We start from the raw sequence: 144,179 nt of genomic DNA, 5'->3' as shown, positions 1-144,179 counted from the left end.
AATAAATTTGTTTTGAAATATAAGTTAAGTATTATTGGCTTTGATATTGTAATAGTATTTTACTGCGTTCAGTTTAAAAGAATCAGTGTTTTGTGGTACACTTAATATATACTTTTGCTTTGATATAACATCAATTCTTGTGTTCGCACTTTTTTCAACACTAATTATTGGGAAAAAAATTATAAAAATGATTATCCAAGTTAATTAATATTTACTAAACTTTAATTTTTCGAACATTGAAATATTATCTTTTATCAATTCATCTCGTTTAACATAAATGTTGATTTGTATTTTAAATCATTAATAATTATGTGTTTTATAGAAATATATTATATGTTCCGGACTGATATCGAGTCCATCGTAATTTAAATAATTAACTTAAACTATAAAAAATATAGTTGTCATGTTAACTTGATTTTCCTTAAACAATTTCTTTTGTACTTTAGTTTTTAAAATAAAAAAATTATAATTGAAAAAGATATGTTTCACTAATCACGCATCACATTTTCTGTAAATTATGAAAACTTGCACAATTTTTCTCATTATACACCATCTAATGTCAAATGAGTGTAACTTATATAATAAAAGGATGATATTAAAAAAAGTAATGAATGTTTCCATAAGTTAAAATTAAATTATACGTATGATTTAACTTTGATAGATTTTCATTTATAACTTATTTACCTTTTCATTTTGAATTAAAATATAAATTAATCTTAACTTTTAAATATTTTTATCTTCTTCTAAAATGTTTAAAAGTATGTTAATTAAAACGGAAAACTTAAAGTTAATAATTTACTATTTACAGCATTTAAATACGAAAAATATTAAAAATTAATATAAAATAAAATACCAAATCCTATTTAAAAATAAACAAGATTGGTAAAACGATATATTTATCACACAAACCTTTGTATGTAATAATAAAAGTATTACAGTAATGCGGGACAAAATATACAACCATCTCATACTCAACTTTCATTACCCCTAATGTTCTACTCTCCAAAATAAACTCTGTTTCTAACTTTCATTCCTCTCCAACAATTTCTGATATAGTGTAGGTGTGTGACTGTTTTTGGATAACTCAATCATTGTTTTGCATGAATGTTCTCTTTGTTTATCTTGAACGTGGATTTTATGAATTTTGGTTTATATTACATGTTTGATTAATTTTAGATTTATTAGATGTTTTATTTTTATGTAATTATAAGTTTATTAGATGAAGAAGAAAAGGAGAAAAGGAAGAAGAAGAAAAAAATTGGTGCAAATCTCACAAAAAAATATTATTTTTTTCTGGTTATGGTTGTAATAGACGTAAATGCAACATACATAAATTTATGTCTTCCATAATTACTTCTAAGCTACAATATACATAAAAAGTCTATTTTGTGATAATGTTTCTTGTTCATAACAAAGTTCTATTTTGATTTGGTTAGTTGAACAAAATGAATCTCTTAACTTGTTTAATCTTATATTGAGATTTAATTGTGTTTGAATATGTATTATTTAGGAGTTATGAATTTGTTAGTTATTGGAAGGTATTTCTTCTAGCTCTAATGATTTTTTAAGTAAGGAAAACTATTATTTTTGCATCTTGTAAGTAAGTCAGATATAAATGTTAAGTTAGTCCTAGAAAGTGAAAACCTTTTGGAATTAGTTTAAAAATGTGGAATGATTAATGGTTATTGTTTGATTATGAAATTTCAAGCAAATGATTAATTAAAAATTATACATGAAATTTGAGATAATTGATTTTGTATGAGTTACAAATGTTTTATTTGGAAACTTTGAATATAGAATATCTGATTACTGTTGAGAGAATTTTGATAAGGTTTTAAATTGAAAGGAAAAATAGGTATTTGGAGTGAAGTGGTCTCGTTGGATAAGAAATTCCTATAATATATATATATATATGGTTTGCTAACTTACGTACCCCTATTTTTCAGTTGGTACATTTTAGGTAACGGGTTTTAGTAGACAAAAATACCTTCATATTATGGATTCTAAGTTTTAAGGTGAAGGGTATTTGAATAATTTTTATTCTCAAAACTAAAAAAAACCTCTCAACTCTTTCTCTTTCATCTCTCACTCTAACATTTTCTATATCATCCTATGTTAGTCCTGAAAAAATCAGAAACACAAGTGGTTAAACAATTTCTTACAAAAAAAATGATTTTATAATGAGTTTTCATTTTATAATTTTTATCTTATCTAATTTTATCTAATTTTCACAAGCATAACTACATATGAAGGAATTGATAATTGACTTGGAAAAAAATCAGAAATAGTCGCTGTTAAACAATTTCTTACAAAATATGATTTTATAATGAGTTTTCATTTTATAATTTTTTTCTTATCTAATTTTATCTAATTTTCACAAGCATAATGACATCAAAGTAATTGGTAAATGGCCTGGAAAAAATCAGAAACACTCGTTAAACAATTTCTTACAAAAAATGATTTTATAATGAGTTTTCATTTTATAATTTTTGTCTTATCTAATTTTATCTAATTTTCACAAGCATAATATCATCAGAAACAATTGGTAATTGGCCTGGAAAGTTTTTTTAGAGATGATGATTCAACATCTGCAGATGATGAAATTAGAGAGGTTAGTGAAGATGATGAAATTGAAGAGATCTTGAATGAACCTTTGCCTGAAGATGAATATGTCAATGACTCAACTCTTTACAAAGCCAAATTGTTTAACGGCGAGTGTTTCTGATTTTTTCACTTGGGACTACAGTAGGGATAACAGAGAAAATGTTCGAGTGAAAGAGATGGAAGAGAAAGGGTTGAAAGAAATGAGAAAGGTGAATAAGGGTTTGGGGATTTCTTGTTTTTTTGTAGTTTTGAGAATAAAATTATTCAACTACTCTTAACCTTAAAACTTAGAATCATAATATATGAGAGTATTTTTGTGTACTAAAATTCAGTACACATTGCTAAGATGTATCCAATAAAAAAACAAGGTACGCAGGTTAGCAAAAGATATATATATATATATATATATATATATATATATATATATATATATATATATATATATATATATATATATATATTAGATTATTGGTTATTAGGTATCATCGGTGGCTTCCTGATTTGAAACTATAATTTGTTGTGACTTATAAATTTAGATCTATTAACTTATTTCAGGAATATTTTAAAAAAATAATAATGAATCTAAACTTTTATACAGTCAGTTATTTTTAAAGTTAACTCACTATTCTTTTTTGGAGAATGGGAATATTCGACCTTAAAGTAACTTGCCCTGCTTAAATATGCAAAATTCTGAACTAAATGTTATTTCAAAAATTAAAGGTTGGATTTGTGTATTTTTCTTTGAACTTGGATTTAAATCTTTTAAAGTTTAACCTGTAACTGAATTAAGTTCTATAATAAACACTGGTTAATCAATTAGTCCAAAACGAAATCACATCACAATAAGAACAACGATATTCCCACGAGAATAATTTATCAGAAACCGGAGTCATTAATGAAGACCCACATTATGCTATGCTTATCTATATAAATAGTTGAAAGCGATGCAGAAGCAGAAATTTGCAGGCATTTTAGGGTTGCTTTGCTATATCCTTTTGTCCTAAACGAAAGTGGGCTTTTGTAGAAATTCTCTTGTCAGAATTTAAGACAAAGGAAGAATGAAAAAAAGTAGCAGTGGTCCCCTCCAAACTCAATTAAATTGGGAATTAATGCCATAACGAACCTGTAGGGTTAGGGTTACCAAGCTACACCACATCCTATCTGGTTTAAAAATATTTTTGAGAACTTAATTACATTTTTAGTTGTATTAAAATTAAAATGAGAAACAATATTTTTATAATATTTTGAAAAAATTAAAACTAATCTCCCTTGGTTAAATTTGGGAACTGAATTTTCCATGTAAACAATGATTCGTGTGTATGATTTTGTATCGTTTGAAGGTATGGAGCATTGAGAGTTTGTGGGTAAAAATGATGATGAGGATGAAAGAGATTTGGACACGCAAATCCAACCGTCCAATGTGTTTACTTTGGGTGAATGAGGGACCCAGACGCATAAGATTGCAACATGTGTTGAAGATGTAACAGAAATTTGTGAAAATGTGGTTACATTAATTTGGTTTGGGTATTCCTTGAAGCATGGGACACTTAAAGGAATGGCAATAAGTAGTAGTAGCCTTTGTTGTTTTAAGTTATTTTGATTGATAGAGGAAACGGAAGGTTTTCCATAGAGGAACAAACAAGCCCTTGCCCACCATGGGATCCTATATCCACAACTACTCCTTTTGACTAAGCACTGTTTGGATTCTCCTCTCTTCTTTTGTTTCTCACGCAAGAATGGCAACCTTCTTTCATTTTTCCTGTAACTTCTATGGAAAATATATATTCTATTATGTGTTTGCAATATTATTTGTAATATATATATATATATATATATGAAATAAAAGTCTTTTATGCAGATTATATTATATTTACTCGTACACCACCAGGCAAATTATATAATAATTGTTATACACAAACAAATTATATCGTATGATATAATATGTTTGTTCAGAAAAATTAACAAGAAATAATATATTCATATACTCACAACTCATGAATATTTGATTACAAGTTTGGGTTCAAATAATTTCATCAATAAATTTAAATTCTTTAGTAATAATTTAATATTTTTTTAATCTTTTGTATCAAACTTTTATTAAGTATTAGAGAGTTATGTAAATTTTTCTTCGATCTTGAGTAAACAACTCATAATAGAGAAGGATTCCACAAAAAAACAATTCTTTATGATTAAATGTCTACTCCTTTTATTCCGACATCATTATTTTACGATAAATGATCACATTCATAATATATAGGATTCTAGCATACTGTTTTGGAATGTTTTAGATATTCTTAGGAATTTTGTTGATTTGAATATGCAAATATGAGAATTTGCAAGTGACAAGTTCATTCGTCTTCATACATCAAAAACATCAATTAGCTTTCAGGCTTCTAGTACTAAGTGATTTATGATGTAACATACAAGTCGTATAAAATCATTGAAAACAAAATTACTACTTATTGTAAAGGTTATTTATATAATATGATAGCAAATTTAAAAAGAGAACGTTAACTACTCATCTTGATGAACTACTGATGGATTTTTATAAATTAACTGTAGAAATATAACATCAATTAAATATAAGGAATGATAACACTTTTAACTCGATTTTATTGCTGTGTTTGAATAAAGTAATTTAAAAAGATAATTTATTTATTTGAATAATTTAAAATTCTTTACACTAAAATAATTTGTTTGATAAAGTAATTAGGGAGAAATTTAAATTTAAGAAAATTTAGAAGATATTTCAAATGAATAAAATAAAATAATTTCAAATACCCTTAAAAGCACAATAAATTTGAATTTTGCACTATTTTTCACTTTATTGTTATTCTATTGATGAAGGTTGAGCTGAGTCGGCTCGAGGCGAAGATATAGCCAAATAGACTTAAATTGAAGGTCGAGACGAGTCAATCTTGTTCGAAGGCCGAGCCAAGTCAGTCCAGATCGAAAGTCGAGCCAAGTCAGTCCAAATCAAAGTTCGAACCAAGTCAGTCCAAATCGAAGATCAAGCCGAGACAATCTAGGCCAAAGGTCGAGCCGAGTCGAATCGGACCGAAGGTCGAGCTAAGATGTAGGTCAAGTTGAGTTAACTTGGGCCAAAAGTTTAAATAAGTCTACTAAGGTCGAAGGTCAAGCTATGTCGACCTAGGTTGAAGATCGAGCTAAGTCAGCCTGGACCGAAGATCCATCCGATTCAGCCCGGGTTGAAGGTCAACTTGATTCAGCCTGGCTGAAAGTCGAGCCGAGTTGGGTTGAAGGTTGAGTCAATTCGGTCCTGGTTAAAGGTTGAGTCGATTCGGCCTGAGCCGATGGTCAAACCAATTCGATCCATGCCGATGGTCAAGTCAAGTTAGTCCATCCGAGCCGAGTTGACTAGAGTTGAAGGTTGAGCCGAGTATGCCCGAATCGAAGGTTAAGTCAAGTCAATCGATGTCGAATGTCAACCTGAGTTAGTCCAACCAAAGGATGAGTCGAGTTGATTAGATCGAAGGTTAATTCGAGTAGGTTCGAGCTGAAATGGTTCGAGTCGATGGTTGAGTCAAGTCAACCCTGACCAAAGATCGAATCAAGTTGGCTTTAATTAAAGGTCAAGCCAAAATAAAGGTCGAATTGAGACTAACTCAACTCGAATTCAAAGATAAAATTGAGTTTACCTTAAAATAAAAAAATATATTTTATTCAAACAAGTAAAATAAAATCTTATATTTCATTTACTCCTGTCAACACCCAATCTCCTTCGGGTAAGTAAATAAATAAAAATAAAGAATAAAAGAATAATAATTAATGGTGTGTAAAAAAGAAAATAATAAAATAAATTTTTCTTAATGTAGGACACATCACTAGAAAATATTTTTGAAATATTAGTTTGATATGGTAATAATTTGAATCAATATCATGCCAATAATTATAAGCACTAATTAAAATAGTATATTAATATAATTTTTTACTTTAGTTGCTTTTAAAGAGTAAAATATGATTTTAAAATTGACAAATTTTCTGAAAATAATTATAATCAATGTCTTGAATATTATTTGATTTCTTTTTGTTGGAACCAAGACATTTTCTTTCCCTATTTTGTTCATTGTCAATTAATTTACAATTAAGGCAAGATTACCATAATATCACAATGTGTGTATAAATATGCACAAAAAAATATAGACATGCAGAAATAACGGAATAGAAAGAGAGAAATAGAGTATAGAGAAAAATAGGTCCTCACACATAAGGGTTCTGTCAACGACAACCATCAAGGAAGAACAATAGTAGTACCGAAAGCTAAAAAGTTATGTCACATCTACATCATTCTTTTTCTCTTTTTATTGTACCTTGAAGTTTTTTTTCTCTAAAACGTATTATTTTTTTTACTACACATAAATAACGTTTTTTTAAATCATAAAATAAAGGGTACGCGTCAGCCTACGACTGATTTCTTTCTTTTTCCTACCATACTTAAAAAAATACAAAATATTTGAAACCAAAAAATGTCAATTTTGTTAAACTAAACTTTTTTTACCAGAACTACGTGATCCCTGATTTTCCATGATAAATGGATATACGTAGGTTAATCCTTGTCGGGTTCACTTTTTAAAAATCTAAAATATTCCATAATAATTTTCAAACAAACTCACAAACTTTTTTCTAAATAAAGAACAATGTGATCCCTGATTGTCCATTATAAATGGGTATATGTAGGAGCAAGATCAATCTTTATTGGGTTCATAAAACAATTTTTTTTGTTTCTTAACAATTTCTTTACAAACCTTTTTCTATACAAAGAACTACGTAATCCCTGATTGTCCGTTATAAATGGGTATATGTAGGAGCAAAGTCAATCCTTGTGGAGTTCATAAAACAATTTTTTTTCTTAATAATTTCTTTATATTTTTATTTTTGGGAAAAATTAAATATTTTGAAAAATCACGTCAGCTGTGTACATTTAATTAAAGGTAAAATCTAGTTTTCGTAGACCATGTCTTATTTTATGATTTTTCCATAATTTTTTCAAAATAAATTATGGTGGCGACTCCCAAAATATTTTCCTAAACCCGTTTGTTTTCGGTTCGCCGTCCCGTCGCAAACCCGGTTATGACATCGTTCAAACAAACTATTTAAAAGTAGAAAAAAATTTAATTATAAGTAATTTAAATTTAAATACTAAGTATTTTAAGTTTTTGAACTGTTGAAATTTCTCATTTAAACACAAGATAAAACAATAAAATTATAAATCTTTATTATAATGTTCAACTCTTTTATTTTCTTATTTTGTGGGATTTACTCTGACATTTCTACTTGCTACAAATTTTAAGATGAATGAAAGATAATTTGAAACAGTGTCAAGTTAATTTATAAGAGCGTAGAGATTTTGACTTAGAAGATGAGATTACTATGTTGAGTGATGAAATAAAATCTGCGACATGAATGTATAAGAAAATAAAAAAGGGGCACCCTTTGTGACCTCATGTTTGGGTAAGCTAGGTTTGGTGTGAGGGGTGTCCATATTAGTGTTATTTCTTGTGCAATCTCTTCTTTACCTATCTCCAATGAAATCTTTGAAGACCAACATGCTTCTAAGATGTCCCATTCTCCGAAAACCCACGAGCACTCCTCTCAACCAAATTTAATAAGATGTTACCTTACCCAATGCATAATTTAGATTGCTGGGTAATGGTCCCCATTTCCCACATAAAATTAAAATATGTAAAATAAGAATTAGGGTATTTTATATACGGATAAAAGAGAGGATCGCATACATTACATACCCTTTTGGCAATAGAATAAAGGAAAGGAAGCATTTGGTGTTGTTCAATTAGTGACTAAATACGATCAATCAATTCAAACCCATTCGGTATGATGCACATATAATGGGACCCAGTTGCAATACTCAACAATGATGAAGCTATGCAGCTCAAAATCTTTTCCCTTTTTTATACCCATACATCTGTCTCTTGATGGGTAGTAAGGCCTACTCAATCAATGGCAGGGATATGTATTATTATTTCCTAGTAGTACCTTCAACAATATGTACTAATTTATTCAAATTATATACCCAGTTCAGATTTGGATTAAGCACCTTTGGAATTAGTGTTCGGAATTAAATATAATGCTTAAGAGGAAAGTGTGAGGAAGCATCATTATTATTATTTTTTTGTCATAAAACTAAGGTAGTGAAATACTTGTAGTAGTAACTATAATGAAAAGTGGTAAAGAGCACATATGGCCTCAAAAGACTGATTTTATGCATGGTAGAAGATTACGAAACACATAAGTACAAGCAGCCTCATCATTCCACTACACCACTTCTTCTTTTTGGAAAAACCAACAGAACAATGTAGTCTAGGAAAAACAAAACTCCAAATTTCAAAAGAAATGAGTTGAACATGAGCCACCACATTTCATAGCTCGAGGAAGAAATTGAGGAAAGAAGAAGCCAAACACCACTTAAAACAAAAACATAACCTGTATAGAAGGCAAAACTCGTGTTTAGACAAACAACTCAGTCAATCCAGTCAAACCGTGCATCACCCCACCCACCAAAATCTCAATCTTCCTCACACTATTCACCAATAAAATATCAAAATCTCACTCACTTCCAACCTCTTTGCAGTAGCTTGAAAACCACCTATCTAATCTAATCTAATCTTTCTCATTGATAAATGTTTTGTTTGTTAATATTTATTCTTTTTATTTAGAAATTGGAAAGGGTTTTATTTTGATTTGATTTGATTTAATTTATTTTTACCTGGTGTGTTGCTTTGTGTCCATTAAACAATGAAAATGGCATATTACCAATCATCCTTTCCCCTCTGTAGGAAACACCCATCATTGCTCCCAACAATCCTTTTCAACCTTAGAAACCTGAGCTTCCAAGATATTCCATTCTTCCATTCTTTTCACTTTTTGGGTCCTCTTTCTTTTCCATTCCCCTCTTATGCCTCCTCTTCTTCTTCCACTCTCTCTCAATTTAAATATCTACCCCATTCCCACATCCACCTCTCCCCTCCACTTCTCCTTCTTCTTATCTTTCCCCATTCATTCATAATTCCAAACTTAAAATGGATCCCTCCTCCACCAACTCCGTTAACGGCTTCTACTCCTTCCTCACGCGAGGAATCGACGATCTAGAGCGAGTCTTCCTTACCACCAACTTCATGTCAATCCAATTCATCCAAAGAACACTCTCTCTCCTTCGATCCTTCCACACCCAATTGACCCTTCTCGTCCAAAAGCTCCACCTTCCCGTCGGCGACAAGTGGCTAGACGAGTACATGGACGAAAGCTCCAAACTCTGGGAAGCCTGTCACGTCATCAAGTCAGGCATTTCCGGCATAGAAAACTACTACTCCGCCGCGCTCACCATCACCGCCTCCCTCGATTCACACCGCCACATCACCCCCCAACTCTCTCGCCAGGTCAGCGCCCGTTTTCAATTTTCATTTCCTGTTAACTTGTTCCAGTGTTTTTTCTTTGCGACATTTTGAAGGCAATTAGAATGTTTTGTTAAAGGTGGAATTTTTTTGGAACAGGTTATGAGGGCGATATCGGGGTGTCGGAGAGAGGCGGTGGGGTTGGAGGAGGAGAATAGGGCGTTGATGGAGACGCGGATTCAGCCCCTGTCGCTGCGGTTCGAGGAGAGGGTGTCGATCGAGTCGAAGCTGAACGGGTTCAACGGGTTCAGAGGGGTGCTGTACGCAATGAGGAATGTGAGTTCGTTGCTGCTGATGATTCTGCTGTACGGGCTGGTTTACTGTTGGGGGGAGTCCTCGGATTTCGTGCTTGGCGGTTACGAGGGGTGTTTGTTTCTGGGATCGGCGTTCATGATGTCGACGGCGAGGTTGCAGCAGCGGGTGGCGGCGGAGATCGGGCACATGGGTGGCGCGCAGGGAATGCTGCTGCACGAGTTTCGGAGGTCGAAGGTGGCGATGGAGGAGCTGAGGGGGGAGTTGGAGAGGAGAGGGTCGCAGGGAGTGGAGTGGGAGAGTGAGGTTGCTATCAGGGAGAGAGTGGAGAATGTGAGAGCGTGTTTTGGGGTTCTCAGATCTGGAGCAGACAACATTGTTGCTCAGCTGGATGATTTCTTTGACGAGATTGTTGAAGGGAGGAAGAGGTTGTTAGACTTTTGCAGTCATAGGTAACTGAGTGACTGAAACAAATTTGGAGGAGAATTCAGGAATTGAAATAGCCAGTAGGTATCTGCTTGCCTGCAAGGAAAAAACAAAAAACAGAACAAAAAAAAGAAAATAGAAACAAAGACAAGGTAGAGGAATAGTTGATGGGGTTGTTGTACTTTTTATTAACCCTTTTTTTAAAATTTTATTATTAATATTATTATTATTATTACTATTATCACTTGGGGTCTTTCTTTTGTTTTTCACAGTTACCTCACTTGAAAATGGGGTGCCACTGCCAAGTCTTTTTCTTGCCCGCAGAAGCATGTAAAGAAGGTTCTCTGGAATTGAATGTGGTTCTGGGTTTGAAAACAACATTCGCATACGGGTTAATGAATGAATGAATGAAATTGCTATTCTTCTTGCATTAGAGATAATAAGATAGCAAAATTGTTTGGGAAAAAAGAAACTTCGATTCCTCCTTTAATTGCAGCCAGGAGGAAAAAGACAAAAGAATAGAAGGGTAAGAAGAAAGGGTTAAAAAAAGAGAAAGTTAGACACTGATAACTGCACACAGTGACAGTAGGGTGTATGTTATAATTTAAAAATAGTTTTCTATGGCAGCCTTGATTATTATTATTATTATTATTAGGATTGTTTTTCTCTTTTATGTAAGATTGAATTTGAAAGAAGAGTTTTGGTTGGGACGGAAAATGACTAATCATTCGGTTATAGTCCTGAAAGAATAATGGAAAGAGAGGTTTAGGACTGTAGAGAAAAGAAGCACTCTGAGATTCCTGGACTGCTTTAACGTCAAAAGGCAGCTTCTTTTGCTCTTGGGAAGCTTTTGTCTGATTCGGTTCACTTTGAAAGCAATGGAGGTGATGATGATGAAAACTTCGTCTCACCACATTCTCCCATTGCCTGACAACTCTTTCTCTCTCTCTCACAATTTTGTTCTGTTTCAAAAATTTTCAACCTCCCCTTTTTGGGGGCTTGGGGTGTTTAATATGTCACAAAAATTTCAGCGGTCACTTTCTTACTTCTAACCGTATCTCATGCTTTTTGTCCCTTGCCGCAAATTCATGCCTTGCCTCCTCACAAGGGTTCCACATGAATGATGCTTTAAAACAAAACAATAAATAAAATAACATTTAAAGTGCACACACAAGACACAGACAAAACAACAAAACAAGAGTAATATATATTGGATATCATCCAGCATGCCTCATGCCAGACGGGCAGATTTTCTGTTTAAAGCAATGGTTAAACGTACAGTGCTTACTGTACACTCAAATCACACCTTCTCATTAATCTTTGCTGCTGGGATATTACGTACTGTTCCCATATTTTAATCTCTCTCTCGCTCTATATATATATATATATATGCATCAGCCTCCGTAGCATTCAAAAGCATATTCAATGACAGGCTGTAAAATAATTCATTAACATTTCTTTATGTAATTTCCTTTTAACACAAGTTTCTTCATGAACAGGAGTTGTCAAAGAAAGAGGTATCAACCTCGAACAATTTCTGAGGTTGGTAAATGTGAAGTGGTATGAATGTGATGTATGGTATGAGGATATGACTTCCAGTTGCATACTTAATTTACAAAGCTGACTACTAATTTTATAGATACAATAACAGGAAAAAAACCTATGGTCACTATGAGAAAATTCAAAAGATGGTATAAGCCAAGACGCTTCCTAACGATGCAATAGAGGTCTACAATTTCAAATCACGTATCGAATCCTGGCATTGCAAACTGGGAACTGAATGTCTCAACCCGATTTCTGAGCTCAGAAATATCTTTATTATTCTCAAGACCCTTGAGAAAATCTTTACATGATTTCCCATGTTCCCTTTGCACCATGCTGGTAATGTGAGCCGCCCTCAGAAGAAAATCAGCTATGGTCTCAAAATCTTCTTCCAAACAGCCTCTTGATGTCATTGCAGGAGTACCTGAATTCCAATGAAATGAACTTAGAAAACAAAAACATAGAAAACTCAAAAGTAGTACGTTTTAGCAACAATAGCAATGTCATTGCCGAAATACACAAAAAGATGTGACTTTATCCTCTCGCATGAGTAAGTAGTACACAATAGACATGATAAATGCGCATTTCTTTCTTTTTACCAATTAATTCCCTGGAAAATATAATACTTCAAGGACTATTAACTGAATATGTGGAAGCTGGAGCTAACTGGAATTGATTATGAGTGTTCTCATGGAAGTCTAGCTTCTTAAAACAGTCTAAACTTAAATGCTAAACAAATTATATGAAAAAAAATGATATTGAACACTACTGGACATACTGAGTAGATTGAAACTCTAGCGTGTTATATTAATACCATAACTTTAGAAGTTCGTACTTTAAGAGAGGGACTCACCAATTCTCACTCCTCCAGTAGAAATGGAACCATAAATGGCACATTTATTGAGAGTGATGTGACACGCCTCGCAGACCTTTTCATAGTTTCTGTCTGTAATACAGAGTAAAATTATATAAGATCGTATTCATGTCAAATTTAAAAGATATAAGTTGTAAGAAAACGGGAAAGGAGTATTCGAATCATGAGCAGCGCACACAAAACAAGCACAATGGAATTTAAAAATTGAAATTGTCTTTAAAACAGATACATACATTAGCATCTTTAAAACTCAAATTCAAACAGTAAATGTTAACACTTAATACCTATTCCTTCTTTTCTATTCTTTTCTTTTGGCCTGTCCCCCTAATGGGATGGATCCTCTCCAACATAGCAGTCATGTTTAAATCATCTCTCTTCAAATATTTTATATATTTATATATTTATATATTTATATAGATATTATTTGTCATGCAAAAAATGATAGACAAGAGATTTCGACATTACTTTGTGATTTTAAAACCTGAAATGATCAACCTTTTCCTGTCCTTTAATCATCTCTTTTTTTTTATTGCTCAAATATCAGAACCAAACTTCATAGGAGTTTCAACAATACATACATCCAGTTACAGGTAAAAAAATTAAAATGGAGACATATTCCCAAAGCAAATATAACTTTGCAAAGAAAACATAATATTAAATTCAAGCTGCAATTTCATGCAACATATGCTAAATCTGGCCATCATGATTTATTTAAAACACAATTCCAAGTTAATATTTTTAGAATCCAAGACATAGCTCACAACTACAAGGACAAACTTACACGGCAAACTTAGCTTTCTAGAGTGAGTAAATCTGTAGGCGAGTAAGTATGGGTATATCTACCATTAATTTAAAGTAATTTAAGTTCATGGGATACTTTAAAACTATCAATTATAGTGGAAACACCTTTACTTTCTCTCCTTACACATCTCTTCACTTTAAAGGGTTCAATCTATGCATGGCCTTGCGCTGACAAGATATCTTGATCAGAAAGCAAGGGGTTAAAAAATACAAAGGATGGCCTGATTATCAAAGCAGCTGATATAGCAAAAACCATGCACACCCTATAAGTTCAAAATGGACAAGTTTTTAATACAACCATTTTAACCCTTGGCCAATTCAGAAATCTTACGCATGAATATCAGACTTTTCTCCAATTTTTCTTCTCTTCAACGTAACCGGTTCCTGAATCATTCATTTACAACTCGCAAGCCAAACCCTCTTCAAACATATTCTTCATCTTAAGGTTTTAACCCATCAAGTCTCTTGGCCTTAACTTATCAGTGTGTCTTAAATATTATCCTAATCTATCTTAGTTACTGTGACAGAAACTAAGGAGATTAAATTAGGAAATACCTCCTAACTGAAGAAACTAAGTATCCAATCCATTCATCCAAAGTACCTATGAAGTTAGATGTCCAGCTCAACAGAGATTACAAATAACAACAAAAGGTGGCTTGTGTTTGACTTTTCCTTCACGCTCAAAATTTTGAAAGAACTTAATGGTTATGCACTAGAAAATCAATCATCAAGGGGAGAAGAGTGATACTGACATGTTTAAACCACATGGTAGCTAAATGAAAATAGGCCAAGTCTAAGAAGCTTACATCGTAACTATTTCCCGTCTATCTTTATAATGCTAGTGGGATAACAACTGGTATTTGTTGATGCTGAACATATGGCTTTGGTTTCAATACATAAGTGGTGAGGTCCATAATTTTACATAAACTGTGTCACAGTCACTATATTATACTATACTTCAAAAAATTTGAAAATTATGCAGAAGTCTAACTAAACACCAAAAAACATTGTTGTGATTTAATCAATTGAAAAAGAACAAAAGATAACTAAAATCAGAAACATTTTATTTTATGACTCCAGTGATTTTTTATAAAATAATAATTTGAATTAAGATTAACTTGCATCGAAACACATAACATGTCCAAGTAAAATAAGCATACAAATTGTTAGGGACAAAATCATGACAGTTAAGCAACTTCTGTACTAGCATGATTTCCCATCTCCAGACACCAGTACGCCAAAATAATAACTCATTATTATTAACAGGAAAATAATAATTCCAAATTCAGTTTTAAGTTTAACATAATTTATGAAAAAAGACAGGTAGAAAAGAATTACCAATTAAACCAAGTGCTGTCAGATCCCATAGCAAAAGATGATTGTCGGTCCCACCTGTCACCAATCTGAAATTTCTTCTCAACAGGGCAGATGCTAATGCCTGCGCATTTCTCTTCACCTGCTGCATGTACGCTTTGTACTCTGGAGTTGCAACTTGTTTTAAAGCTATGGCAAGAGCAGCAATATGATTATTATGAGGGCCTCCTTGTAATGATGGGTACAAAGCAAAGTTTATTTTCTCCTCAAAATCATAATTACTATCGTCTCCATGATTAAGCACAAAACCTTGCCTCCTTGGTTTTGGCCCCCTTCTATAAAAGATTATACCTCCCCTTGGACCTCGGAGACTTTTGTGAGTAGTCGAAGTAACAATATCACAGTAATCAAATGGACTAACCACTTCCTGTAAAAGCCACTGTTAATATACTTAAAAACTTTTGACACAACACAACCATTTAAGAAATGAAGGAAGGTCAAACTGAAGTAGAGTTGACACACATGACAATTTTTCAATTAAATGCATTATATATGGAAAAATTGAACCAAAATTAGAAACACAATTTCAATCGATGCATATTTTGGGATCCACACTGGCAATTTGACTTCCACCCAGAACATATACAGAGGTGATTGATGAAAAAAAACTTGTTAACTGTTAGAGGTAGGTTACATGAATCACACCACATCAAACATGCTAGGGGTTAAGTTCAGTGTGATCAATGAAAACAATTATATAATTTCCAGTAGAACTTCCATTCGCAAAAGTAATTTGATCAAATTCCAACTATAAAAATATTCAGGGGAGGATAGGGGAAAAAGCAAATACTGAGGAGGTAATTTTTCTTTTGGAATGTTCTAGTTGCTACAAGCCTACTATTAAACAGCAATCTGCATACGAGACTGCATTAGATCATACTGCTAGTGGATTCAGCTCCTTCTAAAACAAAGAGTACAATACTTTAATTTAAAAATCATAACTTGATATTCTAACAATACATAGTCTTTATGTATTTGCATGTATATAATCACAATCTCATTGTATATTTTCTTTTAATACTTGTAACTGCACTATATACTCTCTGACACGCCATCCTTCACAATAGACGAGTCAAATTCATTTCCAGTACGTGCGCAAAATCGTACAGGAGTATAGAAACTCTATCTGAAGAGTTTGATTCATAGCACATGACTAAGGGAGACTAAACTGTTTCACACAACTCTATCCCACTAGTTCTAAAGCATACAAAACAACTACCTCTACCCTCCAAAAAACCAAACCAGAACTCCACTCACCTTTCAAATTCGTAAACAATTATGAAATCAATAATAATAACAGAAACAAGAGAACAGACAGAAAAAACACCTTAGCTGCCACAAGGCCACTGATATGCGCCATGTCACACATCAACACTGCCCCACATTTGTCAGCAACCTTCCTGAACCTCGCATAATCCCATTCCCTGGGGTACGAACTCCCACCGCAGATAAGTATCTTAGGCCTAAAATCTATTGCTTTCTCCTCGAGCTTATCGTAGTCTATGTAACCACTCTGAGGATTAACCTTATAAGGCAAAGTCTCGAAGAAAATAGAAGCAGCAGAAACCTTCTTACCCCATTGCGTATAATAACCATGACTCAAATGCCCCCCAGAGGCTGAATCCATACCCATAATCCTATCCCCGGGATGCAAAATCCCAGTGTACACAGCAAAGTTAGCAGAAGTACAAGAATAAGGTTGAACATTAACACCCCAATTGTTAGCGTGAAGGTCAAAGGCCAACAAAGCACGCTGGCAACAGAGAAGCTCAATCTCATCAATGTACTGATTTCCTGTGTAGTACTTGGCCCCAGGCATTCCCTCAGAATATTTATTGCTTAAATGGCTTCCTAAAGCTTCCATCACTGCCCTGCAAACGAAGTTCTCCGAAGCAATCAACTCTATTCCCTTGAACTGTCTTCGCTTTTCTTTCTCCATGATTTCGAAAATCTCGGGGTCCGCCACTCCCAGTGGCTGGTTCCACCATCCCACCGAGGAATCCATCGCCACACGCTTCGAAGGGAAACAGGGTTGTTGATGTCCTTCAATCTTCCTCTTCACGCGCTGGTCCATGAAGTTAATAGTCTCACCGTTGTTTTCTTCCTCTTCTTCTTCTTTGAGGTGTCGAAACCGCCACGGCACAGAGGTGTCGCCGAGAGGAGCCAGGGTTGACGACGCGCTCAACCCGAGAGAGAGACCCGGTTCCATGGGTTAAACCCGAAATGACAAAATGGGAAAGGGGAAAGTTTGTGTTTTGACGGGAATTGAGGCTATGGGTTGGTACAACAAGAACAAGAACAAAGAGAACAGGGGAACAGAGGAACAGGGGACGAGAGAAAACAGAGGAATGATAAAAAGAGTGTTGGTGTAGAAAGCGAACGCATTTGGGAGAGAGTGAAAAATGAAAATTGTGCGTGTGAAATGAGAGAATGAATAGAAGAAAGAAAGAAAAGGTAGATAAAGAAGGGAAGGTGGATGAACCTGGATGTGATTAAGGAGAGAGCAGAGTGTTAGGTCCATGCGGATGGAGCAATGGAGGAATTCAACGTGGAAAATGAAATTTGGAACTATTAAATCAAAATAAGCACCACATTAACCTTAATTACAATACTTAATATAGTAATAGATACAGTCTATGTTTTGTGGGACCATGTGATTCCACACCTGGACGCAATGATGACTAGGTTCACTTGAGATGTTCTTGTGGAAGATTGTCCCCCAACTATTTGTTAATATTCTTTCTTATTTTTCAGCTGGCAGAGGACATTACCTTTTAAATTTTTCGTGACTTTCGGTAACCATATTTTTGTCTTATAAAATGTGAACCATTGGCTTTAAAGAATCATAATGTCCATGCAAATGACATCTGTTTAGGCAGCAATTCTAATAACTTGGCCATGTTCAAGTTGACCGTGGTTCAACCATTAATGGCTGCCAAGGCTTCTGTTCTATCAACCAGTGCTTACTCATTCAAAATATATTTTTCTCAACAAGTTTAATCATATTTTAAATGTCTTCAAACCTTTTAACATATGCTTCTGGTGTTTATTTTAAAAATCATTTTCTTTTTGAAATATTTAATCATGTTTAGATGTGTCGGTACCATATGTTATATGTTTTTATGTATATTTTACAATCTAATATATTTTAAATAGGGACAGCAAAATAACTTGTTTTTATGAAAATTGTTTTAATCTATCTAGATTTTAATAAAATATTATTGCATCGATTAGATTAGATATTGATATGGTAATATGGATATGACTAATATATTATATTTTAAATTAGGGTTAAAATTGCGGTCGATGAAGATGAATGTGTATATTTTATAAACATTTCAATATCATATCATCATTTTAAATTATTGAAATATCCATAAATTTTACTTAACTTAAAAAAAGTTATTTACTATATTTTTTTTCTATTTTTATTGTCATAAATCTACTTTTACATAATTCGTTTTATTCTTTTTCATTTATAATTTTTTAAAATTTACAAGTATCTACATGCTATTTTTTTTCTCTTCTCATAACTTTTATTACGCTTTTCTCTTTTTATTTTTTGTTTAAATAACGTATTACATTATAGGGAATATAAATTCAAATAGTTTCAATGATATATATTTTATTATTTGTATTTTTTAAAATATTTTTATTTATTATTTTATGATTTTTAATTTTAAGTGTCTAATAATATAAATCTTTTAGGTTAGTGGATAGCATAAACAATTATATTCTTTATTCTCTTTGAACTCAATTTTTTCATCATATATTTTTTCTTTTATCATGATTACATTTTTTTTATAATTTCATTTAAATGATGTATTATATTTTAAGAAATATAATAATCAATTTTATTGAATTAACATATTTGATTTATTTTTTCTTTTTCATGATTATTTAAGAGTGGGAATGTGGGTCAGTCCAACCTGTTTAGACTGGTTCTGTACTTGGTTTACAAATATGTGGATTGGATTGGTCCACTTTGGATTTGAAATATGAATTCAATGTTTCAAGCTTACAACCCTTCATTGATGGATGCATTTCTTTTTTCTTGTGTAGTCATTGGTTTTAAATTATAAGTATTTTTCTTAAATTAAAAAATATACATATATTTTGTTAACAAATCTTTTTTAAAGTTAAATTTTAAATCACATTTAACCCATATATACGTTATTCAAATAACTTAGTAATTTTTATCACTTCTTCATTGCTTATCAAATAAAAAGAGTTTAATGTATTTTTATTTATAAATGTTATCCTAATTTAAAGAAAGATTAAATAAAACTAAATTTAAAACATATAAGATATCGTCCTCTCTCGTGTCTGCACGAGCTGTGATTATGTGGGTTAGGCTTATTATACTCACACTTGTGCTTAATATCTTAACACTTATTGTACTTATATTAGAAGATACTCGTATAACTACAAAGTTATTATACTCTAAAATATCAAATTCATTTTTGACACAATAAAATCACATACATTTAAAAACACATTAAATTATTATAAACAAGTGAAGTGAAGATTCCATAATGCATATTGCTAATTGATCAACCACTAGTGCAAGGTTAATAAAAAAAGATAATTAGAATTTGTAGAAATAATTTCATGGAAGTTTTATAAAGATAATCTCAACCTAAAGTAGTAGTTGCAGTTGGATTAGATAAATGGTATGTTTATACAAGTAATCGACCATTAACTGGTATGAAGACTTTCTTGTCATTTTGGATTTTTATTTTTTTTCAGTCTTTATGATTAATTGTTAGAGTGTTTCTTCCGGTCACATTTTTTCTTATACATGTACATTCTAAAAATAATCTTCTTCAACATATTGATTCCTTTAAGGAATTTCAAAATTCATTGGAAAAAAAATCTTTTCAAAAGTTGTTAAAGAAATTTTTTTAATAAATTTCGAATTTGTTTTGGATTTTTCAAAAGCTTCAATAAATTTTGAAATTTATTAAATGTTTAAATTCTTCAACGGGTTTCAAAATTTGCTGAAAGATTTTTCTTTCAACAGATTTTAAAATTCGTTAAAGAAAATTCGTTAAAGAAAATTCGTTAAAGAAAAGAAATAGGACGTAGAACTTTTTAAATTGTAGAATATAATTTTGAAATTTAAAAAATGTAGGGATGTTGAGAAAAATGTAGGGTGGTGTAAGAAAAAACACTCTCGTTATTGTTCTCTTCCTCTTATTATCTCTAATATGGGTCACATTTTGAATTCGTCCAAATAATTTCCATCACGACGTCATCATCCATTTGTTTTGTGTGTTTGGTTACATTACAAAAAGATGTTCTTCTTTTACTATGTTACGTTGCGTCTCTGCTGCGACACCAAACAAACAAACAAACAAACATCCATTTCATGTTGCCAACTCTCCGTCTACTGTAAAACTCCGTTTATCCTGTTGTTAAATATACCCTTATCACTCACAATGCGTCTGGTAGAACTTTTATGTTTGAAGTTATGAATCTTTAAAGTTACATTTCTCGTGAATAACTAAAATTTATGCGATCGCTATGAATATTCTTAAGAATATAATAGCAGTAATATGATACGTTTAACGTGTTAAATTTCTTAAACACTAAAACTAACCTTATACTAATTGTCCCAGAGTTTGAAACATTATATGTCAACCCGTTGACGATTGCAAGTCATTCTCCGCAAGTTACCTAACAAATATTCTAAAATATTTTAAATTTATTTAGATAAACTTCTTCATAAAAGCTTTTATAATAAATTAAATAAAATAAATTTTCCACAGATCATATAAATTAATTTTAACTTACGAATAAATAAAATTCATTATGAAATAAATTGTGAAAAAAGTTACTTTTGTTGAGGTAATAGAGACAGGAAACTACAATTTTACATTGTATTTTACTTACGGTCAATCCTAATACCGTAAAAGAAAACTTACAGTAAGCTTGGCATTTATTAAGCTCTCCAGTGAGATGTGAATATTTAAGACACTATAATTTAACGCAGATTTTCTAGTGTCAAAAATACAAGTCTATAAGAACTTATCAATATTTTGTCCATGATAATAATATAAAATACACATTAGAGGTGCAAAGACCAAAGTAGCAACGAATAAGAACTTAACCAAAATTGTTACGTGTTATAAATATAACACATAATACCAAAATACCAGGAACCATAATTTGATACTGTGAAACCATGATTCCCAATACCATCTTTTCATACAGCCAGACATAGTGTGAATCTCTTAAATAAAAATCAACTATTATCACTTACAAGTTCTACTCTGTAACTTTATTCAGCATTGCCTCGTGGTATCATGAAAAAGTTTTGTTAGAGAACTATAGAACGTTCCAAGCTAGACACTCAACAGTCATCAAGCTCCATGTGAGCTTCACTTTAGAACTCAAAATGCAGTTGATTTTTGGTTGGGTACAAGGCGTTCCTGCAGTCGAGCTATCTTAGTATTGAGACAAGGAACCAAAATGCCAAAAGAGCTCAAGAATGAACCGTTTTTTGCTTTTTGTTAAAAATGGATTGCACAAGAAACTCATTGTTCCTATGAACAAAATTATTCACTTTCTCAAAAATTCAAGTGTGGTGTGGGGCACAAGTTAAAATTTGCCAGGTCCAACAGACTACACTCAGCTACGGCCCGAATACCAAAATATTGAATACTAGAAGCATTTTAAGTTGACCAATGTAAAGACGTGACGTATGCAGGTGGAGCTAGACTTTTAATGAGTAAGAAAGTTCAAGAGACTATCTTTCATCTATTCCAGCAGCTGTTGAAGGTCGCTCCATGGAGTTGTCATGAGCCACAGGAGATTTCTTAGTTCCAGGACCTAATGAAACCTTCACCTGGGCTGGCCTTAGAACTCGATCTCTGAGCAAGAAACCACGTCGTGATTCTTTAATTATAATCCCTTTCTTGAATTCTGCTGACTCCTCACGTGCAATGGCTTCATGATGCTATGACAAAAGTAAACCACAAACAGATTAAACAATAGCCAAGTCACTACGTGGTAACTTTCTCTAAGGTTTCATCAAAATGCCTTCAACAAGCAGGAACAAACTACAGATTTTAGTTTCAAGCTTATATTGCAACAAAACTCTCTTAAGATGGGAAAAATGAGGAGATTCAGACAAGGCAAACCTACGACTACAGCAATATTTTACACTTAACCTTTTATGATTGGAAAATTCCACCCGCCTCCCTACCTCATGCATTATTTTTACACGTGACGCCTGTTATTATAAAATTTACACACATCTACCAATTTCTATGTATGAACTATACCCATGATACCTCAAAATAATAGAGTCGAGTAAAAAAGGTCAGTGCAATTTTTCCATAAAAAATAATGCAAGTGTAAAATAATTAATAAGCACAAGCCTCAAAGGTGTTTACCCTAGTTACCCATAGTAGTTTATATGTTTCAAGTTCAGCCAGTGTTCCTTTACCACAAGAGTTTGCATCCTCAAATCACTGTACTTCCTTTTCCTTTTAGTGGTGGGTGGAGAATGAGAGAATGATCGTCTAGCATAGAACACAGAAAAAAAAAATTGTGGCCTCTAAATTGCTTGCAATACCAATATTGTTGGCTAGAAATCTGTCTCCAATTTTAAGGTTACTGGTATAGTAAATCCTAAATTTTTTTTCTAGGGCTGCCTATTAATAAAGGAAATGACCAGTGAGTTTGGTTATTGAAGAAGTAGCAAGGACAAATTGATTGTTAAAGCTTGTTCACAGCTAGAACTAAATATTTAAAGGGATAAAGTTCCATCTTAAATCTGAAAAAAATGCAATAGAGGGATAACCATTATTCATAAATTTATTTATATAGCTTATATCGCATACAATGCACATATAACTTCTTAAAAATAATAAAAATTATTAAAAATTCATGGCATTCATAATAAATCATAAAAAGTCAGAGATGTCTTAAAAAAACACACAAGTAAATGCCAATCAAAGTAAATAAAAAGTTCATAACCTTCAAAATCCAAGTCATCTTTATCATTTTCACTACATTACAATTTAAGCTTTCACTTTTGGGAATTCAAATCCCAAAAGTAGTAACCCCCATTCCAAACAAGCACTAACGTCTCTATTCAGAGGCTGGGAATAAACACACATCATGGCTGTCCCTGCAGCTGAGGCGTGTCACCATAGATTGCCATTGAAAACTGTTTATGATCAATGTTAAGATTATATTATTGAATTTCATCATTTACATTATTTTTCTCAATGGTTTAATTATTATTCTATCTAATTTCATTTCCTACCCAAAAAGTCCCATTTCTTTATTAATTGCACAAATTTGATGATAGAAATAAATTTCTTCAGTCGATGTAAATCCAACCCTAGGTCACCATTGTTGTAGTCAAATTATTTTCTATAGAGTAGCAATAGAATTTGTTGGATTTCACAGCCATCAAGTAGCAACACAGAACAAAAGGAAAAAAATTCCGCACACAAGACTAAAGGTGTTTGTGAATTTAACTTACCAAGGGATTAAACGGCTTGCCCACTGTTGCTATCACTGAAACATGATGACTCCTCAGAATCTCTACAAATTGTTTGTAAATGCCTTGATAGCTAACATCAATTTTCTTCTCTTTCTCTGTTGCTGCTTTAGTTTGCTGTTTTGTTTTCTCAAAACTGTCCACCATCAACAAAAGCTGTTCAATGAGTTCTTGTTGGGCATCAGATTGGATGCTAAGTCTTTCTTTGTCAGATCTTTTCCTAAAATTGTCAAAATCAGCTTGTAATCGAACATATCTATCTTTGGAAGTAGCTTTGTCTGCTGATAAACTTGATACTTTCTGAATCAATTTATTTTTTCTATTTACTGCTGAATATATTCCCTCTTCAATCAGAGCAACACCATTTTCATCACCATTAAAAAAGGCTTCCTTGTATGCTTCAAGGAGGACCATTAAACTGGGTAATGGCTTTTTATCTTCATCATCGTCTATCCCTCTGAAATCTTTCCGGGTCTCACCTGTCTCATCATTTCTCTATGAAGGACAAAAGAGAGAAGATTTGGCTAGGTTAGGTATATATATATACAAAACATAGGATCTTCAACAAATGAAACAAAAATGCACCTTAAACTTAACAAGCATCACGACAGCTAGTATTTTGACCACATGCATTTCTGAAGTATTACAACAATATGTATAAAAATAAAAAATAAAATGGGAAATTTTAAGTAAAACTTTTTTTGTACAACGATACCCTCCTGCAATCGATAGTGGAAGAGATTAAGTATCAGAGGTACAAGAAGGCAAAAAAGAAACATTGAGGATTCAATGTCTATTAAGACTATCAGAAATGCTAGCAACACAATTCACAGTTTTTGAATTCACCTCCTCTTAATATATGAAATTTATTAGAATTTACAAAGAGGAAAATGTGGACTCTCATGTTTTAAATCAATTGACTCCCTGGTGATTAATAATTTTGAAGCAATATAATGGTGTGTGATAGCAATCCTCTAATCCTATTATGAGAAAGTAGCAAGGAGAACAGTACTCGTGACAAATCCAACAAGCAGCAAATTAGAATAATTAATTATAAAAAAATGAAAAAAAGTGTAAGATTTGAAGGAGTGAGAGCGTACAGTTGGAGGGGGATCTTGAGAATACTTTAGTGGGGTTCTTCGATTGGGAGAGGAATTTAGGGGACGTGGAAACCCACGTGATGAAAAATATATTATTTTGGGTTTTAGGGTTTGAAAGGGCTTTGAAGAGAAGGGAGTAGAACAAGGACAAGGAGCAAACAGAGATTGATTGGAGAGGAAAGTGGCCATTGATTGATTCTCTTCTCTTTTGCTCGTCAGAGGGTAACAAAACAGAGATAGTCTGTGTTCGTGCGTTCTGGAATGCTCTTGGATGTGTATTTGTGTGGTTTCTCCGAACTCCAAACCAAGTTTCTTTGTTTTATTTTTACTCTCGTCACGTTTAGATTTTCTTTAAATGTTTAAGTTAATATTTATTTATTTTAGTATTCATGTCTTCACTAAAATCAATTTCAGTTTTTATTTTATTTTATTTCTTAAAATTGCTTATTTATTTTGTGAAGTTATTCAGAACAACGTTCTATCTATTAATTAACATTAATATTTGGAGCACAAGCAAGGATAGATAAAAACATTTTAAAATTAGTAATTGAACTTTAAAATGTGATTTAATTATACAACACTAATTTTTAATACCATATTTACATATTATAGTTTTATATATCTAATTTATGTGAAATTTTTATTAATATAAATTATAAATATTCAAATATAATATAATTAAGAAAAACTTATAATTATGAGTGAATTCTACTTTTTGACAACTTTATTTTTTATGTTTGAGAAAGATTTTTTTGTTTGAGGAATCTCATCTCACTTTACGCTAATTATCTAATATATAATTTTAGTGTTATGAAAACACAATGATAAATGATGAAGGTAATAATTATATAATGTGACATGAATAGTGAGTTATCATTTAATCAATAATATCACACGAGATATTAAGAGATGTAATAGAATGATCCAAACCTTCATTGTCTTGTATAAAAACACATTATATATAATTTTGATATCATTATTTAAACATAAATAAAAAATGATTTTATTACCTAAATAAAGTGAAATATATATCCTATTATTCTTTAAAAAATTAAAATTGACATATGAATAAAGTCTTTACAACGGAAAGAAAATTCTTTTCTAGAAAATAATAAAAATAAGTTAAGAAAATTGCTTGTAATACTTAACACTTGTATTATCATTTATTTGGTGATAAATGACAATCATCTTAGTCAAACACAAAAACAATGCACATACTAACTTCAAACATTGCCTCAACACAATATTTATATAGAGTTATAGGTTCACATAGAACCTTCATCAACTAACACAAAGTTGTCACTTCACACAACAGGAATGTTTCATGTGAAACTATCGATGGTCACTCTCACACAGAGTTTCAGTCTTTCGCTTACTCATATTATCCACTATTTGCTCATGCAAAGCTTCCAACCACTCATTTCCATAGAGCTTATCAGATATCACAACTCATACAAAGTTACTAATTGTGCCAGTCACACATAGATTACTTGTTATTTACTCACACATAATTAAAACTCATTCCCACATAGAGATTTACAAATTCCACTCATGCTCACACAGAGATTTATAGAGTCTATCTATGCTCACACAAAAACTTACAAGGTCCAATCCTACTCATATAAAGACTTATAGGGTCCATTCCTACTCATGCAGAGACTTATGAAGTCTATTTTTGCTTACACAGAGACTAACATAGTCTACCCATGCCCACATAGATACGTATAAGGTCCTCTCATGCTCCCACATAGACTTACATGGTCCACCCATACTGACAAAGAGACTTACAGAGTCTCATTCATGCTCATACAAAGACTAAAAAATCTCACTCTTTATCCCATAAAGACTAACAAAATTCACTCATGCTCACACAAAGACTAATAGATTCATCCATGCTCACACATAGACTTACAATATTCACAATGTACCCATGTCCATATAGGGTTCCTCACACGAGCACATAACACATCAATCATATAGTCAAAACATCACATACACATAAACCAATTTTCAAAAAATCACCCGGTCCCCCTTAAGAAAACCCCATCATGTTTCTTTATCTAAACCATAAAAAATCTTTGGATTTGAGTGTTTTATCTAAACCATAAACTATCAGTCCAAAACGTTAGTTATATTTAAAGAGAATATTAACTAAATAATTTAGATATGATAAGAAGTGAACTTTAAGTCTATCTTAACCTTACAAAACTTACGTGTAAGGTAATGTTTGTATGTGTTTATATACGATAAATTTGGTTTATCTCTAGTCAATGTGAAACTATCAACAAACCTCCCTGATGCCGAAACATATGCATCTTGAGTGTGAGACTATACATTAATGGATGGTTTGAAAGCGGATAATGGGTGGAATAATAGACCCAATAAACAACAAACTTCGTTGGATAGGTTCTAGCCCATGGTTTGATACCATGTTAAGAAATAGACTTTAAACCTAGTTCAACCTTACAAAACACTAATGTGAAATGGGATTTTAACGTCTAGCATTCAACGTTAGCCCAAAACAAAACCAACATAAAAAATTATCAATAACATTTTTGTAAATAAAATGAACAATTAGACGTAAGACCACCCAGATAGTTGATGCCATATTAGCTTTAGATGTTTGTTAAAGGGGGAAGCATCTAATTCTTTTTAAACATTTTAAAGAAACAACTAGAAAAGGAATGTTCTCGAAGAGTTTGATGTCAGAATATCAAGGTGTCAACGTCATAACGCATTAGACGTAGGATAGTCAAGTGACCGACGTCTAATGTTTTTTAAATCATTAAAAAAACTCTTCCTGAAAAGACCTTTTATGTACCCTTATGATGTCAAACAATCAACTAGTCGATATCATATCCCATTAAATGTTTGAAGGTTAGGATGTCGATGTCTAAATCTTTTTAAACATTTAAAAAAGTCAGCTGGAAAAGGAATATTATCGAAGAGTTTGATGTCGAAAGGTGCCAACATTATAACACGTTAGACGTCAAATGATTAGGAAGACCGACGTCATATGCTTTTTAAATCATTAAAAAAAACTTTCTAAAAAGACCTTTCTCGTACACATATGACATCAGAAAGTTCAGGGACCGATGTCATATCACTGTTAGATGATCGGGGGAGCAACGTCTAATTTTTCAATTCCCATTAGACGGCGGCCCCCTTACTTGTTCAACATCATATGTTGTTTTATGAATTAAAAAAAACAATGAGAGAGCATTTTCCTTCCACTATTTCTTCATTCTCTCTCTTCTCAAGCCTTCGAACTGTTTCGACAACAAATGCACTACTAACAAAGGTAATTTTTGTTTCATTTAACACCAATGGACGTTGCTTGGATGCTTTAGGTATAATTTTCTTTCATTTTGACTTATTGTTTTCGTGCACATACATTATTTTAAACAGCAGTGAGTTCTCTTTTCTCCCTTATCTACAAAGACTCCTCCATTGTGGCAATAACACCACCCTTCAATATACACAGTTAGTTTTTAGTTTTTGGTTTCCAATATAGATAGCACTTTGTCTTTTGATTAGTTGTTCGATATGATTTTGGAGTTTCCCTTTTGCCAAATTTTGGATACCATGGTCTGCATATAGTTAGCCAAAAAGTTTTTAGGAATTTGATTTGATTAAATTTTACTTTTAGTCCTCATTGCACTTTGTCTCTTATTCCTTGTACGTGACATTAGTTATATTTTATTTTCTTTATTATTGTTTTTATCTTAAGCAATTTTTTTAGTGTGCTTTTGCATTTTATTTTTATTAAATTTTAAAAATATTTATAGTATGAAATTTAGATTTATTATTAGATGTTGTACGCTTTAATAATTTTAATTGTATTAAGATTTATTCTAATGATAGTTAAACACTAAGTAAATCTCAGTTCTCGTTTGAGAATTAATAGAAATGATTAAACTTTTAATTATTTGTGTTAAATATCAAATTGTCCAATTGAATATTTTGGAAAAGTTATTTTTCATAATTTGTTATAACATGTACATTGAAGTTTATGCATAAATTTAATAAAATTTCAGTTTAGATCATTTTATGTTGTTCTCTAAAGGCATATTTGATTGTGGTCATGAGTGATCACTTTCATTTTATGTATTTCGAAGACCAATGTGAAATGTCAAAATTTTTCAAATTTATGATGTTAAACTTCTTCCTATATGTGTTAGTAGATTACGAAAAATATTTTTTCTGAATGAGTGGAGTCTAACCTTGGGAGAGTCAAAAATTTGAGATTGATGAAGTTTTCTATGAACACAATATAGATCAAGTTGGATAAATGAACTTTGCATAAGTGAAAAGTATGAAAAAAAGGTTTGAGTTCTTGCAATATGTTCAAGAACATGCAATCTCTATGAACAAGACACATTTTTATCTTTGTGTTCGTTATCTTGATTAAATAAATCAAGACTTGTGCAACGTGTGTTATCATTTATTAATCTTTGGTATACTGAGGCGTTATAGAGTTTGGACTTGGCATAGAGAACTATTGTTCAAGCCTACAATGTCACGAGGAACATTATGTTAGACGAATGAACGAGTGATCATTTAAAGGACATGATATGTGATGTTAATTAATTTTTTTGTGTGGAAGAGCTCATTTATATGATTCTCTTAACTCCTAAACTTTGTATAACTTAAAAAATCTTTAAAATAAAATAAAGCTTTTAAGTAAATCATTTTATCTCATGTCATAATCTTTTTAAATTAAATAAATCATTTAAATTAAATAATTAATAAATCATTTTATCTCATGATTTTTTAAAATAAAATAAATATTTTAAATTATATAATTAATAAATAATTTTATCTTTTACTTAACATATTTATTTAATTTTATTTATTTATTTTTCTAATAATTATAATTTTCAGAGTTTCACAATGAATAATTCACCAATAAATTTAAATTGAATAACGATAACTTATTTCAACTCATTCATCGAACTATATTATATCGGTACTCATCTTTAAGAGAATCATATGATATATCATGTCCATTTCATATTACTCAATAAACTGTATAAAAATGTACAAAGATTAACTTTCATATAAATACAATTTAGTTATCACATTCTTCAAGTATCTAAACAAGTAATATATTGATTAGATTCTAATATTAACTCGTAACCTATATATAGTGTACCTACCTTCATTGGCAACCTGCAGAAATCCACTAAAACTTTAAATAATTTACCAAATAGCAAACCCTACACCAATAGCAACTTTCCCTCACATAACACCCAAATAGGAGAAGAAAGACATTCAAATCATTAACAGGGATTTAACTAGTTATAAATATCACAATTTCAATTTAGTTTGACCCATATTTTGCTACCACTTCAAGTAGGCCATGAATGACTTCAATATTATCTTAGTGAATGAGTTTATGTCAAATACAACCTTAAAAACATTTTTTTTAAATGAGGTTTGGATTCTAAACATGAGATATCCGACGTCTTAAAATAAAACTCAAGTTTTACAAGCTAATTTTTATTATATAACTAAAAAGTAAAATTAATGAAAAACAATATATTATATTTCAAATATCTTTTAGTATAAAAAGATAAAATAATAAATAATATATTAGAAATGAAATATATTAAACTAAAGATAGATATAAATATTTAGTTTTAAGATCAACAATATTAAACATATTCGTCCGACGAGTTAACTATTAGTCGAACAGTCAACCTGTAACAAGCTGTCAATAACAAGCTCTCTAACATACTTTTAGTTGAAATTTATTGAAAACTTCAGCATTTAATGAAATTTAAAAAATATGATTTGTAGTAACTTTTAACTAATAATCAAATGTGCTAGTATTGTTTTACTATATATTTTAACAAAACATGTTTTAGTAGAGATATTCAAATAAATTTTAACACGTGAGTCTATTCAATTTATTATAAAATTTTAAAGAAAATTAATTTTTTAAATGTTGATCAAATTTAATCCATAGGTTCAAACCAAATTAAAAATGAGTTTATCTAAAACTCATCAACAACAATTCTTTATTAAGTTTTTATTATTTTTTTAAGTTTTTTATCATAATTATTTGTTATTTCTAAATATGTATGTTAATAGGTTTTTTCTAATACTAGAATATCATTCTATAATATTTAAAAAGTTTAAAGATTTAATTAATTTGTTTGTCATATCATGTAAATTAACATTTTATTTTTAATTTTTATCGTTGTAATAATTATGATAAAATAAATAAATAAATTTGATTTGATTATACTATAATTAATATATATAATAAATTAAAAAATATTTTTAGGTGAATTAACCATCTAACCTGCAAACCCATGGATCGGGTCTCATTGCAAAAATTTTAACTATAAAAATAAAAACTAATAAGGTTGACTCTGACTCACTTTAACACTCCATTTTTCTATTCATATTATTGTTCTTTCGTATATTCATATTGTCAATTTTAAAATTCCCTCGAAGACTAAGACTGAAAAATTGGGCATGAGTTAGAAGTACTTAAAACAAAATTTTGTGCTCGGTTCTAATAACATTTAATTTATTAAATATATTATTTAACGTGTTGTTAAGTCAATCAACATTTATTACTACTGATCAAGTTCATTTCACATTTGTGTTTTGTTATACAATAAAAATAAATTTAAAAATAATTATAAATGCAAGAACAATGTTAAAAACAACAAATAATTCACATACATACATATATATATATATATATATATATATATATATATATATATATATATATATATATATATATATATATATATATAATATATATATATATATATATATATATATATATATATATATATATATATATATATATATATGGGTTTGCTAACGCGCGTACGCTTGTTTTTCAGTTGGTACATTTTAGCAATGTGTACCGGATTTTAGTAGACAAAAATACCCTTATATATCATGGATTTTAAGTTTTAAGGTTAAGGATATTTTAATAATTTTCATTCTCAAAACTAAAAAAAAAAAAAGAAACTTCCAAACCCTTACTCACCTGTCTCATTCCTCTCAACCCTTTCTCACCTGTCTCATTCCTCTCAACCCTTTCTCTTTCATCTTTCTCACTCCAATCTTTTCTATGTCATCCTACTACTGTACTGTAGTCCAAATTAAAAAAATCAGAAACACTTCCCGGAAACAATCTTACAAAAAATGATTTTATAATGAGTTTTCATCTTATAATTTTTGTCTTATATAATTTTATCCACTTTTGACAAGCATAAAGGAATTGGTAATTGACATGGAAAAAATAAAAAATACTCGTTAAACAATTTCTTACAAAAATGATTTTATAATGAGTTTTTATTTTATAATTTTTGTCTTATCTAATTTTATCTAATTTTCACAGGCATAATGACATCAAAGGAATTTGTAATTGGCCTGTAAAAAAATCAGAAACACTCGTTGTTAAACAATTTCTTACAAATGACTTTATAATGAGTTTTCATTTTAAAATTTTTGTCGTATATAATTTTATCTAATTTTCACAAGCATAATGACATAAAAAATGACTTTATAATGATTCAACATATGCAGATGATGAAATTAGAGAGGTTAGTGAAGATGGTGAAATTGAAGAGATCTTGAATGAACCTTTGCCTGACAGAGAAAAGGTGCGAGGGAGAGAGATGAAAGAGAAAAGATTGAGAGGAATGAGAGAGGTGAGTAAGGGTTTGGGGGTTTCTTTTTTTTTTTTTATTAAGTTTTGAGAATGAAAATTATTAAAATACCCTTAACCTTAAAACTTAAAATCCATAATATATAAAGATATTTTTGTCTACTAAAATCCAGTACACATTGCTAAAATATACCAACTAAAAAACAGGCGTACCCGCGTTAACAAAACCCCATATATATATATATATATATATATATATATATATATATATATATATATATAATTACAATTAGAATTTGGTGAGTCATAGACTTTTCTTCTGACTCACCAGGGAAACTGTTATAACACTTCACGGTGGGAATGAGGATTTTTGCTTATCCTATTGAGTTAAGTTTAGGGAAATCTTCCAGTGTATTATATTTTTAAGAAATTATAGAAAACATATTACAATATTTTATATTTAAAAAATTTAAAAATTTAATATTTCATAAAATATATTTAATTAATGGAAAATAAAACAAAATGAATAATGATTATATTATTATTTGTAATGGTCTGAAGATTTTATAAAGTCATTGGGCCCTAATTTGACAAGCCAGGCTCATTGACCCAAGGACACTTGAACCTTGGGAGGGGCTCTTTCCTTGCAAGTCAGATTTCATTTCACAGATTCCTCTCTCTCTAGAACAGAAACCTTGCCCTAACTCAAGTGCTCTGACTTCTCTCTAGGTTTCCAGCCATTTCCACCGATTGAATCCTAATTTGGTGGTGTTTTCTTGTTCCTGGAGTCAAGAGCTACGAAACCATCCGATTGGTTTTGCGTTCCAGCGGGTAAGTAGATTTTCCCTCTTTCCCTTCACTGTTCTTGTCCTAGGTTGTACCATTTTCTGATTTCTTGTGCCCTGTGTGAGTTTGTCTTTCATTCTTGGTTTATTCCGACTCAAAGAGCTAAAGTCTAGCACCTATTTGGTGATTTATAGGTTCTGTACAGTTTCGCACGGTGTAGGGGGTACTGTTAGAGCATCTCTGAACTGTGTTGAGCAACCCACCAGGTAAGGGGAGCTAGTTCTCTTTTTGATTTTATTGTATGACGTGATTACATGGTGATTTTCAAATTGGTATGTTGTTGGAAGCATAATTTTTAATTTTGCTAACTTGAAATGCATGTATGAAAGTGTGAGTGCTACGTGAATGTGGTGATTGATGGATATGAACTGTTTGGGATGATTTTGAGTGATGAATTATGTATGTTGGAACTGTTTTGGTGTGTAAAATTTGTTGTGGTGTTGATAGGAAGGAAAATCAAGTGTCTTAGGGTCACTTTTTGGTCATTTTAGAGGAAGTGAGGTAGGGATTTTGAGTAAATGAAGGCTGCAGTGTTCCTGGACTGTTTGGGCAGCCTAGACAAGTCCATTGTGACTTGTTAGAAGCATAACAGTAGTTGAAAACAGGTTCCAAGTAGTGGAATCGAATTTGGGTCCCTAAGTTGTTGAAATTAGTGTTTTGGAGCTGAAAGTGAACTTTAATCACTTAAAAATGGTGGTAGAAATGTTTAGAATCATTTGGATAAGTTTAATTAAGTCTAAAACGAGAATTAAGAGTCTAAGAAGTTGAGAAAAGTGGTTAGAAATGGTCAAGGGAGGTTTTGTTACCATTCTGCAGAGTTCTGAGAATTCTGCAGAATTAAATTCTGCAGAATGTGCAAATTGAGCGTTCGTCCATGTCGGAGTTGAACGCTCGGTCATGCCATGCGCTGAGTGACGTTCGGTCAAATGTGGGCTTGACTTAACGTTCGCCCTTGTCTAGGGAGCGTTCGGTCTTAGGGGATGATATTAATGGCGTTCGGTCATTGGTTTAAGTAACGATCGCTCAAGTTATGGTTTAGTAACGATCGCTCAGGTGTTGGTTAGTAGCGTTCGTTCATTCGCTGGTTTAGTAGCGTTCGGTCAGTTGAAGGTTTAGTAGCGTTCGGTCAGTTGAAGGTTTTATTAGCGTTCGGTCTGGATCATGTGTTAGTGATAATAGCGTTCGGTCTTATACCCTCATGTAGCAAGTGTTAGCGTTCGGTCATGAGGCTTGATATTGAAGTGTTCGTCCAAATGGGGTTCGCCCAAGGGGTTAGGACGTTCGTCCAAACAGTGTCCGTTCAAGGTTTTGGACGCTCGTCCAAACAGTGTTCGTCCAGTGGTGATATTTTCCTTTATGCTTTCTCTCATTCCAGTAAGCTTTGTTAATTAAATATTTCGGTTACGATTTATGAATGCATCTTCATGTGATCCAGATTGGTTGAAAGTGTATGATTATAAGTGGTTTATGATGTACATTGTTGATCCAAAAGGAATATTATGAGATTTAAAATGGTCGGATTGAATCGGAAATTAGATCTCTCGGTGAGATCAGTTAGTGTATTGAATGAATGTAAGAGGCTTCCATATGGGGGGTTATCCCTAACACTCCAACGGTCTTTCATTCTCACTTAGAGAGGATTGACGCGTGTGGTGGGAGTAGTGGGAGGTCCTAGGGTAGACGCTATCACTGGAGGTCTATTCCGCGGTAACGGATTAGCCTTGTGTATGGTCGGGTGGAACCCCTCGGCAATGGCTTTGCAAAGCAGTAGAGGCCATCACAAGTGCACAACCCGCCCCAGCTCTACATACATTCTATGTCCGGACGTGTCTAGAGTCTTAACATGATAGGATACTTGTCTTGATGAGTGTTATTAAATAAATGCTTATGTTTATGATGACTTATGTGTATGGATATTCTGGTAAATGCTAGATTGGTTGAAAATGAATTGTATGATTGTTTGAGATCTAGCTCACCCTTGCATTTGTGTGTGTTGCATGTGTTTGATTTCCCTCTTGCGATGATCATCCAATCCTTTGGATGTGAGCAGTAGGTGATGATGTACCCTTGGAGCAAGCGTTGGAGAATGAGGAAGACCCAGCTCCTAGTGCTTAGGATTTCTACTAGCTATGTTGTTCAATAGCTTTTTATTTTGAAAAACTTCTAGCCTTCATTTTAGCATGATCTGTATTTTGGAGAATTATGAACTTGTACTTATATTTTAAAGTTTTCCAGACAGACTTGGATAACTGTACTCCTAATTCTATCTATTGTGTACTCTTAACTGCTTCTATTATTATAATTGATGCATTCTACGTATATACTTTGTTATATATTTTGGGATGTCACATTATTTCTTTCGACATTAATCTTATTTAATAATTTTCTTTACAACACCCTAGATAGAAGATTGAGTTGATACCACAAAATTTAATTCAATCTAATTCAATGACCGATGTACAAAACCGAAACAAATTGCTTATAAAAGTAAAAATATGTATACATCGACACCGAAAAAATATGCAGTAAACCAACAAAAGAATCAGTAGTCAAATAAAAAGAAAAATTGTATTTAGAAATATCATAAAATGTTCTGTTAAAAAAAATAGCATAAATTGTGAGATATGAGATTTAAGTCCAGGGTCAAAAGGGTAGTCAGCTTCCGGCCGGAAAGAAGTTCCTACCTGGATGAATAAATTGCAACCAAAGTTAGTAAAAGAATTTACATGCTTTTTAATCCAACAAGACATCAAACTAACCTGGTAAACTATTGTTTTAGTATAATTATTATGCTCACACAACCATTACTAATAAATCATTCATTATGATTTTGACTTCATATATGGTATGAACGAGGCAAGTGTCTGGGGTTCGATATCATGAATATACTAAAGGCGAATTTATAAGAATAAAAACATAATTAAAAACACAATCTAAATGCACTCAAAATAGCAAAATCATAAATGTTTCACACTGATTTGGGGGACTAATATGTAGAATTCAAATCTACTACGCACTTGGTCGGAACAATCCTTCAAAATATACCAAGTCGTACATTCAAACATTATAGACAGAATACATGTAGTTGAGCTACGGAATCCATCAATAAAGCACCAGTAGCTGATTTTGTAATTGATTTGTTTGGTGGTAAGAAATTCAATTCACTAGGAAATAAATGCATACCTGTATAGCTACTTATATGTATCATATAATCACAGCCACTTTCAATAGTAAGAATCGTCATCTGCCAGGGGCTTTATCTCCTGTTAAATCATTTTGAACAGGTTGTTCTTTCCTAATGACTGCACCAAATAGCTGAAATGAATCGGGCGCAGGTTTTATTGAGTTGTTGGTATTCCCAAGAGTGTCTGTGACACAGGAATGGAAACTACTATCAGGTGATAATTCATCAGATTGAGAGTTGCCGCCAACATGTAGTTCTGTCGGCAAATTTTTCTGCCTTGAAAATGTGTTGTTTCCAAAGGAATTATCGATACACACATGAGACAAGTCCCTTGGATAACTGGGAAAACTTGATGCAGAAAATACATCATGCCTGGCTCCCTGCATGCCAGCAGGAAAAGTACTATAACCCAAATATGCCGGATTCAGTTGTACCATTGCTGAATTAGTGACTCCGGCCACAGAAAAGGTTCCTCCCTCTCCATTAGTCAGCACCCCATAACCATTAGCAGTTCTGAGCCTTTTTGCTGGGGGGAATGCTGGATGAAGGACAGGTGGGGGGGAAACAAGTTCCACCTGCCAAGGGCTAACCCATTTTCCATTCCGCGGCCCTTCAGGTTCATCCCATGTAACCTATGATGTTAAAATCAGAAAATATTAATAGCAGTATCAGTAATTTGAGAGACAAGATAACTTCTTCAAGTACAACGTATGTGAAAAATAGTTTCTTTCAACAAAAGAACCTTTTTGCCATGAAAATAATACCGAGACTCAAACATTAGAAATTAACGCAGTCATACAATTGTTCCCAGCAAAGTGAAAAAAGGTAGTTAGACACATGCATGAACAGAGATTATCCCAGTGACATTTGTTGAGAATTTGATATGGCAAGTATAATCAAGACTGACGTATAGTAATTGTAACAAAGACTTTATCCAAATTGAAAACAGTTTGCAAACAAAAAAAAACAAACTATTCACTAATTTGATAATTTTTTGCAAATCATACCTCAACAACGTAGAACATCTAGACAAAGGTGTATAAATTCAACAGGCAGAACAGACAAAGGCAAGACAAAACAAAAAACAGGTACCCCAGCATAACAGACAACCATAGTTATCAAACTGCCACATTTCCCTGTTCAGTCTCTTCATTCACTTAACATACACTAGCTAAAATGATAAATATAAACTACATTGAACCTTCTCCAATGCTTTTATGCCCAAAAGAACGTGTCAGTATTCTGTTCTCATATTTCACCAGCAAATAAAATGAATATATTTTTCAATGCCCCATTCCATCATTTGAGAGCAGCCTTGTATACAATAATAGAACCATAAAACACAAAAAAAATTTCGGGAAAAATCCTCTATAAAATAAGATAAGTAATTCCGTGCTAAGTTTCACTTCACAACAACAAAAAACCGACCCCTCTCCAACTAGGAGAATGAAATGACACAATTAGGGGTTCTCACCTTTCAATATCAGTTTCTTGTTGAGTAAAGTTCAGTTCTAGAATCAATACAATGCTAATGAGAAACGTGATTAAATGAAACCTTATATAGAATCAATCCATGCATAAATGAAACCTCATAGAGAATCAATCTACGACAGAACAAGAAGTGTATCATACTCATATAGCCACACATTTTGCAAGCAAATGAAGAGTTCTAAGCAAATAATTTTGGGCGGTTGGCTAATTAAAAACTATGTAGATCCACCCGCATGCATCCTAGTCTCCCTTCCTTATAAAATTCAACAAGAAGGAAAGACTCAGTGTCTCGGGAAAGTCATACACAAGTTTTATTTCACCATCTCCACCCCAATCTTCTTTGACATTAATCCCTAAACCAAAACTTATCCAAGAAAGTAAAATTCATAAAACATAATACCCACGCTCACACACATTAAAGACAAACAAAATAAACCACTGTCATTCCGAAAGAATTGGCTATTATATATTATACCTGAAGCATGCGCCAAGGCGAACTGCACCATTGGCCATTATTGTGAGATGAGACAGCAGAGACGGTACCCTGAAACCAAGTCATCCTGGATGAATCGTCAGTCTCCACAGACATCTTCACTCTCATTCCTTCGCTCCATGCAATCCTCATAGCTGCATCCACCACCTCAATCTTCACCACGAACTCAGACCAACCAGCCTTGGGATAATACACAACCTCAAACTGCATTTGTCGCGCAGCCAATTCTGCAGCTTCCACAACAACCTTAGCCGTCAGTTTCCCCTTCCCGTCCCTCTTGAAAACTCTCTTCACCTTCTCTTCGTCTTCTTCGTCTTCTTCCTCGTCCTCCTCCTCCTCAATTAACATGAGTTTCGGGCAGTTGGCCCTTTCAGAAGAGAAACGTGTGGCGCGACGAATTCCGACAAACAAACGTTGGGCATGCTTCATAAACAAGACAGAGTCTCCAGCTACCAGTTTCTTGTTGTTGACGAACGTGCTCCAGCCAGTGGTGAGCAAGTGGCGGCGCGGAGTCCCACGATAAATGTGGCGGAACTCCCAGGTGAAGCCGTGCACGTCCGTGACAGAGAGGTTCTGCACGGGCGGGTCGGCGCCAAAGTTCAGCTTCGGAAAGACAGAGTCGGCGCAGAACCTAGGCACGGAGAAGCCGCCGCCGTTATTGGCATCAGACGGCGTGAGAATCTTTGCGAACGAAACGACCTCGTTGTCGTCATTTGGAGGAGGAGCAACAGCAGGAGGAACACCAGCAGGAGGAGCAAAGGCAGGAGTATGGAAGGATTCCACAGGAAGGTTGTTACCAACAGGTTGGAGAACCATCTTGGTGAAAACCTCGTCGGTAAGAGGATCGGCAAGAAAATTAACCGAGACAACACTGCAGATAATGAAGGGTTTGGCAAGAAGGTGACTGGAGAGATTCTTGGGTGCTGAAGACGCTTGATCAAAGTGTCCCTGAGGAAAGTAGTAAACCATAGAATTTGGCTTCGGGATTTCCACAGACGGTCCAGCACAGGCTTGCCATATGGCCGGCTCCAGTTCGCTGGGCTGCTGCGGCTGTGACGGTGGCGATTGTCGTGGCATTGTTCAATCAGATAATCAAAATTCAAAATTCGTTACCTAATACAGAAGATTAAGGTGGGATTGCTTAGGGTTTTGGAACATACAGAATCCAATGGGAGTATTGTTTTTATAGTGTTGGTGATCCGGTCTCTGTTATGGAAAGATAACACTCTAACTGAAAGATAGAGTCATCTTCTCACTCTATCAACTATTTTGTCTCCTGGAATTCACAATTCTCACTCATTTACTATTCTGTCCCTCTTTACACATAACAGAATATATTGCCTTTAGCCATTCCCATCCTTTCATCTAATTCTATCATATTTTTAATTATTTTATCTTTTTTTATTTTATCTGCGTAAACAGAATAGATGTAATTATTAGCCTTGTTGTTCGGGTAACTTTAAGGAAAACTATATTTTGACATTCACCAAAAAAATATTACTTGCGCCCACTTCAAGACCATTTTAATAATATATTAATATTTTAAGTTAAAAGATATGAAAATAGTCAAAATATCAATACTTTAGATTATATTGTATATGTATTTTGATTTATCAGTTTTAAGATATCATCTCTAAGATTAAATCTGTCTTCTCCCTCTCTTTCTTCATTTAATATTGTACAGCTTAAGAAAAGAGAAAGTGCTGATTAGTTGATGATTTTATTTAGTATTAATGTAAACATATATTTCTAATATACCAAAAACATTATTTTAAAGTAAAAAATAGAGCTTTCTTTGTCTTTTGCCCTTATAATAATAAATTTGTTACATTCAGGCAAACAGGAGTCAAATAATGAAAAAAATGGATAGAGAGTCTGGTATATTATATTGGAGAAAGTTTCTTTAAAAGTAACAGACCAATAACAAACTACGAGCTGATCGTCACACACAACTCGTGGTGTAAGTACATGTGGTGTAGTCTCTCATATTCAAATTTTAAATATTTGTTTATATTTTATTCAACTAATGATTAATTTAATTAAAATAAATTTATTTCTGTTTAGTATATTGGATTATAATATTTTTGGTAATTTTTTATAAAAGGATTTCTTTTTGTGCATTAATGTTCACCTTACAAAATTTATAGATTTTTTTTTCCATTTTTTTTTATCATTGTAACTTTATTCATTACTTGTCACCAGTAAGCTGCCAATTTTAACTCAATTATATAACTTCTCAAATTCAATTTTCAGCATTTAATTATTATTTTTATAGAACTTATATTACACATCATTATCTATTATATTATATTATGATATCTAAGTTAATAAACATTTAACTCTATTTTATCTGTGGTGTATTTTATATATTTTTTATCTCTCTCAACTACTTTCTTTAATATAAGATGGTCAAGAAAGTATATTTGGTGTGATTAAGTTGATATTTTTTATGGTAATTAATAAAAATAATAATATAACTATTATTACAATAAAAAATAATTAATAAAATTTGTAAAAAGATTATAAAAATATTATACTTTTATTAATTGTTATTGTTATAATTATACTTTAAAAATGTTTTTTTTTCATTATAAGTGTAATAAGGTAAAAATATATATATATAATAAACAATTACAAAATTTAACTCATAAAGAAATTTATAATTTAATTATATTGAATTTTTTACAGGCATGTAGTACATAATTGTATATTTAATTAAAGATTAAAAAAACAGTTTTGATTGATTGATTGAAATGTTTAATGATAACAAAGCCAAATATTGGAAAAACAATAATAAAATACAAATAAAACAAACTGAAGAAAAATAAGAGTTATGTATTTTTTAATGTCCTGAATATTAGTAAAGGTGGTATTTTAGAGATTTCAAAAATTGTATCAAAAGGATTTGTTTGACATTTGTGTACTTTTATTTATGGATGTTTCTAAAACAAATTATATTGGAATTTGGTTGTGGTACTGACAGCAATGTGTTTTTCATAAATGTCATTATTGATTATTTCTTTTAATTTGTTTATAATTATAATTATTTAAAGATTGTATAATTATTATAACAAAAAGTTTATATGTCATTGCATTCCTATATATATTAAAAATATTATTTGTTGTTATTATCTGGTTGAAATGGTTATTTTTTAGTCATTCAGTTTTGAAAAATATTATTTAGAGTTAAATAGTATTACTAAGGTGGATGATATGATAAATGGTGTTTTGAACAATATCTTTTTACAGATATGATCATTTGAAAATTTATGGAAATTTAAATATGATTTAGTCAACTAAATTTTATATATGATTTATTTGTCTCTTCCAAATAAAAATTTCTATCTTCTCTTGATGAAGTTGATGAGTGAAATAATAATATAGTATTTATTATGTAACAAAACAATTATTTAATCTTTATTTATCATAAGACAAACAATAATCTAATGTCTTCATTTGCTATAATAATCATCACATTATTTTAAAAGGACAATATTTTGGTTATAATGCATATACTAGTTTGCTCTAATAATCAGAACAATAATAAGTAACTATCCATTGTTGTTGAGGTTTGTCTTCAGTAAAGTTTGGATGTTATGTCGTGGTTTATTTTTCTATTAAAATATTTATTTAATGGTGATAAATCATTTAAAGCATGTCAAAATAATTTCACTCTCTCCTATAACACCACTTTATCCTCCAAAATATCTAAAGTGGGGGAGTTGTTGATTCTTAAAAGAAATATATATATATTCAGGTTATTGTAATTTTATTTTACTAAATCGTTGATATGTGACAATAAAATGAAAGAAATTATTGTTACAATATGTTTACATAAATTGATTGAAAATTTAAATAATAAAGATATGAAACCTTATCAAACTCCATAAATTAAAAATAACATTTAAAAAAATCAGAGAACTAAACAAATTAATTAGAGTTTAAGCATAAATAATATACATAATTTGACAAAAATAAAAACATCATTAAGTCTTCAATAATTTTTTTTTAAAATATATATATATATATATATATATATATATATATATATATATATATATATATAACTTAACTAAATTCATTATATACTTATGATATTATCAACATCATTAATGTTTTCAAAAACTAAAAATAACATTCATAAAATGTTTAAAATATAAAAAATTTAAATTAGAAAAGCCAACAAGATTGTTTTTAATTGAGTAAAAACGTATTTAAATTTTTTATTTCATTTTTAAATATAATTTAAAAAATATATAGTATTACAAATAAAAATAATTACAATAAAAATGAGATATTTGGATTTGAATATATATATATATATATATATATATATATATATATATATATATATATATATATATATCACTATCCAAATGACTTCATTATGTTACTCAGGCGTGATATTGATCAGGAGAAATCCCAATTTAAAAACAACTCTATACATGTCCAATTAAAATTTCCATAAAATTATAAGTACATTTAGGATTTGTAAAAAAATAATAAATTAATTATAAATAATATTTTTGTATAAAAATGATACGTTATTATAATAAATGTGTTTATTTTAATATATGTATTATAAAATATAACTTATCTTAAATTTCATACTAATGGGAAAGTGAAAAAAAAATATTAATTAAACTAATAACACTAAATCAATCAGAATTTATTTTATTTGATTATATAAAATTCAACCTAATCAAACCTAATATACTTTTGTAGAGGATTGAGATATTAGTTTAATACAAATAACTTAAAGCCTAATTCGATATCCATTCTTACAGTTATTTCACATTCTTTCTACTTATATTTTTTTAAAAAAAAAAATTACGTATTTTATCTATAAATTTTATGAAAGTACTAGTAGAATATATTTCTTCGATAACATTTGACATTATTATTAGAAGATTTCATGCATCAAAAATATTTTGACTTACATCTAAATTTTAAAACAAGCTTCTTTTACTTTACAAATAATCCAATTATTTTATAAGAGTCAGAAGGATTCCATTAGTTTAAAGAACTATATATACACCTACAATTCATAAAAACACCAATCAATAGAGTCTTATAAAGAACTTATATGACATGTGCAGAAACATTATGACTTGGATACAAAGAAAATGAGACAGACAAAAGAAAAAAAAAGTTTAAATAACTTACTCTTTTAGATAAACTAATCAGGTAAACTTAAAGATTTCACCGTTCTGATCACTTAAGTAGTTTTTGATCTTCAAACAGATAAACATATGAGAAAAACTTATAGAGAGAAATCAAAGAATTCTAAAAAAATGATTTCTAGAGACAATGTATTTTAAAATAATGAAACTATTTATATTAAAATCATTTAATATTAATATTAAAATAATTGAGTTTTATTATTTTTAAACTATTACCATTTCTAAAATATCATTTTATAGGTCTTTACCTTCTAACTCACTATAAAATTTATATCAAAGCATTATGTCTATAAGCACATTTTTTTCTCCTTTTATACATTTATTGTAACTTTCCAATATATATAGTTAGAAGCTGGAAAAAAAACAGAAATTTGATTATATTGAACTATTGTGAAGCAACCTCTTAATTGGCTTAAGATAGATATTGATAATGCAACTAGGATTGTTTTAATTTGATTTTATCTACTTATATTTTTAGAAGAAATCAAAATGGATACGTAGGTAGTTTTATACTTGTTTTAAGGGTACAAACTTTATTCATGCTGAATTTATAAGATCATTTATACGTTAAAACATGTTTGGAGAGAACTCTCATATGTTTTTGTTGAAAAGTAATTTTTTTAGTGTCTCAAAGTCTTGGAGAGAAATAAAATTGGTGCTTACATTTCTATACCTATATGCAGTTCAAAGTTTTTTTTATTTTTTTTTAAGAAGAAACACGATATTTATAAGTTAGTTAATTTTTTATAATGGGTATAATTTATCTATGTATAGTGAAACTTAAATTTTATCATAGATTTAGTGTAATTTTTCGTGTTTTTTATTATTTTATTTTTTTAATAATGCTTTATGTAATAATAAATTATTGATGAATTTTAAAGAATGAGTATAGTTAGCTAATAACGTGAGTATGTCTTTATGAAGATGAAAAATCAATACATGAAACAAATCCATACATTGATTTCAAAAATAAAACTCTATTTATAAGATAATGGTATTTTGACATCAATTTATTTTTACTCTGATATTACCTTTTACTGTCTTTTCCTTTAAAAATACAAAAATCACCTTTGTTAGAACTATTTTACCATTATAAAGATAGCAAATTTTTTGGTTTGAAAATATCACTCTTCCTGTTCATAATATATTTCAATCATCAAACTCAAATTTTAACTTAATTTTTTCCAACCTCATCAAATTGAAATTTTCAAAATTTGTCAGTTACACTTCTTCTAACTCAGTTCGATTTCTGTGTTAGGGAAAATGTCACTCCGTATTAGAAAGGGTAGTGAGAAGGAAATTTTGATGTTGTACAAACGTTCTTAATTGCTATTTTGGTTTAATTAAATTTTCATATTTATAAAAATAATTTAATTAGATTTGTTTTGTTAGATTGATATTAATGTCGTGTCAGTTTATAGTATTTTTAATTTATAACTTTTTGTTATATGTTAATTTATTATACAATAATGTTATGTGATGAAAAGGATATAATTAAATCATTTTTTACAACTAGGATATCATAATTAAACCGAATAAAAGTTAATACTTTCAATTATCCTAAAAATTAATTAATACATAAAATTCAAGTTCTTACATCTTTTGATTATTGTTAATGTATAAAATGGTAGTCGTTAATAAACTTTAATAATTTACCATACTTTATTTAGTTATGACCAAATTTGTAATGTTGAGGGAAAGGTATTTGTGTTAGGTTGCCTGTTTAAAGTTGTTAAATTAAAAGCAAGTGAAAATTTTCCTTTTTCATTTATGATGAAAGTATTAAACAGTACATAATAAACTTCCTTCAGCATTTATTATTCCTTAATTCAGAGAACGAAGTGTTTTTTTTTTTTTTCATTTATGATTAAAGTTTTTAAATGGTAGAATAATGGTTTTATATTAGTACCATTTGATTTTTTTTAAAGATGGTCGTAATAAGTTGAGTAAGATTATTATAAGTGGGAATAATATTTTTTTCTCTCTACATATTTAACGTAGATATTTAAAATAGAAAAATGTTGCATTGATTCATGCTAGATATTTAAACTTACTATACTTTTGGATAGAGACAATAACGTTATCCTATATTAGGAAATTATTCTGGATTTTTTTTATACAATCCTTATTAATAAACGTGTATTACTTACAAATGTCACGGCTATAATTAGGAATTAAAATAGATCTCAATTCGTAAATCAATGCATTTTAACATAAGTTTAAACTGGTTAGACTGAAAAAGAAAAACGCAATTTGATTAAACATTAGTCAAATTTAAATGACGGATACAGAGTTAAGTTGGTAGTGATTCATTTGTAATCTATCAATAATAAATTTTTATTTTATTTGATTTTTTTATTATAATTACTTAATACTTTTAGTTAAGAAGGTTGATAATTTATTTTTTGTAAAGTTTATAATGTTTTTAAACAATGATTTAATAATTTAGATTTTTAATTTATTTGTTTGACTTATTAAATAACTTAACACTTTAATTTTCAAATACTACTTTTATAATAATATTTTGTACAATAACCTAATATTTTGATTATACTTTTATAAGTTAGGTTTAAATCCTTCTTGGTCCTAATTTTTGTATGGAAATCACAGTTAGGTCATCGATTTTTTCAACTGTCTCAATTGGGTCATATTTTTTGTAAAAATGAACACATTTTACCCTAATCGTTGAGTGTTCTCTGACGGCGTTAGCAGTTGCTGACCTATGCACGCTGATGTAGAAGTGTTTTATTACGTGTAATTTTTTTTTTAAATTGAGAGTTTTTTGACGTGGCTCATCCAAATCTGGTCAGATTCCCTTCACCACCCACTTCACTGGACTCACTCTCCCATGGACCTCGTTGGCGGAGCTTCGCCGACGCAAGTCATTAGCAGGCATACCATTGATTAGGTAATTAAAAAGATAAAAACCATTGAGCGAGTCCTCCTCGTCGTGCCTTCATCGTCGATCATTACCGTTATGCCGCACCGAACGATCGCTATCGCTATGCCGCACCGAACGGTCGCTGCCGCTATGCCGCCATTTGTGAGAGAATGAAATCTGTCATGGTTGAGCAGTGCATCGAAGGAGAAGAAGAGACTTCTAGAGTTTGTTTATGCTTTAGAATTGGTAAGCCTATGTTGAATGGTTACACAGATGCAGACATGGCAAGTGATGTGGATTCTAGGAAGTCTACTTTTGTTTATATGATGAATTTTGTAGGGGGAGCAATGTCATGTCAATCTAGACTACAAATATGTGTTGCTCTATCTTCTATAGAGGCAAAATTTATTGTTGTTACAAAAGTTGCTAAGGAGTTCTTATGGGTGCAGAAATTCGTTAAGAGTTGGGATTATCACAAAGTATGTTTTGTATTATGATAGTCAAAATGCATTCCATCTCAGCAAGAACTCAACTTTTCATTCAAGGTTAAAGCATGTTGAAGTCTGATGTCATCAGATACGATATGCATTAGAAATGAAGCAATTATCATTATAGAAAATGCATATTGATCAGAATGAGTTAGATATGACGACAATGATCTTACATGGAGGAAAATTTGCTATCTGGAAGGGGAAAATGAGTTTGGTTTACTATGGAAGCTCCAAGAGAACTTGTAGTGTACCAATTAATTGGTGAGGGAGAGAGGGAGAGATTTGTCAAATGGGTCACCAATTTATTTGGTGTTATTTATATGGGCTCCCAGCCAATTATGCAATTTAAAATCATAAGCAACCATTTACATATGTTTAGAGAGGGAAAATAGAGTGAGGAGGGAAGAGATAGAAGTTGTGAGTGCCCTATGTGAGAAAAAGAAAAGAAGTCATCAAAGAAGAAGAAGTAGAGAGTAACCAGTTTGTCTTTTGCAAGCCTGTGCAAAAAAGCTGCCTTAGAGAAAAAGTTTTATTTCTCTTCTCATTTATTGGGGTTCCTTCTTTTGTTTATTTAAATATCCATTGTGGTTTGTTATCCTTGCTGGTGAAGAGATTATTTTCTGTTGATCCTTGGAAGTTGCAAGATAACTTGTAGTGTACCAATTAATTATTAAGGTTTTCCTACATTAAAAGTTTTGTTGTTGGCTAGGTTCTCCTTTCTATATTTTTTAGCATATCATTATTTTGCATATTATTTACATAGGAAAGATTTGATCATGGTTTTGCTTCCACTTGTTATTTAATATTTTTTATTATTTTCCTAACAACATAATCTCATGGAAACTTACTTAATATTCATTTCACAAGTGTTGAGTCTTGATTGTTGTGTAAATATATATATATATATATATATATATATATATATATATATATATATATATATATATATATATATATATATATATATATATATATATATATATATATATTGCCTTAATGGAAAGGAAAGAAATTTTGATCAATTCTTCAATAACCTTTGGAGAGTCAAATAATGTGTTTCTTGTCATTGTAGTAGTTTCATATGATTTTTTTGGACAAAAAGTTTCATATGATGTTTAGTTATCAAATTGAACAAAAGTTGTACAAATTGTTTCTTTTCTACTCATTTATCTTTTAGGTTATTTTATGTTTGAACTACTTTATTATACTATTTTAAGACAAGTGAATAATCGATACATATTTAAAATGGTTAAATATATTTGTAGTTCTCAAATTTTGACGGGAAATTGAAATTCATCTATATCTCAAACTTTAATATAGTTTGGTCACCAAACTTAAAAAGATAAATAAATATAATTATCATAATTCAGTTACCTTAAATTTGTTTTACATATCAAACAACGTTTTAGACTGACATTTGAATTGTTTAAACTGTTGGACACATTCCAACTCAAATACTAGCTTTAATATTAACAAAAAAATTAACATTAAATTAAAAAACTATATTTATTATTTTTATAATTTTGAAATATAAACATATCAAAATTTCAAACAAAAACATATTATAATTTTTTGGCCAAGTTTAATCCCATTTAAAATGATCAATGGCCAACTTAGATGTTATGATTACAAGATGTCTTGTATTGAAAGTTTTACTTCCAACTCATTGAGAACTTTTTTTTTACAAACCCTTCTATGTAGTTATTTTATAATTATTTCAATGCATATGTTAATTACTTTATTTAAGATAAATCATAGAGTTAAAACATTAAAGGAGAAACATTCTATCAACTATAGGTATATTTTTATTATTTGATGTGGTATGAAAAAACAGTCTTAAAAACCAGTATTATATGAGATGAGTACAGTTTTAAATTCTAGGTTTGACTTGGGAGAAAGAAGACGCCGTACCTTACGAGACACGCACATTGTAACATTACCTGCCAAACATTTGCACCAACGCAGAGGATGTACATTGTACACGACACATTGGAGCATCACGGCTACTGTAGCTGCTTTAACAGTCGTCACACTTTATTTACAACACGGTTAAATTCCAAATCTCGTAACCTTTCTGTATACTAACCTCTCTTTCTCTTCACATAAGTAAACGTATCTGCGTTGCAACTTCCTACCACTATCTCTTCTCATTAGACCAATTCCTCCCTTCATATTCATCATTCCCTGCAAACTTTTTCTTCCTCACACCAAATTTTCTAATCCTCCCTCACACAGAACAATATGAAGGCTCGCACCCCTACCAAAATCTCTGCATCGTGGATTCCCATTTTCTCTGTCTTTTCCTTCATTCTTGGTATGCTCATCACAAGCAGGTATCTCTATTAAACTCTCCCCTTCTCGTAGATTCTGCCTTTTTAATTGTTTTGAGCTGTGAATATGTAAACTTTGGTTTGTGGGGCTTGTTTTATGAGAGGTTAAACATCATGGTCCGATCCTGAGTGTTTGTTTGACTGCAGGATGTGGGACCCACCTGAATCAAACGGGATGCTTATTGCGCAGCATCAGCAGGACCAACAGCTGCAAGTGATCTCAGGGGACTGCGCGACCAAGAAGGCATGTTTCTGTTTCCTATGAAGTTTTTCACAGCAAAGTGTTCCATTTTGTTTTGCTTTGGTTTTTGAAATCTCTGTTTTTTCCCCATCAGATGCAGCCCAAGGATGCAGTGAGCGAGTTACAGAAGACCCATGAAGCCATCCAGTGAGTGCCACCTGGATTCCGTTTCAATTTCTCCAGATTTGTTTGAAGTTCAAGGTTTTTTTTTTTTTTTTTCTAATTATTGATGTTTGTTTCAATTTCTTGGGGGGCATGCCAGGGCTTTAGACAAACAAGTTTCCATGCTTCAGATGGAGCTAGCAGCAGCTAGGAGTTCTCGTGAAAATGGGATCTCTGATTCGAATACTTCAACCACCACTTCCGAGGAAGGTTCTGCAAGGAAGAAGGCATTTATAGTGATTGGCATAAACACGGCTTTCAGTAGCAGGAAGAGGCGTGATTCAGTAAGAGAGACTTGGATGCCTCAAGGTAAAAAAAAAAAAAAATCTGTTTTTTGGAGTCAACTATAAGGGCACAAAAGTTTCTAAAATGGAACCATATTCTTAACGCCTATTTTTAAGGGGGTAATTGCCCTAATTCATTTCTAAAAGGTTGCTTTTGGTATTCACGTTTTGATCAGGTGAACAACTTCTTCAGTTGGAACGGGAGAAGGGAATTGTTATCAGGTTCATGATTGGCCACAGGTAATTCCAGTTTGTGTGAACCAGGAGAGAATTATAATGACACCTTTAGAAAATAACGGTACATTAGTGTTATTATTTGAGTTAATGTAACAACACAAAACGATCGTTCTTGTTTGTTTACCAGAACTAGGTTGTCCCTGTTCACATTACTTATCCAACTGGTAGATAAAAAAAAGGCACCATTAAAATGGTCATGTGTCAACATTTTGAGTGCTTACCTAGTTACCTTAAAGAACTATGATTGACTACAAAAGTGGCTTCTAATATCAGCTGTCCTCTTGCAGCCCCTTTGTTAGTCAAAGACTCTTACAGCATATCTATTTCTAGTTGTATCTTCCGTTGAAGTTTGAATCATATTACTGCTTAATCTATCTCTTAACATCAATACTCATTGAAGATATCGACTTGTTTTCTTCGATTATTTTTCCTATTCCGTTTCCTTAATGGCTTGTATTGTGCCTAAAGCATAAACATATTCAAATTTACCACTTAAAATGGTACTAGACTATTAGGTAGCATGTTTTTAAATGGGTTAGGACCATCATAAGTCAGAGTATGGGATTAACCATGGGTGCTTCTTGCTCTATGATTTTCATCAAGTAATTTAGTTGATCTCCCGGGAGTTTATCTTTTGTTTATATTCTGTGTGATATAGAAGGAGGATATGATGGTCACATGAATGGATACAAGAGGTGGCCAGCAGTGATTCTCTCCCCAATGCAATTTTGAATTTAGAGAATTAAGACTAAATACATTTGTATCAACTTTTATCTTATGATGTGGTCTGTGTTGATAACACGCCAATCCCTTTTTATACTGATCAAAATATTTGCTAAATTAGGAGACACATCATGAGATGATAAGGAAATATGAAAACCTAGGAAATAGGAAAATTATTCTTAAGACAAAATCTAAGTTGCTCTAAAATATTATAATGTAAAATATTAATATTGTGGGATATTTTTATATTGTAACAGTTGGTATTCTGCCCATGCATGTGAGATTGAAAAGGAAACTTATGAAACTGATATTAATTTCCGTGTTGAGTCAATATGAAAATATTCAAATTTTTTTATCAATCTCCCTATAATTTATTAGTATATAGAGTCATAGACTAAAATCTGCTTCATGATATTTTACCTATAAGAAGCACATTTTAGTCTAAAAACTGAGTTTTGGAAGCTTGATTATTATTACCTGTGCACAGGCAACAATAATTATTCCCCTTTTACTCTGCACTTGTGGAGGGATGGTTATCGTTACCTTGCTAAGAAACTTTTTAATTTATGTGTACATTATCCTAAGTGAAAGATGAAATTTTTATATATGGATTGCTACTTAAAGTCACTAACGTGGGAAATATTGCCATTGTTGTCTCAGTGCAACTTCCAACAGCATACTAGATCGAGCTATTGATTCAGAAGAAGCTTTGCACAAAGACTTTCTTCGCCTAGTAAGGCATATTATTGTTAATAAAAAAGAGTGTGAGAAAACATTGGATAATCTGGCAGGAGTTTGATATGTGATTTTTCATCATGTTGTAGGAACATGTTGAAGGGTATCACGAGCTGTCTGCAAAAACAAAGATTTTCTTTTCTACCGCAGTTGCAAAATGGGATGCTGATTTCTATGTCAAGGTTGATGATGATGTCCATGTTAATTTAGGTATATGCTATCTCAGGATTCTGGATTTCTTGTTTTTTCTGGCCATTTTATTTTCTTTACAACCTTCCTCTGCCCCATTTCTCTCACAAATAAGCCTTAATATGTTTAGGTGTCCTGGCAACAACCCTTGCTCGTCACCGCTCAAAACCCAGGGTCTACATTGGGTGTATGAAATCAGGGCCTGTCCTTTCCAGAAAGTAAGTCCATTTTTCTGCTGGCTACCCTTTTTCTATGTCCCTCATCGTGGTTTTGTATTTATGTTTGACTTTTGTTCGTATCTTAGGGATGTCAAATACCATGAACCTGAGTTTTGGAAGTTTGGAGAAGAGGGAAACAAATACTTTCGACATGCAACTGGGCAGATATATGCAATCTCTAAAGATCTGGCCACTTACATTTCCATCAACCAGTACGTATATGATTTTTCCCTGCTTTACTTAATTGGCTATTTTCTGATTTATGGGCCACTACTATGTACTTTTTGCTAGATAATTTGTGCAGGAATAAGTCTTCGTGCAAATGATTGTTCAGCATTTTTTTTCTGAAAGAAAATTACGTATTTTGCATGATGTTGGAAAGCTGTCTTAATTGTGATCTTAGGTTTTAGTTGTGTTCTCTTTGGAGCTGTAAAAATTGTCATGGAATATTGTCTGCACACGAAATTTTATGTGAATCATAAATATGACTGCAGGCCTATTTTGCATAAGTATGCCAATGAAGATGTCTCGCTTGGTGCATGGTTCATTGGTCTTGAAGTTGAGCATATTGATGACCGTAGTATGTGCTGTGGAACTCCTCCAGGTATTTAACATGAAAATATGTGAAAATATGTAATCAGAAAACCATCTCTGGTCTCTACTGCAATAATGTTGTGGCACTTAGTACTGGTTTTGTTGACTTGCAAACACTCTCTACCTATATGTTCTACCACTTAGAGCTAGAATTTATGGTTTTGTCTTGCTGTCACTAATGACTGACTTCCTATAGATTTCTATAAGCGAACTTTTTCTTCTAATATAGCTTCTTCGTATCCCTTTCTTCAAGTTGCTCTTGATGGAAGATGCTTCGGTTTAATGAGCTGGAAGCAATTATAAAGCTCCATCATTAATAAAATTTAAGGATAATCAGAACTCAGTTTCTTAATTCCCCCAATCTCACTTTTTTCTTTTGGAAATGATCCTGATTTATGTTTGATGTTTGTGTAGACTGTGAGTGGAAGGCACAAGCAGGTAACATTTGCGTTGCCTCATTTGATTGGAGCTGCAGTGGAATCTGCAAGTCAGTGGAGAAGATTAAATATGTCCACTCAAAGTGTGGAGAAGGGGATGGAGCTGTTTGGAGTGCTTTATTTTAGATACTTTCAAAGGAAAATGGCTTTTTTGTGGTTTGGAGAGAGACTAATTATTTAACTGCAGCTGGAACAAAGGCATTTTTCAGTTTTGAGAATGATTATTTTCTGCAAATAGGTAGATATAACATGGAGCATCTGGCAAACAAGGCTGGTTCATGATTTTTTGTGGAAGCTGAAGGTAGCAATTGCGTGGATATGGATATGATGGCTTTCCAGTGTTAATTTTTAGTGTGGACTTATGTGGGGGGAGGTATGACAACCATTCAAGGTTTATAGTTTTAGTTTGTTCCTTTTATACAATGTTTTTGTCCGTATGAGGACGAGATTGGTTGTTGTGCCCTTTGTAATGAAAAACAATGTATTGATTCTTCTAATGCGTTAAATTTGATCACTGTTTCGATGCAATCAAAGGTTGAACTTTAAAATATTTACGTTTGATCTAGAAATTATTTCAAACAGCTGAGGGCCACTCACCTGATTGTGAAAAGTCATAGGAAATGGACATTAACAAAATACAAATGAATTCAACTGCATCAGTTATCAGGTCAAATTTGCCATGCGATTACAACTGTGACCTCATCAACCAAAACCTATCATTACTATGTTACCATCCAATCACTATTTGTTTGTTAAAGTGGTTGTTGCATACACTTTTTACACCTATTTTACTCTTTTAATATGTTTTAATATTTTATATATATTTTACTTGTTTGAGTTTATCATCAACAATAATCATTGACTTTAATATTACTGTTGGTTTATTTGAGAGAGGAGATTTAATAGAAGATATAACACCAATTAAATTAAACTCAATTAAATAAGAAATTGACATTACTTTTAACCAAATAAAATTTTAAAATAATGAGTTTATGAGTTTTTATATGGTGCCTCACTCTCGTTTCTAATCAAGGTAAAACTTAGATTTATACTTAAATTTCCAACTATTAACTTATAATATAATATAAATATTTAAAAAATGAAGACATACTATAATAACAGTACCAGAATTTAATAAGTTAAAAGTGAAAGATGTTCAGGTGTATCTAAAGGGTTTATGTCGTAAATTTTTAATGTGTTTTTCATGATTTTAAATAAATAAATAAAATTATCATTTTAATTTCTAAATTAACGTTTCAAGACAATACGAATTTTATGTAATATCACTTAAATTAGTTGTAAATACTTCTAAGTTAATTCTAAGACAATCCTAAATTAAATATTATATGTTTTTTCAATACCAAAAGTTTTTAGGCATATTTCTTTTTGCCGTCTTTGGTTAAAGTCTTTTTTTCTCGCTCCTAATTGCATATCTATTACTCTGCCATAAGTTTCTTTTGGCATAGCAAAGATCTACAATGTCATTTTTATAATTTATTTTGCTTTATTTCTTATTTTCATTTAAAAAAATATCCATTAAAACTAAATATTGATATATTCAATATTTAGTTTTGATCAAACATTTTATTTATATAAAACTCACTAATTAAGTATATTTAAATTAAAATAATCATACTGTTAATATGAATTGAAGTAATAATAATACTAAAGCATGAGTAAACAAAAGTAAGACATATATTAATATGGAAAAAAAATTAAGACATATATATATATATATATATATATATATATATATATATATATATATATATATATATATATATATATATACTTTTGACAAATTTTTGGTTGCATTTTAGTTTTTAAGTGTAAAAGAATTTGTTGAATTCCCTTTCTTATATATATATATTTTACTATTATGGTTATATTTGGATAATTATAATAGTTTCATGTATGTATTTTGTTTAACTATTCTAGTTTATTAAATATGTGATAATTCCTATAATAGTGTTAATATTATTTAAAATATGAGATGTTACACAAAAAAGATGATATGAATATTTTGGTCAAGGAAATAATTGTTGGGATTTGAAATGACAAAAAAAAAACTAAATAAATGAATAGGTATCAAAATTATAATTTTCTTATATTATAGTTGGTAGTTGATGAGAGAGTGGCATGTATCAGGAACACATATTGTCAAATGTCAACACCATATTTAATTGTACGTGAAGTCGTGGAGTGTGTTTAACCTTTTTTTTCTTTCGATAAATTTTGGTATTTTTAATTATTATTTTGTTGAAAGTTTACTACAAAATTGTTTTTTTTAATGATAATTTGAAGTGTATAAAACGTTCTATGTTATGAACATATCATAAATGATTTAATAAATATCGTAAATGCTTTAATATGAATGATAATTATCTCACACAAATATTTCTATTATACTAATATGCATTCTTATTAATTTACAGTAAAATTTTACTGCCAATTCATGACAATTAAACTTTAAAATTTTAACCAAAATAGCTCAATTAATAATATTATCTATTGTTATTAATTAATGTTAATTTTAGTATGAAGTCTTATATATTGATGTTAATCAATTAAGTAACTTGGTATTTTGTGTGTATTTAAATTTCCCTTAAGAAAAGTTAGTCGAACTTAATTCAAAGTGGAAAAAGAAATAATTGTCAACTTTTAAGTTATTTGGAATTTGAAGTCAATTTTAGTTACAAATGAATCTGAAACCAAAAAAAAAGTGTTCAACATGTTATTATAGTGTTTAATAAAAACTCAAAATTTATTTTGATGTTCTAACTAAAATCTAAACATGTCCTGTGTAATAAAACGTAGTTAATGTTATTAATTGTATGAATAGTTTGGTATCTAAAGGATAAATTCCATCAATATATATGGATATGATCCTATATCTATCATGTAAAAGTAATTTAATTTAATTTTTTTATGATTTAGGATTATTATAGTAACAAATGAGTTATTTATTATATTTTAGGATATAAATTCTTAATTGTAGTTTGTATGCGGATCTTCATTTATAATTTTTTTCTCTTTATTCATGTAATACTAAGTAATTATTGTTTAACTAAAAGTGAATATGTAACATTTTATCTAATAGTATAAAATTATTAAATAAAACAATATAATTATATAATCAACCAGTAAAAGAGATAATCATATCACTATTATATTACTGTTATCTATAAAATATGTATTGAATATATATATGGAGAATTATATATACACACTAACATAAACTAAACTTTCAAAAGAAAAGGTTTTACAACAAAAATTAGTCATAAGGTAAACTATTCTAAACTAGGTTGTTGTCTTGTCCTCACCTTGCACAAGATCAACGAGAACATTTTCATCTGCTCACACCGTTAAGGTGATAATCTCAAACAAGGAGAAGAACACAAACAATTAAAATAGAGAAAAAGTTAAGCCAATATGCAAAAGATTTGATAAAAACAAACAATAGTCATAATATATCAAGGTCTACACATGCATAACATACCACCATTCACATATTTACACAAATCGTTGACAGTAAACTCAATTATCTGAATACCTATATTCGACATATGGCTTTAACGTATACGTGCATTTGTAATAGTATTTATGCTCTACAAAGTCATAAACAAAGAGGTTATCACCCTACCACCTACAAAGTTAGTCCCCTTCACACCTATGAACAACAGTCCAGTGGTTAGGACCTCTTATGGCTCTCATCATATAACTCATTCTACTATATTTGAGTATGAATAGTTATTAGAGTATATGACATCTCCTTTATGACCCCCCATATGTCAATGCATACACTAAACTTTACCACATCACAAAATTTCTCCTTGAAATTCTCTCAACAACACTTCAAATCATATTCTCCATCAATAAAAACATCATCATACATCTTGAACATACATATGAATCATAATAAACCAATCTCAAACAAGTTATAACATAAGAAAGCACAACATACACACTAACACTTAGTGCAAGACCTCTCATAAAAGAGAGTGCTCAGCGACAATCCTGACGTTCACTCCCAAGCCTTTCGCAAAAGGTGGCACTCAGCAGCAGTACTGGCGCTCAACGACACTACTTGCGCTCATCGTCATTCTTCTCGCAAAACTTCTCGTTCAACGACACCATTCTTTCGTTCAACAACCATGAATTAAATTGTTCTAAACTTGTAGTGAAAAGTGACGCTCAACGGTATCATGCTACCGCTTAGTGTGAGAGCATTTACAAAAATGATCGTTCAACGATTTGGATAAAAAATGCTTTCAGACTTGCACAACCAAGCTTACGCTCAATGCCATAGTAGATAACAACAAACTCAAAATTGTGATTTTGAGAACTAGGGACTTGTTCAGATGATCAAATTGGTATTCCTAACATAGTGCTTGATTCAAAAACAGTTTTCAATGTCAGAGTGCATACCAACTTGCTCAAATGGTCAAATCCTAAATTCCTTATTTCAACATTAATTCAGACAATTACAAACAACACATAACTATTTCAACACATTCAAATTACTTAACAATTCAAACACCAAGTCAACAATTCAACATACTCAAATCAACCACACATGCAATTTACCATTTTCATCACATTTATAACTTAAACAAGGTCATTAGCTTTTATTACGTAATATATGACCAAACAACTCTAAAACCCTCAAAACATCTTTAGACGCACAAGGAGCCCTATCTGTCCCTATGAATAATAGAAACATTAATGATGTTAAAACAGGTCATCCGGCTCGGCCTGAGCTAGCTTACCACGGGTTGGTAGGTTAAATAGATTGACTCACTTAATTACAAGTTTTTTTTCAAATCTAAATAAATTACATTTTTTTTTGTAATTCAAATCTAAATAAATTTTATTCTAAAATGATGTTAATATTCTAAAGATAATTCAAAATAAAAAAAATTACCATACAATCTAAATATAATCCAAAAGCAAACACAAAAAGCGAATAAATAAGTTTCTAATATTGATCATTTTTGTGTCACTCATCCATCTATAAAATTAGAATCTTGAATGGATAAATATAATATTTTGCTCTCTTCATACATCTTCTTCTTTATCCCCATCTACAATACAATAAAAGAATGTTAATTAATAATATTAAAAACAAAGTAATAAATAATTAAATTAAATTAGGTGGGTTGGTGAGTCAACTTGACTCACTATACATTCAATCTGGGGTGAGTCGGGTTCTAAATGGGCGGTCGGGTTGAAAATTGACCTGTATAAAAAAATTATATTTTTTCAAAAATTAATGATGAAAATAATTAAATCTTATTATTATTTTTATATTATTAATTTTAAAATATTATTTTTTAGGTTTTTTATAGAATAAATATAAGATATTATTAAATAATTGTAAAATTAACTTTCAACAAGGAGATATTCACCAAGTTTTTCATAAAATTAAGAATTTGAATAAGAGCTAAATTTTATTTAAATGATTCATTTATTAGAGATATATGTTAACTCAATTTGTTTTGACAGTAATATACGTAAAGCTAACTGAGAACTATATTAATTAAAGGAAATATCATAATTTTTTTTATTGATTATTGAAAATAAAATGTTATTTCAAACTAATCCAATTATAAAGTTATCATTGGAGAAGTATCACGATCAATAAATTAATCTGATTCATTTATTACTAGCTTAATGTTAAACAAGTAAAACACATAACAATTAGTATTGCTAGTTCAATATTAAATACGTGACTACTAATATCTTTTGCTAACAATGAATTTTTGAAAGAAGAAACAATGGTAAAAAGTTTGGATGCAGATTTCTAATCTTCGAATTTTAATTTCACTCCAATGTCTGTATCAATTCTCATTGTATAGCACTAAATCTAAATTTATTTCTAAACTTATATGTTGCAATTATCATTTAATTTAATGATTGTTATTATTAATCGAATTTATTTATATATTATTATAATTATGAGAGGGGAAAACATGTAATAAGATGTCTAGATTTTGTGTGAAATGAGATAGTAATTGTGTTTGATCGCGTCCTCCGTCTTGGGCGGTGTGAACGAGGCGGCGGAGAATGGAAAACGCCGATGTATTCTTGGGCTTACAGGACTTCCTCGAGCGCATGCGGCAGCCCTCCGCCGCTGAATTCGTCAAAGCAATCAAAAGGTTTCTATGAGCTCTCATGCTTTTTACATTGCGATCACGATTTAGGTTTGGAATGGGAACCCTAACTAACGAAGTGAGATTTTCGCAGTTTTATCGTTTCATTTTCGAACAATGCTCCTGATCCTGAGAGGGACAGTGCCTTGGTTCAAGCGTTTCTTGCGAAAATGGAAGCGGATTTCAGGGCTCATCCACTCTGGGCTGGTTGCTCTGAAGAGGAACTCGAAAGTGCCGGTGAAGTCAGTTTCTGCTTAACTCATAACATGCTTTTTCTACTTATTGTTCTCTATAAATGAAGATACATTTCAATTTTACAGTAACTAATCAACTAACTTGCTCTACTGTCACCTCACATTGAAGACATTTCAAGTTTTATTTTCTGCGCTGGATCTCTGGTTGATTGAATTGGGTTATTTTTACGATCACTGCTACAACTCACTCATCCTTTCATGTTCTATTTACGGTTTTTTCCCTCAATAATGATGAATTCTGTAAGGCACAAATGAAGATCCAAAGTTTTATGCATAAAAAATATAGAATTGAATTGAAGATACTGAACATAAGGCATAAATGTTAAGGAAGAGTAGCGGGTCTGCGAATAGCAGTATAGCGCATATTAATTAATGAATTGCTGTTCTGGGATCGTGCCTGATTATCTGAGATGATTATTTTAGCTCTTAAAAACGTGAAATTTGAGTGAGATGTTCACGAGCACCAGAAATCTAGTGGAAATGAATCAATCTGAATCCTCATCTTATGGCCTGCTTTTTTTTGCCTGTTTAAAGAAAAAAACTCCTTTGCTAGAAAACTTGTTTATTAAGTTTATAATAATTAGAAGGAAACACTAAACGACTGACGCACCCCAGTCCCGGATGTCCCTTGCTTCATGAAAGTATTGGAGAGGACAATTCTACAATGTTTCTCTTACATATCTGAAAAGGTCGTGACTGGATTTGCTCATGACCAACCGGTGACCAAGGTGAAACTTTACCGGTGTGCTAGCGTTTGCAACTAGCGAAAAACAACAAAAGCATAAAATAATTCTTCCAGTGCTTCTGTTAGGAGTCAAAAAAAGGTGGTTTTTGAAAAAAGGTGGTTTTTGAAAAAAGGTTCTGAAGAAAAGCTTTATTTTGAAATCACATTTTATTTTAATTTTTTGTTTCAAAGTTTGTTCAAATTCACCTTTAGAACCTAGGCAAGAGATTGTGTATTGATTCAAATAATATATAAACGTAAGAGAACTGTAAATATTTGGAAATATTCAGAAAGGCTATGGGAAACGTGGATGTCTGTTTGAAACGGTGTAGTTAAATAGCCGTTGTAGCCGAACTATAAAGCTTGTGCATAGAGGAGTTTCATGGATCTGTGATGGCGACTCTGTCTATTATTGTTATTGTTACAGCATTCATCTTGCATCCTCTTGTCATCTCTGGCAATTCTCCAGCCAATTGAACTTTTAACATTATGATTATTTTTATTCATTTATTTTTCTCTGCATAAAAAGTAATTTTTTATACTAAGATAATTTATATCATATATGTTAACTGTTATCTAACTTCCGCCATATGCCCAGGACACAATCTGTTATATGATATGGTGGATTATTCAATTTCCCCAATTGATAACACTTCTATAATCTTTGAATTGTCGTGTTGGCGTCTGTATGTTCTTTTTACAGTCTATTAATTTCAATATAGAATCTACTAACTTATAGAAATTTATTTGGGAATTTGGGTAATCATCTGATGCAGTCTTAGCATAAAAGACAACACTTAAAAATTAATGTTTACTACTAAAAATATTATGCTAGCATACGCAAGTCAATTTCTCATTCACTGTCGATTCACATTTTTCTCCTTAGCTTTCATAATATTTACTCTTTTGTGTTACATTGTCGTAAATACTCGTTTATTTATTCTATTATTTAATCCATTGTGAGTGCGTATTGTCTTGCAAGCCTGGTTTGCTCAGGACATCTAACTCACTGTCATACTTCATTTTAGGTTTGTGAGGTCCAATGTTGTAGAGAAAACCAGAAAGAAATAAAAATACTTTAATTTCCATTCGCATGAATTTCACTTAAACTTATAGTGTGCAGTGAGTGAGACAATTTTTTTCAAAAATTTGTTACGCAAAGTATAGAAGGTTGTTATCTTTCAGCTTCAATATTAGGTAAATAAAACTAGGACTGCTGCCACACCAAACGTTAACAGAGGATTTTGATGATGCACAATGTGTATATTCTATTCAACACAAGTATTTTTTATAAGAAGCAAGCAAGTTCAATTCCACTTCATCTGGCATTTCTTTTAGGAAAGTCGTTTTAGGAAAGCTCATTCCTTTTGGTTTAATATTCCATGGTAGTTATAAACACGTTAAATAAGTTTCAATTGATCGTGTTGTTTTCCTGGAATACAACACAAATTCATTCGAGTAAGGAGTTGAGTGTTAGCTCCTGCATCTGTGTACATTTTGTTTTTCATAGAAAACATTGTTCTATATTCTTGTTATATTCTTTTAGTATATAGTGCTTCTACAATGACTGATTGCTTTACCTTGAATTTTGATCATATACAGGGGCTTGAGAAGTATGTCATGACAAAGTTGTTTGCTCGTGTATTTGCTTCAGTTCCAGATGATGTAAAACTTGATGACCAACTTTCCGAGAAGATGGCTTTGATTCAACAATTTGTTCGACCTGAAAATCTGGATATCAAGCCACCATTTCAGAATGAATCATCGTGGTTGGTGAGTCCCATTCAAAAGTAATCTGACCTAGCTCACAGTATGTAATTTTGTCATCTAAGTTCATTTTCCTCTTGTTAACAACATTTATCACTTAAAAAAGGGACACTAAGTGTATAATCTACATAATTCTTCTATCATCTACTATTATTGCTAAAAGACCAGTCTCAAATGCTACATAATTCTTCTCATATCTCTCGTATTTGTAGTTTGGTTTTTAATGCTATTGTTTGTAACATTTTTGGTATAGCTCAATCATAATTTAATTGAACTTCTTGATTAATTTCTATGCTTGACCCCCTCACCCACCAACTACCTGTTTTTTGACTTGGGTCATCAGCACCACAAACAATGTGATCTAAGTTCATATCACAAGGATCCTTATTCTTATAATTTAGTTTTAGCATATTATATAACAGCTGGCGTATTCTTTCTCCACATTTTACTTATTTATTACTAATATTTTTATCCAATGCCTTTAGATTGATTAGTTTTTGGGCATGTCTCACTTGGATTTCAATGGAATTTAGATTCATTGGTTCTTGATTCTCCAAATTTTCTTCAAAATAAGTTTTCTGTCCGATGTATCCTTGGGCTTTTACTAGATGGTAGTCAGTCAATAAGTAAACATTGTATCAATCTCAGATAGTGATGTGTAGAGGACAATTCTGGAAATTCTATAGCAGGAAGTAGGGTTTTATATTGCGTGCGCTATAGACCCATTGGATACTTGTATGACTTTTGTTAATGTTTGTATGTTTTGTATTACTTATTTTATAAAATTTTATCATTTTTGTGTAGTTATATGTATGTATACATCATAAAAGTTATGAAAAAAATGTCAGAATAACGACTATCCCACAATGGTGTTATTTGGGCCAGCTGCTATCCAGGATTTAAAAACTCTGTCTAGAAGTTGGGTTATAACATAAACTAAATATCATATACTACACGCTAAAAAGGTACACAAAATTAAAGAATTTCATAATAAATAATAAGTCAGTTTACGCATGCAATCACCATCAATCTAGGAGCAATAAGAACTTATGAACGACTAACAATGTAAGAAACAGAAAGCTGATGAAGAAACTGACCAAAAAGAACATTACAAATTTGATAAGATTTAGCAAAATGTGAACTGAGAAGTCTAGAGGAACAACAAGGAACATAACATATGAAAGAAAGAAGTCTTGAAAGTGTGAAGGTGCAGAGTTCAAAACAGGAAATAATTTTGTGCAGTATTTTCCCCATAAACCCAAACAACAGTGTTCTAGGGGAAATATGGGTTTTTGAACGCTATATCATGGTAGTGCTACTATAGCACACAAAAAACTGCTTATTTGGCCAAATGGTCGCAATTGGATTACTATATCAGTCTAGTACCACTCCGCACTGCCATAACGCCACCACTGACTCCTATAGTTGTAAATACGGAATTTACTAGTTGCGGGCAGCAGCTGTCTAAGAATCTCCCTACGCTGTGTACTTGTGTTTTTACTTTGTTTTGGCTACTAAAATTTACAATTTTGACATGTTCATGGTTTTCGTTATATACTTCTGTTTTCTAGAAATGTTATATGTTGTATCATTCTTATGGTGGCAGCTCGCACAGAAAGAATTACAGAAGATCAACATGTACAAAGCACCAAGGGACAAACTTGTGTGTATTCTGAATTGTTGCAGGGTTATTAGCAACTTGCTGCTTAATGCTTCGCTTGCTTCCAAAGAGAATCCTCCGGGAGCTGATGAATTTCTTCCTGTGCTTATATATGTAACGATAAAGGTAATCTCAATGTTTCTTCACAAATTGGTACATGCATAATTCTCAACTAGAAATAGTTTTGCTTGATAGATGCTATTGTGTTAGGTTCCTTTATTCAGGGAACCGAAACAGATGATTCTCTTCTCACACAACACTCAAACAGTAGAAGATGAAAGCATATGTATGTATTTTATTAATTCTGTAATGTATGGAAAGAAGAAATACAAGTAAATGTACCCAAGGAAGCCTCCCTTCCTCCACTGGAAAAGATGTCGAGTCTCTACTCAAAAGGAAAAATATCTGATAACCCTTCTATCCCTATTCTGTTATTATTTATACTTTTTCTTTCTACTAACAAACTAACCTCCTTTCCCGTCTTTAGTTTCCTCCCCTTTTATTCCTTCTCACGTATAACTTTAACTTCCTAACATATTGTTACTTGTACTATCTATAAAATTATGAGTATGACATGTGGATGTGTGCCTCTATATTTTGGTATTTCGTTTGTTCTATAATGCACATTCTTGCTTGTTTTTTTCACTAATGAAGTTGACTCGCACAAATAAAGCTTGTAATTTATTGATGTTATGTAAAGTCACTTATGGCTTATTTCAAAAGAAATATTTGACGTGGTTGTTGAAATGCATCTTGCATGCACTGATCCAGTCATCATGGTCTGACCATATTGCTTGAAAGTTCCACTAATTCTAAAACTCATTGAGCTTCTCATGGTGCTGAGCTATATGACCTTTTCTTCTGAAATGTTTGCTGTCAAAATTATTTGATTCTAGTGTTTCCTTAAAACTGAATTGATGAAGCCAGATAATTCAGACTTTTGGAAGACTTCATATACAGTATTATATTGTGTGCTAAGAAGCTTAAAATTTATATTTTATACAGGCTAACCAGAAATTGGAAAAAAAGAACGTTAACCATTAGAGCAACTATATATTCTCATAAACTGTATTGTTAAGTGCCAATCTTGATTTTACAGTTTGACAATGTCTTCTAAATGATACTATGCAGGCAAACCCTCCACAACTGCACTCAAATCTACTGTACATACAAAGGTTTAGGCATCAATCTCGATTGGTTGCTGAAGCAGCATATTATTTTACCAACATGCTCTCTGCTGAGTCCTTCATCTCAAACATTGATGCAAAAGCCATTTCAATGGATGAAGCTGAGTTTGAGAGTAACATGGAATTTGCTCGTGCTATGCTTTCAGGCATTTCAGTTGATACACAAGATCCTGGTTCACCTTATCAAAATAATGGACAGCATCCGGTAGCAGAACCCACTAGGCACAAAATTAAAGCTTTGAATGATAACAAGGACTCTGCACTACGAACTCCGTCATCTGTTGCAAGATCAGAAGGCAAGAAAGTTGCTTTTGCAGATGAATTACTGATGACAAAAGTTCCATCCCTCTCTGATTTGGAGAATAAAGGGGCAAATATGATCCTGAAGGAGGACAAGTTGAATGAAGTTTTTGGGGAGTTTCCATATTTGTTTGCTAGTGTAGGGGATCTAACAGTAAGTGATGTTGAAGACCTACTAAATAATTACAAACAACTTGTTTTCAAGTATGTCTCTCTTTCTAAAGGATTAGGTGTCTCTCCTACATCTCAGCCGCCAGCCGCCCAAAATAGATCTGACGACCGTGCTGAAACAACAATAGATTCTTCAGACGGTGGACCTCTAGATGAGAATAATAAATCAGAAGAATCTATTGATAAAACAGAGGATAGTTTGGATAAAGTTTCACCTATCGAGGAGCAAACAATTGAGCCTGGTTTGTCACAGGATGAGCCAGCTGCTCCTGAGGGTGATGCCCCGATAAAGTAATGAGAAATAGCTTCAACCGTTTTCTACAGCACCACATACCCCATTTTTTCTCCTTTTTTTTTGTCTGTAAATCTATATGATGTTCTTTGAGTAGTGGCTGCTCTCTTTCCTTGTCTCAGGAATGGCCATACCATGACCAACATGCCGTAACATTGTTCTAAAGTAGATTTTAGGGCTGCAACAAATAGAAATTGTACGTTTCGTTGTGATGCAAAAAGAATGCGAAGATTTGAATGTGGTTGTTTTAAAACCCCTGTACACTGAAAATTGATTTTATTCAAAAGAAAACTAAGGCCTAACATTAGTGACATAATATGCCAGTTGCATCAGCGTACGGATAGTTGAAGCTGCGGTGGATATTCATCATGAATCAGGAGCTGATGATCAGAGGTTGGTTATGTATACTCCACCCCTCGATATTGCAAATTTGTTGTATTGTTGGATGTGAAAGAAAGCTAAACATGAATGGTGGTATGTATTGGTATATGTTTCACTTCATTGAGTGTTAACTTCAAAATACATGAAGATCGGGAATCATGGAAATTGGGCCTCATGGGCAGAAAATCCAGATCAACCTCCTTATAAGCACGTTCTTGCACCGACTAGATCTAACCCAATCATCTCCCATCCATGTAGATATCACTGGGAAGAAAATAAAATAATGTATATGAGGGAAAGGACATACGTAATGCATGTGCAATTCTGGTTTCTTTTGTATGTTTTAACTGAAGGGTGCTTGATTGGAAATCAGGAGGATACATGAAATCATGCCCCCCATATCAACAAAAATAGATTATGCTTCATTTGTAGACGCTGGATAGCACCTTTGCTTTGTCCCTTCCTCTTATATTCTTATAATAACTTTATTCCCTTAATAATGCAGCAATTACATAACCTAGCCCATCTTTGAAACTACATGTCCCCTTATTATCTAATACTTGGGGGCAAATTGGGTTAGAGATAGATTCTCCAATAAATAATCGTATACGGTCGTGTTTCACTGTTCTGTAATCTGATTCTGGCTCAAATAACCTTCTGATTTGTCTAGGATCAGGGTCAGGGACTCGGGGCATATAACCTTGTGCACCCATGCTTATTCTAACTTAATTTGAAAAATATGCAGAGTTTGAATTTGTCACGTGCGTGTGGTGTGCAGAGAGAGCATTCAAAGACATGTATGTCCTCTTCTTTAAAGACAATCTTTGGTAATACCTATGTTTATTTGTTAAGTAGGTTCACTTTCACTACCAGGTGTTACATGCCTGTTCCCCTTTACCATTGTACTATGAATAATTGTTAATTATTTTTTGGAGCTGTTTCTGTTGGACAGTGACAATGTTCCCTTTCTTTTCTTTTTCGTTTTGTTTGCATTTATTTTGGGACACAATCTACCAAGTTTTTGGTCTCTTAACACCTTCAATCTCTCCACATCCCAAAAGCATGGTAGTTATGATTTTTGATTGATAACAGAGAAAGTTGATTGAAAAAGCGATTTCTCTTGCTTCTCTTGGAAGTTATTCAGCCATGATAATACAAAACAAAATATTGTGAGCCAGGAAAGTGACAGGATCACATGACCAAACTAACATTGATATGAAAATGTGTGAAACAAAGCAATTGCCAACACTCTGCTCAGCATGGCGTGCCTCTATATTCAATTTCCCACAATTCTAAGCTCCCCGTTAGGTTTGTTCTCCCTAATTTATATATATATAATGACACATTTCAATCACTTCAAAACATATAAGTAATTATAATAGTGTTTTGTTATACCTATTGCACACAATAAATACTTTTTTATGTCATTAAAATCTATAAACACTTGTTTAAAATATAGTGTTTTATTACACCTATTGCACCAAATAAATACTTTTTATTTTAGATTTATGATAAATAATGTATTCTAGTTATCATGATTTTTTTTTAAAACATTAGAATTCAAGTTAGAATTAAAGGTATAAAAATGATAGATTAAAATATGTAAAAACTTATAAAATGGTATTTTAGAATATATAGTATTTTTAAAATAATGAAATTTGATTATTTTAATAATAAAATGTTTAAATATAAATAGAAATTTCTTAAATGAGTTTCATTACTTTAAAACACATTGTCTTTCTAGAAATCACTTTTTTATAACTCTTTCACTCTTCTCTAAGTTATTTTACTCTTAGTTTGTCTGTTTGAAGATTTGAGATTGTAGGATTTCTTCTGACAGTGAGTTCTTCAAAATCTACTAAGCACTTTCTCAATTTAAGTAAGTTGATTTTTGTTTTTTTCTAGGTTCAATATGTTCTTCTTTTACATGTAGACATATCTTGTTTATGTGTGTTTTAGATTCATATATAAGATTATTTGTTAATTAGTGGTTTTAATGACTTACATTGATTATGTTTGTGTTGTTCCTAGAAATATATAGAGATGCTTGTGTGTACAAGATTGTTTTAGGATTTCTAAATCCTTAGAGCAAGTTGAGCTATATCACATGTAAGGAAGCTAATTATACTACTTATAAGGTATAAATATATTTAAATTATTAATTAGAGTGATTGTATTATGATTGCACAATTTGTTGAGTTATATGATGAGTATCACTTGTGGAATTTAGGCTTAGGTTGGATATATGATGAATTTTGAAGTAGAATTTGGATTGATATTGCAAATGTAATGGTTTGTACTAAGCTGAAATGGTATGTTGGTATTATGTTTGAACCATTGGAATAAAAATTGAATGGTTTGGATATGCATAATAGCAAGAATTCATTTTCTGCAATTATGCAGACTCGCTAGGCGAAGAGTTGTGTCGCTAAGTGACGACTAAGGCAGAGATCTCCTAACTTGGTGGTTGTTGGGTGAGAGTATTTTTGCTTAATGACTTAAAGCTATAGAACTCATTGACTTGGTAGTTATTGAGTGTGTCTAGCTTTCGTTAAGCGAATTTTTGGCATATAAATCATTAAGAGCTTCAACGGTCTGCATACTAAGCTCATTGGGAGATTTATGGTGAAAATTGTCCCAGTGTTAGGATCACTAGGCAAGGCTTCTAATCATTGAGCGAATAGGACTTTTGGCATTACTCACTAGGCGAGTGGATGATCTCGTTGATGGAGACTAACAAAGTTGTTCAATCATTTCCATGTTCAATGATTTCTATAAATGTGAACTATGTGAGGATTATTTGTAGTATATAAATGTACGGCTGATAATATGCATGTTTATAATATGATGAGATGTAAACGGTAAGGATGATAGGATTTTCAAGGGAAAGTCCTTGTGAAATATGTTTCTTAGACGGTGAATTAAAGTAAGGACTTATATAAGAAGTTATCATGTTACTCTATTGGTCATTCACAATCATATAAAGGAGGATGAACAAGTGGTTGAGAGTGGAAGGAGGTCGTGAATAAAATGTCTTTTTAAATTTCTAGTGACATGTATATGATTAACCTTGTGGGTGGATGCTATCCATCACAAATGCTAAAACTTCCTTGTAGTCCAACATTAATGTGTTTAATCGAATGATTAAGTTTCTTTTTATGTGAATTGGGTTTAAAGACTATATGATTGTCTTAACTTGTCAATGTTGCTTATTTAGTGACTTTATAATAATCCTTTTGTATATTAGCTGACACCTTCTTTTACCTTTTTTTTTATTTTCTTATTTTGCATTTACCACCTTATGATTGGTGTAAGCATACGAGAAAACATAAGACTATTTACCTATTGAGGATAATATGGTGTAGCTGAGTACTTTTAGGCTTTTTATTCTTTTATTTAGAGTTGTTTTGAAAAATTCGTTTATAGTTTATTAATATTGTAAACAAATTTTATATTTGTTTGAGATACTTATAATAATATATTATAGTTTTTAAATTATGTCTTAGATTTATTAAGTGTATAGTATTTTACTTAATAATGTAAATTATTAATTGGAATGGTACAAAATACAAATAAATAAAATAAAAAATCTAAAAACATTCTTCTGAAAAGACGGTGTGAGACACATTCTCAATTTTTATATCACGCAAAGATGGAAGATATTATTTAAAAATTAATAATCATGAAAACTTTTATGACTTCCTCTTCTTAATTAAGATTTTGAGATGAAAATCAACCTCTTATAAAATCATTGAGTCTAGATGAATGTGATGATTTAAAACAATTTTTTTAGAATGATAACACAAGTGATTTGAGGATTGAATTATTTAATTAATATATATAGTTTGATTTATGTTGAATATAAAGTCATAATTAGAAAAACATTATTTTACTTTACAAATGGATCGGTGGATAGAAAGAAATTAGACCTTCTAATTATAAAAAAAAAAATACTTAAGATGTTTATGAAATATAAATAAACAATTGGGGTTAGTGTCAAAAGCTGAAAGTTTATTTACTTTATTTAGTATAAAAAGTTTGGTTATATTATATTTTGTAATTTATATTATAATAGAACCTAAAAAAAGCCAACCTTAACCGCACGAGATATGAAAAGAGTGTGATCACGTGCCTCACACATGCAGACACTGATGACATGTTCCTAATCAAATTTCCGCCCACGTGATTGGTTCCCCTTTTTTTTATTTTTTTATTTTAACTTCATTTGTTCCATTTCTATTTTGGACGTTTTTGACTAAATAAATGGATAAACTTGTGAAAACTATAAGATCTTTTTTCTATGTATTTACATTTTGGGTCTTTCTTTTTCAATCTTCACCAGTGTATTCTCTGTCCACTGCACTTGTTGTTTCTGTGTCAACCGACACTATTTTTTTACATGCATAAAAGTTCGATATTTTTATTTCATAAAAAATATGTAAATTAACATTTTCATAAATGCAAAATTATTTATATATAAGTTGCGAGATGATTGGGCGTCAAGGATTTTTACGCATTTTATATATAAAATTGTCATCCTTACCTATACAAGAAATTTTATATATGAAGAGAAAGTCGTTATCTATTAATATCTTTTATATTAATTTGAATTTATTGTCTCTTATAACTACAATTTGTTACTCTTAAAAGCTCAAACATTTTTTTTCAACATGCTGGTAATTACTATTATAGATGTTTGTAAGATAAGCAATACCATTTTTCTTGTTCTATAATTATACTCTTTATTATCTAACTAACGGAAGCATATATATATCAGCTATGCAATATAAATAGCTGTAATTAGTTTAATGCAAACTTTGACATTTTCTCAAGTTGAATACCAAAGAACTCCTTTTTGTTAAAATGTATTAATATTTAATAATAAAAAACCTTTGCCCAGTACTAACAATCTTACTTTGTCATGAAACTAGTCCAATACAATACTATAAACAAAAATATAAATACTTTAATTAATGCATTAATAGAGGTTCAAATTCATTTGTCCAGTTAAAAAAACAAATTCAAACTTCAAATTACATTTTTAATTCTTTAAACGAGTTTAACTTAACATTATAGAAAATTTAATTTCATTTTCTTTATTTTTCTTTTCCAAAAATTTCTACAACAAATAAAAAATAAAAATCGTCAAAACAGTTGCGTACGTTACTTATTATTTATTAGATAATAAAAACTTTTCAATTGTTTTATACACCAGCGCAAACGCATGAGTCCATGTATGTTTTTATTTTTTATGATATAAATAATAATAAAATTATTATTATTATTATTATCATAAAATTAAAATGATTTCTGTAACTTTATTATAAATAGTTTTTATTTATTTTATAATAAAATAATTAAATTTGAAAAAACAGTCTAATTAAGAAAATAACAGTTAAATTTACTAAAGCAGTCACTTAAACAGAAAAATTGCAAAAGTAATTGTCAGACCTCGTTAAATGCACCCAAACCTCTCCTGTCAGCTCATTAAAAATGCACCCAAAAACCCCTGCTCAGACTCATTAAAAACGCACTCAAACCCTCTGCGCGAACGCCAGGTGTCAAGAATCGAAGTTTCGAAAATCAGTTAGTGGATGGCAGGTGTCGACAAGAGAGCGTACGTCCGTTTGGACGTGGGGTAAACAAAAAATGATTTTCTGAAAACCCTGCCCACTCTCCTCTGCATGCACCCTCTTTCAAAAATCTGATCTTTCATTTTCCTCCTTCTTCTCTCTAGAAAACCCTTCCTTCTCTCTACTGTAACTCACCTTTTTCTGCCCCGATCACCGTTCAGGCACCGTAGGAATACTCCCGGCGTCCCAAGCTTCAAATCGAACCGATTAGCTTCAAGTTCTGAAACTGGTAAATCTCTTCGTCTTCACTCGTTCGTTTTCTGGTACATGCAAACCAAGTACCGGTTTCATGCTGTTATGTTGTCTGAACCATTTTTTGTTTTTGACTGTTTGGTTAGTTTAAGAGTTGTGGAACGTAAGAGTAGAAGGGAATCCAATCAGGCTAACGTGTTGTGTTGTTAGGACGTCCGTTCACAGAAGAGGTAAGGGAAGCTTATTCAATTTAATTCATATGTTTTTACTGAGTTGCATGGACGTTCTGTGAGTTGCATGAAGCATGACTTTGTGATGTTGATTATTTGATATATGATAATGATTATGAGTTGATGTATGAATAATATGAAATATGCTATGATAGGAAAGTATGAAATTATGAAGTTATATACGCTGAGAAATGAATTAGAATGAAAGTGAGTTCAAATAAGAAATTTTCCTATGATATTGAACGTTCGACATTGAACGGTCTTTGACCGTTCAGTGTTCCTTGTAAACTCTTTTGAAATTGAATTCTTTCATTTGGGAAGAGTTCTAGTGGAGGACGAGCGTTTTCTTGTAATAGTACTATGTTTGAGCGTTCGGCCGAACATAGATGTACTTGAGTGTTAAGTGAGGAACTGAAAATCTTGTAAACAGATAATTGTATATTTAGTTATTCTTCAACACCGTCTCCAAATGTGTCTTATCATAATTATTATCAATGTTCCTATTATAAGTTCAAATTAGTGATAGTCTCAACTCACTCTCTCATAATGATTGGTGTTCGGTCTTACACCGAGCGCTCGTAACCATTTTAACTTATTAATCGGGATGAAACAACGTTCGTCCAAATTCAGTAGAATCTCCTTTACCGTGTTCAGTCATTGACCAGCACTTAGTCTCTCTCTCTCTCTCTCTCTCTCTCTCTCTCTCTCTATATATATATATATATATATATATATATATATATATATACACACACACACACACACACATACATGTATTAATTATTCTACGTTTGGTTCTTTAAACGTCTTGGCACGTCTACCTTCGTTGCCTCCGACCTAGAGTTCCCCGTACCGGATGTATTCTTCGAGTGTTAATCTTAGTTCACGAGAGTCAGTTCATTTAACTGATTCATGTTGTAAGTAACGTTCGTCACATATTGTGTAACCGTACTCAATTTATTTTAAATCTGAAAGTAACCCCTTCAGTCTTATTCTATTCTGGAAAGAGAGATTTCACGGTCTCGTTCCTATCGTTCGTCCTCGTTCTGAAGAGGGTTGAACGTTTGGTATTTGACGTTCTTGAAAATTGTGATAAAAATGGCATTAAAGTGAAGATTTATAAAAGATGAAGAGTATATGAGATGAATGAAAGATTGTGGATTTGAACGAGCGTTCCGGGGAAGAACGACTCATGAGTGAATATTTGATAGTTGTAAAGTATGACTGTGGTAATGCTAAGCTGTCGATTCATCCTGATGTTCCGTGAGTACTCGTCCTCATGTAGAGGAGAGTAGGTCATGTGTGGGGACGACAGGAGGTCCTAGTCCTTAGGGGTACTTTGGACAGATAGGACTAACCTCGGGTGGCAGCTGATGGGAATATTCCAGTTACTACATCACCCGGGTACACGAACGTCGTAGCTACACAGATGTCATACAGTCCGGACGATCGGTCTAGTAGTAGGCCTTGCTTGAAGTGTTTTGTTAACTTTGTCTCTGTATTGATGTATGAATTGTATGATTTGTAACTGAATTAAATTACATAAGTTTACCCTGTGTTGTTCCTTGTGTTGTCTCGTCTTGTACGTTCGTCTTGTCGTTGCAATGATCATCCGTGTAGATGTGAGCAGAAGGAGATGCGCTACTGGAAGAGGCGCTGGAAGAAGGAAATTTGGAGGAAGAGAATCTCGTAGAAGTTGAAGTTAAGGCCGAACCGTAGAACGTTCGGTTAGTAGTATAGTTTAGTTAGTGTAAGTTGTCGTTCGGTCACCTTTTTATTTTAGTAGGAATGACCGTTCGGTAACCCCTTTTGTAAACCGTTCGGTCTAGTCTTGTTTATCTTGTGCAGTTAAGTTTATAGCTCTATGTAAGGCCGTTCGGCCAAGATCGTACGCTTGATTAGTATAAGACTGAACTGATATATTACTAATTGTAATTATTTCTAATGTATGGTTTATTACTGTATTTTTGGAATGTTACAGTAATTATTTTAATTTAACAAAAAACATTTATTAAAAGATAAAATTAAAAAATAAATGTGAATATAAAAATGGAGAATCTTCTTTATATATACTAATAAATGTTCATATTTTGTATGATAATAAAAATTATAAAATTATTATCATTATTGTTATTCTTTTAATTATTATAATTATAAAATTAAAATAATTTTCATAATTATATTGTAAATATTTTTATTTACTTTTTAGGTAATTTTATAATTAAAAAATTAATTAAATAAAAAACCAATTAAATTTAAATAAATAATCACTTAAAAGATAAAATTCATGAAATAATTATTTTGATTTTAAAAAACTTAATCTAAACAATAAAATTGGAAAACAAAGTGTAAACACGAAAAAAAAAATCTTATTTATATATAGATATATAGATAGATAGATTTATTCAACCCATAATAATTACTTATTTATTTTCAATCCATCCTACATCTGAAATTATATTTTAATATATTATTAGAAATTAAATAGTAAAGTGTCTATTATTTACTATTTAAAATAATAAAAAATGATTTTTTAACAATATAGTATTTAGCCACCCAACTTAAGTACACTGTAACATTAACTTTTTTTATGTGTATGCTTTATGATTACATTTAAGATTTTATTATATTACATCAATATATCTGATTTTCATTTTTTTGTAAAAGCTAAACGTGGCAAAAGGTAAAATTAAGTAGTGAATAAAATTAGTTAAACTCAACTCACCTCTCAAATAAAGTCTATCATTCTATATTAAAAATCATGAATTATTTACAGCAAAAGATAAACTGAATCATTTTATATAAATCAGTTTTAAAAAATTAAATTTTTAAAATTATCTTTCCGTTAATTGTTTATTAATGAATCGAAATATATTTGAATTCAATAAACTCAGTCACGATAAAATTTAGTTGAATTTTACGAAATATTTTTATTGAAATTCGATTAAAGTCTGACTAATTTTATCAAAAGCTTATCTAAATTTAATCTAATCGATTTGACTAAAATTTAATCAAATTTATCAAAAAGTCAATCTCGATAAAAATTTGATTAAATTTGATTGAATCTATCATGATCAAAATTTGGTTGAATTCGACCGAATCGATCCCAATCAAATTCGATTAAGTTAATCCCAAAAGAATTTAACTAAGTTAATCCTGATTGAAATTTGATCAAATTTAATTAATTAATCAATCTATATTTAAATTTGATTGAGATACTCTTAAACTAAATTTAATTAAATTTAGTCAGTCCTAACCGTGACTGAATCGGTTATATCCAAAATTTGATCAAATTCTATTAAATTAGCTACAATCAAAATGTAAAATGTGTTATCAAATGAATTCTATCAAAATTCATCCAAATTTAACTCAATCAATTGTGATAAAAATTAGCCCAAATTACAAACGAAATTAATCATTCAATGTTAAAATATAAATTAACCATTTTCAATGGAATATAATTTAATAAAACAAAAAATAATTAGATCAGTTAAACTGCATTTTATTCACGACCATTACTTTTTAACGGTTTAGTTCAATATATATCATTTTGTCCACGTTAATGGTTGGAGTAATAATACACTGCTTTGTAAGAGGAGTGTGAGGAAAAAGTGGAACCACCGCGAAACATTACCGTACTTTGACCGTGGAACAAAAAGTCAAACTTACACGTCTAAAAATTTGAACCCATACCACCCCCTCTCACCATATTTAATTTTTTATTCTATATACTATCTTCAATTTTGACTACAATTAATTTCTCTTTAGTTTATCATTTAAATCAACTCTTCTCATTCACTTGTAATGTAAAATACATCAGCTTTTAATTTCTTTAATTCTAAAAACTTTGAAAATTTAATAAGTATCAAACAACATTTAATATTGCTTGATTTGATTGTATTGTTTAAAAATATAAAGTGAAAACTATCATTTAATCAAAATATCACATTAATTTTGCTTAACACGTAAACCTCTTTTTAAAATTATTTAAAATGCTGGTATTAACAGGTTTAATGATTGTATATATTATTATTTTATTTCTATTAAAAAGTTTCTGTTTTACTTTTTAATTAATACTCACGAAATATCGATTTAAAAATATTTCATTTACAAAAATTTTTAATCCCGCCTCATTTTGTACACTTTTAAATTACATTAAAAGTAGGTTCCAGTTCGCTAATTAACGTCTTTCTCAATGGATATTGTTGGGTTAAAACACTATTCAATTTAGTATAAACTCATATGAAATGAAACGTAAAAAATTGTATTTCTTTCTTCCTTTTATCTATTTTTTAAAATCTTACTCTTTTTCTTTCTATATTATAATATGAGTTTATTAAAATTAAAATTTGACTAACATTTACTTTTCCTAATACCCTCTCCCGAGTCTGAACAAATTGCCTTATTGATAAAAAAACGTGGCTCTCCTCATAATAGGTGTGAAAATGACTAAGATTACTTGAAGATGTAATTGAATTATAAAAAGGAGAAACATGGTTGTAACTTTAATTAAACGTTGGAAAATGAAAGAAATTTGAGACAGCATAGTAGCATGGGTAATTATTGGAAAGGTTTTGGTGTAGGTGATGGTGAGAAAACATTGTTGTACTTAGAGAAATTATTGCACGTTTTGTATTGGGTTGGGAGTGGTGAGTGAGCAAAATAATAAGATATTATGAATGCGTATCCCATAACTCTATGAGTATTGTTTCCTTTGTAAGTTAAAAAAATGAGGAAGCATAAAGGGGACAAGTGGTGGCTCCACCTATATCATAGTAGCATTCAGATCCCATTATCAAAATAAACTTCCTTAGGATTCAGATCTCACAACCAGAGAAACCAGATGCAATTGCAAGCTGGAATCATTAGTCTCTTCCAGAGTTTAATCAGACAGACAAAACCTAATTTTTTGCTAAATTCCAAAGAAAAACCAATATACAATTCCAGACTGGTCCTGTCTCTTCCATCAGCCTTCTTCCTTTGCAATCATTTGTCTTCTTCTTCCTTCTGCATTTCTTTTCTTTAGTCCCAGTAAAAGTCACACAAAAACTTACATATTTGACAAGCTCAAACTCTCACACCTCACTGTGTCTCTGATTGCAACGCCCAAAGACCTAGCCAAAACCATTTGCTTTGACATTTTCCAATTCTCTCTCTCTCTCTCTCTGATTTGTTCAATAAAACTATCAATATATTAATATGGGCAATGAAAACCATCAGCAGCATCAGTTTTACTATCAGAAAAGCACATTCCTTCCAATGCTCTGTTCACGACCTACCATCAAAGACGTGACCATGCCACGGTTCAGAGACCCTTCTGCTCCCTCCGCCAACGACCCTTTATCCCCAAGAATCAGTTGCATGGGTCAGGTCAAGAGAAACAACAAAATAGCTGGCATCCCTCCCTCTCACAGACTTTCTTTCTCAAACAAAACTAACACATCCTCCCCATCTCTCAAATACTCCAAACTCAGAAGACTCTTCTCGGGGAAAAACTTCATCGTTACCACCCCCAAAACCACCACTGCCGCCGCCGCCGCCGCCGCCATCCCAAGCTGCAGATCAAGGCAACAGCTTTCGGATAAGCCCAGAAACCAAAAGTTTCTCAAGAGTGAGAACAACAACAATGTCGTTTGCATGATGAGCATTGAAGACATGGATCCTCCTTTGCCTGTGGTGAAAAGAGTTCCCAAGTTGGAGGAAGGAAAAGAATTGGATAGTCTCTGGAAAAGGAGATCGGGTACGGCTAGACCCGCTCTCAAAAGTTTACAGCTTCAACAGATTCACCATCCAAGGATTTGTCATCAACCTCCGACCGTTTGATACCTCCGGAACACAATCAAATCCACAGATCCAATCCTGGATGATTACATTTTTTTATTTTATTTTGTTTTTGTTTTCTCATATTGTTACGTACATCATCGTATACAATGTAAAGGGTTTTCTTCTCTCTTCTAATTTTCCAGGCTTCCCATTTCCTGTGTTTCTTGCTTGCTTTGTTTCTTGAAGCATCTCACATGGCGGTGATGCAGAGTATCACCATGGCCATGTTTTCTGATATAATACTAAACCGGTCAAAGTCAAATGGTCAAATATTTAATGCGTTTTAATTATTTTGTTGTCTTTGAAATGGTGTGGGATTAAAATTTAATTAGTATTCAGGGCGCAGTTTTTTTTTTCAATATTTATGGCCGGTTCTACAAAAGGATAATGATATTTTAAAATATTTTTTTATAGCATTTTAACATCATTTACATGTTATTACGTGATTGATCTATGTTAGTGTTTAAAACTATTATTATTAATTGTGAAGTAATTTTTTACCAATCATATAATGATATCTCAGGATGTTAAAATATTATAAAAAAATGTTGTCAAATATCATTATATTTTACAAAAATTGATATTTTTATCAATATTTTGGAAAGTTAATCAAAATTGGCTTGTGAATTTACCTTGAATAAAACATGAAAACGAAAAATAAAGTTTAGATCTATTCAAAATCAAATCAATAGAGAAATAAGATTGATAAAATTTAATTATTTTTTTCAATCACTTTGTTTGATTGTGAATTCTATATTGAAAATAAAAAACAAAATTACTTATAATATTTAAACTTCACGTTGTATTGATAAAGATGAGAGTTTGCTCCATTTAGATCTTCTCCAATATGCAAAATTTAGGTTTATGGTCTTGCTGACATTTTAAGCTTTTCGATCCACATTTAGTATCGACTACATACAGGGTATTCAATAAAATACAAATTTGTACTTGTTGAAAACATGTACGCCTCTATATTTGATAGAAATTAAAGATTAGGATTTATATCCAAAAGAAACTTTATATCATTGTTTCCTTGTACATTAATAAAAAGCAATTTTTTATTTATATATCTAACTAGAAATTTTAGTTTTTTCTTTTGTGATGACTTTGTGGAAATGAAGATAAAAACACGTGGAGATTAGAGAAAAATGATCAAGCTACATGAAATCAGGATTTAAACAACTAGCATATTATCTCATTTATATATTTCGTTCAAAAAATATTTTAATATTCAAATAATGAAATCCATTCTTACATCATTGTTTATAATTGGACCTGAATCCGTTATCCGATAGAGGATATGGTTGGAAATGGTCCAAGATCAATCTTCTACCTTAGAAAAAAAACATATAATAATGAAGTTGCATTGTGTTCATAAAATATGAACTGCTAACTCCTTGTAATGGTCAACAAACATTGATAACGTAGCAATTATTGAAGTCAGGTGTTGTTGGGGTTACTGTTCCATTCATAGGACGGTTTTTTTTTTTTGTTTTTTTTCTGTAGTTTAGATTTTGGTGACTTTGATGCAACCCGCGAATTCCAAACACTGAAAATTTTGTGCAAGCCCTTTAGGTTTTATTTGGTAAGATAAAAGCATAAAGGAAAGGAAAAAAAAAAAGTGAAAGAGTTATGATTTACCCTTTTTCTTATTCCATATTAAATCGTCTGAAAAAGGAATGGGAAATTGTAAGACTCATAAACTATTACCACTGTTTGTAATTTTAGTCTCACCTTTTACGTCAAACAAAAGAGCATTTTTTCTTTCACCTTGTCACTAAAAAATTCCACACCAAACGCAATATTTGAATTAAAGGCATGTGATTGAGAAGTGTGGTTAGGAATAAGAAGTCAGCATTGTACACTGTGAAAGCGAAATGCAGATAAGTAAATCCTCTACGAAAGTGAGAAATGGTATAATTAAGTAATGATTTGTGAAAGTAAAGTATAGTTCAAGTCAACAACATCAGGCCGTAGCATCAATACTGTTTATACCATCAAATGGGGGCGAAATTTTTCAATTGGGATTTTAATATAGAAATATGTTTTTTTTTACACCACTTCAATTGACAACGTATTTTTAGAGTTATTAAAAAGTTAACTTTTTATATTTATAAAGAAAAATAAAGATTGATGCTGAAATAATAGATGTAAAATGTGTGTAAAAATTTATTGGATATCCATATATTTGTAAAGTGAGATTGAATGATATAATCAACCAACATAAATTTTGTTAAAATTATTCTATTAGGCTAAAAAATAAATTTTAAATCTAATTTAATTCTACAAAATCTATTTATAAAATAAAATTTATATTTATTTATATATTACAAATGTGTTTTATCTTTAATCAATACTATACTTTCGATTATCTTTGAAACGAGAAAACCGTTTTAGATAAGAAATTAGGAAATCACAGTTTCTGCATAGATAAACGTAGGATCTGTGGTGAGATGTTTTTGAAACTAAGTTAATCAAATTTTATCTTACAAGCGGATTATCATTTTGAGACTAAATTAGATTAAATTCACTTTTTAATATAAATACTTTTTTTTTCAAAAGAAGCTTGAGTTAAAAACAATAAATTGACCTCTCAAAACAATATTAGATAATATATGGAAGACTTAAAACTAATTAAGCCTGTCAAACGAGGCAAAATTTGAAAAGAACGTTAAATAGAAATCAAGCAAATGAATGTAATGGGAAGAAGAAAACAAGCAAAAATGTTTTTACCTTGTAGTCGAGGTCACATATTTAACACATTAATGGCAGTTGAGGTCAAATCTAAAGCCTTAAAAATGACAAGTAATAATAAACTAAACTTTAATTCAATAATTTTAAAATCAATAGTAACTCATTCAATTTTTTAAAATATTTTCAAGAACAATTGGTTTTCTTAAAATTAAAACTCACCCAACAAAGTGAACGATTGACTGGCTATGTAGACACAAATTGTTTGTGTAGACAACGAGAATGGCCCTTATTTTACATCCTAAGGACAAAGAAACGTTCAAAGGTTGATTTAAACAACATATAAATAATTAAAGTATACATATAAATGAATAGATCACAAATCAACAATATAAAAAGCAGATAGTTTGTCTTATTTAAACAAATTGTTTGAACAATGGATCACACAATTCAGAAAATAATGGGTAAAGATAAAGCCCAGTTCCCAAACTTTCGTTGAATCACCATGATTCTTTTCTTTCTGCACCTCAAAGAAAATCAAAGCCTTTTCACTGTATGCTGCACTCTTTAAGAGGGAATAAAATGGTGAGTTACTTCTGCTGCTCAATCACTACTATACCTCAAACTACAACTCCGTTCTCCATCACCGTTGCACTTTACGAAAAGAAGAGAATAAAACGGTGAGGTTAGTGATAAGCTTCCGAAAATTTTGTTCCAAGACATATTCCAGAAATCTTGTTTTAAAAGTCGTGTTCCGAAACAAATCTCATGTTCTAAAAAGCTTATTCAATTTATTAAAATTCATTCTAGAATGCATAGTTTCTTCCGAAAATCCCGTTTTAAAAATTTTATTCTAGAAATCTTTTTATGGAAATCATTTTCTAGAAGTGTTTCAAAACACGACTCAAAAGTCACCTCCATGCAAAGTACGACGAATGTCATGAAGCACTTTGTTTTTTATTCAGCTAATACAAGAGGTTTGATCTAGCAGTTAAAAAGAAAAGGGTTTTTCGACAATAAAAATGCATAGATCAACTATCACTACCTACATTACAATTTATGATATCAGGGATTTCAGTAATCACAAGAATCATCATCATAGAAATGCAGCATAAAGGGGGAAATACAAATTTAGGTGGAAGTTGAATATAATTTATATGCTCGTGAATCTGATGCCGAGCACGATCCCTTTCAGATTACTACGACTGTCATAAAATATGTACATCAACTTTACAGAAAAACAGGTGAATCCCTGATCCTCCCTTGTATGATGATGATTACAAGGAATGCTTCCGTTCGATCATTCCCACGAGTGTCAATAAAACGGAAGGCATGCCCCCTTCTAATACAAGTAAATGCAAGAAATGCTCATCCACTGTACAGTTTACTCTCATAAGGAATGTACAACAATGCTAACAAAACTTGCCCCGCATACCAGAAAGCAACATTTTGCAACAATTCAGTGTGATCAACCCTATCTCTACTTTTTTCCATTTTCAAATAAAATCCCCCAAGCGCAAAATCGCATGGCATCAATTATTATGGATGTCAGCCTCGAGGGCAAAATAAAGAACCAGGCTGGGATCCAACACTATCTGTCATGCTCCACAGGCCCACTAGCATACATATCCTCGTTAGAGTGCTTGTCATTTGACAGACAATCAGCAGGAACATATGCATATCCTTTTGGCAGCCTTGAATTCTTCATAGACGCTTCATCTGACGTCATAACAAGCTCTTTTCCAAATGTTTCGGCATGCTGCAATTGCAAAGACAGACTTAAGAAATTCTCCCATTAAATCCATAAGCCACAAACTACATATCTCATTGAAAAATTAAAAAATGATAATTAAACATTGAAGTCTGTCATTACTCACCTTTCTAGATTTGGATCTCCATCCACCTTCATCCAAAATATTTCGTGATGCAGCAGCTCTATGAGGAATCTTCTTGCCAGAAAATTGTGTTCTTTCTGGAATCTTGTGGTTATATTTGCTCTGGGAGGTTGAACAGTCATCATCCAATTTTGGGTCTGCATCCATAGATATGGCAACTCTGACACGGCGCTTAGCAGAAATAGAACTGTCAACAGTAACATCATCTGATCTTTGGGGAGGTTCACTGCATGATCTGTATCCCTCTGTGTTCCCTTTTAGAGACGTTGTAGCTGATTCTGAACTACCATCAGGAAGGATGAAAGGGCTGTGAACTAGCACAGACCTCGCAACATTATCTCTCTTAAAGGCAAGTATGTCATGTGAACATAGTACTAATTCCCGCTGCAAATGCCCACAATACTAAAAGTAAATAAAAATCGCCATGCATGACACAAAGTTAAAGAAAATCCAAACATGAGAATCTACAACCTAATTGAAAATGCTACATAGAGATTCTATATATCACTATGAGAATGGCAATTAAATTTCATCAGTAATAATTGCCAAATGAAGGAAAGTAAGAACAATTGAGATTCTTATGGCAAATTTGACAAATGATTACCTTTATTTTTTCACGTTTGACAATTCTTTCACAAAGGAGACGTAATCTCTCTAGTTCAACCTGTTTCAGAAACACAGAGGAAGAATAAGTTATCTGATAAACTTCAAATTATTCCTAACATCAATCGCACTAACAGACTTCAAAACAGAAAAATCATATTATGCACAAACAACTATAATGATGACCCGTCTACACACACATACAACACAAACACTATATAAAAATACAAGCAAGGTTGTATTTTTCCACATATCATGTTATGGTTGGTAATGATTGCTAGCAATTTGAAGTTTCTAACAACCATTCAATTTATTTTGTTAAAGATAAAAGAGCCACACATCAGCATGTCATGCACTCAAGTGAGTATAAAGGCACTACTAATTTTCATAGAATCTTGACTTAGAAGTGAGGACCTAACTCATCTCTGCAAAATTGGTCTGAAAGGTGGGGACTACCCACACTATACTAAGGCCAAATCTCAAGTTAATATGGGATCTAAACACTCTAAGAGTTAGTCTTAATAGTTCAACATATGATGCCTCACTCATCCTTTCTGGTAAGGCCCCCTTACGGAGACACTGGCCTAGGGATGCTCACAACTGAAGCAGCTTTCCAACATATTTCAACCCCGCCAAAACCATAACCCCACAGCAACTGCTACAGATTTCAGTGTGCAACAAACACTAGTCACTTCCTCATGCTATCACTAGCCAGATGGCTAATCCATCCATATCAGATCATTGTCACTCAAACGAATTAAAAAATCATTTTAAAGGATTTATAGCATAAACTTCGGGGAACTAAAAGAAGCCAGCATTTGTGAGGATATCCTAGATGGAGTTTTTTGTTACACAAAAACTGGCAGAATATTTAAGTACAACAAAAAAATTTGTGGGAATTGTCATCTTGATTATATAACAGCCCACAAAGCACTCGTAAATATAGGAGTAATGCTCACATTCTTAACTCCCTTCTTCACCGAGGAGAAACTCAGCATTGTTGTTTTAACTCGGATTAAAAGATACACTAATTGACACCATCATTACATCACATTTTGACTAACCTTCCCAACCAAAATTAGGACCAAGCCTGAATCTTTATCCAATAGAATTTAGACGACAAAATGTTTTAAGCAGGCTTAGATGTCTACAAATAGAACATGCAAAGTTCGACGTACAATGCATCCTATTATCAAGTCCTTCAATAATAATGAGGAAGCTGATTAAAAAAAAACGAAGTCTCACCCTAATTTGCCTGATACTTTTTAACTCTTCAATTCCATGTTTTTGATTTTCAGCCTGAATAAAATTAGGAGCACAAACTCAGGATACGATCAAGCTAGACAAACTAAGTACATTTTAATTCTAGAGGCAAAATTTAACCTTCGCTTTTTGCTCCAAACTATGTTTTTCACAGTAAGCCTTGTGTTGAACCTTGCCACCAGCAGTCCTTGCATTCATGTACAAACCAGCACTTCTAGCACAGGATGGGTGGAATGTGGTCTGACAATGCCCATAGCAGCACTGCATTCACCATTTAAACATTTATTTTCAAACAAAAACGTTAATTTCAAAAGCTTATTGATTGAAACAGAGGATAAAGAAGAAAATTAATTTTTTTGTTACCATTACCTTCATGCATACACCATTCTTGCAATGGCAGATGCAACAAGTGTCAACGCCTTTTGGCACACTTTCCTGGCATTTAACAATGAACACCGAGAGGTGTTAATAAAGATAGGTCAATTCCTTTTCCATGTTAACAAGCAAGAGCAAGGAGGGTGGAATTCCAAACTAAGGAAATAGAGTTTAGGCCCATACCATTCCTTCCACAGCATCTATTTGTCCTCTTCTGAACGTAGACTCAAAAACCCACTAGAAAGTATTCCAAATACAAGTTAACACTTAGCCAAACTTAGGAATTAAAGAAAGAAAGAACAATCTCCCTAAAAAATCAAAGGGAAATAGTTAACCTCAGCACAGAAAGCATGAATCCATTGACCATCAGAAGACTTCCTAAAAGCACCAGTAGTACCACCACAGAGAGCACATTTCACACTAATATAAGGTTTCTCCCAAAAGTTGATGGCAGATGCCTCAGAGCTTCTAGATGACAAATCTTCACATAACTCACAGTACCACGGACCTGTCGTTTCTTTCACACTACGATAGCAATCTAAGTGGACTGAAACCTGCAACAGAATAACAATTACTATGGAACATAGATAAGAGAAACAAATACATGAAAAAAGACCAGGGATGAGTCCTAAAACCTTACAACCAGAGCAGACTAGGATAGGGTTTAAAATAGTCTCTGATCGTCTACAAATATCACATGATTTACATTGCTCCTTAGAAAAATCTGAGGTTGGCATGCAAAAATCCGAATATTTCTCTGATGAAGTTCTAGTCACAGCTACTCTTGAAAGTGTCTCTTTAGCTCGAGGCATTGGTTGAGAACAAGCACCCGCCCTTCCATTTAAATGGTCTGATTTTAAAAAATTCTGAAAAAAAAGGATAATATTGTGTTGTCAATACAACTAGTTGATTATAGAAAGAGGGAGAGAATAAAGTATCTACGACCTCCTGTTGCATAGATTCATCTAATGTGTCTTTCCGGAATGACCTAGAAGATGCTGCTGCAGCAGCAGTTGCAGCAGCCAATACTGCCTGTGCTTCCTTGTGCTTTCTTTCTTTTCTGCCCTGCTTTTTTGCCTCTCTAAGATCACGTAGATATTGATTAACAATAACATCATCCCATCTTTGTTGATGTGCCTTATCAATCTCATGTGGTAAACTCTTTGCAACACTATAGATTAAATTATCTGCAATTACAAAATCAAGAATAACTATCGCTCTATGTTTAACAAAGAGAGAAAACAAATTCCTGGTTCCAAACAATATTACCAACTTCAAATTAAATTTTAAAAACAAGGAATTGATGAGAATTTGGGAAGAATGAGACACACCAATATGCCTTCTTTTTGCAACCACATTCTGCAATAACCTATATTGAAAATAAACAAGTTCCCCCTCCAACTCATCTTGGGGAGAAAATTCCAAAAGTTCCACTTTTTTAGTCCTAACCAATTGCTCCCTCTTTACTTCGTCAGGCTTTGATATTTCACTGGAAGTTAAGTTCTGATTTTGGCTATTTGAGCAGCCACTAGCTCCAAAGGATTCAACCAAACCCGAATTTCCCTTGTCAGTTGAACCTGCTGAGACAGGAATTTGTTAGACCATTCCAAAGGGATATTAAAGAAAACAACTAAGGAGCCTCATTCTAATTTTCTATGCACACAGAAACCTATTTATTTTATATTTGGGTATAACAATACCACACACCAACATCAGTTGACATACTTTTGAGAATTGAAAATTTTCACATATAATATACCCAAATATTTTATACAAAAACAGGTTTATATATACATTCAGGAAATTCGAACAGCCATACCAAACACCTCTTAAAAGAATATTTAAATTAATCTCACATATAACATTCTCCAAGGGCACCCCATCCTGAATCTGCAGCAATTTCTTGTTGATGAATGGATGAATGTAACTAGAGATTGCACCCTTTCTGCATTTCAAATAAATTTAAATTGGCTTTAAAGAAGAATACCAACCTATGTAAGTCCTCACATCAAAGAACTTCTACTAAAACATAATAAGAGACAGAAAACAGTACTTGCTGCAAATAACTAAAATTATCCACTTTGAAAAGCTCACATGAAACCAGAATCAGATGGTTCTGAAGCAGAATGAACAAGAAATTGCTGATATGAAAGCGTAGAAGGATTTTGCAAACAAATACTACACTGGTCATCTGAAACGTACCCAGATAAGCAGGATTTGTGAGGGTTATCAGCATTCTCTGCAAAAATGAGTATACATACCTTTTAAAAAACATAGAGCAGCAAGAGGAAAAAACATAATGACAATAATTGAATATAAGATTACTCAGAAGAGGATCAGACATATACAGTTAAAAGCAAACCAAAATCTTTAAAAACAATGTTTTCATCATACAAAATAATCATCTTTCTTTAAAAGAAACAGAATGAAAAGGGGAAGGGGGAGAGGATTTTAGAAAGAAATTGTCAAATACTACGAAGTAACTAATGAACTCTGAAAAGGGCAGTTATTAAAGCCATACCTTGAACTTCTTGAAAAACATCCTCATACTTGGGTAAGTTCTGCATTAAAAATAAATTAAGTTAAAAAATGATGGCTTTTCCTATTTTGGTTTCTGTGAAGCAGATGGATAAGGAAAGCCTTCACAATTGTAATTTAAAGATTAGCGACACAATTCTTTTATCAATTTGCCAAAAGGTATTTAAACAGGGGGAACCAGTGGATTGAGAACATAAGTATACCCTCTTCTATTTCATTTCTTTCATCATTAAGATTAGAGAGGTAAAAATATCCCCATTCGTCAAGTTCATCCAAGAAAAACATCAAGATGGCCTTATTAAGAAGGGTCATAAACCCAAACAATTCTACCTTACAATGAAATTGTCATACAATGTCACAAAGATAGAGTACTTCAATAGTCAGGCAAAACACATTCTTGAAAGTAGACAGATCAAGAAAGAAGAACAAAGAACACAGAAGAAAAGCAAGCAACACTATTTTTCCAGTTATGCATCACACCTTAGACAAAAATGAATTACAAAAAGCAGTTGCTGATATCATTTAAATATAACTCATGCAACGGAGGAGAGTAAAATCTACATTAAGATCAAAGAATGTGGCTTCATGAAAACCAGTTCCAAATTTCAAAATGTGACCCACTGACACTGGATTAGAATTAAAAATAATGGGATCAAAAACCGGATCAAGTGATAGACTTCTTTAGTCAAGAAGTCAATCAACCCACTGGTTTCTCAAGAACACACAAAATGTCACTGGATAATACTGGTATTATTGAATGAATGAAAGAATTCAATGTACAGGCTTTACACTCAAGGAAGCCTAACCTCCCTCCACTGGACTAAACTCCAGTCAAACTCAATTCTACAAAGAAATAGCTCTCTCCCACACAAGACCTCCCTGCCTTCTTATAAAGGCCCCCCCAACCAACTAACCACCAACTAACAATTAATTCCTAAACTGTCTCCTTCTCTCCTGCACCCATTAACCAACTAACAATTAGTTCCTAAACTGTTTCCCTCTGCACCCATTATATTTTATCACCTTATATCCTATCATCAAGAAACTAGACTCTCCACATCAATCTGGATTTCCTATAAAATCACAAGATAAGCCTCCTTCTAAACCCCCTTTTTATTTGTAGGAATTTAACTCACTAATCATCCCACAACCCAAAATCACAAAAGTACTACTTATTCTTCCAGCAATGGGGTTCAACATCACCCAAATATCACATTCGCAGTATAATCCTTACTCAAGGTCTTTTCAGTTTGTGCATGCAATGCCAATGGCTTCAGTTGCCTGTCCCGAGCCCGGAAAAGAGCGGTTGCATTAAGCTTTTGGCAGCCACCATAATGCTCAATGATATATCAAACATCGAAAACAAATTTAAAAGAAAGAAAGAAAATACATCTGTCCAAAAACTAAAAATTGTTCTAAACTAACAATAATAGAAAAGACATGAAATTTCACAAAACATCAAAATTGAATTGACAATTTAGACCATTATAATGAGTATAAACACAACTGAGATTTCTCAAGGCAGAAGCAGTACCAGCAGGGAAAAAAAATAACTCTTAGAATGACTTAAGCTAACTCAACTTCACAAAAGTAGCTTGTAAAGTGAGAATTTCCCAAGCCTTGAAGAACCCCCAAAGAGGCCATGACTAAGGCAGGCTAGGAGTGACAAAAATCAGGGTAGCAACACTAATCAACTTCCAAACAACAGGTGAGCCATCAGACAATAGAGAAGGTGTAAAAAATGAATGAATGATTGAAAGAAGCTGCTCACTTTGAAATTGTAAAGAGTTATAATGTGTATTTAAAGAATCCTTGCAAAAATGATAACAATGTTCTGGGAGAAGGGTAACAAAGATCACAAGGGAAGAAAGAACGAAAACAAAAATCGCCATGTGGTTCAAGATTGACAAAGTAATAAATGGTGAAAAACAAATAACACGGATAATGTCAAGTCATTAATGAGATTTCAAACTTCAAGAACCAGGTAAAAAACAAGCCAATCTATTACCAATCCGAAAACAAAGTTTCAGACTCTTTGTTACTCTTAAAGTATTGAATCATCCAGAATAATGTATTACAATAATATTTAAATACTCAGAAACAAAGCAAAATAAATTATAAAAGTAAAATTACCGTTTCTGTTGCATTGGGGATGGATGCTTCATTGGAACTTGTTGGATTCTCGCAGTTGGACTGACCTACTCTGCACATGTGTACCGGCATCCCATTCTCACTTGTAACCCCCTCAGATGAACATATCACTTTATTATCCTTCAAAATCCTAATGTTATTGGTTGTTCTCCTCCTTGGCGGAACCGACTTAACAGCAACAGGATCCAGCAAACCTGAGTCTGATATTGGTAAAGTATCAGAGCCATCCGTGGCTCCACTATCAATTTTGGATGCATTGGCTGGTTTGAATTTGACCTTTAAACCCTTCTGAAATGCACCGGAATATACATGGCCTTTTAGCCAATTCACTATTTTGTGTCGGACATCAGGGGCCATATAAGCTTCCTGCAAGAAAAAGGATTGGGACATAAAATTAATAAACAAATATTATACTAAGAATGATAATTTTCCAAAAGGAAAGCATGACAAATTCCACTGGTTACATTTGTATTTGCAGTTAATGTATCTGGTGAAATGCCAATCTCCAATGCTACATCTTTTACATTAACTTTTCCTCGATCAATCAACTACCAAAAATGAGTGAATGTCAGTTTAAAACGAAACACGGAATAAGATCAATTGTTTACTAAATTATAGCCTTATCCAAAACAAACACATGTATGGATATACATATAATGCAGAATACCTTCTTCAAAACTAGAGCAAAACTGTTAGAATCAGATCCATCAGCATTCTCATTCCCTCTCTCTACCACTTCAACATTTTGTTGGGGCACAGCACCACATCCCAACATGTGATCACTTAACCTGCAATCAGGTAGTCCTCCATCTGGTGGTTCGTCACTATGGTTCAATTTGTCTGGATTACTGTCAGAAACTAATCCTCCATTCCTGCAATCTCTCAAGTTGTGTTCACCACTCACTGGCAATGTCACTGGAAGGTCACTGGCTTCTGATAATTCATTTCTAACCTCTATAAAGGCTTCCTGTGGCAAGATGCTTTTGCTCTCTGGTAGATCCGAGTGTTTCAAACAAAAAGCCCGCAACTCAACCTGCATGACACATAAGTAGCACAACAGTTTAGACAGTTGTCACTAAAAAAGGAACCCCGATATTAATATTCAACATTTTGCTAATTATTTTGTTACTTTCTTCGTGGAAAGGGGAAAATGGACATTATCCAAAATAAGACAGATTACTCACATTATCATTACCATACTTTGCCCAAACCTCCATCCTATGTCTCGCATCCCTTGCACATGAAGGGTGGAAAGAAGTTCTGCAGCTTCCTGAAAATACCACACAGAAGAAATGACTTGCAAGTTGCAAGAATGTGAGGAGAATAAGATAGCTAAGAATACAACTTACAAACACAACTCAAGAGATCAAAACGAGAACATAAATTGAAATATTTACTATTTAGAAACTGTAGCTGCAAGGCATAAAAGGGGGCATGTTTAACGTGTTGGGAACATTGAGGATGGGAACAATTGTTCTCATGTTTGTTAGGAGGTTATGAAAATATATTCCAGACAACTACTTACTCCTAAAGTTACACTCCCGCATGTTAACTGGTTTCCACTCCTATGAGGAGGGAGTGGGTATCTCATATTTCCATCGGAATGGAAGTTATTTTCTATAATTAGAACCCATCCACAAACCATTCTTCTACCGTTATTTCATTTTTTTAATTAATAAAAATTATTTTCAGTCTAAAATTGTTATAGGCCACATGCTCAAAGATGTGGGATTTGGGATGGAAATAGGTCAGGTTGCCAGACATAGCTTATGTATTGCCCTATACAGGCTCAAGCAAGTCTAGACTCTTTTAGAAAAGAAATCAGGCCTAGGCTTTTGTAAAAGTCTATCTAAGTCTATATATTTGATTAAAAAAGTAAAGCATTAAGCTATTCAAAAGGCTTTTTACACCTAACAAGCTGGCCTATTTCATTATATATATATATATATATATATATATATATATATATATATATAAGATTTGTATAGTATTATTATTATTTTTGTTATTATTAAAATTCATATAATATATAAAAATCATATATATTTATTTACCTTTCTTAATTAATAAGCATATCAACCCACATAAAAGGTCAAACTTATAACATTATTAAAAGATAATTTTTACTTTGTTTAAGGTCAAAATAGGTTTCTAATAAGTAAATCAAAGTTATATTATATATACATACACATGATTATGCATAACATATACCTCATATACACACACACACAATACATTTAGCGCATATTAATAACCAATGGGACTATTTAGGGCAAATAATACAACACTGCCCTTTAAATTTATAACAAAACTAACTATTAAACAAGCTCAAAAGTCAGGTTAAACATTCATACAGATCAGACCAGAACTTTTAAAAAAGGCTTAAAAGGAGATAAATAGGTTAGGGGTTCAAACTTTTTTTTAACGAAGGTCAAGTCTGGTCTGATCTGGTCTGCCTTATTTCCACCCCTGGCATGAGATCCCAAGTAATAATTCCATTCAATGCTCTTCTTAGTATTACAGTAACCCTTTTCACTCAACTAAAAATGATGCAATCTACTTTCCACACCTATGATCCTGTAGCTGGACTCAGACCTAGGTTAAGGAGGTCGGTTGCATTGGGAGAAGCCCCAATTACCATTAGCAAACACATTAATTATGAGGAACACATTTGTAAAACTTTACTCACTACATTAAACCTTGCTGGGGAAGGTAAGAAAAAAATGGTGAATAAAAGATTAGGATATGCTGAATTTGTTTAATAAAAACAGAAAACAGAGAAGTCATTCCCATTTTTGGGCAGTTTTTCGCAACCACTGTAAAACTTGTTGAAATCCAAGACATTTATCATTCATCACGGCTAAAAATAATAAATAAAAGGGAGAAAAAAAAAATGAAAAGCTGCATAATCCCGCCCCCTGTTCAGAAAATACTACATTAACAAGCTTGAGTCCAAAATCCTATATACAAATTGCAATAGATCAAAATATAAACTTATAAAACACCTATCTGCAGTAGTTGATATAATCATTTTAAAGTCCTAATTACCCAATTTTCAAGAGCAGCACTAAATGGTTTATATACCGTTTAGCTTGTTTTATATGGGTTTCCTGTCACAGAATCAGTGAGACTTGTACAAAGACAAAATCAGAACTGAAACGTTATTAAAACTATTCCTCTCCAGAAAATATCAAGATGATCAATGTTCTGTTTTCTCATGAATAACAAACCAGAGTATCAACAGGTTGATAAAAAAATTGAACATGCTAAAAGTTTATCCTTCAAATAAAAAAAAACAATTATCTTATTGGCATTTTGTAGAGCAGGTGCACTAAAATGGTGGCGCCATTGCAGCCAAGGCAGAGTGGTGTGACATTTTTCACCGAGAGCCATATGCAATTTGTGAAGGGAGGCCTGCTATGGTGGCACCATAGACTACAATGGATTGTTTATATGGCAAATTTTTGCCCTTCCCCCATTAGTAACACTGCCCCGAATTCTGTAATCCCCACCTCCAACCTTCCTAAACGAGGAAAGATGGACTTTTGGACCCAAGGTCCATTATCAACAAGAATATAGAAAGGGAAAACAAATACTTAATGATATGAGAAAGGAGTTCTTTGTTTACTCAATGGTCCAATCTCATAAACAGAAAAGTTAATGGAATATCAACAGAAGCAGGTTTAACACACACACAGCCCAAATTTGAATTCAAATTACGCATGCTGCGTAGTTAAAAGAGAAATGGAAAAAGATGCTTATAATATGAAATGTACCATCAGACATTGGTAACTAATACGTGCATCCCCAACAAAACTTCACATTTCAGCGTCTTCAGTTCCTCCCAAAATCACATTGAAGGGGAAAAGACAAAAAAAAAATTGTGGAAAAAAAAGTGAAGACCAAAGTCCTATTTTATTGCAAGTCATGTTAATGACTGACAGTTTCTTGAACCATGAAAAAATTAATCATCTACAAAAATTAATTTCAAAATTTTGATTAGCATACTTCAAACACAGATTAGGCATAATCAACAATTGCCCAAGTCAGACACTGCTGAGAATATGTAATATTCAAAAACAAGGATTAGGATAATCAGTTTAAGTTGAATTGTATACTTGTCTAAAGAAAAATGGAAAGAACGTCACCTTTCAACCTAATTTCACAATTATCCAGGACCAGGGACGTTTTAGAACAAAATAACAATGCACTACAATTAGAGTAATAAAAGTGTGTTTTTCAAGGAGACAAAGAGAATAATAAATAACCAAAACACTTGTACACTCGAAGAAGCCATGTCATATAATACAACTCTAATGTTGAACCAAAGTACCAAAGTAATATTTTTAACTCAAATCATACACAATGATTAATTCCCATCAATTTAAATCATCATTTTGCAATCGGAAAATTAAAGCTCTTTAATCAATATAATGTTTCTAAGAATAAATTTGGGGATGCAAGTAATCAGTGAACAGTACAAAAATGTCGGGCAAAGATATTAAAATGCTTGGTCTGAACCATGATAATTAATCTATGAAGGTAAGAAAATTGCACATTGAAGAATTTAAATTGTGTTCAACTTCACTATACCTAATTTAATACACAAATCATCTTAGCAGAAAGTAACCCAGCAATCCTTGCACACAGACTAAAAGGCAACAGACAAACAAAACTATGTGTGACCTTAAAAAGCATTGCTATGTGAAAGCCAAGTCAGAAGGTCTAACAGACATACTTTAAGTCATAACTAGAAAACAATGAAAAATTGGCCTAAGAATTGAGAATTGCATGCTACAATAACGAAACATACCATGGCTGCACCGAACACATGCACCACACTTTGATTTGCAAACACTACACACTAATTTCTTCCTGGTTTCCTTGACTTCCCCCACATTCATAACAGGTTCCATCTTCTCCAGATCATCTATATAAACCTCAGGCATCCACAGAGAGCAGAATAAGTGCACAAATGAAGCTGAGCCAGCACCTTTCACACTGCTATAAACTGGTTTTAATGCACCACCCTTCTTTGGACAAAGAACACAAGGATTCACTGATTCATCAACATCACCCATTTGTTTGCACCAGGAGCACAGCCAAGCCTCATCCACACCCTCATGCACCCCATAGCACTTCCCGTGAACTGCCATTTTACAAGCTGCGCATACAATTAACCTATTGGAGTCACTGCCAGTGTCTCCTCTGCCACAGTAGTGGCAAAACGGTTGACCCTCGTCGTAAGGACAAGACATTATAACTTTCTCCAAACCAGCCTCAACGCTCAAAAGCCTCCTTTTCTTGGAGGGACGCTGAGAAGTTAAAGAAAGTTTATTCCTACGTCCCAAAAACCATTCTAAACTGATAGCAGAATCAGAACTGTCTTGATTCCTGTCATCCCGAGGACATGGTTGTTCAACAACAGCATCATCAATTGCCTCAATTACCAACAATCCATCCTCACTTTCCACAGCTTCACCAACCTTCTTTGCATCCTCACTACCCACTAAATCATCCTTCTTTTCATCCTCACCACCCACTAAATCATCCTTCTTTTCATCCTCACCACCCACTCCTACGCTGACTTTAGGAGCAGGCTCCATTTCCTTCTCGCTATAACTTCGAACTGCATTGTAGGTCGGAACATTTCCCAATAATGGAATGGAGAAGTCCTGAGAAGCTAAACTAGAAGTGCGAGAGAACTCAAGCAATAAGTCAATATCTGCCAAGGTTAGGTCTCTAAAGTACTCCTCAGTCTCAATCCAAATGTTAGAATCCTCAGGTTTCTTCTGGTTTGCCCTAGTCGAAGATTTCCTCTTTTGTCCACCAGAATGGGACTTCTTAGGACGTCTCCTGTTATCAGTCTGTCTGTTCAGCAGGCCAGCCAATCCACTGGGAAGCGTCAGTGCAGAAGTCGAAGTTTCTTCAGCAACATCAAAGGGAGAACGTTCTGAGAGCGCTTTCCTAGCCTGGGATAAGTAATCAATTTCACTTACGGAAAAATCACGAGTAATTTCCGCCACAAAATCAGACCGATAGGGTCTCCTCACGGCAGCGGCATCCCCTTCCTCCGTCATGTCCTTCAACGGGAGACATCGTCCCCCGGTCATAGCCGGCAACAACAAGGTACACAGGAAGCGGAGCATTCCATCATATAAATCCAAACCCTAGCTTAACAAATTGCAAATATAACCCTAACGCGTATCGCCAGTGAAGATTCAGTGACAAACCCTATCGTACCTGGTGGTTCCGGAGAGAACAAATCGAAAAAGGAAGCAGAGGATAAGCCCCGTATTCTAGGGTTAGGGTTCAGTTTTTTTTATTGGGATCCGTTTTTTTAGACTTCATTTCGTGCAGTTCTCTTCAGGCAGGACAAGAGTGAGGTGGGAGAATTAAAAATATTTGTAAAAAAAGAAAAAGGGAAATTAGCATTTTATGCTCTGATAGATATTTTTATACTAGGGTCTTCTAGGTCACAAATTTACTTACACTTGCTACACATGATTCCTGAAAAAAAAAAAAATATATATATATATATATATATATACAAACGTGTATCTGACCGACTACCTACTGTATCAATAATATACATAAAACCGACTCATGAATAACAATGCACAGTATTTTTTATAAAACCTGCACAAGTTGTAATACTTTAGTAGCCTAAATTTTTTTAATTATTTATAAACTATATAAATTTAAAATAATAATTAAAAAGATAAAATTAAAAATAAAAAGGACATATAATTACAATATAGGTATAGATAAAATAAATTTTATTTATTAAAATAAAAAATATTATAAATAATATTGTATAAAAAATTATTATGAGTAATTATTTAAATTTTAAAAACTTATTATTAAAATGATAAAACTCAAAATAATTCTTTTATAATGAATTATTATTTAAATTTAAAAAATTAATTATTAAAATAATAAAATTAAAAATAATTTTTTTGTTATGAATAATTATTTAAATTTAAAAATTCATAATTAAAAAGATAAAATTAAAAAAAATCAAAATTAATATATCTTTATAAACTTATTCTGGCAATTTTTTTTCACTCAGCTAGTAAACAAGTATCTTTCTGAAATAATAGTTTAGATTGTAGATATCTATAATTTTAAAATTTTTTAATTAAATGTAACGCTTCTTTATCTTTTAGATAATAGACAAAGTGCTCAACATTTTATTTATTCTATTTAAGTCTTTATCATATTTTTATTTATTATTATTTTATTTGAAATAGTAGCGATAAATTTTGGATAGCTTATGGTACATTTTTTCATTATTTTGAGTTATATACAAAAGAAATAAGTAAGGTCAGACTCCCTATCAAAATTTGTAAAATATTTTTGCTTTTAGTTATATACTTTTACATTTAATTTATTAATTTATTAGTAAAAGATAGAAAACGAGTTATCTTTTGACATCTGTTTAGATCCAACTTTATAACAGAAGACATTAATTTGATATTGAAAGAAAAGATCTAAAATTATCCTTAACTATATGCGTAATCATAAATATTTTTTTTATTCATTTAGATGTGTTGACTTTATATACAATTCAATTGTAAATATAAGAATATGATTGATCTATTGTGATTTACAGGGCTTTTTCACTAAATTAGGCAAAAATGAGCAATTTATTACGGAACTAGGCAAAAATTGACCAAAAGTGAAGTCGTGGGGGGTAAAAACGACTTCAAAAGAAGAAGTCGTGCCCCCCTGCACGACTTCACAATGTTCATAGCTACAGTGTTGAAGTCGTGCACCCTAAAAACGACTTCTGGGGCTTGTAATCGATTACAATTTCATTGTAATCGATTACACAGTGTTGAAATGGAGACCCTGCAGATTTTGAAATGTGTAGACAGAAAACGTACTGGTAATCGATTACGGCATGTGAGTAATCGATTACCAGGTTGGTTTTGTAGGAAGAAGCACTCTGGTAATCGATTACAGGGTTTGTGTAATCGATTACCAGTGGGTTTTTGTTTGGTTTATGAAAATGATTTTGTATTTGACATATGTTATGTATTGGTTATGTTATAGGAAAAGAGTAAATAAATATATCTAGGAAATATTTATAGTAATATATGAGTAATGGATTTGATTACAATTTGGTAACATTAAGAAAAAACTATTGGCGAAAAGGACAATTTCCCCTATGATGACCTTCGTTGCGGCAGTAAGAGCATTTTTCTGGCTTATCTGGATTGGATTGATCCATTTCATTATGAAGCCTATTTGTAGATGGTCTTCCGGATGCCTTGCGTCGCATTTTAGGATCTGGTATGAAGTTTGGACCTGTATACAGAGACCAATAGTCTTCATTTTGGATTGGGTGAAATTGTACTTCGTATGCCTTGAAAATGTTGTGAAGACTGTATACTGGATTGATTACTTGGGTTAGGGGGATATGCGAAAATGCACAAACAGCAATGACATGATGACATGGGAGACGAGTAGCTTGGAAGTGTCCACAATCACACCACCATTCATTTAGACTGACCTTGTACGAAAGTGGAACTGGGCGGTAGTGGTGAGGTGTTGAAATTTCTTGAACATCAAATTCAGAATTTTCACGATTGTAGCGATGAACATGACAATATGCGGATTGTTGTTGATTTTTCCTAATGATGTCGGCGATCTGTTCAGGATATTGGTGTCCTGCTTGTATCATAGAGTTGGCCTTTAATCCACGTTCAACAAACCGTAATTGTGTCCTCTCAAATGTTGTTCTGATGAGAGCACATATTGGTAATGAACGTGCTCCCTTTAAAATGGAGTTGGTGCACTCAGCAAGATTAGTCGTCATATGTCCATATCTTCTCCCTCCATCAAAAGCCTGAGACCACTTTTGTAATGGAATTTTATCTATCCATTGAACTTGTTGTGGGTATTGGTTTCTCAAAGCAGCAAGTTTTGCTGTGACAGTTGGTTGCTTCACCTCGTAAGCTGTAATAAGGTAATAAAAAAAATAAATTAAAGAATAATAATGTTAACAAAATTATAAAAGTATATAAGTGTTAGAAGAATTTTTGTATGAGTACCTAAATTGATGAATTGTTTTTTTAGGTCGTGATTTTTGAATTTGGTGTTGAAGTTGGATGCTAGATGACGTATGCAATAAACAGAGTTCAAACCATCTTGTTCCCAACCAACTTCATCTGATCTTAAGGCGGACAATATACCCTTTCCTCTGTCAGTGATGATGCAAATATTTTGTTGATGACAAATATGTTCTCGAAGCAGTTGAAAGAACCATATCAAGGCCTCCTTTGTCTCACCTTCTACAATGCCAAAGGCCAGGGGAAAAATATTTCTATTGCCATCTTGACCTATGGCGGTTAGCAAAGTTCCATGATATTTACCCGTGAGAAATGTGCCATCAACTTGAAGAATGGGTTTACAGTACTTGAATCCTTCTATGCAAGGACCGAAAGACCAGAAAACTCTTTCCATAATATAGCAATTATCGTCGGTATCTCCATCAATATTGACAGGAGAACCAGTGCATTGTAAAATTGTACCTGGGTTTGCTTCCTTGACGACATGCAACCACCTGGGCATGTGGTTATAAGAGTCCTCCCAGTCTCCAAACTCCATAGCAAGAGCCTTCTGTTTAGCGATCCAAGCTTTTCTGTACGACACAGAATATCCGAATCGACCCTTAATATCGGCAATCAAACTCTTGACAGGAATGGATGGGTTTGTCCGGATTGAATTGGATATGATCGTGGCAATGTGAGTACTATCAAGATTCGTATGATCTTGAGATAGTATTGTTGAGAAACACGAATGTTGTCCGTCTATATTTTTGATTTCCCAATATTTACGGACTTTGCTATAAGCTGCCCTAAGACGCTATTGACAACCGTTGTGATATTCCAGACAACGAATAACATAAATGTTGGGTTTGGACTCAACAACGGTGTATTTGTAACCGTTTGTTATGTGATAATGTTTCATTGCAAGAATAGTTTCCTCCTTTGACTGGAACTGCATACCTTGAATCAACTCTGGAATTACTTGTGCAGATGATTGTGCTATGTGGTCGTCGTCGTTGTTGTCATCTTCGATTATGTTGTCTAATTCATCATCCGTGCTGAAGTCATCAACGTTGTCCAATATTAAAGGTTCTTCATCAATGAGCTGCGATGATGAAGATGATGGCAAGTTCCATGATGCCATTTTTTAGGAAATATTCGGAAGACTTTGGTTGGCAAGCTCTAGTGGAAGAGGTTTTGGGCGTGGAGAGTGAATGTGAAGATAGACTTCTTATATAGCGTATAATACATTCACAAGCATCAGTGTGTGTTATGATGTAAAATTCAAAGTAGTCAACAATATTTGCTGGACTGTGAATATAGCACTGGTTTGATGTAATTAGAAGGTACCAATAGTATAACATCTATTCGTTTCCTGTAAAGTGATATGAATCACCTCCATCCGTAAAGCACTGTCACTTTGATAGCTTCCCTACACCGTCATTCACAAAATACTTTATAAATACATTAAATTATTTGAATAAAATAGTTTGTAAATTAATTAAATTATAAATACACATAATGGATGTTTTTAAAAAAGGGAATGTAAAAAAAATTAGAAAAAGGAATGAAAAAAAAATTACAAAAGGTTAAAAATCAAAAAAAATTCAAAAAGGGGAAGTTGGGGGGTGGCACGACTTCAATAGGTGAAGTCGTGCACCCCCTACACGACTTCAATTGTTGAAGTCTTGTAGGTGGTACACGACTTCACCTATTGAAGTCGTGCCCACCCCCTCCAACTTCCCTTTTTTTTGTTTTTTTGATTTTTAAATCCCATTCCCATTGGTTTTACAGTTTGCAAAAATTATTTTTTGGGTTCCATATTGTTTTTCCAATTCATGAAAATTTATTATATGAATTTAGTAATTACTTTTCATTATAAATATGTAAATTATATTTATGGATGCATTGGACTACGGGGGACAAGAAAGGGTACACATGCATGCTTCACATTTTTCTCTGAACACCAATAATAGTATTCAACTATGCTTACCAACTTTCCTATTCATTTGCATGCGTACATTTATAATTGTATTTGTACTTTTTCACATGCATGTCTTCTTTTTTTGCAGGTTGAAGAATCTCTGAGGGCACTTATTATCAATTGTCATTTCTTTCCTTTCTCTATCTCCCGTGACTTTGAATATTGTTGGGAATCAATTCCTCTACTTAAATTGGTAGAGGGTGCATTTCATTTCTCCCAACGTCCTCTCAGTTTCAATACCCAAACCCCTTAAGCATGGTCTTTGCTTCCATATCCCTCTAGTCTACGAATACCAAATCTGAGTTCCAATACCAAATAGACTTCTCCTTTGTCAAAGCTTGAGTAACCTACTCTCACCCACAAAATTTAAATGGCTTCTGCCCGTCAACTTCCTGTTGATATGTCCCTTTTACGTCTACAAGATAAACACATCGTCAAGTCTATTTGGGAAGGCAATGAAAGAGTCATTTGCCCTCGAAGACATGCAATTTGGTTAGCAAAGCATGTCCACGAAATTGATGAAAGAATAAAGAATATTTTACATGGAGCAGGTTTTATCCATATTTTACAAGCTTCAAGTATGGAGATAAGTCACAACCTTGTTACTGCTTTGGTTGAAAGGTGGAGAGTGGAAACTCATTGTGAAACTACAATTACATTGGAAGACGTTGCATTACAACTGGGGCTTACTATTGAAGGACAGGTGGTCACTGGCATAAGTTCTAGTCCCCTAACGGTATTTTGTCATCAACTACTAGGACATGTTCCACCTGAGAATTGTGTAAGGGGAAACATAATGAAGTGTCATGGTTGAATAACACTTTCCGCCAAGTGCCTCATCATGCAACGGAACAGGTTATTGAACAATACGCTAGGGCGTATATGTCGATAATAATTGGCAGTGTGATGATGCCAGATACATCTGCAAGCATGGTGCATTTGATGTATCTTCCCCTATTGGCCGACCTGCAAAACGTTTCACAGTATAGCTGGGGATCAGCCACGCTCTCCTGCTTGTATCGTGCCCTTGATCACGGGACTAGGGCTGACCAAGACAATATCGGAGGGTGCATGATCTTGTTACAGTGCTGGGCATGGGAAAGAATAACATGTCTTTCACCAGAATTACTTGAAGTCACAGAACACGAGATTTCTTCTGGTGCAGTTTTTCCACTTGCGAAAAGATGGTGTCGCACAACACAGTCTGCTTGCCAGGACATGACAACTGTTAAACAATTTCGCCAGAAAATAGACGACGTATCACCTCGACAAGTATTTTTGAAATACAAAACAAATTTTTATGATATAAATTTTTTGTACAATTGATGGCTTAATTAGTATACCCTAAACTAAGAACTTCTTATGATGCAGTTCCTATGGACACCGTACAGACGTGCTGAAATTTCACATCTCATTCAAGTAGAAGTGCCACCGACATGTCGGGCACTTGTGCCACTTATATGTTTCTCTGTGGTAGAATACCAACAATCCGACCGGGTCATGCGACAGTTTGGTTTTAGACAAAATGTTCCTCATCCACCAATGAATCTAGATGAGGAACATAAATTGGATATGAGAGGACGCGCTGATTGGAATTGGCATGAACACCATCACCAGTGGATTGGATTGTGGAATGACCGACATAATCGTGTCTTCAACGGGATACCTTTTCAGAAAAATGGTCACTTGCGAGATGAATCGGAGTATATGCAGTGGTATATAAGTCATACCATCCGGTACATTGGTTTAATAGAAGATTCAACGGACTCTGAGGTAGTACAATATTTCCTCCAAAAAATTTTATTATACTGTTCATATCTTGTGTTATTAACTAATAGAAATTGTGTTTCGCAGTATGACATGGACCACGAGGAACACTTTCAGCCGCCATATCAACACCGTGCATCTTCTTCATATCATGATCCACAAAGGTCTGCCTCTGACCATGGCAACTATCAACATCCAGCTGTAAATTCAAGGTTTCAACAAAACATTCCACCGACACCAACATATCCTGCGGTTGAGAGTGGTTATTTCGCCTTTCCACCATCCACACTGTTCAGTGGAGGTCCATCCAATTATTTTGGAACCACCACAATGACTCCACCATCTTCATATGTACACCCTTCATCCTCACATAACGTCTATCGACCGACATTTGACTATCAAAGCCATCAACAGTGCAATGAAAGTGATCCGACGGATGAAGACCAACCAACGCACGATCCCACACCGAAACAACGATCACAAAGGCGAGCCCAACGACATCGACGACGACCACCGTGTGGAACTGGAGGACATAGATAGAATGGTTGCCTTCTTTATTTATAAATATGTAATTTGTTTACTTCTCTTAAAGTAATTAAAAAACAGTTTTATCATCATAAACTATTATCGTCATTTAACCTTATTCAACTGAACTTTATATACAAACCAATTTTAATACATAATGCATTCAATAACTAATTTAACGTAACAGGTCAAAAATTATCTAAATCCACACACAAGAATGACTGATAATCGATTACAGGTCTTTCGTAATAGATTACTAGTCCACCAGTGTTAGAAGTTGCTGGATTTTTTGAACTATGCATAACAAGCCATACTGGTAATCGATTACATTCTGTCCGTAATCGATTACCACATTTCCATGATAGGACTTCCAGGATTTTCCACACTGGGCCACACCATACTGACTGGTAATCGATTACTTGGTTTTCGTAATCGATTACCAGAGGGCTCGTGTAATCGATTACATCAAACCTGTAATCGATTACGCGACGAACCCTACTCTATATATTCAACTTTTTCTCTCTCCCCACGCACAACCACCCCTACCACTCCAGCTGCAGCGCCACCAAGGGTTCTTCCACCCTCTCCAACCTCCAAAAATCACCTAATCTTCCACCTTTTTCACTCTAAAACACCATAACTCCACTCCCCTTTCAATTCTCTTCACTTTGCACCGATTGGATTTTCAAATGGCGGAATCTTCGAAAAGGCAAAGAGTAAGGGGATCATCTTCTACAGGTGGGGGACGTCGCCGCCGTCAACCTTCACCGCCACAAAACTCTCCGCCACCCTCACCACCACCGTCACCCACCGCTGAACACTACAATGTTCAGTTTTCAACTCCTGCACAAGCCCAAAGGTATTTATCACTATACAAAGACCGCCCAATCATTGAGCCAAAATATCTAGATGAGCAGTATTTTGAGAGCCATGATTTTGAATTTTTTCGGATGCTTCAAAATTTGGGATTGGATGAATTTTGCTGCGATTTTAGTGCATATAATCCTCATTTGGTGCGTCTATTTTATAGTAACCTAAAATTTGCTGAAAATGGCACAATGAAAAGTGAGGTCAACAATGTCCAAATTATTATCAAACCCAGCATTTTCGCTGCTATAGCCAATCTTCCCTCTGTTGAGTTGTCCTTTGAAGGGAAATTATGTGAGGATTGGGCCAATGATTTTAATATGAACGCAGCCAGACAATTATTTTGTTTGCCACACAATCGCCCCACCACTAGATTTCTAGCCGGGAATATGACAGCTGAGGCTAGAGTCTTACATTATACTATATGTCGTGTTTTGTTTCCTCGTGTTTCTAACTTTGCACAGGCAACCGAGGAAGATATTCTGATTATGTGGGTTATAATGACGGCAAAGCAGATCAACTGGACCCATCTAATCCGACATAGGATGAAGAAGGGTTTGAGGGACGGTGCTCCACTTCCATATCCAACATTGGTCACCCGCGTCTTGGAACATTTTCAAGTTCCACTGGAGGATGAAATATCGGTGCCACCAACTAGGCATTGGATGATATCAGGAGCAGTCATACAATCATTTGGACTCATCCAGAATGCTGACAACAGATGGGTGCACAAAAATTCTCCTCCTCCACCTCAACGTCAGCGTGACCCACCTCCTGAACTATACATACCACCACCACCTCCTCGTAGTCGATTTGATGAAGTCATGACGGGGATAAACGATCTCCGAACATTTGTTGGCGACAGCTTCAATACACTTAATGAAACGATGAATGCAAGATTTGAACAATTGGAGCTGAATATGGGTGACCGGTTCGATACTATTGATGCTAGAGTTGAAAATGTGGAGCACGACATCCAGTATCTGCGTCGTCATTTTGGTCCACACGGTGGATCATCTTCCTAGATGTCTTTCAATTTCTACTGTCATTTTCTTTACATTTTAGGTTGTTCTTCTTTATGTAATGCACTTTTCATTCAATAAAATACTTTGTCTTTTCATATTATGATATTCTCTTATTTTTATTAAATCAAATGATATACTCTTTCTATACAAAACAATACATCACAATGTAATTAACAACGATGCGTGCTTACACAACTTCATATCAACACACTTAATAAACTTCAAAATATCCACCACAATTACAATACAAAATTTCATAAATCAACCAAAAACACACTGGTAATCGATTACCACGACCCTGTAATCGCTTACCAGTGTCAATCTTCCACAAAAAACAACCTGGTAATCGATTACACACCTGCCGTAATCGATTACCAGTGCATTTTTCCCATTCAAGTTGAAGTCGTGCTGGGTGACCACGATTTCAACACGTTGTAATCGATTACCAGCACACTGTAATCGATTACAGTCCTCTAAAGTCGTTTTTGGGGTGCACGACTTCAGCACTGTAGTAATCTACAGTGTGAAGTCGTGCAGGGGGGCACGACTTCTTCATTTGAAGTCGTTTGGGCCCCCCACGACTTCCCCATTTACGTAAATTTGTTTGACTTTGCCTATTTTGGTAATATAGTAGGCAAATTTGCCCATTCTCGTGCAAAACCCGGTTTACAGAGTTGAAGTAATCTGTGTCATACTCCCCCAAAAAAGCTCAAGCGATATTCAACAAATGGTACTTGCACCTGAAACCGACATAGGTGGGTATGTAGAGAATATTTAGAAGTGCGAGACAACTCTTTCTGTTTCTGTTTGAACTTTCCTTAAGTTAGCATGAGCTTTTTTGAACTGTTTATTTTTGTAATTTTTTTGAGTTTGAAATAGTTTTTCACATCTTCTGTTTTCATTATCTAATAAATCATGTAATGAAAATATACTTTATTTCCATCCAGACCAAGAACTACAAGATCATCTCTTTCATTTTAAGATGACAGTGGCTTTTTTTATGTTTTTCCTGAGTTTGGAGAAATTAAATCAATTGGATTTTCCTAATCTTTTTGAGTCAAATTAACCAGTGATATTTGTTTTATTTATTTTTTTAATATTAAGAATGTTGAATACATATGGACAAATGACATTAAATTGTTATAAAGACGTGGACACTCCAAGAAGCATTTATATTTTCATTAGAGTAATTAAAAGAACATAATTTATGAAGAATGAGATATGAAATCTAATAAATCATATGATGAAATCTAATGTTAAGACATATGAAATATATAAAAGATTTTATTATCTTAAAATCACACAATTTCATTAAGCACATTTTTTCACCGTTAATTCATCTGTTTGAATATTGAAGACCACTAAGATGATCCATGCAACGAGCTATTCAAATTTGTTCAATTAGTTTTTTTAATATAGTAAGTTGGTTTTCTACCCTTTTTCTTAGCCTGCTTATTCTCTTTATGCATGTGACCTTTTTTGACTCGCATGTGACCTTTTTTGACTCGCATGCAATGTTTGAATCTTCTATAATAGTCTTTATTAATCAGTGGTTCTAACGGTGTGCATTTGTTTCCTAGGGGAAGATAGGTGTTTTTGTGCATCTGATGGTGTTTTAGGGATTCTTAAACAAATTTTGTAGTCTCTTAGGTAAGGGAAGCCAATTTAATTGTTTTAGTGTTGTAGATATTTTTAAATATGTAATTGCACGATTGAGTTGTATGATAAAATTGATTTACTGAATTTGATCTATTGGATGTTTGTTATGTTGAATTATCTTGGTTGAGTTGTGTTGATTGGAGAACTTAAGATTTGATCTATTGAGCCAAATGGTTTCTGCATTGACATTAAAATTTATTTTTAACCAAAGTACTAAGAAGAAAATACCAATTTGGCAATTTGAACAGATTCCATTTTCCCAAATTACATAATTTTCATATGTTGTTTTACGATACAATGAGTAGTGGCAGGCTAGCTTTGAGTGACAGTTCATTATGCAACTCAGTGAGCATTTTAGCTATAGATTGCTGAGTGTCAATTTTGTATCGTTAAGTGTCATAAAAATTATGAATGCTTTGGCGCTCAATGCACCGTTAAGCGTCATTTTTCATTACTGGTCTAGAGCAATTTAGTTCCGAGATGTTGAGTGGTAGGAAAGTGTCAATGAGCATGACTTTTTGTGATAAGCCGATGTGATTTTAGGATTTAGAATCATAAAGAATGGAGGTAGTCTATTGTTATCCCAAGAATAATATTACTTCAAACTAGTAAGCATATCTACACTTAATGTCTTGATAAAAAACACTGGGATTCATTGTCAATGATTGTGAAATATTTAAGAGGTACAATGGATTATACCATTTAATATGATGAATTTCCCATGTTACTAGAACGGTAGAGCGATATTAATTGAATATTTGATGTGAGATAAAATCCACTAATGAGAGTGGTGTGATTACATGGAGATTAGTTAAGCAAACAATTATTACAAGATCAACAACAAAATCATAGGTTGTTGCTTTTGATATGGTTGGAACTAAAGTTGAATGATTGAAAAGCTTTTTAGCAAACATTCAATTAAGAGTGAAACCAACCTTATTTGTATCAAGATACTACGATTGTTAGTTAACATTAGCTACAACTAAAAATAAAACCTACAATGGAAAAACCACACATATAAAATTGAGTTACAATTTGATAAAGCGTTTCTAAAGAGTAGAACAATTTCCATTGATTATGTTAAGACATATGAAATCTAATAAATCATATGATGAACATGGAAAAAACATGACTTTAGAAACATTTAAGAGAATGAGACTCAAAACACTTCCAAACAAACAATTGATTAAAACCCAACCTTTTGTGATTAGAGATTTCGTGAACAAAATTCATATGAGTAAAAACAAGTCACTTGTTAATTTTAGTAGCACTAAAATTATTCTGAAATCAAAATTGTCCATTTCTATTGTGTGTTAGAGTGTTAAACAATGCATTATTGACAGAGTGAACTTTGTAGTTAAAATTAAATGTTGTATAAAAATTTTAGCTTTAAACAAAGTTTTAATAATTTTCATATCCCCTATGGGTGACTTATAATTTCCATTATATGCTTGATGAAATTATCTATCAAGTTGAACTACTTGCATGAGATATTGGCAAGATATTTAAAGCACTTCTTAAATCTGAATAAATGCATGGTCTAATAAGAATACCACAACGGTAACAACAATAATTGTAAGGGTATATTATGATTGATAAACTTCTAACATGCAATAAGTGTTTAAGCTCACATAGTTGACTATATCAACTATAATGTGTGTTGAGTTTCTCAATCTGGAATTGATTCATATAACTTGTTACACCAACTCTGATACATTATATATTATATGAGACCTAAGATTTTATTCTTTAGTTTTTTTATTTTTATTTTTTGTTTTTTGCAACACGTGGAAGATTGTTGTGAAAACAATAACATTGTGAAAGATTATGCAAATTTTGCAATTGTTGAACATGTTATTTATACATTGTAATAGGAAAAAGATTCATAACATAACAGTCTCATCCCGTCATCTTTTATCCAGATCTCCTTTCCATGCTACATGATTGTTGTTGATCTCCCATTATAGTTCCATTAGGTGTAGATTTATTGTCTCAAACTACATTCTTATGCTCCAAGTGGTGCATATCCATTATGCAAGTTAGAGAGTTTCAACTACAAGTTCCACTTCTTCCTTTGGAAGTTATCTTTTGTGGATCATGGAGTCTATGATCCTATACTCTATTTATAAATAGATGCTTTTATGCTTCTCCAGATAACACACAATCTCTCACTTTCATGTTATATCTAAGAAGTCTGCACAATACAAAATAAATCCTTAAATATCCACACTTTAAGAAAATGATTTTGTGTGCGTTTTTAATCAAATTTACTACAATTCCAACATACCATAACTTAAATGATATTTTTATTTAACATTTTGCACAAGTTAATGTGTTTACAAATTTTGAAGTAAGGTTATTCATTTATTTATTTTGGATGTTAGAGTAACAGGAATAATTGGCCGAGTAGACATTAATGAATTTCTAAAAGCAAACCGGTTTTTTTTACACTTGTATATTTTAAAGAATATTGGCTTGAACATATCTAAGTCTAAGATTATATTTGATTTCATGTAATTGAAATCTTTGGAATATTTCTGTTCAATAACTAAATTTTATATGTCTAAATTTATAACGTTTCTTACTTTATGTTATTGAATTTGATAGAGTAAACCATTTAGAATGACTTAGACAGTGAATGTTGTATATTAGGACGAGCTATTGTAAAATGATATTGTTTCTAGTCTCAAAACTAGTAGCTTATTTTATTGTAAATTTCATAATTATTGTTCTGAATGTTAACGACACTTCTTGTGCTAAAAAGAAAATGTTGAATAACCACGTGAAAATCTTGTCTAGGCATTAATTGTTTTAGACATAGAAATTCATTAAGCTACCTAACACTCTCAATTTTCTCCATAAAGATATTCCGAAAAGATTCTTAACAAAAATTAACACGAACTCTTATGAAATATCTCATAACACACATATTTCTAGAAAGGTGAGGAAAAATTAAAAAAATTAATTAATGATAAAGTGTTTTCAGGCATCGATTAAAATAATCAATAACGGTGAGATTCTCTAATAAAAACCATGTCTGAAATGTTTGGAAAGTAAAATGAATGGAATGGATTTTTAATAAAAAAAATACTTATATTTCTTGAATCGACATGATTGGAATATCAGTTAAAATTTGGTAATAATATTTTTAAATAAAATCTTATTGCCTATTATTGATCTGATTTAAGAAAAAAAAAATGCAGTGGGGCAATCCAAGTCATGGAAGGGTCGTCGATGTGGCACCGCGTTTTGTGTTTCCAGTTCAACGACGTTTACTGGTCTTGTGCGTGCAGTCTTTCTTCACTTTCTATTTCGATCAATCCCCCATTCCTCTCTGGTCAGCTCCGTTTACTTTGTCGCTCTTCTCGCGCGTTTCGTTTCTAACATCGCACCAATATACAAGAATCATAGAAAACTACACATCTCCCTCTCCACCTCTTCAAACCCTTCAGTTTCACAGCCGCTAAATCGATTCCTCAATCCATTGACGACGTCGTTTTAGATGGATTCAGATGCATCACCTATCTCGGATTTTTGAGCACCGCAACCGCACCAAAGCCATGGATCAGAAAAACCCGCGGAGGAAGCCCAAGCTCGAGCGCCGCAACGCTCTCAAGTACTCTGAATACGACTCCGGATCATCTACCTCCGACGAAGCGCTCTACACACGCTCCATGGAGTTCTACGACCGCACCAGCTTCCGAATCGAGGGCGTCGAGGGAGAGTTCGATCGAATTTGCAGGAGTTTAGGTCTTTCCGGCCCAGAAGACTTCTCTATTCCCGCTGCGGCCTGGGAAGCCATGAAATTTCGTTCCTCTTCCGATATCCTCCCGAGACTGAAGCTCGAAAACCTCGATATTCCCGAGGAAGAGGAAGAGGACGAAGAAGAAGAAGTACCGAACATAAACGAGGAGAGAATACTGAAACCACCAGAGGATGGTGAATTTAGTGAAAAATTAGGAGATGGGGTTAGGGTTTTGGAGGCAGATGAGTCGACCACTGGTATTAAGGGTGTTCGTCCGCCGATGCTGAAGCCGCCGCCGGGGGTTAGAGTTCAGTTGGTGGATGATAGCTCGTGTTCCACGTGGGACCTTTTGAGGGATTTGGCTCCGATAGGGGAAGAGTTATCGTTGAAGCACTCCGAGCATACGAGGGATGTAGAGAATGATGCACCGTTAGGGGTAGTAGAGCGGGAGGTATCGAAGAAAGAAGAAGGGGAAGTGGGTAGAGCGAGCCCGAAGAGGGAAGAGGAAGAGAATGTGGATAATGCAGCGAGGATTGCGGAGATCGTGGCTGGGCTTTCTGAATCATGTTCGTTTTCCACGTCGAACGAAGATGATTCTTCTAGTAGTACAACGGATCATACCCCCAACAATATTTCTCCGCAAGGGAGAATCAAGCGGATTATTACCGCCGGAAGTTGGCAGAAGGGTGAGTTTCTTGGGGGTGGCTCGTTTGGCACCGTTTATGAAGGAATTTCTGAGTAAGTGCATTCTGTTCACCCTTCACTTTTCATTCTCTCTTATGCATCATCATCTATTATTTTTTATTTATTTATAAATTTAAAACTATTATTATTATTTGGGATTTGCACTTGGGAGTTCATGCACAATTACATCCTGCACAATTACATTTCAATGATCCACATAGATATAAAATTAGTTTTTTCACTCCTTCAGCCAATTTATTTTATCAGGCATTAGAAAAACTAGTCCACTTTAGCACGTGCGGTGTGCTTGCCTCTCCCTCCCTTTCCTATTGTGGCTTTGGATCTTAGTTGTGATGTTTTCCTTTAGTGGTAGTTGGTAGAAAAGGTTTTTAAAACTATTAAAATTCTATTACGTTAAATGCAATTTTGGAGATTTCCAATTTAAATTTTGAATGACGTGGATAGGATTGGCGGCGGGGTCAATGCGTTGGTAGTTTTGGAGTTTATGATTGGAAAGGAAGGTTAGTTCTAGAATGTTGCTGTGTGGGTTTGAATACGAAAATAAAGTAGGCAAGGCTGTGCTGTTATGGTTTTCTGTCAAATTAAAAAATGGGTGATATGATGATACTTCAATTTGTATACGCATCTGTCCAACACGTATCCGGATCCGATATTTACTCAAATGTTTCAAAATAAAGAGTAGGTAATGGTTATCTTGAGCAGAATTAGTAAGAGCAAGACTTAGCTGTTCTATAGAAACTGATACTTTTTGATGGTGTTCCAATGATAACACGAGTAATGATTATTACACAATTTTTTTAAAGATGAACATTACCCACTTGTGTCCAGTAGGTCTTGAACCAACTCGTTGAATCCGCAGGTTGACGTCTTTTGAATTGAGCTAACTGATTCAGAAATTGTCAGTTTGTGCCCTGAAGAAAACTTTCTTTTTGGGTGGGAAGGTGGAAAATATTTTGCAGTGTATCTGATAATGTTATCAAATATTTATTTTCTTCTTCTATTTGGCCAGAATTGGAGCACAAGGGCTTATGATATATTCAAATTCAATTGCTTCCCTTTTTGTTGAAGACGGGCTAAAATGGTTTTTTGCCATCTCATCCAAAATGTCTGCCATGTTTACTAACTTCCAGATTTTGGTTATTCAAAAATGTTAGTTTGTCAAGGATATGCAGACTGCGACCCTTTTATTTTGTGTGGGGTTGTCTGTGTCCAATGTCTGTTTGACGTGAGATGAAAACTAGTGTGTGAAATTTCTATTGCTTTTTTATTTTCTTTGATAAATTTCCTAAATTCTTTTAGTGGTTTTGTTAACCATAGCCCTTAAATTAGGCAATGGTTGGTAAAGCTATTCCGCTTTCCAAAAAAAACAAACTTTCTACATTTGATGTCTTAACCATTACCCTAATGATAATACTTAATAGTTCCTTGATGTGTTGTCTTTTTTAATATACTTTGTTGATAGCCTTTTTTTGAGTAGTGGTGAAGAGAATTTCTGAAATTAAATTCTGCAAGTTTTCTATTATTCATCCCGATTAGGAAATGACTTTGAGCTTCTTAGCTTGTTCATTTGGACACTATGTGAAATTGATGAAATGATACAGATGGCTTCTAATTGAATAAACATATTTAAAATCTTAGTTAAAGAGAACTATAGAAAAAATTAATGAAGTGTGTTAGATTTGGCAGGGGCAAGATATTGTAATTGCGTTTTAGTGCCATATTTTTGTCAAATCCAAAAACATCTCAAAAGATAATTTCTAATTTAGCATCTTCCTATCAAATTGCGACTTCAATTTTTATTCTATTTTCTGTACAAAATTGGAAACCAAGCTTTACAATGATTTAGCATACATTTATGTTATTGTGCAAGTGATATCTACTAACATGTTAGTTATGCTTTCTGAATCACTGTAGTGATGGATTCTTTTTTGCTGTAAAAGAAGTTTCATTGCTTGATCAGGGGACTCAGGGAAAGCAAAGTGTATATCAACTGGAGCAGGTGAGGGGCTTACAGTTTTACACAATTTTCCAATAATGGAATACTTCTTTGAAAAAGAAAAGTTTTATCAGATAAATATTATGCTATCTTGTGCAATACTCCATTAGATCATTTGAGATGTTGCTGTTCTTCATGCTTCTCCCACTATGTTTATTTTCTCAGATTTGTTTTTTTATTCTCTCTCAGGAAATAGCACTTTTGAGTCAGTTTGAGCATGAAAATATTGTTCAATATTATGGCACAGAAATGGTACTTTCTTCTTCTGATTTCCTTTTCTTTCTTATGCTCGTTTTGACATTTCCTTGCTGTTTACAGGTTGAGATTTCGCTGTTTTGTCTCATTTTCTTCTATGTTCAAGTTCATATATTTTTCTTGTTTACTATCATTATTAAATCTATTTTGAAGTTGCCATCACAGATTTTGCCAATGAAATCAGGTCCTATGGCATTTCAAAGACTCAAACTTCTTACATTATTTCTAATATAAGCGGGATGTTTGTAGTTGAGTTAGGGCATGATGTCATGATGGGCCATGAAATGTAGTCTAATGTTTGTATGGTGAAGGATTCACATGACTGCAATTACTAGTAACGTAAAATTCAATTACTGATAATTCAAAAATATTTGTATTTTACACTTTGCTCAATGTTTCACAGGATGAATCAAAGCTGTATATCTTTCTTGAGTTTGTAACCAAAGGTTCCCTTAGAAGCCTCTACCAAAAGTATACTCTTCGAGATTCCCAAGTATCTGCCTATACAAGACAGATTCTTCATGGTATGAAGTATCTTCATGATCGAAATGTGGTTCACAGGTGAGTCTATATTTTATTTTGTTTTTTTAATCCTGTTTCACTTTGCTGTATATGACTTGTACTTTCCATGGTAATCATGGTTTTGAATCACATGGTATGGTTCATTTCTCTAGAACGATGCTGGCAAGAGTTCTGTGGTTCTTGCTTTCCTTTCTTCAAAAGAATTTTCACTTTTGCGTCCTTGTAGTTGCAATATATACTTTGTAAATAACTTGTGGTATTTGTTTTATTTTCTTCTTGTTATTTGCCTGGATTGTTTTTTATTGTTTGGTCAATTGCTCTATTTTCATAGTTTGAAATGCGTTTTACTTATTTGGCCAAAGACGAGAGTTGAGGAGTTAATGGACAGAATAATCTTGGGAGAAAAGATTTCCAATTATTTCCGTGCCTCAAACTACTACCTTTTGATGCTAATGGTCCTGTATTTGTGGATGGCCTATTATTTTCTTCCAGTTGTTAGTTACGTTGAGCTTCAAATTCAAATAATTAAAAAGGAAAATCAAGTTCTTTACTAAGATCAGGTTGATGGTTACATGTGCGAAATTTCATTTGGAGTTTTCAGTAGCAGATTTTGTCTTTGGGTTATTGCTTGAGTTTCATTTGATATCCTATTTTATGCATTCATGTACCAGTTATGTAATTGGGATGAAACAATCATTGTAAATATTTTCTAAATTATATTTTCCCGATTTAAGGGATATCAAATGTGCAAATATATTGGTGGATGCAAGTGGATCTGTCAAGCTTGCAGATTTTGGATTGGCCAAGGTATGCAAAATATATTTTTATTTTGGATTGCCAATTTAAGGGTTTCTTTTATTTCTAGAATATTTTGATATCAGTTATAGATGTCTGAGTAATGTTAAATTTCTTATCATTTCAATTTTTCTGACTTCATTTTATGATTTGCTTTTCAGGCAACCAAAATGAATGACGTTAAATCAATGAAGGGTACAGCATTCTGGATGGCCCCGGAGGTTTGCCTTCAATCTTTACTTTTGATCAAAACAGAAATACTTTTATAATGGTTCTTCTGCCAAATCTATTAATGGAGCGTGTACATGGCTCCAAACTTCAAATTCATTTCCTTAACAAACTGGTTCTGTTAATAGCTAGATGCTGACTCTGACACTAGTTTCTGCTCACTCCCATTTATCTATAAACTGTACACTTATAAATGAAATTACGTTGTCACAGTTAAAATTATTTGCATTCAATGTGCTACTGGTCTAACACCATGGATCCAAGGAATTACTCGAACTCCATCGAAATAAATTCCTTAGCAACACTGGATCATGCCACATTTTGTCAATGATATTATTAGAGAATATGAAGAGTTGAATTTTTACCTTTTTCTTTTGCTTTGTCCGACTTTTTACATATGGCTTGATCAATGTAATAAACAGCTGTATGTAATTATTGATAGTGGTAGTGATTATACACGTCTTGTTTCAATAATTTATCGCCTTCTTATATATAGAAATAAGCATCGCTTTGCTTTTAAAACCTTAATACTTTCTTAAATTTTCTCATTTTGGGTGTTTCATCTTTTGATTTACTGATAGCTGTATCAACTTCTTAATCTGAAATATGCAGGTTGTGAAAGGAAAGAACAAGGGATATGGGCTTCCAGCTGATATATGGAGTGTGGGATGCACTGTACTGGAGATGTTAACAGGCCAACTTCCGTACTGTGATTTGGAATGGGTACATGTCATATTATTGATACTTAACTCACGTTACTATTGTTAGCTCACAGTAAGGGAGATCATGCGACACGTTATTTTGCTTTTTGTGTCTCTAGGGAGGTTTCTACAGTTCTCACAATTTCACTTCTGATTTTAATTCTACAATTTTTTTTTCTGTTTCATGTGTTCGCCTTTACATTCTTTTTTACTTTTCTGTTTTGTAACTATTCAGGCTACCACTTTTGATCCAAATTGTCAAGGTTCCTACCATTTATTTTGTAAACTTGGAGTACTGGTACAAATACAATTAAATAGTAAAAAAATACCAAAAAGAGACCTACTGATGTGATTTATAATATATTATTTTACTATTTTATATTTAATAAAAGAAGAACTGGGCAAAGAAAAATATATTTTAATGGATGTTTGTGTATCTTTTTCCATTAACTTATGAATTTTGTCTATGTTCGGTGACCCGCTTTTTATATTAGGTGGAATATTTTGGTTTTTGACATTATTAATATATCTCAAATTGCATTATTGCTGGCTTTGACGATTGAGTTTTAATTAATCTCTTAAAACAACAGATGCAGGCATTATTTAGAATTGGAAAAGGTATTCGACCATCTATTCCCGACTCCCTTTCGAGAGATGCAACCGATTTTATCCTGCAGTGCCTTCAAGTTAATCCAAATGAGCGTCCCACCGCTGCTCAACTTCTAAACCATTCATTTGTCCAAAGGCCACTTTCCCAGACCTCTGGTTCTTCATTTCCTCATGTTCTTGGCCGGAAGGGTTAACCATGCTATCTTCGACTATGAAGCATTATGGAGGTAAATGCATACTGTCTCAAATTTCCACGAATTTTCTCTTTTTATCATGGCACCTGAATTTATACACAAAAAAGGCTGTTTTCATGCTTGTCTATCCTTATAAGGTTTCCATTCATAACTCAAATAACATTGCATCCATTTGTGCAAATCATTAGAATATAGGTTGAATTTATCTGTCTGAGTGGCGTTTTGATTATTTTACTCTTCGATGACAGTTCTGTCCTTCATTGCGTGTAACATTTTCAATGTTCAGTCTGGAAGTTGCTGGGGTTCATCTGGATCCATGACTGCAGAAATAATTCATTGGTTCGTGTTCTAGCATTCAGAGTTTGCTTGATTGCAACTTGTATCCATTTTTCTGCACGGCTTTGGATCTAACGCGTGACATGGCACACCAGATAACTAAGTTATCGACTAGGCGATATCCTATCGGATAATTATGCTCAATGTGTTATCTAATTACTCTGATGATTTGCCCGTTGTAGCAAAGGTGGAGGATCAACTTCCAGCTGAAAAAGCTAACCTTGCATTCCACTCATTACCTGACAGGAGAAAAAACTATAGGGCTTGCTTAACTCAGGAGCAATAGTGTAGCAAGAATTGGAGACGATTCTATTTGTACATATTATTTATTTATTATTATTAGCATGCCATTGTTTGTGTACATCTTGATCTCGTACTGTTTGTATTTATGTCCAAAATTTTGTTTAATCCATTTCTTTTGCGTGGTCTCTAAACTTTGTCATTGGTCTGATGCTATTGGACAAACAGATTATTTACGGCATTCTCAATGCAACTGTTACACTTGTCGTTCAATTAGAACTCAAGGGAACCCTTGTATTTCACCAATTTTTAATATATATGTACTTGCTCTATAAACAATGATATGTTCTCATTAAATGGGCCATTTATTGGAGTGAAGTTTCTTAATTTTTTTTTCCATTCTGCTTGAGTTCAGCTTCGATACATATATAATTTTGTCATTGTCATTTGCATCTATAATCTATAATAAGATATTTTCTCTATCTACAAGATACTCGAAATATAACTTTTTATATCTTATAAATCATTTATTAATAGGTCAGGTCAGCTCATTATCATATAAAAGATCAAATTTAATAACAATATTTTCTATCAAATATAGTATAATATAATCATAACAAATTTAACAAATGTTAATTATTACATCATGTTTATGTATTCATATTAAGAACGAATATACGGTATTTATGATTGATTGACACGTTATATTATCTAAAAATATATTGTACTAATGGTTAATCAATGGACTTGGTTGCGACAAATTATATAAATATACAATTGGTATTAGAATGTCTTCTACATGTCAACATCTCTGAAACCTTTTTCTACCTACAACTTTATCAAGAAAAGTGTAAGAAAGTGCACCCAAGGATTCCACGCTTACTTTTTCTCCCTGCAGCTTTATCATCAAGAAAAGTGCACCAATTAAGGATAAATCTTGAATAAATATTGAATAACATATGCATCTCAGGTGCATCATTAGTCCAGTACTTTGTTCCTGAATAAATATTTTGAATAATATAATATTGAATTAAATTATTCAATAATAATAAAATAACTTTAGAAATGGTTTTATAGAAAACAATTATATGTTTGAACACAATTGAGTGTTCGCCAGTTAGAAGGGGCTTGCGGGTTTGCAGGAGCTCCGTGAGCACCTTCGCCTTCGCCATCGTAACGCGCTAGAAGGCACCGGACGATTTCGCCGTCGGGTTTGTGGCCGAGCTCTCGGGTGAGTCGGAAGATCCGGGCGGCGTAGACCTTCCTTCCTCTGTTTCTGGAACCCTCATCACCATAACATCTTTATTCCTTCTTGGCATTGAAAAATGTTAGTATTAAAAATAGATAGGAAAGTTCTACTTATCCAGAAAGTTTGATATCAGGGGAACAAGAATTTAATGGGATTCTTTTTTTTTACTCATGAGCATTCCATTATTTTTTCTTATTAACAAACACCCTTTAACTAGCAAAGTTGTTTACTTTTTCTCAAAAGCAGTGATTTGCACGACTCCCATGAAGAAGTAATTGCACACAAAAATGACAGTAGGCACGTATTCAGGGTGTGAATTTGATACATCGACTCTAGAGTTAGTCCTAATCTACTCTTGAAAAAGTTCCTAACTCTCAAATGGGGTTCAAGAAAAAGGCTCCAATCTTCAAAGCTCCCAGGGGTTAGATCAGGGTTAAGGTAGATTTAGTCCACTAAATTTTTTTTAAAACTAAACTTCAATATTTTTAATAGTAACTATTAAAAGTACTAAATTTTATATTCATGTAATTGATTTCTTATTTCATATTATTAAATAAAACTAATTAATTATACTATAATAGAATATTTAATACTCAAAATAACCACTTTTTTAAATAATTAAAAACAATTGCAAACCACACACTTAATTTTATACAACTAAATACTATTACAAATTTATTTTACTGAAATATTATAAAAATGCTTTATTTTGTTATCAATTTTAATAAAATTATGTCTTATATTGCACACACCAATTATTAGAAAATTATATATAATTAGTAATATCAAAATAACCACAAAGAGAGATAATAACATATTAATTTGATTTAATATTTGCACTATTTTTACAATTCTTAAAAAGAATTTGTTTCCTCGACTTCTAAAATATCACTCAATCTGTTTTTAATTATTTAAAATTAAAAATAATTCAAAAATTTATTATCTAAAATTTTTGGATCAGAAATAGTATTAATATTTTATGTGTAAATTAAACTTATGTTTTATTTTGTTTTTTTCTCTCTCATAATCTTTTCTCAAAATCACCATAAGATATATTATAAAAAGAAAGTTAATTTCTTAAAAATTTATAAAAAATGAAAATTTTAAATAGACCTAAAGTACTAAAGAATGACAAATGTTATATTCTTTAACTAACACATTAAATAATTTATTTTTAACTTTCAATTAGAACACATAACATAAATGTATGTTTATGTTTATGTTTATATTTATGTTTATGACATTTAATGTTCATTGAATTCTATGGGCCAATACAACTTTAGTCTACAAAAGGTTTATGAGTTTTTTCTTTTTATTTATTATTTTTGTTATGAACATGATTTTGTTGAGTATAAAATGAAAAAGAAAATCATTTATATTTAATTTCTTTTTCAATAACTTTATAAGAAAATAAAGAAGCCTCATTTTTTTAAAATTAAGTTTCAATTAGAGAAAATCTTCTCTTAAATTTCAATTAGGATAATTTTAGATGAAAAGTTAATTTCTTACTTATAACTTAAAAAAAAGTGAAATTAAATATTTAAATTTCAAATTTATAAAATGATCCTTTAATTATATACTTAGATAATCTAACTCAATAAATATTGTCATTTTGTTTTTTGCTTCTTGATTTTAGAACTCTCCTCTTACAAAAATTTTAATTTATTTTTTATAGTAACTATTTTTGTAACAAATTAGGAGTTAATTATATTTTTCTTGTATCCAAAATGAACATTTTTTCTAAAAAAGAGGCCCATGGGCTGGCCCTGGCCCACAGGGCTTTTGAAGATATTTTGGCCCGTGGGCTTTTTCTACGAGAAGTTTTTTGGTCCTGTGGATTTTTCTGGCCCCAACCCACGTGGGTTAGGGCCAAACCATGTAAGGAGGGCCAAATTGACAGGCCTACGTATCCATAGAGTGGAAGAAAAAGTTAATTATAATGAATTTAATCTACTTCTAGAATGCAACATTTTGATTGTAACTTTTTGGAGATTCTACAAGGATTTCTCCACGTCCTTTTCTCGGTTGCGGTTCCCACCGATTCAGTAGGGAAACTATGGAGAAACTGGATTTGAACCGTGTTGAATCTGAACGACAGAGAACGTTGATGTCGACCTTTAAATCTGAGAAAATGATGAGTGCATCACCGAACTCTGTTTGTTTTCGAATGAATCCTTAATAACAACATGATATGAAATTAAGATATTGAATTAAATTATTCAGCAAAGAATAATATAGAAAATAGTTATCAAAATATGTGTATGATTGAGCAAAGTCAAAAGCTCATAAGTGCATAAGCTGGTTATTGGTGGTGAGACTCTTTGCTGTCACCTATAGGCTGAAAGATGAGCCTCATCGAAATAGTGCTCGTCTGGTTTCTAGTGGGTAAAAGAGGATGTCGTTTGGCCCTATAGTGGGCGGCAAAATATTTCGGTTGAATTGGTCTGAGGGTTGATCGTTCTTCTTTATTCTGCTCTCTTTTGATCTTCAATCCTCTCCGAGAATGCAATCCACTTTGATGAGTTGTTGAACTGCAGAAGACACTTCGACGCTCAAGTCATATATGTTTTATAAAGAGGTCTATATTTTATTAGGATAGAAAAAAATCTCTCTAATATTAATTGTATATTTATAGGACTTGTGGCAGCCAAATCATTGATTAACCATTAATGCATTATATTTTTCGACAATATAACCAACCAATCACTAATAAATACTGTATATTCGTCCTTAATATAATTATTAAATATATTAATTTGCCATTAATAGTACAATTTATATAATTGATCTTAAAATTAAGTACTATGAATGCTTTTATAATAACACAGTTGCTCAAAATTTTACTTGAACTTCTATTCACTTCTATAATTTACATCATACTTCTGTTTTCTTGTTAATTTATTGGCTTGGGTGTCAAATTATTATTTGTATGGAGATTTTTATTCACCTTTTGTTCATATTTCATCGGTGTAAGACTTTTTTTTCTTTCTATCAACCACCTCGCTTATAGATTTGGGAGCTTCCCTTTTAAACTACTTAACTAAAGATGCTCAATTTTCGGTACAAATATTTGGAGTCTATTATGGATCTCATCAGAAAACTTCTTTATAATGGTTTTGATAACGAATCAAACTATCTTAGTTTCATCAATCTACAATATGGACACATCCTAAGTTAGCGACAACCTCAAAACTCACATGAAGGAGATGTAAAAGAGAAAAGAAATTAAGATTATATACTTAAGTAATTACAGTCATGAAAAAAAGAAAGAAATCATGTGTCAAATCTGAGTCAATTTGACTTATCAAAGGACTGAGTTAAAAAAATTATAAACATATCTAACATATATAAAAATAAATAAGGATAAACATACATAACATATATATAATATAACTAATAAACTTATTTTTTTATTAATATGCTAACATTGACAAGCTCGTGATCTATAAATTCTCAATTGATATACTAGCTCATTGTTTAAAATTATTTAATAATGATAAATATAAAATAACATAAAAAAATGCAACTATATAAGTTTTATTACAGTTTTATAAAAAATATTATTACTTAAATTTAATTATATATATTTTTTAATTTCTTGTTGAAAATTTGATATTGATATTTATTTTTTAAAATTATATATATATATATATATATATATAATATTATTCTTTGTAAATTAAATTTTATATTTGTTAATTTAAATTACTGTTACATAATTTTTTTTTTAATTTTTACTGACTGTAAATTTTGTGTATGTATAATCAATTAATCAAATATTGGATTTTTTTATTAAATAATGTTATTTTTTAATTTGAATTATATAAAAAATTAAAAGTTAAACACGGGTTACTTCACTATATAATATATTTTTACTTTGAACTGCATAAAAAAATCAAAAAAATAATTTAACACATAAAAAAACAAGAATTAATTATCTCTCAAAAAATAAAAGACTTTATTAATTATTTTATAACTTTGTTTTTATAATTATTTTTTAATAACTTTTTATAATTTTAATAACTATATATTTTAATAATAATTAGACAAATTATTTTTTATTTTTTATCATGAGGTAAATTAAGAATAACAATAGGATTTATTAAAATATAAAAGATAATGACATAAGTAAATAAAATAAAATACAAGTTATAAGTTAGTTAAAATAGTTTCTATCTATTAGAATGAGTTGCTCTACATATCTTATCAAACACTTTTATATCAATCAAACTAATTTGTAAGTTAATATTTAATTTATGATCTAATCAAACCTAATGTAATATGATAAATTTTTTTTTTACTTTTCATAAATACTAACCAGAAAGAAGGAAAAAAGATTCAATGAAACAAAAACCTATGTTAATCAATTATTTCATTTTTTGTTTTTCTTCGTTATATATAATAAAAATATATAGTTTATTTAAATATTTAAGTACTTATTTTTTTACATTATTATCCAATCACAAATTAATATGTAAATTTTTCTTTCATAAAACATCATTGTCAATTTTTATTGTGTTAATGAGAGAAAATTTAATTTTATTATAGTAAATATTACAATTAACTAATTTGAAAACAAATCCTTACATATCATTAACGTAGTCTATACAAAAACAACGTGATAGTCTAAACACAATGAATGAGGTTTTATGAAAAAATTAATGAATATGTGTAAGATGTTAATTAAGCTCATGAATTAACATAAAACTTAGTTAGCATATTTTTTAAGTGCATTGTTAGTGTTTGTTTTCACATGGATTAAGTAAATAATAAACAAGTGTTTGTTTTAAAACAAACACCACACATAAAAAAATATGTTAGTTAGGTTTTATGTAGACTGATGAGTTTAGTTAACATGTTCTTTATTGTATGAGATTCATTAACTTTTTCATAAAAGCTCATTCATTCACTTTTTGGACTACCATGGTTGTTTTCGCATTGACTACATTAATAACGTGTTAAACAACATACATAAGTGCAATTTTTTTATGCCTATAAAACATAAAAAAAAATATGTTAGCTAGGTTTTATGTAGATTCATGAGTTTAGTTAATATGTTATCCACTATATCAGATCCATTAACTTTTTCATAAAAGCCCATAACAAATAAGTGTTTGTTTTAAAACAAACATTGCACATAAAAATATGTTAGTTAGGTTTTATACAGGCTTATGAGTTGAGTGTTTCTCTATACACTACCCCACATTTCTCCATGCAACCCTTACATTTTTTAAGAAAATCCAAAACTGTCCTCTGCATTTCAAAAAGCCCTACACCCCATTTCTTTTCTTCAACGGATTTTGAAATCCGTTGAAATAAAAATCCTTCAAGGAATTTTGAATTTCGTTAAAGGATTTTTCAAGCCTTCAACGAATTTTTGAAATTCATTTTTCGAAAGTTTCAACGAATTTCGAAATCCGTTAAAGAATGTTAGTTTAGTTAACATGTTGTCTACTGTATATCAGATCCATTAAGTTTTCCATAACAGCCCATTTATCCACCTTTTTGACTACCATGGTTGTTTAAGTTTTCCATAACAGCCAATTTATCCATCTTTTGGACTACCATGGTTGTCTTTGCATTGACTACATTAATAACAATGTGTTAAAACCAACATACATAAGTGTAATTTTTTTATGCGTATAAAACATAAAAAATATGTTAGGTGTTATGTAGGCTCATGAGTTTAGTTAACATGTTGTTCAATGTATCAGATCCCTTATCTTTTCCATAAAAACCCATAATAAAAAAGTTTTTGTTTTAAAACAAACACCACACATAAAAAAATGTTAGTTAGGTTTATACTCATGAATTTAGTTAACGTGTTATCCACTCTCTCATATGCATTAACTTTTTCATAAAAGTCCATTCATCCACCTTTTGGACTATCATGGTTGTTTTCGCATTGACTATATTAATAACGTGTTAACCAACATACTAAGTATAGAAATATATATTGATTTTTAATAAACTCATAATTTAATTTATGATGAAAAAGAATGTGAGAAAATATATTAAGTTTGCGAACATGTTAAAGTTTTCAATCTAGAAGGCAACCAAGACTTTACCACATCAAATTAAAAAGAAAAAAAAAAGAAAAAATGGATTGACATAAGGAATACTTACTCTAAATATTTATAAGTTAAAATTAATATTTCTTTTTATATTTTGTTTATTCTAAACCATCATGTATTAATATTTTTAATTTACAAGTAGAAGGTTAGAGATATGAATAAACTTAGTAATACATATATAAACGAGCTAGAAGAGATAACATATATTTAGCAAGTTTATTATCATACAATAAAATATATGATATGATAAAATGCAATTATTATGTGAAATTTGACACATTTGAAAGGATGTTTATTAACAAAACATATATTAAAACAAATGCTTATTTATTATTAATGTAGTTCATGGAAAAGAACCATGATAGTTGAATAAACCTTTTAGTTGTCCTTATTTATGTGAGTTTTTCCCAGTTTGATCCCCGACTTATTAGAATCCCCAATTGAGTCCTTAAAAGTGCTAATTTGAGTCAATTGAGGTCCTGCCGTTAAATTTATTTAACGGGGGTTAAGTTTTTGCACAAATGGGAGGGTGATGTGTCAATTTTTGAACACGTGGCATGGTGAGAGTTGAAACATGGAATTTGACAACTTGTAAAATTATAATAATATGAATTTCTGAAAAAAAATTGTAGGACTGAAACTAAAGTTTTTAGAGAGGCCAAATTTTCTCAACTTGAAAAAAAAAATCAATTCTAATCTAAATGTTCTCTTCGTCCCCAATTCTTCATCTTCTCCAAACAACAATTTTTGGCTCACGACCAACTACATACACCGCAAGCTTCCATCTTTCAGCAATGAACCTCAATGCATCTCTTTTGTCCTTTATCATAGGAGAGAAAATATGGACTTTTTGACCATGTGTATTTCCCCTGTTCTTGCCAAGAACCAAAACCTTGCATCTCTCCTCAACAGATAAAACCCATTTAGGATCACGTCTCAACATGTCAGAAAGCAATTAAAAAGCAACAGGATTGTCACCAAAATGGAGAGAATCTAGATTTGGAGCAGTTATCTCAAAGGTATTTACAAGTACCCGTTTACGTTCTAACTTAACACAGTCATCATTACACATCAGTTTTCTTTGTCCAAGAGGAACTTTCTTGCCATTTGCAGCAACAAGTTGAAGCAACATAAACAACTTTTGGATAATGGAAAATTCGTGTACAACATTGACATTATAATTAGCAGAGCTTCTGAAAAGGGATTTAGGGTTCAATAAAACTGAATTTGAGATTTAATTAAGGGATTAAAAGTTTGAGAGGAATTTGGGATTTAAAGTATTGGGATTCAATTTGGAATTAAATTTGGGATTCAATTCGGAAGATGAGCGAAGTAGCAATTTAGGGTTTCTGGTGCGAAGAGATTTGGGGCTTTCTGTGTTTCAGGTTTTGCAGGTTGCGAGGAAGTGTTTCGCGATAAAGGAGATGAAGCGAGGAGTTTCGTTTCGCGGTGATGCTCATGGTGACTCTGTGATTTTGGAGCTTTTGCGCTACAAGTTTCGAGATTTCACGGTGGCTCTGACGAAACTCGTGATGACTTCTTCTTACGGTGGCTCTGACGAAACTCGTGATGACTTCTTCTTACGGTGGCGTGAGGGTTGTGTTGGTGTGGGGGGGGGGGGGGGGAACGAGCATCGCTGGCACTACGAAGGAGGTGATGGAGCGTGATGAACTCTAGTGACTATATGAAAAATTGGAAAAAACAATCAGGTTCACAAGCATATTACTCTGACATCAGCATGTCACGTTTCAAAAAAGTACACATCAATCTTCCACCTGTACAAAAACTTAACCTCGTTAACTAAATTTAACAGCAATGACTCAATTGACTCAAATTAACACTTTTAAAGACTCAATTAAAAAATTTAATAAGTCGAAAATCAAACTGAGAAAACTCCACATAAATAAATAAAGAGTTTAAACCATAGTTCAATAAGTGAATGAATGAACTATTATAAAAGAAGGGTGTTGCTCCCTCCACCTCCACAGCCTTCTCCCTCCACCTCCCCAATTATCTTTAATTCCAATTATATCCTTAAAGTTAAAATTTTTTATTTTTATTATTTTAATATTTTAATATTTAAATATAAACTAATATAAATATACATTATTAAAATACATTAAAAAGATATTCAAAAATAATAAATCAAAATATTAAAATATCTAATAAAATAATAACAGAAACATAAAATTAAAACAAAGCTTAAACGGATGACATCCTTCAACGGATGTCAACATCCGTTTAAGGCGAAACGGATGTCGACATCCGTTTTGCCTTAAACGGATGTTGACATCCGTTGAAGGATGTCATCCGTTTAGGCTTCGTTTTCATTTTACGTTTTAGGGTTAAAGGATTATTGGAAAGATTATTGGAAGGATTATTGGAAGGGTTTAGGGTTTAGGGTTTAGGATTATTGGAAGGATTATGACTACGTACCTGGAGAGGAACCACAACAAGCACATTACACCACAAACGCACTGCACCACGTACTGCACCGAAAGCAAGAGGAAGATTGTTTGATAATGCTTTTCACGATCACTGAGCTTTGCAGAAAAATATTTTACTCATACAAGGAACTACGTAGGTTATCAGTGAAATATGTTATAAATGAGTAAAATTAAAAAAACAATAATTCTAAAAATAAAATTTTACTGAGGAACAAAATAGTAAAGAGGGGAGAAGGCTGTGGTGATGGTGGAGGGAGCAACAACCATAAAAGAAAGGTTAATGGGCCAACGGTCAACATGTTAACGAGGCTCATAAGCCCACGTAAAGCAGCATTCCTCTTTTTCATTTGGATGGAATTATAAAACGTGAAAAAGTGAGAAGAACTAGTATTGTGTAGGTTAGGTGTTGCAGTATAGGCACACGTCACCTCTGCCAGCCTTTTCTATAATCGGATTTTGGGGAGCGTGAGCGCGAAGATCGGAACACTCCTCTGATATCCTTCATTTCCACTGTTTCAACAAAACGACGCCCCGCTAACCGTTTCTCGTGAATTCCAGTTACAGGTACTTATCTCTTCCCAATCGACTCCTATCGTGAGGGTTTTTCTCCTCTGTCGTCTCCTTTGATGCCTCCGTTTCTTCCTTTTTATGCAATCTTGAAAATGTTTCTGTGGAGCTTTTAGAAAATTTCGTTTGGCATGAGACCTCGATTTACAAATTACACCTCACGATCCCCACGCTGCTCAGACTAGAACATATCCACGATTTTGAATTCCGCGAATGTGTTAAATATTGAACCTTTCTTTATAACTTTGTATTTAGTTCCGCATCAGTGACATAATTGTCTGTTTCCATGTTGTAACCGAGATTTCCGCGCATGAATGAGTTTTTGAAAACTTAGATTGGTAAGATAAGGGAATTAAATATAGTATGAACAATTCCTATAATTTGGATAATTTCGTTTTGGTTCTTTGACTGATGTTACGTCCTGTACACTTCCAGTGCGTGTGGTGCATTGTTTCATGCCAAGTGGAACTATTCTTGGTAAGATCCTATAAGAGGTATGACAGGACACAACTTATGGTATTAATGGATGATACTGAATTCTCTTGACTATATTATACATATGTTGATGTTTCTGGAAATAAAAAAAGTTGTCATCAAAGTTGCTCTTTTTCAAGGTCAACCATGAAACTTGTTGAGTTGAGTATATTTCTTATTTTATGGATTGTCATTTTGTTTGCTTTGGATTGATTGATTTCGTTGTTTTAGTTTTAGAAGTACTAGTTTATATTTCATTGTTTTACGGTGTGTTTCGTGGCTCTGATAGAGAGTTAAGTAGCGTGTGATGCTTAGTGGAATATCGAAGTGTTTGATTCTCCACTTCTAACTACCAGCCTTTAAAGTTGGGTGCTTATCTATTGGCATTAGAGTTAGTTGTCGATGTCTTTGGAAAGGGTTATGGAGGGTTTTGGCCAACAAGAAAGTTAAGTGTAATGTCATCAAGCAAAATTTGGTGCAAGTTTTTAGACGTCCACCTTAAGAGTTGTGCTGTGATGGGGACAATGCCATCAAAGGTTGCCTAAGTCCTGCGTTGAGTTGTCTGAGTTGGTTGGTGGAGTATTTGAATGTGTTTTTCTCTTCTTTAATGACTAGCTTCCGAGGGTGGTTACCAAAGGGCTTGGCTCTTATCTCGAGGAAAGAAAAGAGAAAGACATAGAAGTGAGAAGAAATCAAGTGATGTTGAAAAATATGCGTTGTTTGGTTTTGTGTGAATGAAAAAGCAAACACTTTGGCGAACTAACAGGTTAAATAGAACAGGCCAAGCCTTAAAAAAAGAATTGTAACAAACTAATAGGCCAGGCTTTGGTTTGACAAGGCCTTACTTGATCTGACTATTTCTATCTCTATGACCACATGGATTTGCATTATATCTTTTGCAGAAGTTAAATATTTAGGTTCATGTCAGAAGTCGTAATTCATTACTCCTGGTTTTTGTCATGATGGGTCTACATTTACAATTCATGATGTTCTTCTATATTTCAAGTCTTTGGCATTATTAGAGAATAGGCATGCGTGTTTGTGTTGATAGAGGATACTTTCTTAAAAATAATTTCCATCCACATAGCTTTTTTGGACCCTTTTGCTCAATGATTAGCATCTAGTAAAGAATCATTACTTGGTTATGCTAGTGTGATACTGTAGTTAGGAGATCTTAATCAGTTTGCGATCTCTGAAAAGGAAACCCAATATTAATGTGAGTGAGCATTAGATGTATTATGTGTATTGTTACTTACTAAGTTTTAATGACATTTTGAAATAGTTCTCAAGTGTTGCAAATGAAGGATATTTAGGATTATAATATAAAGAAGAGTGTTATAAAGTATCCAGTAATTTTGTATGTGCTGATCTACATTGAGATCTGCATAAACTTTCTGTAGGGGTTATTCATATAATTTTTGTTAGCTTGAGAAACAAGCAAATGGGTTTAGAAGGATCAGGATATAAAGAAGATTCTCTTTCATGGTAATTAATGTTGGGATTTAAATCATCAAATCCATCGGCTTTACCTTTTTAATCACACTCCGCAGTTCAAATCATACGTAAATTCTTCATTGCTCATTTTGTTTGATTTGGTGAAAACCTAGTCATCGTATGAAGCTTACTCTCCACTCTTCCGTTCTCAGTTATTCCTCTGCTTGCTTCCTCTGTTATCTGAGTTGTTGCTGTTCTGGGCTTGTCTTCCACCATTACTAATATGTTTGAGCTTTTATTTGGATTGTGAAGTTGATGGAAATGAAAATGGGGATGTATTGGTGGATCCTTGTGATTATAATGTGATAAGTTTTCTGGATCAGACATCTAGATTCTAAGAGTAGAGTATTTATGTTTCCGTTGTGTTTAATATATTCTACCTTGCAAGGTTTTGATGTGTTCTTGACCCTTTTTGTGTTTTGGAATATGTTTTTGTTAAGTTTCATGCTACTTAATGGGTTATGACTTATGAATTTAATGCCATAGAATATGGATTAATAATTTTGTAAAATCCATTGATTCAAAATGCTATTTTTATCACTCTTCCCGATTTAAGGTGAAATTGCTATTTTAACTATGTTGTTTTCTATCATTCATCTTCTAATGAATGATCTACCGTTTACCGTCTTCTCTATGGTGCTTGTTTTATGCATTTTATACTGTTACTCGTTTGGTGTATCCAATAAAAAAATGGCAACTTGGATGCATAAAATTGGGATGTCATGACTGAACTGAAGGAAATTCAATGGGTCGTAAAGGTTGCAGTGTCTATCCTCGACGGAAATGACTATAGTAGATCAAGACTGATTGATGTCTGGCAGTGTGGATACATGAATTAAAATGAGAAAGATTGAGTGAAAGCAATGAATAGCTTTCTATTGTATGTGTTAAGATTCCATTTCCGTACGACTGTGTTATCAAGACTAATGTCTGGCAGTGTGGATACATGAATCAAGATGATAAGGATTTAGTGAAAGCAATGGCATAGCTTTCTATTGTATTGTTGTTTAAGATTCCGTTTCCATAGGGCCGACTGCTATCAAGACTGAAGTCTGGCAGTGTGGATACATGAATCAAGTTGAGAAAGATTTAGTGAAGGCAAATTCTATTGTAGGTTTTGTTTAAGATTCTATTTCCATGGAACGACCTGATGATATGTAATAGGGAATGGTATAGATGGTTTGGTTTTACACACCTTTGGTTTAATTTGTATTTGTTGACTTTTGTAGTGGTGCTGCTTGTTACACAATTTTGCAAGCTAGTGATTGTACTTATTAGGTGTTATTTCACATTATCTCGTAGTTATAATTTTATTTCCAATTTTCTGTAGACCGAAGCTTTGCTTGCTGTTTTATATGATGGAACTTGCTGTGTTTTTATGCCCTCTATTATATTCACTATATGAATCACATGATTAGTGCTAATCGTGGTGAGCAAGGACGTCCTAATGTTGTGCTTTAAATTGTTACTTAAACATCCTTTATTTAATCTTGACTCAATACTATCCTACCATTTGTGACTTAGATGTAACTGCAAAAGTTATCGAGAATGGTTGAATCATTATGATCATTTTACATGTGTTTGTTGCTAACACATTTATAGGTTTTGTAAAAATTTCTACGTCATAAATGGTATAATGTGAAATATGTACTTCAGACATTTGATGATTGTATTTGGAATAACTAACATATTAATTTATTATTTTACACTTTCTCTCCTTTCTAACAGACCTACACGGATTGTCTTTCCTGGATTAGTTTCAGGTAAATGGCTGAAGTTAGTAAGTTGAGGAACAAGTCTCAAGGTCGGAAGTCATCACCATGTCTTTTGTCTTGTGCAAGAAAAAATCTGAAAGATCTTACTGTAAAGAAGAGCTCTTCTAAAGCATCGGAGAAGAAAGATTGGAAAGATATAACCTGTTCTGTATGTATGGAGGTCCCCCACAATGCCATTCTCTTGCTTTGTTCGTCTTATGACAAGGGTTGTCGCCCTTATATGTGTGCAACAAGTCATCGCTATTCAAACTGTTTTGAACAATATAAAAAAGCATATACTAAAGCAACATCTGTTCAAAGTTTGCAGCTAGAAGCAAATAATTCAAATCTTGATTTAAGCACAGGTGAATCTCAAGACAACACTAAAGTTCATGAGCTTCTTTGCCCCCTTTGTCGCCGACAGGTGAAAGGTTGGACAGTGGTTGAAGCCGCAAGGAAGTCTCTGAATGCCAAGAAAAGAAGTTGCATGCAGGATGACTGCTCTTTTGTGGGGAATTACAAGGAGCTTAGGAAACATGTTAAGTCTAAGCATCCATCTGCACGACCCCGAGAAGTGGACCCAATAAGAGAAGAAAAATGGAAGAGGTTTGAGTGTGAAAGAGAACGAAATGATGTTATTAGCACAATTTTATCTTCAACGCCAGGGGCTATGGTACTGGGGGATTATGTGCTGGAGCCAAATGACCATGCTTTTTATAGTGATGAGTATGATTCAGACGGTGAATATGTAGAGGATGATTTTTCTCATACCTTTTATAGTGATGAGTATGATTCAGACGGTGAATATCTAGAGGATAATTTTTTCTCAGTTAGGTCCATTGGCTTGGGGAGAACTCGTCACTTTTTGCCGAACATTAGATATAATCAGGATCGTGCTGGAGATTCTTTCGATGTTGATCGCTTTGGTTTTCAGAGTGTCGCATCTGCAGGTTCTGCTGCTGTCTCTGGACGCAGACTCCACAGGATACTGTTAGGAAGCTCTAGAAGAAGACGGAGGCATAGGATAGCAAATGCAAGAAGGTAAATTCAAAGACAAACTTGTAGGGAAGGAGCTGCACTTCTGCAAATAGTATGCCAGTGATCTTGGCATGGCTGGTTTTGTTGCTATGCCGGAGCAATTTTATAATTTAATTGGCAGAGTATGGCTGTTCATCTCTATCTATAGATTGATATGGCACCGTGACATTCCCTGTTTTTATATATTTTTTAAAATAGACTGTACAAAAGGCAATTATAGAGTGCTCATTGCCTCTGAATTCTAGGTGTAGGAGATCCAGCTCATTATGATTGTTAGGTGCCCTAGGTTGGATTGGTTTTTATGCGGTCAGGCTCAGTGGTGAATTGAACAGAAGGTTAGGGACAAGATGTCCAAATAATTTCATTTTGAACCGATGCTTTATTCTTCGAATGATGATTTGCTTTATGTACAGGTTGAATTACTGTATAATAAATCGTCTTTAATAGTGTTAGGGATATAGAATGTCATTCTGCATGCCCTTGGACACACTACCGTGTGCAGTGATTGAGATGATGTGATTTTCTCCCTGATGTTTAGAACCTCGTCTAATACTGGCCTAGAAATTATGGTTTTCTTTTACCTGTTATTTCACGGTCGTCATCTGTATGAAATGACCATTACTGAAAAATGGGAAGCCCTTGGTAGAAATTATGATTAGTGATTAGAACCGAAAGTGTATATCACTTCATATTTAATGGGTCATTGGAAAGGATGAGTCTAGTCTAGTGATTGTTAAACCTTTCAATTTGAGTTTATTCTATAATAACAATAAAATGGTACTATTAAGATAACTTATTTTAAGACGATAAATACTTTTGATAGGCTAAAATGTCTTTGACATTTTTGGAACTGGGTCTACTTGCTTTCGGTCTTTTTAAATTTTGAAGGGTACTGAACCATATTGTATACTATATATATATATATATATATATATATATATATATATATATATATATATATATATATATATATATATATATAAATGAGAGTTTATAAAATATGGACATGATTTTAGTGTAACCAAGTCTAAATAGAGACATTATTGAACTTTCACACTGTTTTAGGAAAAATACTTTGAACATTATAAAAGGGTAAGGTATTTGGGTAAAGATTTTAAAGAGTCAAAATTATATTTTTTTTGGTTTTTGTTTTTGTAGACCTTATGCAATGGAGTTAGAAATGAAATTGGAAAAAGGATTATAAATGAAATTGGAAAAAGGAAGGAGGCTAAATTTTGGACAAAATTATCTTAAATGACAAACGTCATCTCTCCTTTTTATAATTTCTTCCCCTCACATTAGTCCATTAGGTTTTCTCCTAGTGCAAAGTTCATTTTCATTAAACATTTTTATAACGATTTTAGTCTTTTTCTCATTAATTTCCTCTTTGACATAAGGCAGAGTCTAGAATGCTGTTAGTAGTTAGCTTTTTATTATTTATTACCTAGTCATTTCTTATATATGAATTATTAGATGATTATAAAATGACACTTGAAAGATGATTGGATATTTATCTCATGTTTATTTTTGTTAGGAACTCATTTTTTATAATTAATAAATAAATATCAAAATAATATAATCGTCTACTTTGTTTTAAATCATTTTTAGTATGTAATTGTTCTTGGTCAATAAGTTATTTAAGTGATACTAAATTTGGTTCAGTTTATATAGGTTACCAAAACCTAACTGAAAGAAAAAAAATAAAAAGTTCTTTAAGTGAAGATTGTTTACCATTGATAAATGTTCATCAATAACATGATAATATAAAAATGGGCCAATATGTTAGAAAAATGTGTGTTGGATTAGGATATTAGTCTCTTTTAATTCGAATCATCTTACATGTTCGGTTGAAGACGAGTTGGTTGTTGGATTGACCCGTAACTTGTAAGTGATTTAGAAATGGAGTTGACCCTTGTCGCGAATATCATTATTTTGTTATAATTTCCATTTCATTTATCTCATCTCATCATCATTCACACACTCAACTGAACTCAAAACGAGACAAACAAAACAACACAACTTGAGAGAAAAAATATGACCCAACCTAAAAGGAAGAAGGTGAGTGACGACCACCATTGGTCACCAACGGAGATGAAATCCACGGTGTGGGTGCCTCTTCTTCTCGATCTCTAAATTGTGTTGGATTCTTCCTGCAGTTTTAATAATGTGAAACACCGACGAAGGCTGTCACCACACCTAAAGACGCCATCAACATCGTGCTGCCTTCACGATCAAACCCTACATTGCTTTTGCTACTAGCCTGACCAAGGGAGGAAGCTGCAGTCGATGCTCCATCTCCATGGTCATTCAACCCTCTTTCTTCGCATTTCATGGTTGTTATTCAGTGTTGTGACTTTCTGCTCTTTCCCATTTTTATTTGAGATTTTGATTCTGGTGCTCTTTGTTGGGATTTTATTGGCCCTTATTTGATTGTTTTGAGTATAATTTTGTGCTTGAGACACGAGATTAGGTATGAAATTTATGTTAGGATAAACTTAAATTTTAGGTTTTTATTAATAATTCTGTTTAAATCCTATTTTATTAGTTTTGGGTTGAGTAATATTTTATTTGATTTTGATAGAGATAAAATAGGTATAGATAGTTTTGATTTTCCATTTATTTAGGAGAGTATTATTTTATTTTAATGAGATAAGATAGAGATAGATTAAGTAGATTTTATTTTGAGTCTGTTGATATTTTATTGTCAGTTTTTATTATTTGTATTTAGTCCAAGGCCTATTTGCACCTATTTAAAGGTTGCCAAGGTTCAATGAAAAGTAACCCCAGTGAATTGAAGCATACTATTATTTGTGTGGGTCACATTTTTCTTAACATTGATATCAGAGCTTTATGCTCTAAGTACCGAGAGAGAAAAAGATAGAGAGGAGAGAGTCAAACATCGTGAATGAAAAAGTGAGTGCTTGATTTTTTTTTGAGAGAGATGACAAAGGTTGTCAATAGTATGAGTGTGCCACAATTGACGAGAAAAACCAATTATTATAATTGGTGCCTACAGATGAAGGCGTTATTAAGATCCCAAGACGTTTGGGATATAGTGGAAGACGGGTACGTTGAACTTGATGAGGATGAACATCAGACGGTGGCACAGATGACAACGTTGAAGAAAACTCAAGCAAGAGATGGGTCGGCATTATACTTTATCTACAATGCAGTAGATGAGTCGAGATTCGAAAAAATAGAGAATGCCAAATCAACAAAGGAAGCCTGAGAGATATTGGAGGTTGCGTATAAAGGTGACAACCGCGTTAGACAAGTCCGAATACAAGCTCTTAGAGGAGAGTTTGAACAGTTGAAGATGGCGTCCAAAGAGTGTATAATCGAGTACATAAGAAAGTGACCAACCAACTCGGTAGGAATGGAGAACAAATGCCATCAAGATGAGTTGTGGGAAAAATTTTGAGATCCCTTACAAAAGATTTTGAAAGTATCGTTTGCACCATCAAAGAATCGAAGGACTTGTGGGTTCTTACAGTGGATGAACTTGCTGGGTCATTAGAAGCCCACGAACAAAGGAGAAGGAGTTGGGATGATCAGGTTGAACCTGACGATCAAGCACTACATGTATAGTTTGATTCAAATAAAACTCGGATTACTTAAAGCCGAGGTCCTGGCGGTAGAGGACGAGGAGGCCAAAGAAGAGGTGGACGTGGCCGATGTAATTTTGAGAATGATAATGAAGAGCAAACCGGTCAATAGAATTGGCGTGACCAAGGACAAGGGAAAGGCCGATGAGATCGGTCAAAAGTGGAGTGTTTTAAGTGTGGCAAGTACATTCACTATGCAAACGAGTGTAGATCAAACAAGTACTACAATTGTGGTAAGGCAAGCCATATTGCAAAGTATTGCAAGGCAGAGACAAAGGGAGAGACGAATTTCCTTACTGAAGATGTAGAAGAACTATTGCTGGTAAAGAGCTCGGATGTAGTGGACATGGAGAGCCCGATCTCAACAATGGATGAAGTGATCTCGATATAGAATGCAACAATTGTGGAGAAGGAAAACCTGGAGAAAGAACTCAAACAAAAAGATGAAGAGATTCAGCGGATAGGGAGGCTTCTAAATGAAGCTAATGAAATTATGATAAACAGAGGGTTGAGCTTGAGGAGCTGAAGAAGGCGACTCTTGAAAAGGAAGAGAAAACATCTAGTATTCTTGAACCGAAGAGGAAGATGAAGATGTTGTGAAGAACCCGATGAAGACGTCAGCCAAGATTGTTGAGAAATCGCCTAAGGTCAAAAATGAGTTAGTCAAGGTTATTGAGAAGTCGAGTATAACAAAGCCAGTCAAAGCATTAGAGAGGTCAACCAAGGTAAAAGACATGAGAGCCATAAGAAAAAAGAAGAAGTCAAATCTGATTGAAAGAAGCAAACCCGGTGTGGGATGATGCACATGGAAAGTCGAATGAAGGAAGGAATAATTTAAGTTTATGGGAGAGTTTGTTGGGGTAAACTTAAATTTTAGGGTTTTATTAATAATTATGTTTAAATCTTATTTTATTAGTTTTGGGTTGAGTAACATTTGATTTGATTTTGATAGAGATAAAATAGGTATAGGTAGTTTTGATTTTCCATTTATTTAGGAGAGTATTATTTTATTTTATTGATATAAGATACAGATAAATTAAGTAGATTTTATTTTGAGTCTGTTGATATTTTATTGTCAGTTTTTATTGTCAGTTTTTATTGTTTGTAATTGATTCAAGGCCTATTTGCACCTATTTAAAGGGGTGTTTCATCTTGCATCTCCATCCCTTTCATCTACAACTCTTAATTCCGGAAATGCCCTGTAATAAATGAAAGTGATTATGCATTAATTTTTGTTTGTCGAGAATTCTATGCATAGTATTGAAAACCTTAAATTTGTTTTGAAGCACCCCATTTCATTCCTTATGATTATGAACCGTGGATCCCCATTTATTTGAATTGGTTCTTCTCTTCTATTTTAATTAAATAATTATTAATTCTTAAAAAATAATTTGCATAAATTTATTAAATTTAATAAAAATATTTTAGAAAAAATAAAAATTGATATGAAGAGGTGTGTATCGAATATAAAAATCCGATATTCTCCTATTCGGGTTTACATCTGCGATGCTTTTATTGTTTTTCATATCCAATGCTCATCAATTAAATTCACTACTAAGTTTGCAACCTTGCCTAAATCTTATTTTAACTAAATAGCAAGTGACACCAAAATATGTGGATTACTAAATATCAGTATAAAATATGGTTTAGAAGATAAATTAGCATCAGACATTATATACTGATGAAGCCACCTTAGGAATATTTTGGTGAAAAAAAATGGACCAGGAATCTCTCAGCAAAAATAGAGAAATTTTAAATAATTACAAACAATTAATTTTAATTCAAAAGAATTTAATTAATTAAAATATTTAAATAATTATAAATATTTAAAGTAACAAAATATCTTAAAAGTATCAAAATTTAAAAAACTATAAAACAAATCAAACATTAAATAATTGAAAACAATAAAATTTATTCAATTTAATGAATTCATTAATATATTATTACAAATTAAAAACAATAAATATTATAAAATTCAAAAAAATTATAATTAATATTAAATATTTACAAACTAAATTATTTAATTTAAATTAAATATAATTAATTAAAATTTTAATATAAATAATTAATTATTTAAAATAAAACAATTAAATTCAAATAAAAATCAACAAACTATAAAAAATAATTGAAAACAACCAAACTTAATTAAAATATAAATAATTTGACTATAAAACATAAATTACAACTCAACTTTCCGCGTTTAAAATATAAACAACTTAATTAAAACAATAAAATCTTATTAACAATAAAAAATAATAATAGTGACATAAAATTTAAGCATAATATTTTATAAAAACGAAAATATAAAAACGCTAAGATAAAATTAAAAACACAAAAAAAAAAAAAAAACATTGTCTCTCGAAACTCTATCGGATGTTGAAAATTGATATTGTCTGTCTCGAATATAGACATCCGACGAAACTAGTATCGACTCTCAACATCCGATACCTTTGCACGTTTCATATCCGATACACACAGATCAAGCAACCTAATTCTTTTATAGAGCATTATATCTACACATGCAATCTACAAGCATGCATGGAAAACAAATTTAAAAAGCCAAAAACGCAATGGAAAATGGACAACGCGAGGAAGGAAGCAAAAGAATAAGTTGTGCCTCTGTCTGCGAAAGAAAGCAAAAAAGAAAGAGAATGGTACAATAGTATGCAAAAAGAAGGAGAATAGTAGCAAAAAGACAAAACTCTTATTGTGCCTGTGAAAGATTATGCAAAAATATAAACCAAAAAACTGAAATACAAATTGAGGAAGAGAAAGCTTGTGTTTGCAAATTGAGGAAGAGAAAGCTTGTGCTGTGGAAAGAGAACGAGATGCGATTTGATAACATAAAACGTGACAAAAACCTAAAGTCTGAATCAAACTGTTTAAGAATCTTTTAGTAAGATATTTTTCAGTTTTCAAAAAATTAAAAACATGTATTTTTCTTAATATTTTACGCTATGTTCGAATGCAAGTATCTTAACGTTGAAGGATTTACCGAAGACGGATTAGTTCGGTTTCGTAATTTCAATTTTTGACGTTGAAAATCTAAATACAAGAACCAATGAACGAATGTAATAGATTACAGAGAGTATATATTCGATTTCATGTTTTGGTTTCATTAATAATAATAAGCATAAATAATAAAATAATTATCACAATAATAATATTAAATAATAATAAAAGAAATAAATGGTAGAGTACATCCATGCAGCAGAGTATAAATAATAACTATATCACTACTGTCTAAATTATATCCTTTAACAAAATGATTTTTCCACAAAAATATTTGAATTTTCTATAAAATATTAACTATTTATATGACATTGTGAGAGTGGAGTGAATGTTTCTTACAACCTATATTCTTATTTATTGTACATCTATTTTAATAAAATTGTTGCTAGTTAAAAATCATCCTTTCTCATAAAATTGTTTATTATTTAGGAAGTATTTTTAAAAACATGACTTGATATAGTCAGTAAAATATTTATTTATGATTGAGTGTTATTGTTCTTCATTTTAAGTATAATATGTCATACAAAAATGTTACTTTAGAGGTGCTTTAAGCTCCTGTACTGTAATTTTATATATATAAAAAAACACTTCTAGATTATAATTTTCAAACAAATTAAAAAAATTAAAAAAAAAGGTTTTTAATATTTATAATCACACTTTCTCTTCCATTAAAATAATAATTTCTTTAGAATTAAAATAAACTTTTTTAGCACAATAAAGGACTATTTACGTTACACGACGAACCACTATACCATTTTTATTCTTTTTGCCTAAAAATATCCGCTGTGCAGTTTATAGGAAAGATTTGCAAAATATTACATTAACTTAAAGGGATTTTTTATTTTCAGGTTCAGACCAATAATTTACATGAGTTCAAAAGTAGGATTTATGGAGAAAATGACTTTGGTTTATGTTAAGATAGGCTAAATATTCTATTAAAGGATATTAGACAATCAAATATTATGTTAGTTATAATTTATATATTATTATAATTTGTGCACATGTCATTTCTTTAATAGATGAAGAATTATAGGATCCTTGAATGTGTATATATATATATATATATATATATATATATATATATATATATATATATATATATATATATATATATATATATATATATATATATATATATATATATATATATATATATATATATATATATATATATATATATATATATATATATATATATATATATATATATATATATATATATGGTACTTTACTCTTTAAAATAATACATCAAAATTATTCTTTAAACCTTTTATTATGGTATCAAGAGCCAAACACTGATATCCTCTACAATATAGGAGTCAGTGCTTTTTTTCACTGAATATTTCTGATGGCTTCTTCTGATGACAATCAATCGGAGAAACATGATTCTAGAACTTCTGCTGCTTCCAAGAGTTATATTTCTACTGCTGCCGGATTTGTGACCAAGTCAGGTATATCTAACTCTGCCCTTAATCTTTTTGTTGTTACTAAGGGTAGTGATTGGATAATTGATTCGGGTGCTACTGATCATATGACTTGTGATCCTCATATATTTACTAATTTTTCCTCTAATTGTTCTAAAATTGTTATTGTTAATGTCAATGGGGTCTCATCTCCTATTGAAGGTATAGGTACTATATCTCTCTCACCCTCCTTATGTTTTATTTGTTCCTACATTAAACTGTAATCTTATCTCCGTTAGCAAGTTAACAAATCACATTCTTGTGTTGTCTTGTTTTACCCAACCCATTGTCTTTTTCAGAACATCCATTCCAAGGAGAAGATTGCTAGTGGTAGAGAGAGTGAAGGACTGTATTATCTTGAAAATGTCTCACAATCAAACCATAAAAAAAGATTGGCTTGTCTTGCGAACGATCACATACAAGATAAAAACAAAAAAGAAATTTGGTTGTAGCATAGACGGTTGGGACATCCCTCTTTTGGTTATTTAAAAAAATTATTTCCATCACTATTTCATAAATGCAATATTTCTGATTTTTTTTTGTGAAACTTGTGTTTTGACAAAAAATCATTGTGTTGTGTTTCCTTTAAGCAATAACAAAACTGATTTTCCTTTTTCATTAATTCACACAGATGTTTGGGGCCCTGCCCCGCAATCTACACATAATGAAAAAAAATGGTTTATCAGTTTATTGATGATTGTACTCGGGTAACCTCGGTATATTTGCTTAAATATAAAAGTGATGTGGTTCGTTCCTTCTATCATTTGATTGTTACACAATTTAACACATCTATTAAGGTCATTCGATCAGCCAATGGAGGGGAATATTTTAAGACTGAATTAATAGAGTTCATGAACTCTAAAGGCATCTTGCATCAAACTACATGTCCTTATTTACCACAACAAAATGGAGTGACTGAGAGGAAAAATAGACATATATTAGAGGTGACAAGATCACTTTTGATAGATGGTAATGTCCCATCTCATTTATGGGGTGAGGCTGTGAGCTCTACCGTTTATTTAATTAATCGAACCCCTTCTAGTGTGCTTAACTTTCGAAGGTTTTTTGATGTGTTGTCTGATCATTGTATCCTTCCTCCAATAGTTTATTTACCACTTCATATTTTTGGATGTGTTATATATGTTCACTTACACCCACATCAACGTACAAAGCTTGAAGAACGAGCAATCAAATGTGTTTTTGTTGGGTATGGATCAACTCAAAAAGGCTATCGTGCTTACCATCCACCATCAAGAAAATTTTATATTTCTATGGATGTGACATTTAATGAGCATGAATTTTTTTATGTTGATTCTCCACTTCAGAGAGACAATGAAAGTGAAGTGCATAATCATGATGTTAGTATGTTTGATTGTGAAGATAAATTATCGTGTGAGGATCATTCTGCAGGAAGTGAGCCAATCCTAGATATGGACCCTTCTTTTCTGGATAATACAGTGTCTTCTGATGATAACCAATTGGCTCAATCTTCTCCACAGGTTCAGCTTGACTCTTCAGAGGTATCTTCTGATCCTATCTCTGATAATACTAATTTTGATGAAATTGATCATGGAATTGATTCTTGTCTGCGTGAGACCACCAGCACACCAAACACTGAGTCTACTACTGTTCAATATATTCTTCCACCTCGTTCTAACCGTGGTCAACCTTCAGTTAAATATGAACCAGACCTCCAAGCCAAAGTTAAATATCACATTAGTAAATATGTGTCATCTCACAGGTTATCTCAGTCAAATGCATCATTTGCATCTCAATTATCTTCAATTTCTATTCCTAGTAATGTACAAGAAGCTTTGGCAGATCCTAGATGGACCGAAGCAATGGTTGAGGAGATGGCATCTTTAGAAAAAAACAACACTTGGGATCTTGTGTCCTTACCAAGAGGGAAGAAAACTGTGGGGTGCAAATGAGTCTTTACAATTAAGCATAAAGCTGATGGAACTATTCAGAGGTATAAAACACGACTTGTGGCTAAAGGTTACACTGAGTCTAATGGTGTAAATTACCAAGAGACGTTCACACTGGTAGCCAAGCTCAATACTGTGAGAATACTTTTGTCGCTAGCTGTAAACCAAGATTGGCCTCTTCTACAATTTGATGTGAAAAATGCTCTCCTACATGGAGAAATTTCAGAAGAAATTTATATGGATTCTCCACCAGGCATGACTGATTCAATTGGAATGAAGGTTTGCAAATTAAAGAAGGCTCTATATGGATTAAAACAATCCCCAAGAGCATGGTTTGGAAGGTTTACCGAGTCTATGAAGGCTTTTGGCTATAGGGCAAGTAACTCTGATCACACCTTATTTTTTAAGAGAGGAAAAGGAAAAATTACAGTTTTGATTATATATGTAGATGACATGATTGTTGCAGGAAATGACAAGATGAGATTTCTAGTTTGCAACAATACCTTGCATCTGAATTTGAGATGAAACAACTTAGAAACCTCAAATATTTTTTGGGTATTGAAGTAGCTAGATCAAAACATGGTATTTTTCTATGCCAAAGAAAATATAATATTGATTTACTATCGGAAACTAGGCTGCTTGGGAGTAAACCAACTGATACACCAATTGAACAAAATCATAAACTCTTTCAATGCTCAGATTCAGTAAGCATAGACAGAGGAAGATACCAAAGGCTGGTAGGAAATTAATTTATTTGTGTCATACACTTCTAGATATCACCTATGCAGTGAATGGTTTTAGTCAATTTATGCATGACCCAGGGAAGCTTCGTATGGATGTTGTTGAAAGGATTTTGAGATATTTGAAGTTCGCTCCTGGAAAATGAATTTTGTTCTCAAATCATGAAAACTTAAAGGTAGAAGGGTACACTGATGTAGATTGGGCAGGTTCAAAAGATGATAGAAGATCTACCTCTGGATACTTTACTTTTGTAGGATGGAATCTTGTAACTTGGAGGAGTAAAAAATAACCTGTAGTAGCAAGATCTAGTGCTGAAGCAGAATTCAGAGGCATGGCACTAGGTGTATGTGAACTTTTGTGGATTAAAAATGTGCTATCAGATTTGGGCTTTAAACAAAATGAAGCTATGAATTTGTACTGTGACAATACTTCGGCTAGCAATTGCTCACAATCCTGTGCAACATGATAGAACAAAGCATGTGGAGATTGATAGACATTTCATCAAAGAGAAGCTTGAAGCTGAAATAATTTAATTTTCTTTTCTAAGATCAGAATTGCAGTTGGCTGATATTCTCACCAAAGGAGTGTCAAAAAGATTGTTTAATGAGTCTCTATTCAAGTTGGGAATGTGTGATATCATTGAGTCGGGGTGTTAAGATATGCCAAATATTCTATTAAAGGATATTAGGCAATCAAATATTGTGTTAGTTATAATTTAGATATTATTATAATTTATGCAAATTTATGCACATGTCATTCCTTTAATAGATGAAAAATTATAGAATCCTTGAAGGTATATATATGGTACTCTACGCTTTGAAATAATAGATCAGAATTATTCTTTAAACCTTTTATTAGTTTGTGTACACTAATACAATACAATGTACAGGTCCTGGTATAACATTATATGGTTTTAGATAAATCTTTTACGTGTTTTCTTGTGTTAAATCCTACTTATTCTTATAGGCCATGACACTTAAATGTCAATCAGTAAACTTCAACTATTTCTAATCTCATCAAATACAAGAGTTTATAACTTTTCATATCAAATGTAAATTCTTCAAAATAGTCTTATTATGTGAAATATGTTTCAAATGTGGAATGTGACAGTAAACTAAATCAGAAAATAAGGCATAAAGCAATCTATCTTCCCTCTTTCCGCGGCTACGTTTCTTTGCACGACAAGCTTTTCAACGTGTTCTTAATTTTACTCTGCACAGAAAACAGAAAAGCAGTGAAACACAACATCAAAGGTAAGAAAAAGCAGTGAATGCAAATGTTAAATATGATGTTACCAACAAGGGGAATGCATTTGGGGTTCTTTCTTTGGATGCAAATTCTTCATTTCTGCACATTTTGGTTAAGGAGGATCGCCACCAGATTGATCGTGCACGTGCAACCTCCAACTAAATTTTCAAAGTTCTGATTTTTTTTCTTCTCAATTCACTGAATCACTTGAAGAAACAAAAGGGATAAAGACGATTAATTATAATCGTTACCTTGGTTTTAGTTTCGGGCAATGGAACCTTTTTGCAGGCTTCATCTCTGAGCTTTCGAGAG

At 32.2% G+C, this 144,179-nt stretch overlaps 12 protein-coding genes across 19 annotated transcripts; 7 read left to right on the top strand and 5 right to left on the bottom strand.

Moving 5' to 3' along the window:
- Positions 1 to 9,382: 9,382 nt before the first annotated feature.
- On the top strand, positions 9,383 to 10,953 carry LOC124846060 (uncharacterized). Its single transcript, XM_047323271.2, has 2 exons — positions 9,383 to 10,019; positions 10,134 to 10,953. Exons 1-2 carry the CDS (start codon positions 9,663 to 9,665, stop codon positions 10,740 to 10,742), a joined length of 966 nt encoding a protein of 321 aa, XP_047179227.1. The 5' UTR covers positions 9,383 to 9,662; the 3' UTR covers positions 10,743 to 10,953.
- A 1,178-nt stretch (positions 10,954 to 12,131) lies between these two features.
- LOC124846059 (serine hydroxymethyltransferase 7-like) lies at positions 12,132 to 17,841 on the bottom strand. Its single transcript, XM_047323270.2, has 4 exons — positions 16,631 to 17,841; positions 15,268 to 15,670; positions 13,108 to 13,200; positions 12,132 to 12,678 (listed from the first exon to the last, which is right to left on the bottom strand). The coding sequence occupies exons 1-4, from the start codon at positions 17,510 to 17,512 to the stop codon at positions 12,455 to 12,457; spliced, it is 1,602 nt and encodes a 533-aa protein (XP_047179226.2). The 5' UTR covers positions 17,513 to 17,841; the 3' UTR covers positions 12,132 to 12,454.
- Positions 17,842 to 21,380: 3,539 nt separating this feature from the next.
- On the bottom strand, positions 21,381 to 25,231 carry LOC124846065 (Co-chaperone GrpE family protein). Its single transcript, XM_047323281.2, has 3 exons — positions 24,922 to 25,231; positions 23,804 to 24,316; positions 21,381 to 22,264 (listed from the first exon to the last, which is right to left on the bottom strand). Exons 1-3 carry the CDS (start codon positions 25,108 to 25,110, stop codon positions 22,055 to 22,057), a joined length of 912 nt encoding a protein of 303 aa, XP_047179237.2. The 5' UTR covers positions 25,111 to 25,231; the 3' UTR covers positions 21,381 to 22,054.
- Positions 25,232 to 35,955: 10,724 nt separating this feature from the next.
- ARF17 (auxin response factor 17) lies at positions 35,956 to 39,858 on the bottom strand. Its single transcript, XM_047323266.2, has 3 exons — positions 38,560 to 39,858; positions 36,593 to 37,225; positions 35,956 to 36,093 (listed from the first exon to the last, which is right to left on the bottom strand). The coding sequence occupies exons 1-2, from the start codon at positions 39,652 to 39,654 to the stop codon at positions 36,650 to 36,652; spliced, it is 1,671 nt and encodes a 556-aa protein (XP_047179222.2). The 5' UTR covers positions 39,655 to 39,858; the 3' UTR covers positions 35,956 to 36,093; positions 36,593 to 36,649.
- Positions 39,859 to 49,147: 9,289 nt separating this feature from the next.
- On the top strand, positions 49,148 to 53,815 carry LOC124846062 (beta-1,3-galactosyltransferase 7). Its single transcript, XM_047323276.2, has 11 exons — positions 49,148 to 49,465; positions 49,610 to 49,706; positions 49,798 to 49,850; positions 49,966 to 50,174; positions 50,326 to 50,389; positions 51,770 to 51,842; positions 51,934 to 52,054; positions 52,164 to 52,251; positions 52,338 to 52,463; positions 52,746 to 52,855; positions 53,260 to 53,815. Exons 1-11 carry the CDS (start codon positions 49,374 to 49,376, stop codon positions 53,406 to 53,408), a joined length of 1,182 nt encoding a protein of 393 aa, XP_047179232.1. The 5' UTR covers positions 49,148 to 49,373; the 3' UTR covers positions 53,409 to 53,815.
- Positions 53,816 to 59,272: 5,457 nt separating this feature from the next.
- Positions 59,273 to 66,042, top strand: VPS9A (Vacuolar sorting protein 9 (VPS9) domain-containing protein). The gene is made up of 5 exons (XM_047323268.2): positions 59,273 to 59,440; positions 59,529 to 59,676; positions 62,015 to 62,185; positions 63,786 to 63,965; positions 64,971 to 66,042. The coding sequence occupies exons 1-5, from the start codon at positions 59,349 to 59,351 to the stop codon at positions 65,790 to 65,792; spliced, it is 1,413 nt and encodes a 470-aa protein (XP_047179224.1). The 5' UTR covers positions 59,273 to 59,348; the 3' UTR covers positions 65,793 to 66,042.
- An 11,380-nt stretch (positions 66,043 to 77,422) lies between these two features.
- On the top strand, positions 77,423 to 78,409 carry LOC124846057 (uncharacterized). Its single transcript, XM_047323267.2, has one exon. It carries the CDS (start codon positions 77,425 to 77,427, stop codon positions 78,046 to 78,048), a length of 624 nt encoding a protein of 207 aa, XP_047179223.1. The 5' UTR covers positions 77,423 to 77,424; the 3' UTR covers positions 78,049 to 78,409.
- Positions 78,410 to 81,844: 3,435 nt separating this feature from the next.
- On the bottom strand, positions 81,845 to 95,966 carry LOC124846061 (PHD finger family protein). 3 transcript variants are annotated; one of them, XM_088106891.1, is made up of 19 exons: positions 94,378 to 95,965; positions 90,749 to 90,834; positions 90,232 to 90,597; positions 90,029 to 90,112; positions 89,547 to 89,930; positions 87,397 to 87,436; positions 86,970 to 87,114; positions 86,732 to 86,820; positions 86,207 to 86,452; positions 85,821 to 86,062; positions 85,511 to 85,741; positions 85,211 to 85,429; positions 85,059 to 85,112; positions 84,870 to 84,935; positions 84,621 to 84,761; positions 84,483 to 84,536; positions 83,239 to 83,298; positions 82,617 to 83,018; positions 81,845 to 82,498 (listed from the first exon to the last, which is right to left on the bottom strand). In XM_088106891.1, exons 1-19 carry the CDS (start codon positions 95,711 to 95,713, stop codon positions 82,331 to 82,333), a joined length of 4,413 nt encoding a protein of 1,470 aa, XP_087963017.1. In that variant the 5' UTR covers positions 95,714 to 95,965; the 3' UTR covers positions 81,845 to 82,330. The 3 variants fall into 3 exon arrangements, with proteins under 3 accessions (XP_087963017.1, XP_047179231.1, XP_087963018.1); XM_047323275.2 differs by having other exon boundaries at positions 87,078 to 87,114; XM_088106892.1 differs by lacking the exon at positions 84,483 to 84,536 and having other exon boundaries at positions 94,378 to 95,966.
- Positions 95,967 to 97,710: 1,744 nt separating this feature from the next.
- Positions 97,711 to 99,764, bottom strand: LOC124846045 (uncharacterized). Its single transcript, XM_088107838.1, has 3 exons — positions 99,581 to 99,764; positions 98,624 to 99,343; positions 97,711 to 98,528 (listed from the first exon to the last, which is right to left on the bottom strand). The coding sequence occupies exons 1-3, from the start codon at positions 99,762 to 99,764 to the stop codon at positions 97,711 to 97,713; spliced, it is 1,722 nt and encodes a 573-aa protein (XP_087963964.1).
- Positions 99,765 to 102,146: 2,382 nt separating this feature from the next.
- Positions 102,147 to 102,911, top strand: LOC148204042 (uncharacterized). The gene is made up of 2 exons (XM_088107558.1): positions 102,147 to 102,380; positions 102,459 to 102,911. Exons 1-2 carry the CDS (start codon positions 102,147 to 102,149, stop codon positions 102,909 to 102,911), a joined length of 687 nt encoding a protein of 228 aa, XP_087963684.1.
- A 6,745-nt stretch (positions 102,912 to 109,656) lies between these two features.
- On the top strand, positions 109,657 to 116,961 carry LOC124838824 (mitogen-activated protein kinase kinase kinase 1-like). Of its 2 annotated transcripts, none has more exons than XM_047314515.2 (9): positions 109,657 to 110,930; positions 112,812 to 112,896; positions 113,083 to 113,145; positions 113,552 to 113,709; positions 114,405 to 114,477; positions 114,627 to 114,686; positions 115,306 to 115,416; positions 115,985 to 116,230; positions 116,484 to 116,961. In XM_047314515.2, the coding sequence occupies exons 1-8, from the start codon at positions 109,960 to 109,962 to the stop codon at positions 116,195 to 116,197; spliced, it is 1,734 nt and encodes a 577-aa protein (XP_047170471.1). In that variant the 5' UTR covers positions 109,657 to 109,959; the 3' UTR covers positions 116,198 to 116,230; positions 116,484 to 116,961. The 2 variants fall into 2 exon arrangements, with proteins under 2 accessions (XP_047170471.1, XP_047170470.1); XM_047314514.2 differs by having other exon boundaries at positions 109,658 to 110,930; positions 116,446 to 116,961.
- A 9,964-nt stretch (positions 116,962 to 126,925) lies between these two features.
- On the top strand, positions 126,926 to 132,280 carry LOC124838825 (uncharacterized). Of its 5 annotated transcripts, none has more exons than XM_088106889.1 (3): positions 126,926 to 127,107; positions 127,546 to 127,587; positions 130,836 to 132,280. In XM_088106889.1, exon 3 carries the CDS (start codon positions 130,846 to 130,848, stop codon positions 131,875 to 131,877), a length of 1,032 nt encoding a protein of 343 aa, XP_087963015.1. In that variant the 5' UTR covers positions 126,926 to 127,107; positions 127,546 to 127,587; positions 130,836 to 130,845; the 3' UTR covers positions 131,878 to 132,280. The 5 variants fall into 5 exon arrangements, with proteins under 5 accessions (XP_087963015.1, XP_087963014.1, XP_047170473.1 ...); XM_088106888.1 differs by having other exon boundaries at positions 127,546 to 127,604; positions 130,842 to 132,280; XM_047314517.2 differs by having other exon boundaries at positions 127,546 to 127,604.
- The last annotated feature ends 11,899 nt before the right edge of the window (positions 132,281 to 144,179 follow it).

Source organism: Vigna umbellata, chromosome 2, assembly GCF_029865625.1.
Source record: "Vigna umbellata cultivar VRB3 chromosome 2, Vumbellata_1.0, whole genome shotgun sequence".
Taxonomy (NCBI): domain Eukaryota; kingdom Viridiplantae; phylum Streptophyta; class Magnoliopsida; order Fabales; family Fabaceae; genus Vigna; species Vigna umbellata.
This window is presented reverse-complemented; position numbering and strand designations above follow the sequence as displayed.

Coding starts and splice junctions, on each gene's coding strand:
- LOC124846060 (XM_047323271.2), top strand. CDS start 9,663: ATGGATCCCTCCTCCACCAACTCCGTTAACGGCTTCTACTCCTTCCTC. Junction 10,020..10,133: donor CCCCCCAACTCTCTCGCCAG/GTCAGCGCCCGT, acceptor TTTTTGGAACAG/GTTATGAGGGCGATATCGGG.
- LOC124846059 (XM_047323270.2), bottom strand. CDS start 17,512: ATGGAACCGGGTCTCTCTCTCGGGTTGAGCGCGTCGTCAACCCTGGCT. Junction 15,671..16,630: donor GTGGCCTTGTGGCAGCTAAG/GTGTTTTTTCTG, acceptor TGGCTTTTACAG/GAAGTGGTTAGTCCATTTGA. Junction 12,679..13,107: donor TACTGGAGGAGTGAGAATTG/GTGAGTCCCTCT, acceptor ATTGGAATTCAG/GTACTCCTGCAATGACATCA.
- LOC124846065 (XM_047323281.2), bottom strand. CDS start 25,110: ATGGCCACTTTCCTCTCCAATCAATCTCTGTTTGCTCCTTGTCCTTGT. Junction 24,317..24,921: donor CTCAAGATCCCCCTCCAACT/GTACGCTCTCAC, acceptor TGTCCTTCATAG/AGAAATGATGAGACAGGTGA. Junction 22,265..23,803: donor GCAAGCCGTTTAATCCCTTG/GTAAGTTAAATT, acceptor CTTTTGTCATAG/CATCATGAAGCCATTGCACG.
- ARF17 (XM_047323266.2), bottom strand. CDS start 39,654: ATGCCACGACAATCGCCACCGTCACAGCCGCAGCAGCCCAGCGAACTG. Junction 37,226..38,559: donor CGCCTTGGCGCATGCTTCAG/GTATAATATATA, acceptor TTAACATCATAG/GTTACATGGGATGAACCTGA.
- LOC124846062 (XM_047323276.2), top strand. CDS start 49,374: ATGAAGGCTCGCACCCCTACCAAAATCTCTGCATCGTGGATTCCCATT. Junction 49,851..49,965: donor AAGACCCATGAAGCCATCCA/GTGAGTGCCACC, acceptor GGGGCATGCCAG/GGCTTTAGACAAACAAGTTT. Junction 52,464..52,745: donor ACTTACATTTCCATCAACCA/GTACGTATATGA, acceptor ATATGACTGCAG/GCCTATTTTGCATAAGTATG.
- VPS9A (XM_047323268.2), top strand. CDS start 59,349: ATGGAAAACGCCGATGTATTCTTGGGCTTACAGGACTTCCTCGAGCGC. Junction 62,186..63,785: donor AGAATGAATCATCGTGGTTG/GTGAGTCCCATT, acceptor TTATGGTGGCAG/CTCGCACAGAAAGAATTACA. Junction 63,966..64,970: donor TTATATATGTAACGATAAAG/GTAATCTCAATG, acceptor GATACTATGCAG/GCAAACCCTCCACAACTGCA.
- LOC124846057 (XM_047323267.2), top strand. CDS start 77,425: ATGGGCAATGAAAACCATCAGCAGCATCAGTTTTACTATCAGAAAAGC.
- LOC124846061 (XM_088106891.1), bottom strand. CDS start 95,713: ATGCTCCGCTTCCTGTGTACCTTGTTGTTGCCGGCTATGACCGGGGGA. Junction 86,453..86,731: donor GCCCTTGGAGAATGTTATAT/GTGAGATTAATT, acceptor CTGTCTCAGCAG/GTTCAACTGACAAGGGAAAT. Junction 86,063..86,206: donor TGCAAAAAGAAGGCATATTG/GTGTGTCTCATT, acceptor TTGTAATTGCAG/ATAATTTAATCTATAGTGTT.
- LOC124846045 (XM_088107838.1), bottom strand. CDS start 99,764: ATGGCATCATGGAACTTGCCATCATCTTCATCATCGCAGCTCATTGAT. Junction 99,344..99,580: donor AATTCCAGAGTTGATTCAAG/GTATGCAGTTCC, acceptor TACTATCTCAAG/ATCATACGAATCTTGATAGT. Junction 98,529..98,623: donor AAAACAATTCATCAATTTAG/GTACTCATACAA, acceptor ACCTTATTACAG/CTTACGAGGTGAAGCAACCA.
- LOC148204042 (XM_088107558.1), top strand. CDS start 102,147: ATGAATCTAGATGAGGAACATAAATTGGATATGAGAGGACGCGCTGAT. Junction 102,381..102,458: donor ATTCAACGGACTCTGAGGTA/GTACAATATTTC, acceptor TGTGTTTCGCAG/TATGACATGGACCACGAGGA.
- LOC124838824 (XM_047314515.2), top strand. CDS start 109,960: ATGCATCACCTATCTCGGATTTTTGAGCACCGCAACCGCACCAAAGCC. Junction 110,931..112,811: donor GTTTATGAAGGAATTTCTGA/GTAAGTGCATTC, acceptor GAATCACTGTAG/TGATGGATTCTTTTTTGCTG. Junction 112,897..113,082: donor GTGTATATCAACTGGAGCAG/GTGAGGGGCTTA, acceptor ATTCTCTCTCAG/GAAATAGCACTTTTGAGTCA.
- LOC124838825 (XM_088106890.1), top strand. CDS start 130,846: ATGGCTGAAGTTAGTAAGTTGAGGAACAAGTCTCAAGGTCGGAAGTCA.